General features: G+C 49.3%; 13 protein-coding genes, 1 long non-coding RNA gene and 3 other non-coding genes across 48 annotated transcripts in view; 9 read left to right on the top strand and 8 right to left on the bottom strand.

Annotated features, from left to right (window-relative positions):
* Positions 1–1,067: 1,067 nt before the first annotated feature.
* LOC114222164 (HLA class I histocompatibility antigen, alpha chain G-like) lies at positions 1,068–16,518 on the bottom strand. The gene is made up of 8 exons (XM_088023770.1): positions 16,454–16,518; positions 10,450–10,667; positions 9,945–10,172; positions 9,487–9,762; positions 2,770–3,045; positions 2,546–2,659; positions 1,915–1,951; positions 1,068–1,143 (listed from the first exon to the last, which is right to left on the bottom strand). Exons 1-8 carry the CDS (start codon positions 16,516–16,518, stop codon positions 1,068–1,070), a joined length of 1,290 nt encoding a protein of 429 aa, XP_087879896.1.
* Positions 16,519–36,077: 19,559 nt separating this feature from the next.
* MCCD1 (mitochondrial coiled-coil domain 1) lies at positions 36,078–37,239 on the top strand. The gene is made up of 2 exons (XM_028120691.2): positions 36,078–36,313; positions 36,836–37,239. The coding sequence occupies exons 1-2, from the start codon at positions 36,089–36,091 to the stop codon at positions 37,019–37,021; spliced, it is 411 nt and encodes a 136-aa protein (XP_027976492.1). The 5' UTR covers positions 36,078–36,088; the 3' UTR covers positions 37,022–37,239.
* A 70-nt stretch (positions 37,240–37,309) lies between these two features.
* DDX39B (DExD-box helicase 39B) lies at positions 37,310–49,819 on the bottom strand. The gene is made up of 11 exons (XM_028120679.2): positions 49,715–49,819; positions 48,151–48,498; positions 47,042–47,169; positions 46,656–46,748; positions 42,823–43,006; positions 41,621–41,739; positions 39,208–39,339; positions 38,398–38,507; positions 38,162–38,306; positions 37,869–38,016; positions 37,310–37,538 (listed from the first exon to the last, which is right to left on the bottom strand). The coding sequence occupies exons 2-11, from the start codon at positions 48,359–48,361 to the stop codon at positions 37,522–37,524; spliced, it is 1,287 nt and encodes a 428-aa protein (XP_027976480.1). The 5' UTR covers positions 48,362–48,498; positions 49,715–49,819; the 3' UTR covers positions 37,310–37,521.
* Positions 42,695–42,771, bottom strand: LOC114222288 (small nucleolar RNA SNORD83). The gene has a single exon (XR_003611900.1). It is a non-coding gene; the product is annotated as a small nucleolar RNA SNORD83 (small nucleolar RNA).
* LOC148164142 (uncharacterized) lies at positions 44,553–45,488 on the top strand. Its single transcript, XR_015768370.1, has 3 exons — positions 44,553–44,735; positions 44,848–44,897; positions 45,271–45,488. It is a non-coding gene; the product is annotated as an uncharacterized LOC148164142 (long non-coding RNA).
* On the bottom strand, positions 48,907–48,984 carry LOC114222287 (small nucleolar RNA SNORD83). Its single transcript, XR_003611899.1, has one exon. It is a non-coding gene; the product is annotated as a small nucleolar RNA SNORD83 (small nucleolar RNA).
* Positions 49,820–51,396: 1,577 nt separating the features above from the next.
* On the bottom strand, positions 51,397–64,343 carry ATP6V1G2 (ATPase H+ transporting V1 subunit G2). Of its 2 annotated transcripts, none has more exons than XM_088024077.1 (4): positions 64,309–64,343; positions 61,768–61,879; positions 53,047–53,147; positions 51,397–52,536 (listed from the first exon to the last, which is right to left on the bottom strand). In XM_088024077.1, exons 2-4 carry the CDS (start codon positions 61,862–61,864, stop codon positions 52,363–52,365), a joined length of 372 nt encoding a protein of 123 aa, XP_087880203.1. In that variant the 5' UTR covers positions 61,865–61,879; positions 64,309–64,343; the 3' UTR covers positions 51,397–52,362. The 2 variants fall into 2 exon arrangements, with proteins under 2 accessions (XP_087880203.1, XP_027976491.2); XM_028120690.2 differs by lacking the exons at positions 61,768–61,879; positions 64,309–64,343 and adding exons at positions 53,417–53,530; positions 54,480–54,517.
* Positions 53,806–64,109, top strand: NFKBIL1 (NFKB inhibitor like 1). Of its 6 annotated transcripts, none has more exons than XM_028120682.2 (4): positions 53,806–53,910; positions 55,215–55,491; positions 62,890–63,111; positions 63,288–64,109. In XM_028120682.2, exons 2-4 carry the CDS (start codon positions 55,227–55,229, stop codon positions 63,884–63,886), a joined length of 1,086 nt encoding a protein of 361 aa, XP_027976483.1. In that variant the 5' UTR covers positions 53,806–53,910; positions 55,215–55,226; the 3' UTR covers positions 63,887–64,109. The 6 variants fall into 6 exon arrangements, with proteins under 6 accessions (XP_027976483.1, XP_027976486.1, XP_027976485.1 ...); XM_028120685.2 differs by lacking the exon at positions 53,806–53,910 and adding an exon at positions 54,541–54,841 and having other exon boundaries at positions 63,253–63,823; XM_028120684.2 differs by lacking the exon at positions 53,806–53,910 and adding an exon at positions 54,550–54,756.
* Positions 64,344–76,866: 12,523 nt separating the features above from the next.
* On the top strand, positions 76,867–79,002 carry LTA (lymphotoxin alpha). 2 transcript variants are annotated; one of them, XM_028120688.2, is made up of 4 exons: positions 76,867–77,039; positions 77,442–77,546; positions 77,633–77,738; positions 77,981–79,002. In XM_028120688.2, the coding sequence occupies exons 2-4, from the start codon at positions 77,451–77,453 to the stop codon at positions 78,391–78,393; spliced, it is 615 nt and encodes a 204-aa protein (XP_027976489.1). In that variant the 5' UTR covers positions 76,867–77,039; positions 77,442–77,450; the 3' UTR covers positions 78,394–79,002. The 2 variants fall into 2 exon arrangements, with proteins under 2 accessions (XP_027976489.1, XP_027976490.1); XM_028120689.2 differs by lacking the exon at positions 76,867–77,039 and adding an exon at positions 77,046–77,158.
* Positions 79,003–80,704: 1,702 nt separating this feature from the next.
* On the top strand, positions 80,705–83,213 carry TNF (tumor necrosis factor). The gene is made up of 4 exons (XM_028120686.2): positions 80,705–80,930; positions 81,416–81,461; positions 81,649–81,696; positions 81,994–83,213. Exons 1-4 carry the CDS (start codon positions 80,745–80,747, stop codon positions 82,413–82,415), a joined length of 702 nt encoding a protein of 233 aa, XP_027976487.2. The 5' UTR covers positions 80,705–80,744; the 3' UTR covers positions 82,416–83,213.
* A 2,210-nt stretch (positions 83,214–85,423) lies between these two features.
* Positions 85,424–89,068, bottom strand: LTB (lymphotoxin beta). The gene is made up of 5 exons (XM_028120460.2): positions 88,967–89,068; positions 87,180–87,762; positions 86,712–86,763; positions 86,474–86,545; positions 85,424–86,044 (listed from the first exon to the last, which is right to left on the bottom strand). Exons 2-5 carry the CDS (start codon positions 87,342–87,344, stop codon positions 85,590–85,592), a joined length of 744 nt encoding a protein of 247 aa, XP_027976261.1. The 5' UTR covers positions 87,345–87,762; positions 88,967–89,068; the 3' UTR covers positions 85,424–85,589.
* Positions 86,935–92,220, top strand: LST1 (leukocyte specific transcript 1). Of its 4 annotated transcripts, none has more exons than XM_088024078.1 (4): positions 90,657–90,789; positions 91,159–91,260; positions 91,510–91,532; positions 91,988–92,220. In XM_088024078.1, the coding sequence occupies exons 1-4, from the start codon at positions 90,780–90,782 to the stop codon at positions 92,171–92,173; spliced, it is 321 nt and encodes a 106-aa protein (XP_087880204.1). In that variant the 5' UTR covers positions 90,657–90,779; the 3' UTR covers positions 92,174–92,220. The 4 variants fall into 4 exon arrangements, with proteins under 4 accessions (XP_027976264.1, XP_087880204.1, XP_027976263.1 ...); XM_028120461.2 differs by having other exon boundaries at positions 90,684–90,789; positions 92,008–92,220; XM_028120463.2 differs by lacking the exons at positions 90,657–90,789; positions 91,510–91,532 and adding an exon at positions 86,935–87,125 and having other exon boundaries at positions 92,008–92,220.
* Positions 92,221–92,682: 462 nt separating this feature from the next.
* On the bottom strand, positions 92,683–98,050 carry NCR3 (natural cytotoxicity triggering receptor 3). Of its 2 annotated transcripts, XM_088024080.1 has the most exons (3): positions 97,888–98,050; positions 94,959–95,046; positions 92,683–93,505 (listed from the first exon to the last, which is right to left on the bottom strand). In XM_088024080.1, exons 1-3 carry the CDS (start codon positions 97,957–97,959, stop codon positions 92,898–92,900), a joined length of 768 nt encoding a protein of 255 aa, XP_087880206.1. In that variant the 5' UTR covers positions 97,960–98,050; the 3' UTR covers positions 92,683–92,897. The 2 variants fall into 2 exon arrangements, 1 of the variants encoding a protein (XP_087880206.1); XR_003611873.2 differs by lacking the exon at positions 92,683–93,505 and having other exon boundaries at positions 94,955–95,119; positions 97,888–97,992.
* Positions 98,051–111,856: 13,806 nt separating this feature from the next.
* AIF1 (allograft inflammatory factor 1) lies at positions 111,857–115,456 on the top strand. 4 transcript variants are annotated; one of them, XM_028120708.2, is made up of 6 exons: positions 111,857–111,999; positions 112,176–112,237; positions 112,329–112,392; positions 112,751–112,792; positions 112,979–113,141; positions 115,139–115,456. In XM_028120708.2, the coding sequence occupies exons 1-6, from the start codon at positions 111,975–111,977 to the stop codon at positions 115,272–115,274; spliced, it is 492 nt and encodes a 163-aa protein (XP_027976509.1). In that variant the 5' UTR covers positions 111,857–111,974; the 3' UTR covers positions 115,275–115,456. The 4 variants fall into 4 exon arrangements, with proteins under 4 accessions (XP_027976509.1, XP_027976508.1, XP_027976510.1 ...); XM_028120707.2 differs by having other exon boundaries at positions 112,326–112,392; positions 115,139–115,450; XM_028120709.2 differs by lacking the exon at positions 115,139–115,456 and adding an exon at positions 113,446–113,651 and having other exon boundaries at positions 112,326–112,392.
* A 3,271-nt stretch (positions 115,457–118,727) lies between these two features.
* Positions 118,728–133,657, top strand: PRRC2A (proline rich coiled-coil 2A). Its single transcript, XM_028120553.2, has 31 exons — positions 118,728–118,904; positions 120,728–120,902; positions 121,403–121,580; positions 121,950–122,049; positions 122,147–122,219; positions 122,565–122,708; positions 122,869–123,020; positions 123,203–123,282; positions 123,436–123,578; positions 123,899–123,989; positions 124,085–124,301; positions 124,721–125,192; positions 125,617–125,807; positions 126,044–126,335; positions 126,741–126,951; positions 127,158–129,008; positions 129,296–129,570; positions 129,768–129,898; positions 130,128–130,257; positions 130,362–130,447; positions 130,622–130,855; positions 130,990–131,130; positions 131,253–131,321; positions 131,426–131,593; positions 131,787–131,869; positions 132,058–132,268; positions 132,360–132,458; positions 132,593–132,805; positions 132,916–133,010; positions 133,114–133,204; positions 133,323–133,657. The coding sequence occupies exons 2-31, from the start codon at positions 120,791–120,793 to the stop codon at positions 133,461–133,463; spliced, it is 6,474 nt and encodes a 2,157-aa protein (XP_027976354.1). The 5' UTR covers positions 118,728–118,904; positions 120,728–120,790; the 3' UTR covers positions 133,464–133,657.
* LOC114222291 (small nucleolar RNA SNORA38) lies at positions 121,086–121,216 on the top strand. The gene has a single exon (XR_003611903.1). It is a non-coding gene; the product is annotated as a small nucleolar RNA SNORA38 (small nucleolar RNA).
* Positions 133,658–134,617: 960 nt separating the features above from the next.
* The window catches only part of BAG6 (BAG cochaperone 6), an 11,437-nt gene continuing 11,427 nt past the window's right edge, over positions 134,618–134,627 (bottom strand). For all 18 annotated transcript variants that reach the window (XM_028120448.2, XM_028120439.2, XM_028120449.2 and 15 more), the window contains one exon: positions 134,618–134,627. This exon is cut by the window's right edge and continues 177 nt beyond it. The gene's annotated coding sequence lies outside the window, so the exon portion shown is untranslated.

Here is a 134,627-nt window from a genome sequence, read left to right as displayed (position 1 = left end):
GACAGCAAACGTCCTCCCTCCTCTTTACTGGGCGGGGAACAGACGTAAATGCGGTTTTAATGCCCCTCTCGCCCTGGCCTGCTCTCCCCACGACCTCAGCCGCTCCCCATCCGACTGAGCACCAGGCCCACTCGGGGGACCTCTCCCCAGACCCACAGGCTCCGAGGATTAGGCACAAGGTCAAGGAATCCCCTATTTAGCAAGCCCCACAAGCAAGGCTGAGGCACAGCCACGGGGGAACCCTAATCTTCGTTCCTGCTGCTCAAAGTGTGCTGGGAAGACCAGCAGAAACTTCAAGGTCTTCCCCAGACGCGAAGCGCACGTGTCCCCTCTGTGGCGCACGACCTGCGGGAGTGGGAGTCACGGAGCGACCAGTGTGGAGCACCTCCCCAGTCCAGAGGCACTACCTTTACTCTATGGCTGCCCCTCCTCCCTCCGCAGCGCCTGGGACTCCCTCACCGCGCCGCCCTCCCTCCCTCCCTCCCTGCTCTCACAGCACCTCCCCTGCACACCAAGTGCATTCCCATTGTCAACAAACAGCCATCCTCCTCACAGGTGCTCTTTCCCAACCGAACAGAAATCGAAGGAGACTCTGCTGCGTCCGCAACTCCTTGACTTGGGGCTGGAGCCCGCACAGGGTCAGTAGGGCAGAGCCCCGGCTGGGACATAACAGCAACTAATTGAAAATGCGAGGTCCCGCGTGCCCCCTGTCTGCTAATCAGAATCTGTTTGTCTGAGAAGACTGGGGAAAACATGGAAAGAACAGCCGAGCCCCAGAAGGAAGGCAAGTCCTGAATGAGTGTGAAAATAACCTCTGGATGCTACAGATTCCCCGCACGGGGGCTGCACTGGGCCTTGGGGAGACAGCACTGGGCCAACCACCTCCTGCCGCTGTCAGACAGGAGACACCCGAAGCTCAATGAGACCAGACTCCTACACGAACATGAAAATAGGCCTAATCCTCTACAGAAACAAAGGAACAACAAAGAAACACCCAAAGATGGGCCGAGGGCCCAACCCAGGCCTGAGCCGAGGCTGACCCAGCCACGCAACGTTGCTGCCCATGGTCAGTCCTGCAGGCAGGACAAGGTCTGGGTGATGTCCGAGTGTCTGTCATCCCAGGTCCCGGAAGGACAGGTCCTCCTGGAGGGACAAGGACAAAGGAGCAGAGAGACTCCGCACCTGAGCAGGGACCATGTCACACCCACGTTGAACTGAGCACCAACTGCGCACGAGGCTCCTCCACACGAGGCTCCTCGCAGCCTTTGCCTGTCCCCACCCAGAGCAGACCCAGCACCCCAAACGTGCAGATTCTGGAAGCTGCTCAGTGCTTCCATTTATTTCTTCTCTCAAACGTTAGGAAGCCTCTCCTTTCACTACCTGATCCACTGCTCGTGACAAGAAATGGAAAAAACCCAATTCGCCTTCAGAGTCCTATCTTCAACAAGGAAGTAAGAAGCTGTAGCTCAGTGTAACAGGAAGTAAAGACAGGGAAGGAGATGGCCCACTCGCCCTCGGCTGGAACACGAAAGCAGATGAGGAAAGAGAACACAGGTCGGTCGTGGCGGGCAGAGGGGCGCAGTCGTGTGCGGAGGGGGGCAGTCTCCCCACCTCCTCACATTACGTTAATAGGAACACGGACACATTCAGACGCCCTTTGCAGAAAGAGAAATCGGGGGTGTTGATGTCACAAGGTGGGAAAGTGAACGCATCTTGTGTCGCTTGTCCCCCACAAGGCAGCTGGCTCACACGGTGAAAGAAAAGAACCGTGAACAGATTCAGGTCAGTCACATACAGGTGGACTTTCTCAACAGCCCACCACATGCTCAGAGCATCCTCCTCAAAGAAGCCCCGCTACCCAGCCATGGCCCCTTCCCCCCTCCCCTCCTCCCGTCACGCCCTCCAGGGTCTCACCTATAGGAGCAGAGAGAGCCCTGGGGACTGTCACTGCCTGGGGCAGGACAGACAGATTGTGGTCAGACTCACAGGAGATGAAACCAAAGGAGGAGCTGTGGAGTGGGTGAGCTCCCGAGGGGTCCCGTCTACACCGTCTCAGGGTCTCAGGGATCACCCCCTCCATACTCACGTGCAGCCTCAGCTCAACTCCTTCCTCTTCCACCTGGGAAAGAAAACATCCCATGAGATGCCATGGAGGAGGCAGGGCCTGAGATCCTAGACGATACGGATAGCCTGGACCACAGGGAAGTTTCCTGAACTGTCACTGCAGGCCTAAGGCAGGATCAGGGACAGGAAGAGAAGAGATGGCAGGGCGAGACCAACCGTCCTGGTGGAGTCTGTCCTCAGCAAGGACCTCGCCCTCTGACCTGTGACTGCTGGGAATCGGGTCCATCACCACATTCACTGGGGTGATTAATCTGTCCTTCACTCTCACCTGTGCTTTACTACAGTGACTGTAGCCACGAGCCGCACGTGCGCGAGCACATGTGTGGGGACAGCTCTGCCCACAAACAAGCAAGACACACTTCCACCTGGGCTTGAAACACTGCAGAAGGACAAGAAAACGCGGAGCACCCCCTTTCCCCACCTGAGCTCTCTTTCCTCCACGTGACAGCTCCAACCACCCTAGCGCCGGTGAGCACAACGACAGCCAGACCAGCCACGATGCCCACAACAGGAATTGGGGGCCGAGGAGGGGACTCTGGGAAGAGAGGGTAAGGAGAGGGCCCTGTCCCCGCTCTCAGCCTTGACCCTACTAACATTCTCCACACTGGCTCCTCCAGGAGCCTCCAAGCCCGTTTCCCTCCTTACGCCGTCTCAAGGTGAGGGGCTTGGACAGCCCCTCCTGCTGCACATGGCACGTGTATCTCTGCTCCCGTCCAGGAGGCACCACCACGGCCGCCCACTTCTGGAAGGTCCCGTCTCCTGCAGGCCGGGTCTCCACAAGCTCTGTGTCCTGGGTCAGGTCCTCCCCATCCCGCTGCCAGGTCAGGGTGATCTCCGCAGGGTAAAAGTCCAGGGTCCAGCACCTCAGGGTGACCTCAGGTTCAGTGATGGGATGGTGGGAGACATGTGTCTTCAGGGGATCTGAAGAGAAGGGTCAGAACATTCAGGAACTTAGGGAGGAGTTAAGATGGCGGAGGAATAGGAGACTCAGATCATCTGGTCCCTGGAATCAGTTAGACGGTTATCAAATAATCCTGACACCCAATAAATCAATGGGAGATCTGACACAAGAAAGCCTGCAAGTCTACAAGCAGAAAAGCGACCACAGTTTGGGCGATAGGGGGTGCGGAGACGTGAATCCGGGGTGACTATCGGAGGCTATGGCAGAGCGGAGACAGCTTGCTTAAGGAGGCCACCGGACAGTGTTCTAAGCAGCAGAGCGCAAAATCAGAACTTCTAGAAGTCGGCTCCAGTGAGGGATGTCCCGGCTCAGAGGTGCTCAGGTGGCGGAGTGGGGGCGGAATCCAGGTGGGACAGTGTGGTCTCCGAATCCTGGGCTCGCAGGAAGAACAAGGGTGCCTAGAGCGGCGGAGCTCCCAGGCGTCGGAGCGGGGAGCCGGCTGCAGTCAGCGGGTCTAGGCGCCGGCTTTCTGCTGGGTGTTGGTCGGTGTTGCCGTAACCTGGGAACCGCTGCACAGTCGGCAAACCACTCTCCGAGCAGGGGCCCAGGAAGCGGGAGAAGCACAGGAGACCCCCTCCCCCCCCCGCCAGGAGGAACCGCAGGGGGTCACGGTGCGGGAGTCCGTCCAGTTTGGAGTTTTGAAACTCGGTCACATGCCTGACATAAAGTCGCTTGGTCACAGGCTGGGTGAACACAGAGTTCCGAGGGAAGGCAGGGAGACCACAGTGATTGACTGCTTCTCGGTGCGGGCTCACTGAAGGGGGGGCGGGGGGTGAATTTTCAGCTCGGGGCTAGAGAGCAGGGCGCAGCCATATTGATCCTGGGCATCAGAGCTGGAAGCCTTCGGGGAGCAAAGCAGCGCCACCCGGTGGCGTACAGAGCTGCTTACACTGCGCCCGGCCTCTGCCAGGGAGGAGCAATTCCACCAGGGCAAAGCCCCCTGACAATCCGCGCAACACGCCCCTCCCCCAGAAGACCGGCAGGGACAACTGATCATAGGGGCTGCAAAGCTTCAGCTCTTGGGGAAGCCAGTATATAGCATCATGGGTTTTTTTTATTCTCTGGTCCTTCAGTATTATTTTTTGTTATTTTCTTATTTTTTAATTCTTTTTTAATTTTATGTATACATTATATATTTTTAAAATTTTTGTATCCTTCCATTGAATTTTATTTTATTTTCATCTATATATGTTTGTCTTTCTTATTCTGGGATCTAGTTTCTTTTAATAAGCAGACCAAAACACACCAAGGATCTAGTTTTTTGTTTGTTTGTTTTGTTTGTTTTTTTTTTCCTGTTGTCATTCATTGTTATTGTTGTTTTTTCTCTCATTCTTCTGTTCTTTTCTGGACAAAATGATGAGATGGATAAATTCACCCCAAAAGAAGGAACAGGAGGCAGTACTCACTGACAGGTATTTAATCAATATGGATATAAGTAAGATGTTTGAACTAGAATTTAAAACGATTATAAAGATACTAGCTGGGCTTGAAAAAGCATAGAAGACACTGAGAATCCCTTACTGTAGAAATAAAAGAACTAAAATCTAGTCAGGCATTAAAAATGCTATTACTGAGATGAAGTCCCACATGGAAGCCCTAAAAATGAGAATGAACAAGACAGAAGAGTGAGTGAGTCATATAGAAGACAAAATGATAGAGAGTAAGGAAGCTGAAAATAAGAGAGAAAAGAAATAATTAGACCATGAAGGGAGACTTAGAGAACACAGCAATTCCATAAAGTGAAATAATATCCATATTATAAGAGTCCCAGAAGGTGAGGAGTGGAAGAAAGGAGCAGAAGGTTTATTTGAACAAATTATAGCTGAGAATTTCCCTAATCTGGGGAATTTCAAGTCCAGGAGGCACAGAGAGCCCCCCTCAAAATCAATAAAAATAGGTCAACACCTTGACATATAATAGGGAAGCTTGCAAATTTCAAAGATAAAATCCTGAAAGCACCTCAGGACAAGAGGTCCTTAACCTACAAAGTTAGACATATAAGGCTGGCAGCAGACCTGTACACAGAGACCTGGCAGGTCAGAAAGGACTTCATGATATATCCAAGGTGCTAAATGGAGAAAATATGCAGCCAAGAATACTTTCTCCAGCAAGGCTGTCACGCAGAACAGAAGGAGAGATAAAGAGTGTCCAGGAAAAACAAAAACTAGAGGAATTTGTGAACACCAAACCAACCCTGCCAGAAATATTAAAGGGGGTCCTTTGAGCAAAGAGAGAACCCAAAAGTAACAAAGACAATCTACAGGAACGGCGACTTTACAGGTAATACAATGGCACTTAATTCGTTATCTTTCACTAATTACTCTGAATGTAAATGGACTAAATGCTCCAATCAAAAGACATAGGGTATCAGAATGGATAAAATAACAAGACCTATGGATATACTGCTTACAAGAGACTCATTTTAGACCCAAAAGACACCTCCAGATTGAAAGGGAGGGGCTGGAGAACCATTTATCATGCCAATAGACATCAAAAGAATGCTGGAGTAGCCATCCTTATATCAAGCAAACCAGGTTTTAAACCAAAAATTAATGGAGAGATGAAGAAGGACACTATATCATAATAAAAGTGTCTATCCAACAAGAAGATCTAACAATTGTAAATATTTATGCCCCTAACTTGGGAGCAGCCAAATGTATAAACCAATTAATAATAAAATTAAAGAAACTCATTGATAATAATGCAATAATACTAGGGGACTTTAACACCCCACTCACAGCAATGGACAGCTCATCTAGGCAGAAAATCAACAAGGAAACAAGGGCTTTGGATGACACACTGCACCAGCTGGACATCACAGATATATTCTATATATATCCTATATATATTCACAGATATATATAACCAGACAAAGACCCCATTTTAAAGGAGAATTATAGACCAATATCCCTGATGAACATGGATGCAAAAATTCTCACCAAGATACTAGCTAACAGGATCCAACTGTACATTAAAAGGATTTATTCCTGGACTGCAGGGGTGGCTCAACATCCGCAAATCAATCAGTGTGAGACACATTAATAAAGGACAAGAACCATACGATCCTCTCAATAGATGCAGAAAAAGCATTTGACAAAATACGGTGTTCTTTCTTGATAAAAACTCTCTGCCATGTAGGGATCGAGGGAACATACCTCAATATCATAAAAGTCATATATGAAAAACCCACATTGAATATCATCCTCAACAGGGAAAAACCGAGAGGGTTTCCCTAAGGTCAGGAACACGGCAGGTATGTCCACTTTCACCACTGTTGTCCGACATAGTACTATAAGTCCTAGCCTCAGCAATCAGACAACAAAAAGAAATAAAAGGCATCCAAATCAGCAAAAAAGTCGAACTCTCACTCCTTGCAGATGACATGATACTCTATGTAGAAAACCCAAAAGACTTCACCAAAAAGTTGCTAGGTTATTTCGATACAGGAATTCAGAAAAGTGGCAGGATATAAAATCAATGCACAGAAGTCAGTTACATTTCTTACACTAACAATGAGGCAGAAGAAAGAGAAATCAAGGAATTGATCCCATTTACAATTGCACCAAAACCCCTGCAATACCTAGGAATAAACCTAACCAAAGAGGCAAAGGATCTGTACTCTGAAAACTATAGAATGTTTATGAAAGAAATTGAGGAAGACAAAAAGAAATGGAAAAACGTTCCAGGGGCACCTGGGTGGCTCAGTCATTAAGCGTCTGCCTTCGGCTCAGGTCATGATCCCGGGGTCCTGGGATCGAGCCTTGCATCAGGCTCCCTGCTCAGCCGGAAGCCTGCTTCTCCCTTGCCCAATCCCCCTGCTTGTGTTCCCTCTTTCACTGTCTCTCTCTCCATCAAATAAATAAAGAAATTAAAAAAAAAAAGGTCCATGCTCATGAATTGGAAAAACAAATGTTAAAATGTCTATGCTACCTAGAGCAATCTACATATTCAAAGCAATCCCTATCAAAATACCATCCATTTTTCACAGAAATGGAACAAATACTCCTAAAATTTGTATGGAACCAGAAAAGACACCAAATAGCCAAAAGAATGTTGAAAAAGAAAACCAAAACTGGTGGCATCACAATTCCAGACTTCAAGCTCTATTACAAAGCTGTAATCATCGAGACAGTATGGTACTAGCTTAAAAACAGACATATAGATCAATGGAACAGAATTGAGAACGCAGAAATGGACCCTCAACAATATATTCAACTAATATTCAACAAAGCAGTAAATAATATCCATCATGGAAAAAGGACAGTCTCTTCAACAAATGGTGTTGGGAAAACTGGACAGTCACATGCAGAAGAATGAAACTGAACTACTTTCTTATACCATACACAAAGATAAACTCAAAATGGATGAAAGACCTAAATGTGAGACAGGAATCCATCAAAATCCTTGAGGAGAACACAGGCAGCAACCTCTTCGACCTTGGCCGCAACAACTTCTTATTAGACATGTCTCCAAAGGCAAGGGAAACAAAAGGAAGAATGAACTACTGGGACTTCAAGATAAAAAGCTTTTGCACAGCAAAGGAAACAACTGATAAATTAAAAGGCAACCTACAGAATGGGAGAAGATATTTGCAAAGGTCTTACCAGAAAAAGGGCTAGTATCGAAAATCTATAAAGAACTTATCAACCTCAACACCCAAAAAACAAAAACTCCAGTCAAGAAATGGGCAGAAGACATGAATAGACATTTTTCCAAAGATATCCAGATGGCTAAAAGACACATGAAAAAATGCTCAACATCACTTGGCATCAGGGAAAAACAAATCAAAACCACAATGAGATACCACCTCACACCTGTCAGAATGGCCAAGATTAACTATTCAGGAAACAACAGATGTTGGCGAGGATGTGGAGAAAGGGGAACCCTCTTACACTGTTAGTGGGAATGCAAGCTGGTGCAGCCACTCTGGAAAACAGTACGGAGGTTCCTCAAAAAGGTAGAAATAGAGCTACCCTACAACCCAGCAATTGCACTATTAGGTATTTATCCAAAGGATACCAACGTAGTGATTTGAAGTGGCACATGCACCCCAATATTTATAGCAGCAATGTCCACAACAGCCAAACTATGGAAAGAGCCCAGATGTTCATTAACAGATGAATGGATAAAGAAGATGTGGTATATATATACAATGGAATATTACTCAGTCATCAAAAAGAATGAAATCTTGCCATTTGCAACAACATGGATAGAACTAGAGGGTGGGCGCCTGCGTGGCTCAGTTGGTTAAGCGACTGCCTTCGGCTCGGGTCATGATCCCAGGGTCCCGGGATCGAGTCCCATATCGGGCTCCCTGCTCAGCAGGGAGTCTGCTTCTCCCTCTGACCCTCTTCCCTCTCATGCTCTCTATCTCATTCTCTCTCTCTCTCAAATAAATAAATAAAAAATCTAAAAAAAAAAAATTTTAAAGAACTAGAGGGTATTATGCTAAGTGAAATCAGTCAGTCAGTGAAAGACAAATACCATATGATTTCACTCATATGTGGGATTTAAGAAACAAAACAGATAAACATAGGGGAAGGAAAGGAAAAATAAAATAAGATGAAATCAGAGAGGGAGGCAAACCATAAGAGACTCTTAAGTCTAGGAAACAAACAGCGTTGCTGGAGGGGAGGTAGGTGGAGGGAAGGGATAATTGGGTGATGGGCATTAAGGAGGGCAGGTGATGTAATGAGCACTGGGTGTTATATGCAATTGATGAACCACTAAATTTTATCTCTGAAACTAATAATACAAAATATGTTAAGTAAACTGAATTTAAATTAAAAAATTTTTTAAAAAGAAAGAAAATTCAGGAACTTAACATCTGTCTTGGTCCCCTGAAGCAGCTCTCATGTGGCCATCTTGAGAATGAACAGGACAACTGGGGTGGGGAAAGAGAGCAATAACCCAGACACCAGCCTGAACACATAATCTCTTCTTGTTTGGAAACTTCTAGAATTAGAGTGAGATGGCCCAGTGTAGAGGCACGTTTCTGTGAGGAAAAAAAGGAATTTCTGGTCCTAGCCTGGCTGGAGGCCAAGTGACTCAGAATAGGTAAAGTCAGACCCCAAACACATGGGGTATGGGGCAGAGAACAAAGCCTAAGAAAATCCCCCAAGGTTCCCAAAGGCACTGTGAGTCAAAGGGAAACGCTCATCAGTTATTTCAGAAATGGTCTCCTCCTCCATCCCTGGAGAGACTGTAACCCTCAATCTCCCTAGGAGAGAAAGGCAGACTCTTAGGGCCACTCTGGTACCAGGTCTGAAAACCCAGGCGCAGTTAGTCTCCAGACCCGACCCACGGGAGGGCCATATACTGGTATGGATCCCATTTCTTCCTATCCTCTTAGGAGGCCTCAGCCTGAGGGGAAATCGTGGAAGCCTTGCGGCCCCTGGTACCTCCGCGCTGCAGCGTCTCCTTCCCGTTCTCCAGGTACCTGCCGAGCCACTCCACGCAGGTGCCCTCCAGGTAGTTTCTCCGCTGCTCCGCCTCATCGGCCACCTCCCGCTTGCGCCGGGTGATCTGCGCCGCCGTGTCCGCCGCGGTCCAGGAGCGCAGGTCCTCGTTCAGGGCGAGGTAATCCGCGCCGTCGTAGGCGAACTGCATGTACCCGCGGAGGAGGTTCCCGTCGGGCCCCACTTCGCAGGCAGACGTCCACTGGACGGTGTGAGACCCTGGCCCTGGCCCTGGCCCCGGCCCCGCCCCCGCGGTCAGCCCCGCCCCGCGGCCCGGGTCCCCGCCTCCGAACCCCAGGGCTTAAAGCCAAAACTGAAAGGCGGGTAAAGGCTCTTCCCAGGTGGGGAGACGGGCGGGTCCCGCAGCCCCGTCCGTGGGGACCGGAGCCCGCGTCGCTCACCGGCCTTGCTCTGGTTGTAGTAGCCCCGCAGGGTGTGCAGGCTCACTCGGCAAGTCTGTGCTTGGTTCTTAGCCTTCCTGGTGTTTCGGTCCCAGTACTCCGGCCCCTCCCGCTCCATCCACTGCGCCCGCGGCTCCATCCTCAGACTCGCCGCGTCGCTGCCGAACCGCGCGAACTGCGTGTCGTCCACGTAGCCGACGATGATGAAGCAGGGCTCCCCGCGGCCGGGCCGGGACACGCCGGTGGAGAAATACCTCAGGGAGTGGGAGCCTGCGGGCGCGGAGGGGCTGAGACCCCGCGCTACCTTGCTCCCGGCAAGGGGCCGAGGCGCAGCGGGAGGCGGCCGGGAGGGCAGGGGGAGGGGTACCAAGGGCGGGAGAGCGGGGCGGAGGCGGGGAGGGGCGGGGCCGGGAGCGGGGGCAGCGGAGAGGCTCCTCCCCGGGGGTCCCGCTGGGCGGTCCCCTTGCTCCTGCTGCAGAAGACTTTTCCTCTCGCCCCAGCACTCATCCGCCCAGGTCTTGGTCACGGCCAGGGTCCCCGACAGCGGCAGGACAAGGGTTCGGGGCATCACGACTCGCATCCCTGGGGTCTGGAGGAACTAAGTCCCGGCGGGTCTGTGCCACGGACAGGCCGGGAACCGCGGTGACGCTGATTGGCTTCTCTAGAAACCGGACAATGGGAGTGCGAGCTGGGACTACGTCATGAGTATCCAGACGGGAGGACCTGGCAGGTTGTGAGAGCGAGAAGAGAAACACGCAGAGTAAGGGACTGGGCTTCCCTGCCCCAGACGCTCCAGGCTCTCAGGACTGGGACTTCCAGAGCCAGGCCTTCCAGAGCCCCGGGCTTTACCCTGATTCCTCTCCACCTGCACGGAGCGCTCTTTGTCTCACTGTCTCCCTGAGGCCTGGCCCAGGGTCTTTCTGGAAGAGACACCAGGGAAAGACACCAGGCTGGCATCAGCCCCCTTTTGTCCCTTTCCGTTCCTGGAATCCCTCGACTTGAGCTGAACTCCTATTCCTTACTTCTCCTTCCGACTCTTCTAAAAGAAAACTCACCCGCAAGAAACTGGGTGCCAGAGAGTGAGCTTGCTCTGGGAATGGAGATGAAGGAACGGGAATTTTCTCTTTAAGCCTGGAGTTTCGATCGAAAACCCCAGCTAGAGATTCTCATAGAGATCAATTTCCTTTTTGTTAATTCACTACAGTGGTAGCACAATCTTGATAATCCCTGAACGTCAGAATCTGATCCCTAATGTGGTTTTGCCCCTTCCTGTAGAAATGTCTAAACAACATTGCAATCAAGACTCACAAAGCTACTAAATTGTACTTTGTCAGACAGCATAACTGTGACTCTAAACTATTGTTTTGTTTTGTTTGGTGTTTGAAGTGAGACGAAACTCACTTCACATTTAATGACACAGGTAGGTTGAAAATAAATGGATGTTTTTATATAGTAGCACAGTTTACATGGAAACCAAAATTAAAAACACAATATTATTTATAGTTGTTAATAAAGAAAATGAAATACAGTGTATATACTTAACAAAACACATAAAGGATCTGAACGCTGAATATTACAAAATGCTAATAAAAGAAATAAAATTAAATAGAGCCATAATATGTTCATGTATAAGAAGATTCAACTTAGGAAAGATGTCACTTCCCTCCAAATTGATCTATAGATTTAATGCAATTCTTGCCAAAATCCCAGTAAGGTTTTTTGTAGACATAGACAAGCTTATTCTAAAATTTATATGGAAAGGCATAGTACCTAGAAGAGCTAACACACTCGAAAAAGAGAGATAAAGTGAGAAGAATCACTCTATTTGATATTAAGGCTTATGATTTAGCTACAGTAATTAAAACATTGTAATGTTGGCAGAGAAATTGACATATAAATCAATGGAACAGAATAGAGAACCCAGGAATAGGCCCACACATATGCTCAGCTGATTTTTGACAAAGGCATAAAGGCAATTCAATGCAAAAGGATAGTCTTTTTCAATAAATGGTGCTAGAGCAGTTGGACACCCACAAAAACACATAAGCAAACAAAGAAACTTGAGGCTAAATCTCTCACTTTATAAAATTAATTTAAAATGTATAATAGAACTTATATATATAACATTTAAAGTATAAAATTGTTAGAAAAGGGGCGCCTGGGTGGCTCAGTTAGTTAAGCGTCTGCCTTCGGCTCAGGTCATGATCTCCGAGTCCTGGAATGGAGCCCCACATCGGGCTCCCTCAGGGAGCCTGCTTTTCTCTCTCTCTCCCTCTGCCCTCCCACCACTTGTTCTCTGTCTCTCTCAAATTAATAAATAAAATCTTTTAAAAAAATTATTCAAAGGGCGCCTGCGTGGCTCAGTCATTAAGTGTCTGCCTTCGGCTCAGGTCATGATCCCAGGGTCCTGGGATCGAGCCCCGCATCGGGCTCCCTGCTCAGCCAGAGGCCTGCTTCTCCCTCTCCCACTCCCCCTGCTTGTGTTCCCTCTCTTGCTGTCTCTCTCTGTCAAATAAATAAATAAATAAATAAATAAATAAATAAATAAAATCTTTAAAAAATTTTTAGAAAAAAGAAAATATTTGGGCTATATCTTGACTGTGTTTATGGATATACAAACCTATATATATGATAAGATTCCATAGAATTAAACACATACCCAGATGAGTACAAGTAACACTGGGGAAACCTGAATAAGAGCAGTGGATTGTATCAATGTTAATATCTTAGTTCTAATACTGACTACAGTTTTGCAAGGTATTACCATTGAGTAAAAGTTACTCAGGATCTCTATTATTTCTTATAATTGCATGTGAGTCTTCAATTAGCTCAAAGTAAAAAACATTAATTTTAAAAAGCACTTGCAACAAAAACAAAAACAACACAACTCTCATGGCTCCAATTAAAGCTCAAACTTTTTAGTTTCATATTCCTAGCTCCCTACAAACAGCCCCCAAATTCCCTTTCAAAGCTTACCTTCCACCAGCTGTCTGCACACACTGGCTTAATATTTGGATATTCTTGGGAGTTCCGTATGTCTGCTTCTCCACTCAGCTCATCCTCCAACCCAGTCCCCTCATCCACACACCCCAGTTCTACTCTTCTTCAAGGTTCACCTCCAAATGGCACTTCCAGCTGGAAGGAATCCCTCCGAGTTCTCAGGCACCTTCTTACCTTATATTAAAGCTTCGTAGGTACTTGTTTTCTATTTTCCACAAAGCTCTGAGCTTTTGTCTCATAGAGTTGAGATAATTTAGCTCCAATTCCTCACAGGTGCTAGTAAGCACCAGCAGGTCGAGCTATCATATTTTCTTTTCTTTTTTAATTATTATTGTTTCATTTAAATTTAATTAATTAACATATAGTATATTATTAGTTGCAGAGGTAGAGTTCAATGATTCCTCAGTTGTATATAACATCCAGTGCTCATTACATCCTGTGCCCTCCTTAACGCCCATCACGCAGTTACCCCATCCCCCCACCCACCTCCCCTCCAGCAACCCTCAGTTTGTTTCCTATGAAAGTCTCTTATGGATTGTCTCCCTCTCTGATTCCATCTTATTTTATTTTTCCCTCCCTTCCCCTATGATCCTCTTCTTTGTTTCTAAAAACAATCTTCATTCCATAGCTCTAAGTTTGTCTGTGTGAGTTCCCCTCATATCCTCAATACATGGAAGAACAGTTTGATACTAAGTATTTCAACCAGGAGTATGTACAAACAACTTGAAGAACCTCAAAGTTGCAATGTTCCATGCAACCAAAATGCCCTTCACCAGTGCTCCTGCATCGCCTATTTGTATGCATTATTCACATCTAAGCAGTGTGTGTATTTTATCTAAACACATATTTTATCCAGACACATTTTATATTTTATCTAGACACATGTTAAACTGATTCACATAAGGAGGCAACTGGTTTTCAAGCAGCCCCACAGAATATAGTAAATACTGATGCAAGAATATCTTGGTAAGACCTGTAGATATAGATTTAATAAAAAATCTATATAACAACATATTTAAATCTGAGAACTACACTGCTTTAGAATTCGTTCCCTCTGCTTCTCTTCCTCATCCTGCATCTCCAGCCCTTTCTGTGTCTCCCTCATCCCTCGGGCGCACTCCTCTCCTTCGTCTCCACCACCTCTCACTCCTGAACTGGGGCCCTGGTACCACCCAATCACCTGCCACCCAGGGCCCTTCTCCTCACAGGCGCCAGCGATCCTGTTGATGTGCGTCAGGTCGGGTCATGTCTTCACTGAAAATGCTCCAACAGCTCCATCTCACTCTTGGGAAGCCTCTAGAATGTAAGGCACATGAGCACAGGGGCTTTGGGCTATTTTTGTCAGTTGTATTCCTAAGAAATAAACCTGTTCCTGGCCATAGTAGGGAGTCCTCAAGCACAGGAGCAGCCCCTTGTGTCTCGGAAGTAAGCCTGCCTTAGTGTCCCTCTGGGACCAGTCGTTGGCTGGGAATAGCCCATGAGACGCAAGGCCTCTGCACAAATGCTTTGGAGATTTTAGGGCACAGGAGTGGGTGTCCTTGTGGCTGACTTGGGGAATGTGACTTAAACCTTACACCTAAGGAATCTGGGCCACCAGAAGTCAAACCCTTCTGTCTTTGATTGCTCTGTGCATCCATTCACAGTTGCAGTGGAACAAGGGGGAACCAGGCGATACCCAAGTCTTTCAGGATTCCACACATATTCCTCCTGCCCCCAACCTGGGTGGCTCAGTCATTAAGTGTCTGCCTTCGGCTCGGGTCATGATCCCAGTGTCCTGAGATCGAGCCCCGCATCAGGCTCCCTGCTCAGTGGGGAGCCTGCTTCTCCCTCTCCTGCTCCCCCTGTTTGTGCTCTCTCTCTCTCTCTCTCTGTCAAATAAATAAATAAAATCTTAAAAAATATATATTCTTCCTGCCCCCATTATGGGACACCAGCCCCTCCCCATCATGCAGATGAGGGTCAACTACTCCTACCTCAAGAAGAGGGGCTCCTCTCATCTGCTGGTCTGGGAGTATGGAGTCCAAAGTACCCTGGAGACAACCATACTGTATAGGACAATGGGACCCTCATCATGTCCCCTTGTAAGAACGTCTCCCTTTTTGGAACCAGGACCTCCCCCTTTACAGACTCCAGAATTGTGGGGACAGAAAGTGCAAAACCCGTCAGTGGATGATCCCCCATGATGGAAATTTAAGAGCCACACTCCTTGGTCCTGGACCCACTTATTTTTCCCAACGGGAACACAGCACCAGATAGCGGTCTCTGCTCCTTTAGAGTTGTTATAATCATTTTGGCCTCTGGCTTTCACAGGTTAACTGTCACTCCTTGGCCTCTATCTCTTCAGGGCCATACCCTCCCCATGGACACTAATGAGTCAACTTTAGGACCCCCTCTCCCACTGTCATCCCAGCCTGCAGAAGACACAACACCCCCAAACTCCTTAGTGATGCAAGCCCTCGTACAATCACCTTCCGGATGGCTTCTGTGAAAGTATGTCTTCTGGGTCCTCTTGTGGAACATAATCCTCTGGTGGGTCTCCTGGCTTCACACGATTCCTCCATTCCTTCAGCCTCTTTACCCACACTCTACCATCCGCCAGGGCAACCAAATCATGTCTCCCTCACAGAGACCTGGCCATCGTTTTTTCTGGGCTATGAAGAGCTGCCCCAGCTGTAAGTGTGCCCCATGCCCTGAGGTCCTTGATAAACCCATGTCCTGAGAAAGTACCTCCAAGCCAATGAATTTTTGTTTATCCAGCCTGACATTCTCGCCCTGGTTCAACACCTCAAAATCCAGTCCAAGAAGTACTCCTTAGGCTCTCACAAGTATCAGCTGGCTAGTTCTTGCAAAGATACACATTGCCTCACAGAGGTAACACTTCTGCACCACCTTCCAGCATAGTGAAAAAGCTGGCCATTACTAGAGAAGGGTGAGCCCCTGTGTATGCCCGGAGGGTCCAGGATAACTTTGCTCCAATTTGCAGAATCTTGGGTTTTCCCTACCAGGGCCCTGACTTTCACATAGTAGGTTTGCCTTGGCTGGGTGTTTATCTCTAGAGTTCTGGTCCTCACAATCTGTCTTCAGCTCCCACCCAACTCTATCTGACCTTCCTCCACAGAGACAAAGTACTCTCTGGCAGCTGTCCCATGAACCAGTCGGCTCTCACATCTCCAGAGCGCACTTGCACTTTAATAAACTTTCCTGCTTGCATGGCTAAAAAAAGAAACAAAAAACAAACAAACAAACAAACAAAGCCTCTGTAAGCCACTGCAGAGGCTATCACACTAGCCATAAAGCTTTGTTAACAGCCCTCAGGTTCCCAGGATCTTTCTGTGAGGCATCAGTACACTCAGCAGTAAGCTGCCACTTCCCTGACTCTGCGGCCCCCCCCAATTATTTTCCACAGGCTTCTATCATTCCACCTGCCATAGCTTTCCCCCAGACCAGGACAGGTTCTCAGCTCACCTCCAGCAGCCCCTCCAGCAGTTCAGCTGCCCTTTGTGTCTCACCTTCCAGCCTGGACGGTGTCCTCCTGGTCTGTCAGGCAGTGCGTGAGCTCGTGCCAAATCCCCATCCTTCTGCCTGCATTCTTGGGCCCTTCTGATGCTGCTCGTGTTTCAGCGTCCTGGAAGGAACAGACACCAGTAGAGCATGACAATGCCAGGAACTTGTTAGGGAAAGCCCTGTCAGAAGACATGGGGAAGGAGCCAGAAAGGCTGGGAGAACAGCAAATCTCTCTTTTTTTTTTCCTTTTAAAAATGGAACTATGTCTTTTTTTTTTTTTTATGTTATGTTATGTTAGTCACCGCATAGGACATCATTAGTTTCTGATGTAGTGATCCATGATTCATTGTTTGCGTATAACACCCAGTGCTCAATGCAGTACGTGCCCTCCTTAATACCCATCACTGGGCTAACCCATCCCCCCAACCCCCTCCCCTCTAGAACCCTCATTTTGTTTCTCAGAGCCCATAGTCTCTCATGGTTCATCTCTCCCTCTGATTTCCCTCCCTTCATTTTTCCCTTCCTTCTCCTAATGTCCTCCATACTATTCCTTAGGTTCCACAAATAAGTGAAACCATATGATAATTGACTTTCTCTGCTTGACTTATTTCACTCAGCATAATCCCCTCCAGTTCCATCCATGTCAATGCAAACATTGGGTATTCATCCTTTCTGATGGCTGAGTAATATTCCATCATATATATGGACCACATCTTTTTTATCCATTCGTCGGATGAAGGGCATCTCGGCTCCTTCCACAGTTGGGCTATTGCAGACATTGCTGCTATGAACATCGGGGTGCACGTGCCCCTTCTTTTCACTACATCTGTGTCTTTGCGGTAAATACCCAGTAGTGCAATTGCTGGGTCATAGGGTAGCTCTATTTTCAACTTTTTGGGGAAGCTCTATACTGTTTTCCAAAGTGGCTGCACCAACTTGCATTCCCACCAACAGTGTAAGAGGCTTCCCCTTTCTCCACATCCTCGCCAACATTTGTTGTTTCCTGCCTTGTTCAAATCAAAACCACATTGAGAACATCAAATCTTGATGCAAGTCTGAATCTGAGGGAAGGAGACAGAGAGGGAAGGTTGGCTGGAAGCATCCTAGACCCCGTGCAGAGTCAGGCAAATTCATCAGGGTGTCAGGGAGCCCTGGAGTCTCAGTCAGCCTGCAGAAGAGGAAGTGTCCTGCCTCAGTTTCCTTGCTGCTCTTCAAGCACTACCTGGAGGAATTCCACAGGAAGTGTCATCTCAGAGCAAACATGGCATCAGATTTGAGAGCACACAGCCAGGGCCGAGGATTAGTTACATTCCATCAAGTTGACGGTCAAGATGTGTCTTCTCATGGCCACCATCATGATCTAGTTGAGAACAAAAATCGATGATGAAAAACAGAACAGGGGAAGAATTGCCGGACCAGAATCTATCAGTAGACAAGAAGGGATGAGGTCTAGGGCAGCAGCAGAGACACCGGCTCTGGCTGGCACCAGCATGGATGGGTCACCTGTGCTAAAGAACCGGGAGGCCCATCACTCGGGGACAGATGCTGGGACATGAGTAGATGGTGGGAGAAATCTGTACAATTGTCCTCTAATGTGTTCAGTGTGCTCGGTGACATAGGAAACAAGATCATTAGCAGAAAGAAGAATGGGGAAGGGGGGTTGGATGTCCTGAGGGCCCACCCACCTCCCAGCCCAGGAATGCCAGGTCCGTGGGAGAGGAGACACCCTGTGGGAGAGGACTGCACAGGGACCCGGGTCTTCAGGGGTACCTGGTTTCTGTCAGAGCTGTGAGGTGAAGGGACCATCCTGAGAGGACTCTGGACATTTACTGGTCATGGCGGAGCTTTCCACGGGGCGCAGTGGAAGGTTCAGGAGCTGGGGAGGGGGTGTGAGAGGAGGCAGGATAGGGGTGTGCAGAACCTCATGGAGTGAGAGTGCAGGATATCTGGGGGACCAGGGGTTACTGACACAGGCGAAGAAAGGACATAATGACATCAGTCCTGGTGGACTCCCCACAGATGGTGGTGGTGAGTGTGTGAGAGATGATGGGAAGGAGCAGGAGTTTGGGGCTCTCACTTGGGCTCTGTTCAATGGAACGTGGGCTCTGTTCAATGGAACGAGGAGGTTTGGGGTGGCTGGGTCTTAATTCTAGTGTGTGGACCTTTTCTCAACCCCTGGATTATGGGGGGCAATCCCTGGGGTCAAGAGGTGTTAAACAAAGTCCATGGGTTCACTCTTGACCCTTGTGGGGCAGGAGTGCACTCACACCAGACGTCCTCTCTGCCTGACACCTGCACTGGGAGAGAGACTTCTGGGGCACCAGGTGTGAGCCCAACATAGGGACCCCTTTTGTGCCTTCTCGGGGTGCAGAAGGTCTAGGGGAGCTAGGATCTTAGTCCTATAACCCCAGTGTGCATGTCCACGTTATGGAGTAGGATGTAGACAGTGAGGATCTGTTCCCAAAAAGAGATGATTTTGTTTTTTAAAAAACTGAGTTTCAAAAAACTGAGAAGTAGGGAATAGAAGAAAATGCTTCTACTTTTCAGTTTTCCTGCTGTTACCATCAAAGGCCTAGAGGCAACGGAAACCTCAGCGTGGGACAGAGCGACCCTGAGCTCCCCTGTCTTCCAAATAGAAGACTTTTGGTGAATAATTAAGAGAATTTCATATTACTTTAACATTTTATATTAGGGAATTACACTTATTCCCTTCAGTATAACAATATTGTGTGAAGAAAAGTTTCTAAGAGATGAAAACTGAATTATTTAGGGATGAGGGTCATGATGTCAGCAAGTAATTTTCAAAAATTTCTGGAAAAATTATAGAAACATAATTTATTACATATATAAGGAAAATATTAAATTGATTAAACCTGGGGTGCTAGGTACTATTCTTTCAAATTTTGGGTATCTTTGAAATTTTTCACAATAATTTGGAGAAACCTTTTAAAATAATGCATAATGACATGGGACATGTTCACAGCATAATGTTGAATGAAAATTAGGTTTCACGTGCTTTTCTGCCTGTGGAGGCCGCAGAGTAAGCATCGTTAAAGTCTCCCCTCCCACCGCTGTCATATCTAAGTCAGAGTCTCCCAAAGAGCCTGAACAGCTGCGGAAACTCTTCATCGGAGGTTTGAGCTTTGAAACAACCGATGAGAGTCTGAGGAGCCATTTTGAGCAATGGGGAACGCTTACGGACTGCGTGGTAATGAGAGATCCAAACACCAAGCGCTCCAGAGGCTTTGGGTTTGTCACGTATGCCACTGTGGAGGAGTGGATGCAGCCATGAACGCAAGGCCACACAAGGTGGTTGGAAGAGTTGTGGAACCAAAGAGGGCTGTCTCAAGAGAAGATTCTCAAAGACCTGGTGCCCACTTAACTGTGAAAAAGATTTTTGTTGGTGGCATTAAAGAAGACACTGAAGAACATCACCTAAGAGATTATTTTGAATAGTATAGGAAGATTGAAGTGATGGAGATCATGACTGACTGAGGCAGTGGCAAAAAGAGAGGTTTTGCTTTTGTAACATTTGATGACCATGACTCTGTAGACAAGATTGTCATTCAAAAATACCATACTGTGTGGGCGCCTGGGTGGCTCAGTTGGTTAAGCGACTGCCTTCGGCTCGGGTCATGATCCTGGAGTCCCGGGATCGAGTCCCGCATCGGGCTCCCTGCTCAGCGGGGAGTCTGCTTCTCCCTCTGACCCTCTTCCCTCTCGTGCTGTCTCTCACTCTCTCTTTCTCAAATAAATAAATAAAATCTTTAAAAAAAACAACAACAAAAAAATACCATACTGTGAATGGCCACAACTGTGAAGTAAGGAAAGTCCTATCTAAGCAAGAGATGGCTAGTGCTTCATCCAGCCAAAGAGGTCGAAGTTGTTCTGAAAACTTTGGTGGTCGTTGTGGAGGTGGTTTTGGTGGGAATGACAACTTTGGTCGTGGAGGGAACTTCAGTGGTCGAGGTGGCTTTGGTGGCAGTCGAGGTGGTGGTGGCTATGGTGGCAGTGGGGTTGGCTATAATGGATTTGGTAATGATGGAAGCAACTCTGGAGGTGGCAGAAGCTATAATGTTTTGGCAATTACAACAATCAATCCTCAAATTTTGGACCCATGAAAGGAGGAAATTTTGGAGGCAGAAGCTCTGGCCCCTGTGGTGGTGGAGGCCAATACTTTGCCAAACCACGAAACCAAGGTGGCTATGGTGGTTCCAGCAGCAGCAGGAGCTATGGCAGTGGCAGAACGTTTTAATTACTGCCAGGAAACAAAGCTCAGCAGGAGAGGAGAGCCAGAGAAGTGACAGGGAAGCTACAGGTTACAACAGATTTGTGAACTCAGCCAAGCACAGTGGTGGCAGGGCCTAGCTGCTACAAAGAAGACATGTTTTAGACAATACTCATGTGTATGGGCAAAAAACTCGAGGACTGTATTTCTGACTAATTGTATAACAGGTTATTTTAGTTTCTGTTCTGTGGAAAGTGTAAAGCATTCCAACAAAGGGTTTTAATGTAGATTTTTTTTTTTTTGCACCCATGCTGTTGATTGCTAAATGTAATAGTCTGATCATGACGCTGAATAAATGTGTCTTTAAAAAAAAAAAGAAAGAAAGAAAGAAAGAAAATTAGGTTTCGCGTGCATATGTGTAAGAATGTGCTGTCAGTATGTTTATGTGTGTGTGTGTGTGTGTGTTACCGAACCCAAGTTTAGCTGCTCCAGCCCGAAAGATCCTTACTCAAGAGATGAGTTCTGACTGGAAAGAAATTTGAGCTTTATTCAGGAGGCCGGCCACCTGGGGAGAAGGACTCTTGTCCAAAAGCCAACTCTGAGGTTTCTGCCTGGCCCAGGGGTTTTTAAAGGGGGTTAGGATGGTTAATCAGAAAAGGGAGTGCAGTGGCCTGCAGCATTTCTTGATCACGTGCAGACTCGACTGTGTTGGCTTCAAATGGTCTCAGTGCAGGGAGGTCAGTGAGGGGGACTGGTTCTCGTCTCATGATGTACCGGGGACTCTGTTCTTTCTGCGAGGGAGGTCAATAAAATCATCTGTGTGACCTAAAGGAAAGAAAAACATTTTGCTAAAAGAATTGCTGAGCTAATCAGAAAGCCAACACACTTGCTGGCCTCTGAGGTCTGGGAAAGTTCTGGTCCTTTGCTCCTCAAGGCCAGTGGTCTGCAAATCTCAAAGAAACTAAATTAGTTCTGTTACAGATCAAGGGCCTTAGGTCAGGTTTACCTCCCGCCTAAAGGCAGGGCAGGGCAGGGTGAGAGGGAGGTGGGAAGTTCCACAAGCGGCGGGTGGTGCATGGAGGGCCTCTCAAAGAGGACCATGGAAGAGAACGTCAGGGAAGGAAGCGCTGCCTGGGAGACACATTTTCTGGCCCGAAACAGCACTGAAGGCTCTGGGGTGTGGACACGCTGGGCGTGCTGGAGGAACCAGGCAGTGGAGGGCCTGGATCTGGGCCCATCCCATAGACACAGCTATGTAAACTGGACGTTAACTGGCAAAGGTCATGCAAATGAAAGGGATTTTTTTAACGTAAAATACTTTAAAGAAATCATTCAAGACATTCCAAAGGGTTTGCAATAGGAAATTTTCCTCCCTTCCAAGACCCCAGGCACCCAGGTCCCCTGCCAGAGATGCACATTATCAACTCCTCATGTATCCTTCCTGAGAAAAATGTATACAAATGTTATTGTTGACATCAAGAAGGAGTACTGGAAGGGTGACTGGGTGGCTCAGTCAGTTAAGCATCCAACTCTTGATGTCGGCTTAGGTCTTGATTTCAGGATCGTGAGTTCAAGCCCTGTGTTGGGCTCCACACTGGGCATGGAGCCTACTTGAAGAAGGAGAAGGAGAAAGAAGGAGAAAGAAGAAAGAAGAAGAAGAAAGAAGAAGAAATAGTAGTAGTACTGGAAAGAAATAGGGGAAAAAAATGTTTCTTTTCGGTTTTCCTGGGTGCTGTCATCAAGGAGCTGGATAGAGAGGTCACAGTGGAGAGGCAGACACCTCATAGGAGGTTTCCTGAGCCCTCCTCTCCTTCAATCCTTGCCCCATTCCTGACATTGACACCTGTAGAGTCCAGGGCTGCTCAGAAGCTTCTTCATACCCCTATTGATGCCCAGCCTTCAGGTCAGCCTCCCCTGAGTGACTTACAGTCCAGGCCCTCCCAGGCTGCTCAGTCAGAATTCAGGAGCAGCGCAGCGGCGCTCCCGTGTGGTCACAGGGATGAGGTTGGAAGACCCCGCTCCCCTTTCTCTAGCTCAGCCAGGAGTTCCCAGGGTCTCCCTCTGCTCCCAGCCCCAGAGCAAGGCTTTGAACACAAGAGGTTGCCCCTGTCCATGTCAGGTTGCGATGCAAAATGTTTCCCAAAATCCAAAATAATATAAGTGTTTCCATAGATATTTCCCTTGAGTGACCACTGATTCTGCTCTTAGGATACAGCAAGGTCTCCAGGCAATAACAGCTGGTTCCCAGGTCTGGGGTGGACCCCACAAAGAAACTGAGTGCCCTCTCTCCAAAGATAGGACCTAGGAATTCTAAAGCCCTGTCACTTATTTCTGCTGCTGCCTCTGGGGTTTGACTCAGTTCAGTAAGTCTCAAGACATTGGCATGAAGGACGAGGGGCAGAAGCCCGCGGTGCATTGAGTCTAGAAGGGGGAGGATGCTCCTGGAGAAGTGAGGCTGGGGTGTAAATAAGAACATCGGAGGGGTAGAGGGTCCAGTGAAGGAAGAAGGAGTCAGGGAGAAGAATGGCATGGGAAGGGCTATCCTAAGGAACACCTGTTTTTGTTTGGAGAGGGCTCTCTGGGTACTGGACTAGGTACTAGAGAGTGAAGGGCTGATGCCGTGCCAGCCCTGGAGGGACCAACCCTGGGGTTTCAGGGTCCCACTCCCTGTGTTAGTACTTCATGACCATGGCTGAGCCCAGACCAGAGCCAGCCAGTTGTCATGGCCTCAGCTGTCCCTTCCCCCTCTATGACAAGCTGAGGAGCCCCTGAGGACCATGTGCTGAACATGCAGTGTGGGCTGGACACCAGTGTGGGCCACAAGGACCTCAGCAATAGGACCCGGGGTACTGACCACCCATTTCCCAGTAGCGGTCTCTACACCTTCCATAACTCACTGCCGAGGAGTCTGGGGTCCTGCATCTTTCCTTGCCCCAAACACCCAGACCCTGAGACTGTACCCCTCAGGCCTTGCTCTCTGCTACTCCCAACCCCTGAACTTAGAAGCTCATGCTGCATTCCCAGTCCCAAATCTAATTTCTACTGACCACTGACCCAACACTACGGCGGTGCTATAGACTGAATGTGCACCCAACCCCCCAGATTCATATGTTGAAATCCAATCCCCAGTATGATGGCATTAGAAGTTGGGGCCTTCGGAGGTGATTAGATTGCAAGAGTAGAGCCCTCATGAATGGGATTAGAGTCCTTATAAAAAGGACTCCAAAGAGTATGTTGTTTAAGCCACCCAATCTGTGGTGTTTTGTGATGAACATCCAAACAGACTGAGACAACCTCCAAAACCAAACACTGCTAAGCTCTTTCAGTCTCAGATCCACTTTAAGGAATCTGGTCACAGCATGTATTCATTTATTCACAAATATTTAATGAATGTCTCTGTGCCAAGCATGATTCTAGGCCTGGTAATCATTTAATCAAATCAGACAAAACACCTGCTCTCCTGATGCTTACATTCTGAAGGAAAGACAAACAAACAATAAAAACACAATAATATTACTATGGTATTATATATTATGTGTTCCAGTTACCTATTGCTGGGTAACAAACAATCCCAAAATAAAACTACCATTTTATCCACTCTCACTGTATGCATTGACTGGGCTCAGCAGGTAGCTCTTCTGCTTCATGTGACACGGTCAGGGCTGTAGTCACCTGGAGGCCCAGCTCGTCCAGAACATTCAAGAGGGTTCTCTCATGGGGCGCCTGGGTGGCTCAGTCAGTTAAGCATCTGCCTTTGGCTCAGGTCATGATCCTGGAGTCCTGGGATCGAGCCTCGCACGGGCTCCCTGCTCAGCAGAGAGCCTGCTTCTCCTGCTGCCTCTCACCCCTCTCATGCTCTCTTGCTCTCTCTCAAATAAATAAATAAAATCTTTAAAAAAAAAGAAATCACAAGGTATCTTATGTCAGAACCTCAGAAGTCAAGCAGTGTCATCTTCTCATGTTCTGGTCATCAAAACTAGTCACTGATTAAAGAAGAGGGGAATTAGCCCCCACCTCTAGACAGACGGTGAGATCATATTGCAAAAGAACATGAGGGGTGGAAAATATTGTTGAGGCCATCTTTGAAAAAGAACACTTCACAATGTGTTAGGTAGGGATTGGAGATGTAGAGGAAAAAATAATGCAAAGTTGACAATCAATGCAAGATGATAGGAGAAGTGGCACTATTAAATAGGGTGGTAATACAGAAATCTGTCACATTTCTTACACTAGTAATGAAGCAACAGAAAGAGAAATAGAGAAAACAATCCCATTTACAATTGCACCAAATATAATAAAATACGTAGGAATAAACTTAACCAGGAGGTTAAAGACCTGTATTCTGAAATATATAAAGCACTGATAAAAGAAATTGAAGATGACACAAACAAATGGAAAGACACTCCCTGTTCATGGGTTGGAAGAACAAATATTGTTTAATAATCCATTCTAGGGGCACCTGGGTGGCTCAGTCATTAAGTGTCTGCCTTTGGCTCAGGTCATGATCCCAGGCTCCTGGGATCGAGCTCTGCATCGGGCTCCCTGCTCAGCGGGAAGCCTGCTTCTCCCTCTCCCACTCCCCCTGCTTGTGTTCCCTCTCTCGCTGTGTCTCTCTCTGTCAAATAAATAAATTAAATCTTTAAAAAAATAAAAATAAAAAAATAAAAGTCCATTCTACCCAAAGCAATCTATAGATTTAATGCAATCCTTATCAAAATACCAACAGTATTTTTCACAGAACTAGAACAAACAATCTTAAGATTTGTATGGAACCACAAAAGACCCCGAATAGCCAAAGCAATCTTTTTTTTTTAAGATTTATTTATTTATTTTGAGAGAGTGAGAATGAGAGAGAGAGAGCGAGCACGTGAGAGGGGGGAGGGCCAGAGGGAGAAGCAGGTTCCTCCCTGAGCAGGGAGCCTGATGTGGGACTTGATCTCGGGACTCCAGGATCATGACCTGAGCTGAAGGCAGTCGCTTAACCAACTGAGCCACCCAGGTGCCCCTAGCCAAAGCAATCTTAAGAAAGAAAAATAAAGCTGGAGGTATCACAATTCCAGATTTTAAGTTATATTACAAAGCTGTAATAATCAAAACAGTATAAAAAAAAACAGTATGGTACTGGCACAAAAGTGGACACATAGATCAATGGAACAAGATTGAGAGCCCAGAAAGAAACCCACAATTAATAGAGTCAATTAATCTTTGACGAAGAGGGTAAGAATATGCAGTGGGGAAAAGACAGTCTCTTCAACAAATGGCGTTGGGAAAACTGACCAGTTTTTTTTTTCTTTTGCTACATGCAAAAGAATGAAACTGGACTTCTTACATCATACACAAAAATAAGCTCAAAATGGATTAAAGACCTAAATGTGAGACCTGAAACCATAAAACTCCTAGAAGAGAGCACACGCAATAAGTTCTCTGACATGGGCCATAACAAGTCCTTCTTGCTCCAACCTCCTTCACTTCTGCCATTTCTTCCATCATAGCCTCAGCTCTGACCTCTGTCTCTCCTCTTCTGCCCTCCAGGGGAAGGAATGGCTCCTTTCCCACTGAGAACAGGCTCTGGGCAAGGAGCTGGGCTCTAGCTGAGGCTGAAAGAAGGAAAGGCTCAGGGGCCAGGAGTCAGGGAGGGAGAATGGGAATAGCCAGAGCAGAAGCTGGAGGGCTGGCAGAGGTGATGAAGGGAGGTGTTTCCATATCAGTTTTCTCTCATAGTCCGGGAAAATCATCTTTCTCCCAGGCCCAGGGGCATGGAAAGAGCAGCAGGAATGGAGAACTATCCCACATGAAGGAAAAATAGAAGTGATTCCCTCTCTGCTCTCTTTTTCCTCTTGCCTATTCTGGTCAACTTCGTAAATGAAACTTGTTCACGAAACTTGAAATTTTTTTCTTTTAGTAAAGTCTCCAAATATTAGGGAATTAAATTGTTAATGTCTAAGTCCTACAGCCTGAAAACACAGAAGCTTTGGCAAATGAAGACACGTATGGAGAACTGGCCATTGTACATTGGGAACTAAAGGCTGCACTGAACAAACTCTAATGTGGTGCTGAAATGGGATCCACTGACTTGCCTGTGTGAGCTTGAGCAGCTCTTGGAACCTCTGTATCCTCTTTAGAAAAGTAAAATGAGCACCCAGTACCCAGATTTTGGTCCCTACATGTCATTCTCCAATAAAAGGAACCAGGGTTCCTTAGGGAAAAAAGCCAATTCTATGACCAAGACAGAAAAAAACACAGGATAAGCCTGGAATATCTTGCAATGCCAGAAAGGAAGTATACCTCCCCAAAAGAGGGGCATGTCAAAGGGACACAGGAGCCAACGTGAAAGAGCTCCCTATGAACAGGGCTGCAACAATATGAGCAACAAAATGACCATAGTATTGGATTATAACCCAAAATATTTTTTAAAATATTGAGTTCATACAGAAATACATAAATGATTGATAAATTGGAAAATGGGGAGAGAAGGAACAAACAAATCTTCATTACAGAATAATTCCAAGTAATATGAAGATAATTCCCTTTCCAGAAGGTGGAGCTTGATTGCCCTCCCCTTGAATGTGGGCTGGACTTGGTGACTCACGCCCAAAGAATAGAATATGGAAAAGAAAAAATTACTACTAATTGCAAAGTTACTACTTTACAGTAGAGAAACGTGGCAGAAAAAAACCTTAATTGAGTGTTAAAGTTTATGTTGATATCATGCACCCCCTGATATGATGTGATGAGAAGGGCACTCTACCTCTATGGTATTCTTCCTTAAAATCTATTACCCCAGTCTAGTCATGAGAAAACATTAGACAAATCCACACTGAGTGACATTATACAAATTATCTGTCCACTAGTCTTCAAAACTCTCAAGGTCATGAAAATAGGTAAAAACTAAGAAACTCAACAGATTAGAGGAAACTAAGGAGACATAACTTAATGCATTAAGGTGCCTTAATGCATTAAGGGCTAAAACTCCCAGTATAATGTTCCATTGCAAAACAAAAAGCACTAGGCCCAGATAGGTTCATTGGTGCATTCTACCAAACATTTAGGTAAGAAGTTATAGCAATTCTCTACAATCTCTTCCAGAAGATAGGTACAGAAGAATACTCTAACTCATTTTTTAAAGATTTTATTTATTTATTTATTCATGAGAGACAGAGAGAGAGAGAGAGAGAGAGAGAGAGAAGCAGGCTCCCCACTGAGCAGGGAGCCCGATGCGGGACTTGATCCCAGGACCCTGGGATCATGACCTGAGCTGAAGGCAGACGCTTAACCATCTGAGCCACCCAGGTGCCCCTACTCTAACTCATTTTATGAGGCCAGTATTACCCTAACACCAAAACAAACAATAATATTACAAGAAAGAAAACTACAGATCATTATCTATCATGACATACATGTAAAAATCCTCAACAAAATATTAGCAAATCAAATCCACAATGTATAAAAAGAACAATATACCGCAACTAAGTGGGATTTACCCCAGGTACACAAGGCTAATCCAACATTTTAAAATCAATTAACATAAACCATCAATATCAACAGGCTAAAAAGGAAAAAACCACATGATCATATCGATAGATGCAGAGAAAGTATTTGACAAAATCCAACACCCGTTCATAATTTAAAAAAAAAACCCTCTTAGTGAACGAGGAATAGAGAACTTCAACTTGATAAAGAATGCCTACAAAAAACCCCACATCTAACATCATAGTGAGAAACTAGAAGCTTTCTTGCTAAGATCAGGATTAAGGCAAGGATGTCCCCTCTCACCACTTTTCAACATCCTACTAGAAGTCGGAGCTGATGCACTAAGAGAGAAAAAAAAAAAAAAAGAAAGAAATGGTATACAGATTGGGAAGGGAGAAATAAAACTGGGTTTGTTGACAGATGGCATGATCGTCTATGCAGAAAACCCAAAGAATCAACAACAAATTTCCTGAAACTAACAACGAACTATTATAGCAAGGTTGTAGGATACAAGGTTAATATATAAGTCAATCACTTTCTTCTATAGATCTTCCTTAGCTTACAATAGGGTTATGTTTCAGTAAGCCCATCACAATTTGAAGATACTGTTAAGTCAAAAACGCATTTTTTTTGCTTTCTTTTTTTTAAGTCTTTTTTTTAAATGTCCATCCCCCAGTTACCCCATCCCCTCATCTTTCTCCCCTCCAGCAACCCTCAATTTGTTTCCTATGATTAAGAGTCTCTTATGGTTTTTCTCCCTCTCTGATTTCATCGTTTTATTTATTCCTCTCTTCCTCTATGAGCCTCTGTTTTGTTTCTTAAATTCCACATGTCAGTGAAGTCATATGATAATTGTCTTTCTCTGATTGACTTATTTCACCTAGCACAATACCCCCTAGTTCCATCCACGTTGTTGCAAATGGCAAGATTTCTTTTTTTTTTTTGATGGCTGAGTAATATTCTATTGTACATATATACCACATCTTCTTTATCCATTCGTCTGTCGATGGACATCTCTGCCCTTTCCACGGTTTGACTATTGTGGACATTGCTGCTATGAACATTGGGGTGCATGTGCCCCTTCAGATCACTATGTTTGTATCTCCAGGGCTGATACCTAGTGCAATTGCTGGGTCATAGGGTAGCTCTATTTGCAACTTTTTGAGGAACCTCCATACTGTTTTCCAGAGTGGCTGCACCAGCTTGCATTCCCACCAACAGTGTAGGAGGGTTCCCCTTTCTCCACATCCTCACCAACATATGTTGTTTCCTGACTTACTAATTTTAGCCATTCTGACCAGTATGAGGTGGTATCTCGTTGTGGTTTTGTTTTTTTCTTAAGATTTTATTTGTTTATTTGTCAGAGAGAGAGAGTGCACAGGAAGGGGGAGCAGCAGGCAGAGCAGGCAGAGGGAGAAGCAGGCTCCCTACTGAGCAAGGAGCCCAATGTGGGGACTCCATCCCAGGATCATGACCTGAGCTGAAGGCAGACGCTTAACCGATTCAGCCACTTAGACGTCCTCTTATTGTGGTTTTCATCAAAAATGCATTTTTTTAAAAGATTTGATTTATTTGACAGAGAGAGAGAGACAGCCAGAGAGGGAACACAAGGTGGGGGCGGGGGGGGGGGCGGTGGCGGGAGACGGAGAATCAGGCTTCCTGCAGAGCAGGGAGCCCTATGTGGGGCTCCATCCCAGGACCCTGGGATCATGACCTGAGCCGAAGGCAGACATTTAATGACTGAGCCACCCAGGCATCCCAATCAAAAATTCATTTAACTCACCTAACCTAGCAAACACAATAGCTAAGTCTAGCCTACCTTCAGCATACCCAGAACACTTACATTAGCCTACACTTGGGCAAAATTATCTCACACAGGGACAATTTTATAATAAAGTGTTGAGGGACTCTTGGCTGTCAGAAGAGCATGTGACTCTTGATCTCGGGGTCATGAGTTTCAGCCTCATGTTGGGTGTAGAGATTACTTAAATAAAAACTTTTTAAAAAGTGCTAAACAGGGCGCCTGGGTGGCTCAGTCGTTAAGCGTCTGCCTTCGGCTCAGGTCACGATCTCAGGGTCCTGGGATCGAGTCCCACATCGGGCTCCTTGCTCCGCAGGAAGCCTGCTTCTCCCTCTCCCACTCCCCCTGCTTGTGTGTTCCTGCTCTCGCTGTCTCTCTCTCTGTCAAATAAATAAATAAAAAATCTTTAAAAAAAAAAGTGCTAAACAAAGTATGTAACTTCTTGAATACTATATTGAAAATGAAAAACAGGATAGTTGTATGGGTACAGAATGGTTATAAGTGTATTGGTTGTTTACCCTCACAATTACATGTCTGACTGAGAGCTGGGGCTCACTGTTGCTGCCCAGAATCACAAAACAGTATTGTACTACATCACTAGCCTGGGAAAAGATCAAAATTCAAAATTTGAATTATGCTTTCTACTGAATGTGCTAAAGTCCAAAAATTGGAAGTCAAACCATCATAAGTAGGGACCATCTGCATACTAGCAATGAACAAGAGGAAGTTGACAAAACTCTGATGAAAGAAATCAAAGAACCAAAACAAAGAGGCAAAGGATCTGTACTCAAAAAACTATAGAACACTCATGAAAGAAATTGAGGAAGACACAAAGAAATAGAAAAAAAAGGTTCCATGCTCATGGACTGGAAGAACAAATATTGTGAAAATGTCTGTTACTTAGAGCAATCCACACATTCAGTGCAATCCCTATCAAAATACCATCCATCTTTTTCACAGAAATGGAACAAATACTCCTAAAATTTGTATGGAACCAGAAAAGACCCCGGAATAGCTAAAGGAATGTTGAAAAAGAAAACCAAAGCTGTTGGCATCACAAGTCCAGACTTCAAGCTCTATAACAAAGCTGTAATCATCAAGACAGTATGGTACTGGCACAAAAACACATAGATCAATGGAACAGAATTGAGAACCCACAGATGGACCCTCAACTCTATGGTCAACTAATCTTCAACAAAGCAGGAAAGAATATCCAATGGAAAAAAGACAGTCTCTTCAACAAATGGAGTTGGGAAAATTGGACAGCCACATGCAGAAGAATGAAATTGGACCATTCTCTTACACGATACACAAAAATAGACAACTCAAAATGGATGAAAGACCTAAATATGAGACAGGAATCCATCAAAATCCTAGAGGAGAACACAGGCAAGCAACCTCTGTGATCTCAGCCACAGCAACTTCTTGCTAGACACATCTCCAAAGGCAAGGGAAACAAAGGCAAAAATGAACTATTGGGACTTCTTCAGGATAAAAAGCTTTTGCACAGCAAAGGAAACAGTCAACAAAATCAAAAGACAACCGACAGAATAGGAGAAGATATTTGCAAATGACGTATCAGATAAAGAGCTAGTATCCAAAGATCTATAAAGAACGTATCAAACTCAACACCCAAAGAACAAAAAAAATCCAATTAAGAAATGCGCAGAAGACACGAACAAACATTTCTCCAAAGAAAATATAGAAATGGCCAACAAACACATAAAAAAATGTTCAATATCACTTGGCATCAGGGAAATACAAATCAAAACCACAATGAGATACCATCTCACATCAGTCAGAATGGCTAAAATTAACAAGTCAGGAAAAAACAGATGTTGGTGAGGATGTAGAGAAAGGGGAACCCTCTTACACTGTTGATTGGAATGCAAGCTGGCATAGCCACTCTGGAAGACAGTATGGAGGTTCCTCAAAAAAAACTGAAAATAGAGCTACCCTATGACCCAGCAATTGCACTACTGGGTATTTACCCCAAAGATACAAATGTAGTGATCTGAAGGGGCACGTGAACCCCGATGTTTATAGTAGCAATGTCCACAACAGCCAAACCATGGAAAGAGCCCAGGTGTTCATCAACAGATGAATGGATAAAGAAAATGTGGCATATATATATACAATGGAATATTATGCAGCCATCAGAAAAATGAAATCTTGCCATTTGCAATGACGTGGATGGAACTAGAGGGTATTGTGCTAAGTGAAATAGTCAATCAGAGAAAGACAATTATCATATGATTTCACTCATATGTGGAATTTAAGAAACAAAACAGAGGAGCATAGAGGAAGAGAGGAAAAATAAAACAAGATGAAATCAGAGAGGGAGACAAAATATAAGAGACTCTTTTTTTTTTTTAAATGATTTTATTTATTTATTTGACAGAGAGACACAGCAAGAGAGTGAACACAAGCAGGGGGAGTGAGAGAGGGAGAAGCAGGCTTCCCGCGGAGCAGGGAGCCCGATGCGGGGCTTGATCCCAGGACCCTGGGATCATGACCTGAGCTGAAGGCAGACGCTTAACGACTGAGCCACCCAGGCGCCCCAATATAAGAGACTCTTAATCATAGGAATCAAACAGGGTTGCTGCAGGGGAGGGGGGTGGGGGATGGGGTCACTGGGTAATGGACATTAAGGAGGGCACTTAATGTTATGAGCACTGAGTATTATGTAAGACTGATGAATCACGGACCTCTACCTCTGAAACTAATAATATGTTATATGTTAATTAATTAAATCAAACAACTAAATAAATGAAAAGAGATTCCATACTCATGGATAGGAAGACTTGATATTGTCAAGACGTCAGTTCTTCCCAACTTGATCTTTAAATTCACCTCAATCCCGGGGTGCCTGGTTGGCTTAGTTGTTAAGCGTCTGCTCTCGGCTCAGGTCATGATCCCAGGGTCTGGGATCGAGCCCCGCATCAGGCTTCTCTGCTCCACGGGAAGCCTGCTCCTCTCCCACTCCCCCTGCTTGTGTTCCCTCTCTCGCTGTGTGTCTCTGTCAAATAAATAAATAAAATCTTAAAAAAAAAATTCAACTCAATCCCATTCAAAATCTCAGCAAGTTATTTTGTAGATATTGACAAAGTGATTCTAAAGTTTATATGAGGAGGCAAAAGAGCCAGTATAGCAAGTCTACCATAAGAACACAGAGTTAGAGGATTGATAGGGGCGCCTGGGTGGCTCAGTGGTTAAGCTACTGCCTTCGGCTCAGGTCATGATCCTGGAGTCCCGGGATCGAGTCCCACATCGGGCTCCCTGCTCAGCAGGGAGTCTGCTTCTCCCTCTAACCCTCTCCCCTCTCATGCTCTCTATCTCATTCTCTCTCTAAATAAATAAATAATCTTTAAAAAAAGACGACTTATTATAAAGCTATAGTAATCAAGACAGTGTAGGGAGCCTGGGTGGCTCAGTCAGTTAAGCATCTGCCTTTGGCTCAGGTCATGATCTCGGGGTCCTGGGATCGAGCCCCGCGTCAGGCTCCCTGCTCAGCGGGGAGCCTGCTTCTCCCTTTCCTACCAGCTTGTGCTCACTCATGCTCTGTGTCACTCTCTCTCTCCAATAAATAAATAAAATGTAAAAAACAAAACAAAACAAAACAAAAACAAAGACAGTGTATACCGTAGTGGTGAAAAAACAAGTAGATCAATAGAACAGAACAGAGAACCCAGAAATAGACCCCACATAAATACAGTCAACTGATTTTTGTCATGGAAGCAAAGGCCATATCATGGAGAAAAGGTAGTGTTTCAACAAATAGTGCTGGAACAAGTAGACATCGACATGGGAAAAAAAAAGTGAAATGGGAAAGCTCTCTTGAAAGGCTACCGTGAAGGTCACCTATGACAAGAATAAAAATTGCCCAGCAGGTTCAGTGGACTTCAGTATTCCTAAGTACCCATCTCCACAAGAGTGTCATATGAAGGGTACAGTAATTTATGTCAGTCACCTCAGTCCTGCCAGTCCATTGGGTAGGATGTAGTGTCAGCACATTGGCCTCAGGAAGCTCTGCAGCCCTTTGACCTTGTGGATGATGTCTCCCATAATCCTCTGCTTGTCTCTGGCTGAAAACTAGGCTTCTCCTGCAGAAGCCAGGCCCAACTCTCATTTGATTAAGTGTCTATTACACATAAAGCCTTTTCTTAAAAGAGGGAAAAAAGACTCTGTTAAGATACTGAGAGGAATGCCTGGATGGCTCAGTCAGTTAAGCATCTGTCTTCAGCTCAGGTCATGATCTCAGGGTCCTGGGATGAGCCCCGCATCTGGGAGTTGGCTTCTCCCTCTCCCTCTGCCCCTCCCCCCACCTCATGCTCTCTCACAAATGAATAAAAAAAATCTTAAAAAAAAAAGACACAAGATACCCAGGAGTAACAAAAACATATGTAACATGAAATTAAGCAAACTGGTTTACATGTGTTTATCTTCATTCCTTCATTTCCATGATTACGAGAACCAAAACACATTCAATAGATTTGAACTGACTCAAAGATCAGCCTTTCCTTTATATCAGTTCTCACAGATGAACAAAACCCCAATCCATAGACTCTATTTTAACTTAGGTTTAAGACTACCCATTATAAATTATTGGGAGGTTAGTCCATTTTGGAGTTCATAACCTAAAATAGAAACTCAGATGGTAGAAATGCCTAGTTTTCAGGAAGGATACTTTATTAGTGCATCATTTAGATTGTCTTACAGAAGTTTCATTTGCTGTATTTTCTTAATGGCTACAAATCCTGCTTTTAATTTATCAGCGTGGTGAGTTTAGCTTCAATATTACTTGCTTGTAATCTGTTTAACCTTATACTGGATAGTTTCCCACAACCGTAACATTAGCTTGGGCCTCTTACGTTCCAGTAATTAAGACTTTAAGCCATGCATATACTGCAAGTCAAATATGAATCGTGCAAAGCCTATCGCTGAGAAACATGAGGACGCTTCTCTTCCAAAACGTTAATGAAGTTTTGGTTCTTTCTCCACCGAAAAGTGAGAACATGTCAGCCAATGAGGAATGTGGGGTGTTTGGCCTCATCTAAAGGTGCTTCAGCAACCCCCCCCCCAAGTTTGAGAGCCACTGACCTCCAGGAAGATCACCCTCCCTGGTTCCTGGATCCCCATGCTATGGCAGCGGCCATCTTCCCTCCAAATTCAGCATGAGGTCAACAAGATAGTGAACTGGTTAGCAACTGTCTACTCTCCAGCCATCTTGTTTTCTGAGATACTTTTTCTGAGGGTCTTTTTTCCCAGATGATCAAACTGGGAACATTCCCCCCCCTCTGAGCCACCTCTGGCCACTGGCATGTAGCGGTGCTATCCAGCCACAGGACATTTCAGGACATATGGCAGGAAGGCCATCTGTACCCAAGACTCACATCACACATTTAAAGTGAGGGCTCACGAGTTCAACAAAGCTTGAAATCTGTTACCAGTGTCACGTTCTTTTCAGGAGCCAAGGGTACAATGACACAACAGTGCCCTGAACTAACAGAGAATGCAAACCCCTACAACATGCAATGCAGACAAGAAGGAATGTCATTCTGGGCCAGCGAGAAGGGAAAAAAACGGAAATAAACTGATAATCAACACTTGAGCCAGGTCAATGGCTACGAGCTTTCAAGTCAGGTGGACCTGGGCATGAATCCTCCAGGCTTTTCCACCAACCAGCTACGGACCTTGAGTCCTGAATGAACCCCTTCTGAGCCAGTTTCCTGCACACCAGCAATGTAACTTGTACCTTGCAGAATTGAGAAATGAGAAAAGACATAGTGCTAAGAAAAAGAGACACTAAGACGTAGGCTGGGCACCAGTGTTCTAAAGCAAGTTCTGCCTGGGCACCTGGGTGCCTCCGTCGGTTAAGCATCTGCCTTCAGCTCAGGTCATGATCCCAGGATCCTGGGAAGGAGCCCCATGTCCCGCTTCCTGCTCAGCAGGGAACCTGCTTCTCCCTCTTCCCCCTGCCTGTGCTCTCAAATAAAATCTTTAAAAATAAAAGTTCTGCCTCAACTGGCAGGAACTTTTTCTCATCAGGAAGACTCTGGGGCCAGGTTGGGAGGGAGGTAAAGGTAGGGGCAGGGCCCTGGGCAGGGCCAGTCACTGAAGCGAGGCCAAAGCCTGGAGGGAATGAGCCAGTTCCTGGTGGCCGTTGGGCAGTTCAGACAGCTCGCGGTTACACCAGCCATGGCACTCCCTCTGCCCTGGCTCTCATGTTGCTGCCGTCGCCTCCTCCTGCCTTCCTGGCCCCTGGCCCCCCAGAGCTCCTGGAAGTGCTGCTCCCAGAGCCCCAAGGCAAGCACAGAAGAGCCAACCAGCTCCACATGCAGTGGGAAGATAAGGTCATCCCCAAGGGTAAGTGGCACCAAGAGTGGGGGCAGACTGTAGGGGAGAAAGGGGGGGTAATCCCTTTAATCTCGTGTCACAGGCCTGCTGCAAGTCGATACCACCCCCACCCCCAGAGCTCTTGGCCTAGTTCCAACTCCTATATCCCCAGCACCTTCCCCACCCCCACCCCTCTCTAAACCTCAGGGCTCCCTCTCCCCACAGCCCTCCCTCCCTGCAGAGTCCATGAAGTCCTTGGACAGGAATTTCCCCCCACCTGTTAATTATTTCTTAGTGGGGGGAGGAACAGCCAGTCCCCTCCTCTCCATATCCTCCCTTGTACAAGGAGTCCAGTCATAACCCCTGAGCAGCAAACTACCCCCCCAGAAGCTTACGCCTAAGACCAGAAGCTACCTTGGCTTCACAGTACAGATGACCTTAATACAATGGGGTTTAAAGGTTTAAATTTGAGAAGCAGAACGCCTGACTTCCAGCAAGCCTCAGCCCCCTTCCCCAGGCTGATGCTCCCTCCCCTCTGCCCCGCCCCCTCAGGGTCCCAGGCCCCGCCCCACAGCTGAGCTGGCCCAAGCTGAGGAGTTGCTGGAGCAGCAGCTGGAGCTGTACCAGGCCCTACTGGAAGGGCAAGAAGGGGCTTGGGAAGCCCAGGCCCTGGTGCTCAAGATCCAGAAGCTGAAGGAACAGATGAGGAGACACCGAGAGAGCCTAGGAGACGCCTAAGCTTTCCACCAGTTCCCACTTTACCTTCCAACACTGGAAACACTACATACACTCACACTGGGCCTTTGGGTCAGAAACATCCCAGCCCCTCCCAGGCCACTAAGAAAAATGGAAGTGGCAAGGAGCCATGGCCTCTGCATTCTCAGTCACATTGCCCTCCCCTCTGACCCCTCCCCATTGACCTGGGCCCCACAGAAGGGCACACAGTCCTTATTGGAATACACACTGAATCATGGCCTAACCTCACCCTAAATCCAATAAAGGGATGGAGCACTTACAGACAACACAGACGCATACGTTTTTTAGTTTTGTTAAAAAAAATTCAGACAATTCAGGAAATATGGGTTTAGGAGTGGTGGTGATGCAAAAGGGGGGAAGCCATGGGGTGGGGGTGGGGGTTGTCAGGGGTAGGTGGCAGTAGTGTCTCCTTCACCCCATGCCTGCTGTCATCTCCTGAAGAGGGACAGACCGTCACATTCCAAAATGGGTGGGTGAGTCCTCTACCGCGTCTGTTCAACTGGAGAGAAAACATGGCACGATTAGGACAAGACAGGGAAAAAGGCAGGGCTGACAGAACTACCACCCACCCCCATACATGCAGAGGTCTGTAGTTTGTGGGCGCAGAGGATAGGTTGGGGGTGGGGAAAGATAAATAGTTTGTCAAGAGAAAGAGACCTAGAGATCAACTAAGCATCCCAACAGGGGCATCAAGATCAGGGGGACACGAACTTGCCAAGTGCCTCTTATGCACCAGAGACTTTATGTACATGAGATTCAAGACAAACACACTAGGGAACAAGGAGACTCTGAAGAGTTGAGAAGCCAGTTTCCTGAGAGCCATACTCACTGTAGGAGGAAATGTCTATCTCATCGGGCAGCTCACTAATATTCACTTCAAAGCGATCCTGCACATCATTGAGGATCTTGGCATCATTTTCATCCGACACAAACGTGATGGCCAAGCCCTTGGTGCCAAACCGACCTGCTCGGGCCACCTGGAAGGAGACAGAGGGCAGCACTGGGAAGACCCCAAAGTAGGAAGACACCCAAAGGAGGGATGAGAAACTCAGGTATGAAGACACAGAAAATCGGGGGGGGGGGGGACGGACAGTGGGATGCCCGTGTAGGTGTGGAGCTTACCCGATGCAGGTAGGTGTCGGAATCCTCAGGCATGTCATAGTTGAAGGCAATGTTTACCCGCTCAATATCCATGCCTCGGCCAAATAGGTTGGTAGCCACAAGAATTCGTCGTTGAAAATCTTTAAATTGCTGATACCGAGAAAGCCTTTGTGAAATCAGAAAAACGTTGAGTCCCTTCTCTCAATGGTCTCTTTTCCTTCCCAAGGACAAAAAACATCTTTCCATCTCTGACTCACCTCTCCTCCTGGGGCATCCCTCGGTGGATGGCAATGGCTGGGAAGTTCTGCTCCACCAGGAGCTGGGCCAAGGCAATGCAACGCTGCACAGACTTCACAAAGATCACCACCTGGGTGTGTGACAGGCGATGTGGGTACATGTGGGATACGTGAGAGACTATGTGTGAAAAGAGTGTTCAGTAACTACACTCTTCCAAAGAAATTCCTCCTAATCTCCATCACATATTCCTCTTCTGTTCTAAATACAACTCAGCCTTTCTTACTCAGCTGATTTTTCCTGAGCAGACCTACTGCAGAGAAAGCACAGAGAATAGTAACGAAAACTACCAGGTATGTTAGGAGACAAGAAAGAGGCTAATGGTAAAAATGAGCAAGTGGTAAAAAGTAAAACTGAAGTCTGGAAAGATCATGACTAGTATTTCCTGCTCATCAGAAACAAACATAAGCAACCTACCTTTATTTTAAGTTTTTGGTGCAAATAAACCACACAATAGGTTAGGTGATGGAACACTTCTCGGTAAATAGCTTGAGAAGAAACAAATTTAAGAACCTAACAAACCCAAGCTATTTTGGAACTTTTCCAAGCTTATGAAATCCCCTCTTTATTGAGCTTTTTCTTTACTAAACACCTGGCTGTGACAGCCATAGAACAGAAAAGCAGCTCTCACCCTGTTTAAATTCTCATTTGAAAGAATTTCACTTAAAAGGCTCACATCATATAGGTCATGTCCTCAATAAAAGGGTACTTAACCAGGTTTCTGCTACAGTTGGAGACGTGCTCATCCCCCTACTGGACCTTGAACAACTGACCTGATTGAACTCAAGGACATCGAGAAGGTCAAAGAGCTTCCGGTTCTTCTCGTTGTCCTTCAGTTTCACGTAGTACTGCTGCAACCCATGCAGCGTCAGCTTCGTCTCATCATCCACGAAGATCTCCATTGGCTGGGGGGGGGAGGGGGAGTAGGGGGTGGGGAACGGGAGGAGGGCAGAGTGGGGGGGTTAAACCTGGGGGGGGTGGAGGAACTTATCTCCAATACACCCCATGGGGGGATGGGGAGAAGAGAAGCCTGAAAACCCCACCACACCCCCAAAAATACCCCCATTTTAATGTGGTCTCTTCCACGTTAGCTCTAATTTCCTTCCTATCAGATGAGTTTTAAGACTGCCCAACCTCAAACTGTCATGGGAAGGGAACTTTGCAGGGAGGAAAAGGAGCAGTGAGACCACCCAATGGCAAGATGCCATTACCTCAAAGGGAGGTGGCAGAGGAAAGAAAACAATGGGTGATGATCCCCAAAGGAAGAATGTGATCCAAACGCCTGGGAATTGGTGGGACACGGTGACTCAAGGTCAGAGTAACTCCACCAGAGCTGGTTGTAAAAACATAGGGGGAAAACAGGGATTGTTCCATTTGAGTTTTCTCTCAACTAAGAGAATCAGGGGGCGCCTGGATGGCTCAGTGGGTTAAGCATATGCCTTCAGCTCAGGTCATGATCTCAGGGTCCTTGGATCAAGCCCCACATCAGGCTCCCTCCTCAGTGGGGAGTCTGCTTCTCCCTCCCCCTCTGCCCCACGGCCTGCTTGTGCACTCTCTCTCAAATAAATCTTTAAAAAATTTCTTAAAAAACCCACTAAGAGAATCAGAGCCACATCAGGAGGGTGGATATCTGTTAAGATCAGAATGCTACAATGGATGGTCTCAAAAATGCCATAAAAGAGAAGCGAAAGTTACTCAAGATGAGTAACAACTTGCCCTCAGACCACAAGGGAATTGTTTAGATGGCACCCACTGGACGCTGAACTAAGAGTCAAACCAACTATAGTGTTATAGGGACGGTACCAATACATGGTGTTAAGAAACAAAATTCAGAGCAGCAAATACACATTCAGCTTAAAAAAAATAAAACACGCACACACACGCATACACACAAAACCCTTGAAGGGGAGGAAGTAGCATAAAAAAATATAAATTGACACAAGACTCAACTCCTGAGTCCAAGTTTCCTAGCACTCTTCACTAACCTGGGGACGTAATTAATATGAACACCCAGGGTCCAAGATTTCAGGAAAGGATGTGTGGCACAGGAGAAAACCAGAAGCCCAATCCCAAAAAGCAGACTAGCAAAGGCAGGCTTTTCAAAAAGAAGTTCCATGGCCTCCTTCAAATCTAATCCTAGCCCCAAGTATAGCTAAAAATAGTTAACATCCCATGGGAAAGAGCAGTACAGGATGGGGAAAGAATACACTGCACTGTTTATACAACAGGCCCCCTCTAGCCCCAAACCCTAACACCCACCTGGTTATATCCAAGTGGAGCTCCTCACTTTACCTTTCCCATATCCCTCTCCTTTTGAGTATTAAAAAATTGTTTTAAAAAAGAAAGAAAAAATCTACCCCCCCTTTCAGGACACCCCTCCCCCCAACACATATGGGGGGAAACGGGGAGCACGGCACGCCTTGGATTCAGGAAAAAAACCGGGAACGGAAAAAGAGGCTGGTTTGGTCCTCAGCTTCCTGGTCAGGTTTCCCCGCGGCCTCCGCTGCCGCCATCCACCGCTGGGTGCCGTCCGCATTTCCCCCGCCGCTCCACGGTGCTTCTCCGCTGCCGGCTCACATCAACCGAGATTCCAGATGGGTGCGAGGAGGTATGGACGGGAAGGAGTAAGGGACTGGGGACTGAGGTGCCAAAGGCCCCCACCCCTGGAGGTGGGGAGGGAGCGGATTCATTTGTGCTGTTTGCTCTTCTTTTGGACATGCCCTGCCATCTGTCTGTCCCTCTCTTGCTCTCCTGCCACCGGAAGGTTATGAGTTTTGGGGAGCAGAAGGCTCCAACTGTCTGCTCGATGCCACCTTGAGGGTGTGTGGCTGTAAAGGGGTATGTAGGAGACGATGGGTGGGTGGTAGGGCAGAAAATTCTGCCCTCCCCCAAAAAGGAAGAAGAGGTTCAAAAATGCTGTGATGAGGGGGAAAAAAAAAAAAGGTCGAACACTACCCGCTCTCAAGTTAACCCGACCAAGTCTTCCGGAGTTTCCCTGGCGCCCGCGCAGACCCTAACACTAGCTGTCTCTGCCTCTGTGTGTCTCTTCAAGGAGTCATCACTCCCAGATGGGCACGTGCCCGCTTCTTGGCACTTGAAGGACAAGGGAGTCTGGAGGAAGAGGGTGCGGAAGGGGAGGAGGCAGTGGGCAGGGAGTGGAGGGAGAGAAGGTAGAAGGGTATTTACGTCTTGCATGAACTTGCGGCAGACGGGACGGATCTCTTTGCTCAAGGTAGCACTGAACATCATGACCTGCTTCTCATGGGGGGTCATGCGAAAAATTTCCTGGACATCCCGACGCATGTCTACCAAGAAAAAGGAAAAAAATCATAGGAGAAAAGCAGCATGTAACAGAAAAAAACCGGAGACTGCCTCCCCAACAAGGTGAAGACTGCTGGAAATGGGTAAGCAAGATTCATTTCCCGGAAAGATTGGTCTCAGGTACTCCATTCACTTGAACCACCATAAAAATCACATCCATTGCAGTAACACCATGGAAATAACACACAATGCAATTTGAAATAAAGACCTGAGATCAGGTTAACCCGATTCCACCATTGTGTTTTAACCAGACAAGAAGATAATGAAACCCCAAATCTCACAATTATGATATGGAGATGAAACCCACTGGAGAGGCTCACAACCCTAAAACCCTTGAGAAATGCTTTACAAGGCCCTTCTCCCTACTTTCTCCCCATGCCCCAGCTATCTACAAATACTGCACACCTAATTACATTCTAGCTGTTAGAGTCCATTCCACGCTTCCTCTGGATCACTTTCTATCCAGCCAGGCAAGTGAGATCTCTCCACCTCAAGCCCACCTTATAGCTCACCATCTGTAATAGCCAAAGGTCATCTGAAATGACTTATCCCTGGGGCTATGTCCATCCCCACTCTCTCATTTATTAAATGTGAGTTCTTAGTTTTCCTTTCTTGTGGCATACTGGATTACAGAAAATCCCATAAACTCTCCACATTAATCCTGAGGTCTAAAGATCTATTCAGCTATAAATTCGGATATATGCCGTGCAGGGGATGCCAAAGAGTAAACAGTCTTCCTCCTTCAGTTTATTATCTCCCCAACACCAGCATAAAAAGCTATAAAGGAAAGAATAGTGGTGTGACTGATGTCTAAGATCAGCAAAGCCACTCCTCTCAAAGAAAAAGAAACCTCCATCACAGAAAGGAAAGACCAAACACCGCTCCCCTTGATCACCAAGGTTGCTTAAAAAGCCTGACAAAAACCAAGAGGGGAGCCAGAGCCATCAGTCATGGGTGATAGATTAAGAGTCATCCTGGCACTGAAGTGCTCCTGTATCAAAAAAGCATCATTTGGCTCTGAAGGGCAACTCCCAGATCACCAGCCCCATCCCAGCGCTGCCACTCACCGAGCTGTTCAAGCATCTTATCACATTCATCCAAGATAAAGTGTTTAATGTGTTTGAGATTGAGGCTCTTATTTCGAGCCAGGGCGAGGATGCGGCCAGGGGTCCCCACAACAATATGCGGGCAGTTCTTCTTCAGCACCTCTTCATCCTTCTTGATAGACAGACCACCAAAAAACACCGCGACCTGTATTAACCCAGGAGAAAACAGTGTCTCACACACAAGGAAATAGTCCAATCTCCCCATAGTTCCTTTCCTTTCAATTTAATCTAAACCAATTCTTAGAACATTTCAAAGCTAGAAGGAACATCAAAGGTCACCCAATCTAAAATGCTTATTATGTTCTCCAAACACTGAAGCTAAGAAACAAAAGTGACTTGCCCAAAGTCATGTGACTAATCAGGGCAGTGAGGACTAGCATTTTCTTCTGACTTAATCTAATAATCTTCCTTCCCCTGGTGCTATGCCCAGACTTCATTCTAAGAATGAGGACAGCAAGGGGCCCCTGGCTGGCTCAGTCAGTAGAGCACATGACTCTTGATTTCAGGGTATTGAGTTTGAGCCCCACACTGGGTGTAAATTATAAATAAATAAACTTTAAAAAAAAAAAGGTAACAAGAAATAGTAATCACCAGACTACAGAGTGTCACACAACGCTCATGGAATATCAAGTTTTCCTAACTCAGATCTTTTTTTTCTTTCTTTCTTTCTTCTCTTTCTTTCTTCCTGCTTTCTCTCTCTTTTTTCAAGTAGGCTCCATGCCCAGTGTGGAGCCCAGTGCAGGGTGTGAACTCATGACACACAAATCAAGACCTGAACCAAGATCAAGAGTCGGACGCTCAACTGACTGAGCCACCCAGGTGCCTCTGAACTCAGATTTTTAAACGCCTTTTTGAACAAACCCTATGAAATCACTGATTCAAGGTAAACATGTTACTCCATATTCAAAATATTAGGGAAAGATTTGTTGTGGATGTGAGCCTTAATATAATATCAAAATGATACCAGAAACTGCTTTCTAGCTTCAGAGAGAAAGATCAATCACAGGATCAGACCATCAGAATAAACCTAAAATCACTAATTATGGGACAACCAAATTTGCAACAGAACAGGAGATACACAGCATATCAACTCAAGAATTCTTCCCAAAAATGTTTTTCAATTAGTTGAGCTTTCAAATGTTATTTCAGTTAAAGGAAATATGGAAAGAAAAGAACAACTTAAACAACACCGTAAGGGAATAAAACCAGACAAATCCAGACGTAGGATATTCTGTAGAACTAGCCCAACCTCAAACAAGTCACTATAGCACAATTTTAAACAAAACAAAATGCCACGACAATTTATATTTGATCTTAACACCAAGAATATTCCTTTTTTTTTTTAAGATTTTATTTATTTATTTGAGAGAGGAAGAATGAGAGACAGAGCACGAGACGAAAGAGGGTCAGAGGGAGCAGCAGACTCCCTGCTTGAGCAGGGAGCCCGATGTGGGACTCGATCCCGGGACTCCAGGATCATGACCTGAGCCGAAGGCAGTCGCTTAACCAACTGAGCCACCCAGGTGCCCGAATATTCCGTTTTGAGGCACAGCTGAAAGAGCATGCAACTCTTGATCTCCGGGTTGTGAGCTTGAGCCCCACCCTGGGTGTGGAGATTACAAAAAAAAAAATAAACTTAAAAAAAAATTCTCTTTTGGGGCGCCTGGGTGGCTCAGTCATTCAGCATCTGCCTTCAGCTCAGGTTGTGATCCCAGGGTCCTGGGATGGAGCCCCGCATCGGGCTCCCTGCTCCGCGGGAAGCCTGCTTCTCCCTTTCCCACTCCCCCTGCTTGTGTTCTCTCTTTTGCTGTCTCTCTCGCTAATAAATAAAATCTTTAAAAAAAAAAAAATCCTCTTTTAAGCAGCATAAACTGGTAAGTTGGACCTAGAGAGGAGGAAATGCAATCCTCGCTCACTAATGAGCCAGCAAGAAATGTTTCAACAGTCTTAACAACGGAAACTGTCTTCTGGTTTTCAACTTTTCAGTATCAACCAGCAGCAAGACCACCTGGTGGAAGGACAATGATATTGACAATGTAAGAAGACAGATACGCATAATACACACACAACATTTAAATTATTTTTAAAGAATTAAAATTTTCACATAATAAAAGAATAATGTAAACCATCTGATCTTCCATGAAAAGAAATAAAAAAACCTGAAATTTGATAAAATAAGACAACAGTGCCTAATACTTGGTGTCACAGAACCATTAGGGAAAAAAGAAAAAAGGTTAACTAATGATTGACTTCTATGAGGTGCGATTAGAGATAGGAAAACAAAAATCTTTTCATTATGAGGCCTTTTAAATTACTCCAGCATGTTTACCCCACTCAGATACTGCTATTACCACTTTGGTTTTTAAGACTACTTTTTCTTTTCTAATTAACATGTATTATTTGTTTCAGGGGTACAGGTCTGTGATTCATCAGTGAAGACTACTTTTAGGGGGCGCCTGGATGGCTCAGTTGGTTAGGCGTCTGCCTTCGGCCCAGGTCACGATCCCGGAGTCCTGGGATCGAGCCCCACATAGGGCTCCTTGCTCGGTGGGGAGCCTGCTTCTCCCTCTCGCACTCCCCCTGCTTGTACTTTCTCGCTTGCTCTAATAAATAAATAAAATCACTAAAAAAAAAAAAAAAAAAAAGACTACTTTTAGTTTAAGACTACTTTAGTTTAGGGGCACCTGGGTGGCTCAGTCATTAAGTGTCTGCCTTCAGCTCGGGTCCTGGGCTCCCTGCTCAGCGGGAAGCCTGCTTCTCCCTCTCCCACTCCCCCTGCTTGTGTTTCCTCTCTTGCTGTGTCTGTCAAATAAATAAATAAAATCTTAAAAAAAAAAAAAAATAAGGGACTACTTTAGTTTAGCTCAGTTAAGCATCTGACCTCCACTCAGGCTGGGACTGAGCCCCACATGGGGGCTCCCTCTGCCCACCCCCCACCCCCCAGCTCATGCGTGCTCACTCTCTCAAATAAATACAATCTCTTAAAAAAAAAAAGTGACTATTTTTAGATCAGGGCTAGAACTCAACACATAAAGTAATGAGTAACAGGAGAAAATAGCAACAATCCAAACAAAAGTACTGTTCTTCACCACATCCTAGCCAGGAGTGTAGGAAGTTATACACATCAGTGCTTCTCAAACTCCAATTACCTGGAGATCTTGTTAGAATGCATATTCATACTCAGTAGGTCTGGGGTGGTACCCACATAATCTGCATTTCCATCAAGCTTCCAAATGATGCTGTAACTATGGGTTTGGGAACCATACTATGAAAATCAAGGTTATATATGGAAAACAGCCCAAGCCTATTCTGTTGTCCCCCCAAACTTTCGATTTTCTGCCATTTTAAAGAATCCTCAAAAATCACATACCACGCTAGAGGTATTTTGGAGCTCCCAGCCTTCTCTTGCTACACACCCTAAAATTCTCAAACTGTCAACCACAGCACAGTGAAATCATTCAAAGTCAATATAAATAAGTAGTTAACAAAAGTGTGGTATTGTGATAGGCTTCCTCCATAGACCATTTATGCAGTCTCCTGCTGCACACCTACATTAACACGAGATAAACTAATGCTTCTCCAAAATCAAAATATAAGCAAACATCTCATAAATTACAATGCGTATTCAAGTGATCCCTATAACGCAAATCTCTTGCACACCAAAGTTTGCAGAAACTTACTAGCTATTACATGTAATTTAACAACTGTGGACATGAAGACTGCTGGTCTCCAAGTCTTTAATGCCTTCAACACCCCACACCCTCACCCTCCCAGGTCTCTTTACCCTGGCTTACCTTGACATTGGGCATGTATTTAGAGAAGCGCTCATACTCCTTGCTGATCTGAAAAGCCAACTCCCGAGTGTGACACATCACCAGCACAGACACCTTGGGGGAGTGGGGGAAGTAGATGGAAACAAACAGTTTATCCCTTCACTATGCCCTTTAGGGAAGCAAACTATCACAAAAGCACATCTGGCAGATCATAAATGACTTCAATTCTGAAATCTAAACCATTAACCCCATGATTACTATGTAATATCCCCCATAGCCATCAAAGGTGAGAGGCCATCTTAGTAACAAACACTCATGGCTCTGAATGCATCACATGGCTAAGACAAAACACCCTTCTCGAATATTTCTAACCAAAATGTCTTCCACAGCACTCTCCCCCAGTGTACCTGTCCAGTAACTGGCTCCAGCTGTTGCAGCGTGGCCAGCACAAACACTGCTGTCTTCCCCATGCCTGACTTGGCCTGGCATAGGACGTCCATTCCCAGAATGGCCTGAGGGATGCACTCATGCTGGACTAGAAAGGGGGAAAAAAGATAAATTAGACTTCAGTCTCCAGATAAACTCCACCTTTTTTCCACCATGCCAAACCCATTTCTCACCGTTCAATTCTTAAATGATCATCAACTCCCAGACTTTCTACCTCTCTTCTCCCCCAAACTCATCCCCAAAACAGACCTTCCTAGTTCCTTCTCACTTTAGCCTCCGACTCCAGTGCCCCCTCCTCCATCCTGCTAAAAACCCTCTTGCACCTACCAACAGCTCATCTTTAATGTTTCTGACTGTCCCTATTTTCCTTTATCTGTAACAATCCATGACATGTGAGTGCCTGCCTCAGGCCATTTCTCCAACTTAGCTTGCCACACTTTAGGCCACATAACCCTGCAACTCTGAAGGGCTTGGTAGCTGACCCAGAAGCCACCCACTTTAGATCAGCCATAAAGGTTTCCAGAGACCAGAGCTGGCCAACAGAGAGGGACTAAAGGTCCAACTAGCTCCTCTCTGGAAATTCAAAATTAGAAACCTAAATGACAAAATTAAAAACAAGTAGACAAAAAGAAAAACCAATCACAAGAACAAATGGCAGATCTCTAAGTCACTTTTTTTTAAAAGATTTTATTTATTTGACACAGAGAGAGACCACAAGTAGGCAGAGCAGCAGGCAGAGGGATAGGGAGAACCAAGTTCCCTGCTGAGCAGGGAGCCCGATGTGGGGCTCAATCCCAGGACCCTGGGATCATGACCTGAGCCAAAGGCAGTCACTTAACCAACTGAGCCACCCAGGCGCCCTTCTAAGTCACTTTTCAAGTCACTAGCTTCTCATGTTATCATGTATGAAAAACCCATCTATATAAATCTTTCCTACTGCTAAAATAGTTTTTGACCCTTTATCTCCTGATCTAGCCCAAATATGTATGACCTGAGAGACTGTTTAACACACCTGTTTCTGGTATCCTTAGAGAGCTTTATGAATACTCTATGCCGGGCAGAAATTTACCTTCTGATGGATGCTCAAAGCCACAGTCAACAATGGCCCGGAGCAACTCTGGCTTCAGCAGGAAGTCACGAAAGCCAGAGCTGTGGATGGAGACATAGGAGCCCTTGACATCCTTCTTGGCAGGGGCCTCAGCCCCATCTCCCCCAGCTGCTGTCTCCACCTCATCTTCTTCATAGTCCAAGAGCTCATTGTCCACATCGTTCTCTGCCATAACTGGGCCGGCAGGGGGAGAAGGGGAGGGGTCTCCGGATGGTTTCACGCAGAATAAGTGAAAACAAGGAAGGAGAGTGGGGGCTTGAACAACAGTTTAAAAAAAAAACACACACACCCTAGTTTGTGATAGAAGAGCTAGGAAAAAAACAGATGGAAGACTTATTAGTCACGAGCAGAGCCTTCACCACCTCTTTTCCATCCCCATACACCTCCCACTTTCCCTAAACTGTGACACCTTTACCTGGAAAAAAAAAAAAAAAATAGGAACACAAAACATAAAAGCAAGAACAAACATAACACAGTGGCTCCAGGTGAAGTGGTTACGACAAATTCCCAACAAGATTAGGATCAGAGTAGCATACACCAGGAAGTAGGAAGGAGAGAACGAGCATATGAATTCCTGACGTCTAAGTAACAATAAAGAAGAAAACAAAAAATGAAAAGCAAAATATGACAAGGGAGTGGAGAATGGAGATGACAAGATGAATCCTGAAAAATCCTCAAAGGAACTCTGTACTTTCCCTATAATCTCCCTAAAAAAGCAGCCATCAGTCAAGGGTGATAGATTAAGGTCATCATTGCGCAAAGCGCTCACTTCTCAAAATAAAAACATCATGTGGCTGCCATCCACCTCCCACTCCTCAGTAACCTCCTTCTGGTGCTTAAGAATTCCCTGTGTAATTGATGGGGGGGGGAGTGTAAGAGGAATGGCTCGGTCAGAAGTATTCATCCCTTCCCCATACAATGAGAAAGTAAGTAACTGATACACTCGCTACAGCTTTAACAGAAACTTTAGTAAAGGGTCTCACGTCACCCTTGTGTTACTCCTCACGTGAGACTCCCTTCCGATAATCACAATGACACCATGCATAAAGATTTGAGAAATATCCCAAATAAAGGTTGGTAAGTCCAGATCAGAAAAGTCCAGCTGGGCCCAGAAGCCGGCCCCTCCTTCTATTCCCACCTTGGGCCATGAAAAGGACCCAGAGAGGAGAGGGAAGGTGAAAAGAGCCCCGCCCTTCGCAAATGCCCAGGACCAAAGGACACCTAGCGCCGCCTCTCACCATCGCTAGGGCCTCCGATAAACGAGAAGCGCAGCGAAGGAGCAGGGAGCAAAAGGAACACAATGGCGCTGAGGCCACCATCTTGGATCGGGCCCCCTAGCATCCCTACCTCTACCCCCCCGAAACTCTTAAGAGCTCTGAAAAGGAACGCAAGCAATAGAAATAATGACCCAACTAGGCCCCAGGGACCCGACCACAGCCTGTGGAAGCGGTATCAGGAGTCCATGAGACAGGATGACCGCAAAGAAATGCAGATGGAGACGGATGATACCAAGGCCAAAGCTTACCTGAGCAAGGCGAGCGCATATGGCGGCGGCAACAGCGACGAAGAAGGGAATCTGCCTTCACTTCCGGTTCTCGGCTTCCCTCTTAGGCAGGACTCCCGCCCTCTCGCCTGCCAGCGCGCAGGCGCAAGAGACCGGAAGAAGATCCTTCCAGATTCAATAGTTCCGTGCGCGCTGGGGTTGCCTTTAAAAAATGCCTGTGTGAAAAAAAAATTTTTTAAGCCACTTCTAACTCCTCCGCTACTCCAAGTAACAAAAGACATAAAGGAAACTAGCATCATCTCCCACTGTTACCTTTTTTCTATTGTCCTCGTCTACTCCACGTCCCTCACCTCTTCCCTTAGTTTCTTGCCGGGCAGGTCTTCTCTCTGGGCACCCCTCCGTCGGCGCCCCGCTCTGTGGAACAGGCGGAGATGGAGGGGGCTGAGAGTTCCCACGGGGTCCTTGGCCGGGTAGTCAAGGTGACCCGGGGGCGTCAGGAGCTAGTCTGACCCCAGCTGAGGGGAAGGAAGGATCCTGAGCCGTGCTCACGGGTCCTCCCCCTGCCCCTTCCCCAGTGGTGGAGACGGTGGGCGGCATTTGCCTAAAATAATGTGGGCCTATGTAGTTGATGCCTCAAGGACCCCGAGGCTGATGGGCAGGAAATTTGAGGCAGGAATGTGTTCAGAATCCACTGAGTGGGGGACGGGTTGGTCTAGATTCTGCCTCAAGTGTTAAAGGTCTATGGTGGGGCTTGAGGGTTACACAATATCCCATAAGTATTGTTAATTCGAGCAGAATGTCCTTAGCCCCGCTTCCAGCAGCCCCATTGTTCAGCTTGAATTCTTTCTGAATGAAACCTTTGACACCCCAGTCTTTGATAGGCCTCAGAAGTCAGACATGTTGTCAACAAAAATGATAGCAAACGTTTGGCTCTTTATCTGTTACCACAGTTAACCGTTTGACACTAAGGAATAGATACCATTCGCATTCTATAACAAGCAAACAAATAAAGCAACATGTCCAAAGTAACAAAGCTAGTAAGGTGACAGAGCCAGGATACAAATACGTTTTGTTCTCTATTGGATCCGCCTCCCTGCTTAAAGAGTCTGGTTAATAATTACGCTGTGGATTACCTCATTGGTTCAAGTCTTTGGCTTGGTGAAGCAGGCATTGTTTTCTGTGGCCAAGAGAAATAACAGTGATCCAAGGATGGTGTCATAGAAGGGCAGTTTTTCCAACTCTAAGTATCCCAAGTTTTGGGGCACCGGGGTGGCTCATTCTGTTAAGCGTCTGCCTTTGGCTCATGTCATGATCTCCAGGTCCCGGGATCAAGCCCCGCATCAGGCTCCTGGCTCAGCGAGGAGCCTGCTTCTCCCTCTCCCTTTGCCCCTCCCCCACCATGTTCTCTCTGCTCTCTCTCGCAAATAAATAAATACTCTTGAACAAGAAAGCAAGATAAGGAACAAAAAGTTCTTGTTCCTACACTGCAGCTTTTCTCTATAGTTTCCATCTATAGTTCTCGGGTTCCCAACGAGTAACCCCACATTTGTTTCTCACTTTAGAGAAATAATAACACACTAGTTCCTTTTGTTTTTCCAACAAGTTTCAAAGAACAGCCCTTTGGGGTGTTTGGGGAATACGTAAATAAACAAGAGAGTGACTGAAAATGAGAAATGATGAAGGAAGCTGCTTCCACACACCAGTTGATTTGCCCACAGTTTTTTTTTTTTATTGAAACTTTTTCATTGTTACAAGGGAAAGGTGTTCAAGATGTAGAAAGGAAGGCCATGCATACAAGGGAACATAGCATCACTTTAGATCTCAGGAAGCAGTGAGCATCTCATGGGTCTTCAGGGAAATCGGAAAAGGGGGAATCCAATAAACAGAAAGACCAACTTAGACACAAAAAGAAAGACTAAGAAATTCAACATCTTCCTGGAATCACAGTAGAGAGGCTAAACGAGGTCTTCATTACTTTTCAGGGATCATAAAGCTCTAGGGAAAGAGAGGAGGGAAGAACTAATTCTTCAGAGAATTACTAGGTTCACAGAATGACTGAGTAGAATTAGAGAACCGTTGACAAATGTGAGGAAACAGCTGTGTTTAGGTTTTGGCAGGTGGGCAGGGAGTGGTAATAATACCATAGAGCTACCATTCATTGAATCACAGCTACTAGATGCCAGAAACCACGCTAGGCTCTTTACAGAGTGATTCCTAATCATTGCAGCAACCCTCTAAGGTAGGTATCATCATCATCATCATCATCATTTTAGTCCTGTAGAGGAGGACACTGGACTAGGGGTTAAGTACCTTGTCCTGTCCCAGCAAGTGGCAGGGTTGGGAAAGGGACTTCAGCCTGCCAGGCTCTGAAGCCAAAGTGTTTTTTCACATCCCTACTTCTCCATGCTACAAATTTCAAAGAGGGGTCGCGTGAGGGGTGACTTGGGAGTTTACAAGGTCCCAGTGAAGGTTAAAGAACAATAAGGAGATTCAGATCTGAGCAGGAGAACTTCTAAGTTTCACAGAATTATTGGATCTTGCCCCTAGAATTTCCAGGGAATGGAGAGCAAGTGGGAAAGAAGCAGCGAAGATGGTGGGAGGTAATTTTGATTGGGGGATTTCTTTGAGGAAGGGAACTGGAAGGGAACAGTTAGGCCCTACGGTGGATCCTAGACAGCAATCCGGTAGTTGGGGTGGACCTGGGGCCTGACGTCGCAGACCATGCCAAGAAGTTGGGCCAGGACGCGTTCTCGGTTTCTCTGCTGGGAGCTCTGCATGCCCTGCACCTGGCGTCTTGTAGCCTGTTCCACCTCAGCCGACAAGTTCCCCTGGGAGCCCATGGCCTGGGGGGATTGGGAAAGGGATGGAAGAGAGAAAGGCAAAAGCAGAAACAGAGAAAGAAGGGTCCGGGCAGGTGGAGAGAAAGATCCTGGAGCAAGGCCAGGAAGAAAAGCCCTTGCCAAAACCACCCCCATCCCATGGAAATATCCAGACACCAAAGAAAGCAACACAATTCCCTTTCCTTTGAGACTTGACATGCAACTTCATCCTAAAACAGACTGTAAAATCCCCACTACCTCACTACACCTGATCATAAAACTCTGCCTTCCACCCCAAATGACATCATACTCCACGTAGACGGTGGCAATTCCCCCCACAAGCTGTACAAGTCTTTCAAAACTCTCAGATTCTCTTCCTTATCACACATCTTTATCAATAACGCGGTCCCTCCTAAGGGCCCCCTTCAGCCCTTTACCACCTTATTTTCTTATAGAGTCACACTGTCCACACCTTATCAGATACACCCACCACCTTGCACCCTGGGGTCCCATCTCAACTCTCCCACTACTCACCGCCTGCTGCTTGCTCTGGAATTCTTGCTCTCGCTCTCTACGGTACTGCTCCACCTCCATCTGTGCCTCCTCCTTTGCCTGCTTCAGACGCCGGGCCTTCCCTGGAAGCAGAAGAAAGGACAGGGTTGGGGGTAGACCCCCTCACAAAATGTGATAGTAGTGGTCATTCCTTTCCAGAAAGTTTTTCTGCCTTCTCTCAGCCAACCAGGTGCTAGATTCTAACACCCACCCATTTCTTCCCTCCTAATCAGCCATCCCGGCCCCAGCTTTCTCCCCACCAGCCTTGGATTTTCCCAGGGACTCGAATGTTTGCTGTCCCCCCACCCCAATTTTCTTTCCAGACTCCTAAGGGAGAGAAGAGGAGACTCACTCTTTCTGGCATCTGCCACCTTCTCAGCCGCCCGTTTCTCGGCTTGCAGGAGCTGCTGAATACCCTGGGACTGACTGGCCATTTCTGTCGTTATGGCTGATGCTCTTTCAGATGCTACCAAGGTACCAGATGGCTCCCACCCCACCCCACCCCCAACACACACACACACATACACCGCCTACTTCTCCTCTTCCACCAGCTCCTTGCTGCAATCCTCCACCAACCCTGGGTCTTAGTGCTCCCCTTTTCCGCTCAGCCTCCTGCACCAGGTGTCTCCCCCAAACTGATCCTCCCATTGATGGCTTGTCTCTTCTCCCACGTCTACACTGGCAGTACCCAGAAGGACCACATGGGAGCAGCAGAGACCATACCCAAAGCTGCCTGCTACCGTCACAGCAGGTGCAGGGTTTTCCCGGTCGGAACGTCCAGGAGTGGGGGTAGGGGCAAAGAGGAGTGAGAAGGAGGCATAGAGGGGTTGAAAATGGGCTGAAAAGGTAAGGAAGTCAACATGTGTCGTGTTTTGGGAAAAGAGGATGCTGGGTTTCCCCAAATTCTTCCTACTTCTCTTCCCTTTTTTTTTTCTCCCTCCCGTTTCCATCTCCCTCTTCTTCATCTTTCCCAAGTCTAAATTTCTGCATCCATTTCATTTGCCTTCTCCTATAGTTGTTTCTTTATGTCTTTCACACATGTCTTTTTTGATCTGGCCCTGTTTTTTTTTTTTTTTTTAAGATTTTATTTATTTGAGAGAGAGAGACACAGCGAGAGAGGAATACAAGCAGAGGGAGTAAGAGAGGGAGAAGTAGGCTTCCCGCGGGGCGGGGAGCCTGATTCGGGGCTCGATCCCAAGACCCTGGGATCACGACCTGAGCCACCCAGGCGCCCCGATCTGGCCCTGTACTTGACCTCGTTGTGGTTCTAGTTTTGGTTTTCCATTTTCACCATGATTTTTAATCCTCTTTATCTCCCCTGTTTTCTCTCTCTTCTCATCTTCTATCTCTGAACCATCTCCTCTCTCTTCCCGTTTGGGGGAGGAGAGGATAAATCTCTAAATCGCCGTTTTTACCCTCCCGTGCTCGGCTCCTTCTCCTCGTTTACCGTCCAGTCTTCCGCTTTCAGGCGGACCCTTTATCCTAAGTTCCCAAGTTCCCCACCGAGGCCAGACTGAGGAAACACACACACCCCGTCCCCTCGGAGAGAGACGACATCCGGTAACGCGCTCATTTCCGCCCTTTACCTGCGTCTCGGCTTGCGCCATTTCCGCCAGCCTAGAGTGTCTCCGCCCTTCCCGCCTCCCTTCCTCGAGCGTCTTAAACACAGGCCTCGGTCCTACGGCTCCGGGGGTACTTAGGGGGGCGGGGGGCAGGTCTGATGAGTAACCCCTCCCCCCAGGTCCCAGAGGGAGAAGCCTCCACATCTGTCTGCCGGGTACCTCATATTCCGTTTCTAGATCATTACTTGAAATTATCTGTGACTTAAATTCAGATTTCTGTTGATAAAAATTTTCCCCATCATCTTTGTTTTTTTCAAAGTTTCTTATTAACAATTATCTGGGCTAATGAGCCTCAAAGCAATTATTTATCCTTTTGTCAAATTTTACATTAAGAAATCTGTGACCCAAGCCCCCTTCAAAAATTTTTTCCAAACCTACCCAAGGGATGAGAGTTAGGAGAGGCCTCATCTCTTGCTGAAGATGTAAGAAGGGGGACCGAAGGGAGGAACAAGAGGGAATGTCAGGGACGGTGGGGGAGGGACCAGGCAAGGCTGGGGCCCTGACGGCTGCCTTTTTTTACTTCCTCAGCCCAAGACTTCCATGGCTTCCACTTCCCGCCGCCAACGCCGAGAGCGTCGCTTCCGTCGTTATTTGTCTGCAGGACGGCTGGTCCGGGCCCAGGCCCTCCTCCAGCGACACCCAGGCCTTGATGTAGACGCTGGGCAACCCCCACCACTGCACCGGGCCTGTGCCCGCCACGATGCCCCCGCCCTGTGCCTGCTGCTTCGGCTTGGGGCTGACCCTGCCCACCAGGACCGCCACGGGGACACGGCGCTGCACGCTGCTGCCCGCCAGGGCCCTGATGGTGAGTTTCCCTGGTGGGGAACAAGGTCATGAGCCACTAACTGACCGGGAATGCGATGAACGCCAACAATTGAAAGATAAGCTAGTTATGCCTGGGAAGGTAATTAGTTGACCATGTTGGTATGTGGCAATCATTTGTGACTTTACTGAGTTACCATTGTCTGAAGAACCCAACATTCTCAAAACAGCAACTTCAAATTTCACATCTTTCTAGATTAGTAGCTACTTTGTCTCTTGACTGGATGCCTGCTGTGCAAAAAGTAAGATAGAGGGTAGGTTCTGCAATTCCATTGCCTGAGTTGGAATCCCAGCACCACACTTAACAGCTGTGTATTCTAGGGCAACTTACTAAACTTCCTGAGGCTTAGTTTGCCCTCGTGCAAAATTAAATAACAACAACCTTTTGCTGTGTCCCGATACTTCTCACAAATCAGCATTTAATCCTCACAACAATAAGTACTGATATTACCCCTATTTCTCAAGATGAGGAAACAGCACAGAGAAGTTAAGTAACTTGCCAAAGTCACCCAGCTACAAAGTGGTAGAGCAGGGATTAGAACCCAGGCAGTCTAGCTAGATCGATCACCTGCACTCCTTTTTTTTTTTTTAAGATTTTATTTATTTATTCGACAGAGAGAGAGACAGCGAGAGAGGGAACACAAGCAGGGGCAGTGGGAGAGGGAGAAGCAGGCTTCCTGTGGAGCAGGGAGCCCGATACGGGACTCGATCCCAGGACCCCGGGATCATGACCTGAGCCGAAGGCAGATGCTTAACAACTGTGCCACCCAGGCGCCCCTAGACGCTGTACTCCTAACGACTGTGTTATCCTATGTGGTACATTATAGAATTATACAATGATGCACCCATGTTCAAAGCACCCATGGTGTCACGTATATTTTGAGAATCAACTGACACAATACGTAATTAGAGCACCTGGCATGTGATTAGCACACAGTAGATGTTGGCCAGTAGTGTTTCTATTATGAACAGATCCATACTTCCTTACCTTCAGCTCTGCAACTCAAAAACACTAAGAGTCAAACATTTTTCACCAGACTTGATTGGTGAGAAAACCTAACCTGAGCTAAAGCGGGACTATCTCTGAGTTGTTTTTATTCTACTGATGTCAATGTTCGTACATTTCTCTGCAGAAACATTCATGTGTTTGGTCACTGGAGCTGCCCAGGCCCTCCCCGGCTACTTAATATACAGTGGATGTACTTTCAGATCAGCCCTACCAAATCCCAAAAACATCTGAGTTCTGAAAAACCTTTGACACTGAAGGTTTCAGATGGGGACCTATGGACAGTGGAAGCAGCTCTGTAGAGATAATAGCCCTTAGGAAAATAAAACCCTCTAGTGATTCTCCCCTGCTAGAGATTTTCCTTCTAGAGTAAGAACATTAGAGGAAAATCCCTGGGTTGGGTTGAACAACCTTAACTCAGTTTGACTGCTGCTATCACCATCTTCCAGCTCCCCAACAGAAACCCCTCTCACCCCAAAAACTTCCCCCGTATAGGAGAAAAAAAAAAAACCCTTTTCTTTAATTCCTCTTAATATAGTGAGATAGGCTGGCATATTCAGATTAAAAAAAAAAAAAACTTAAAAAGAGGAGGTTTGCAAAATGTAGGCTTCCAATTTGACAGCTGACATTACACATGGCAAGAGAACAGAGAACCCTGTGTCAGATCTCAGACCTCCTCCAAGTTCAAATTCTACCACCTACAGGCTGTGTACCAGGGACATGCAACTTAACTTCCGTGAGCCTAATTTGCCTCTCTCTCTTTTTTTTTTTTTAAAGATTTTATTTATTTATTTGACAGACACAGCGAGAGAGGGAACACAAGCAGGGGGAGTGGGAGAGGGAGAAGCAGGCTTCCTGCCGAGCTGGGAGCCCGATGCGGGGCTTGATCCTAGGACCCTGGGATCATGACCTGAGCCGAAGGCATGCTTAACAACTGAGCCACCCAGGAGCCCCTGCCTCTCTTTTTTTAATTATTATTTTTTGTTTTTTAACTCGCCTCTCTAAAATGGAAGTTGTGACAAGTAAATGAGGCAAGCACTTGGTATAGGTTTGGCACCTACCAGATGAAAAGTATTGCTCTTTTTATTCTTACATTACCCAATTACGGCTTTTTGAGTAATAAAAATCTCTCGCATAGGACCTTCCTTTATTATATTGACATCTAAGAAGCATATGAGATCGATACTGTTATCCTATTACAGATGAGGAAATTAGGGTCCAGAAGGTTCAGGAACTGCCTGAAATCACCTAGCCAACAGGTTGTTGTCTTCCTAAGGGGGACCTGCCCTCGGGTCCCTCCCAAGTCCTGTTATACATCTTCTCAGGCCTTACTTCCTCCTGTTCCCCTGACAGCCCTGCCACCAGGTGGCCATCTGGCTCTTCGGTAGAATGGCCCATCTCATTCAGCTTTGAGCTGCTTTAGAGACCATTAGGTCTTTTTTTTTTTTTTAGATTTTATTTATTTATTTGAGAGAGAGAATGAGAGATAGAGAGCACGAGAGGGAAGAGGGTCAGAGGGAAAAGCAGACTCCCCGCTGAGCAGGGAGCCCGATGTGGGACTCGATCCCCGGACTCCAGGATCATGACCTGAGCCGAAGGCAGTCGCTTAACCAAATGAGCCACCCAGGCGCCCCGAGACCATTAGGTCTTAAAATGCAAATATGTTCTTTGAACACATGAAATGACCCAGGATCCCCTAAGGAAGGGGAGGTGTTCCCCCATTCCCAAGTTAGGTGCGAGGGGTGAGGCAGTTCATGCTGGATTGACTGGGCTTTGTGGTCACTACCAATGAGATGCCAATGAATGGCTTTTGGTAACTTCCTTTTGGGACCTATCCCCTCATGGGGAAGTGGTCTTAGCTGTCAAAGGTGTGTCATGAACATCCCTTAGTCAGACGATAACTATTCTCTACACACAACAAGAATTAGTGAACACTAAGAAACAACAGATCATTTTCTCACAGTCTTTACAAAAAGAAAAAAGTCCAAAGCCAGCCCGGTATTTTGTTTTGTTTTGTTTTGTTTTCTTATGTAACATTCACTGCACTTCTGCTCAGTGCCAGCACAGTATCAGACATCTACCATCCACTGCTCACTTAGACTGCACAGCAGGAGGAAGCCGTGGCCCTGTTGGGCACGTAGCTGTGCTGTCTGATTTACGTTCCATTTGCCTTTCCAGCCTTTCCTACCATAGCACAACCACAGACCTGCAGTTCCAGCTACGTAGCTCTGTCTTCAGTGACCCCAAACATGTTTTTCACAAGACTGCCTCTACCTATTGCCTTCCCATCCACCTGATTTTCACTTAGCTAAGTTATCCTCCCTTCCCAGCCCAACATAAGCCCACCTCCTTGAAGCCCTCTCTGACCCCCCTCCCACTTTACCTTTTCTTCCTCCATGCCTCAGTCAATCGTCACTCAATATAAGCTTCCCAATATTGGTGTTTTTAAAAAATGTATCGTGCCAGTTAATATGAACATCCCTTTAAGGTAGAAATCACGTCTCATTATGGAGAAGGGAAGACCAGTGCTTCTGTCACTAAGACAAAATACGTGTTTACTTCAAGTTTTTTTTTAATACAGATTTTTCCTAATACTATAAAAGCACAACGTACTAATTAAAGAACACTGGGAAGTTGATCTGTACTGCTAAATTGATGATGAAGGTGGCATTTCAAATCACTGGAGGGCAGTGAGCTATTTTAATAAACAACATTGAAGCATTTGGTTCATCTGGGGAAGAGTCCTATCTCACACCTGACTCAAAAATAAATTACAGGGGCGCCTGGGTGGCTCAGTCGTTAAGCGTCTGCCTTCGGCTCAGATCATGATCCCAGGGTCCTGGGATCGAGCCCCACATCAGGCTCCCCGCTCCGCAGGAAGCCTGCTTCTCCCTTTCCCACTCCCCCTGCTTGTGGTCCCTCTCTCGCTGTGTCTCTCTCTGTCAAATAAATAAATCTTAAAAAAAAAAAAAAGTAAATTACAGCTGCTTAAAACCTAAATATGACAGGAAGGGTGCGTACCAAATTCATGGGAGGAGTTTTCTCTGAGGAGGGGAATAAAATTTGGAAGGCAACATCAGAGAAAGCTTTAGCTTTATCTATGATAGTTTATTTCTTTAAGACAAAATAATGTTGCAGAAATTACGGAATAGTAACATACCTTGTGGGAGGAATAGGGGTGCTTATTGTACTATACTTTTTACATTTTTTTAAAGATTTTATTTATTTATCTGAGAGAGAGAGAGAGCACAAGCAGGGGAAGTGGCAGACAGAGGGAGAAGCAGGCTTCCCACTGAGCAGGGAGCCCAATGCGGGGCTCGATTCCAGGACCCCAAGATCATGACCCAGGCCAAAGGCAGACGCTTAACCGACTGAGCTACCGGGCACCCATACCTTTTTTTAGATAAATAAAAAAAATAGTAGAAAAAAACACAAGAGGATATTTTTATAATCTTAGAGTGGAGAAAGCCTTTCTAAGGATGAAGTAAAGCCAAAAGCTATAAAAGAAAATATTGATATGGATTTAACTACATAAAAACTTTTCAAAGATGGGAGAAAATACTTACAAATACTTGACACAAGAGGTTGATATCTATAACATATAAAGAGTTATCATGTCTACACATATAATTTCTAGGAGAAAAGTAGACAGAGAATATGAACAGGTCATTCACAAAAGAAATAAAGAGCCAGGGGCACCTGGCTGGCTCAGTCAGCAGAGCCTGTGACTCTTGATCTCAGGGTCGTGAGTAGAGATTACTTAAAAAAAGAAGAAGAAAAAAGAAAAAGCCAAAAAACATATAAAACAAAGAAAATTTCATTAATAAAATGATTTTTTTCATCATTAGATGAGCAAAATTAAAAGGGTTGGTTGGTGATAATCTTGGTAAAGGACGACACAGGCGCTCTTATATTCTCCGTAGGAGTATATGTTGGCACAAATTTGAGAGCGGTTTGGTAAAATCGCACATGTTGTTTGACTCAGAAATTCCACTTCTGAGAGTCTACCCCACAGAAACACTGTAAGGAGTCTACAAAGACATATGTAGGAGGCCGAACATTTTTGGAAACAAAGTCTGCTGACTGGGCGTGGGGAGATGTTTGTTTCATACACATGGTGGAACACTACACAGTCATAAAAAAGAATGAGGGGGACTGTGTACGCTCCTGTGGGAAAGTACAAATGAGCCGTTAGGTGAAAACAAGTTGCCAAACAAAACATAGAGCGTGACTCCATATCTCGGAAGAAAGCCATCCTGTGTGTGCATTTATACACCCAGACAGGACTGGAAGATACCACAGCAAACTTAACAGTGATTAAATGTATTCTTCGCTCTTTAAAAAGGAAAAAAATGTTTCACATTAGTTATATCCCTTTCACATTAAAATATTAACCAGGGGCGCCTGGGTGGCTCAGTCATTAAGCATCTGTCTTCGGCTCAGCTCGTGATCCCAGGGTCCTGGGATCGAGCCCCGCATTGGGCTCCCTGCTCCGCACTCCCCCTGCTTGTGTTCCCTCTCACTGTCTCTCTCTCTCTTTCTCTCAAATAAATAAATAATATCTTAAAAAAATAAAATATTAACCACATAAGATTGGAGGACAGCCACCCATAGTCCTACCACTCAGAGACTAGGATTTTTACATATTTCCTTCTAGTCTGTTTTTTTCAACTAGGATTTGGCCTCTTCTTTTACACGGTTGTGATTGGATCCTATGTATAGTTTCGTAGCCAGCTTTTTCACACACAAACATCATTTTTAGTGGCTATTGAATCTTCTGTACCATATTTTACTTACCATGTTTAAAGCCCATGAGTTTAAAAACCTCCTATGCAAGCCTGAACACCCACCCACCCTCGTACCTGCTGTGAACCATGGTGGGGAATAAGCAGTTGAAAGACAGGACTGGGTATTTGCTGGGTGGGACAGGTGGGGAGGGTTGTGACAGGTCACGTCAGTGGCAAAGAGAAGTGTCCTCTCTTCCTCTCATCCTGACGTGGTTTGAGCTGGGCAGCAGTCAAGTCTACCAAGAGATGATGGGTGAGGGCGATGGGCCTTGGCCAGCCAAGGCGGGCCCATTGTGTCTTCCTACCTTCCTGGTAGTGACAGGAGAACCCTTCCCTGTCCCATCCTTTTGCCAGGTGGCCAGTACTTGGCAGCACCACAAAGTAAAGATTTAACGACTGGCGGCCCATTTCCCCCTGCCCTAGGAAGAGAAAGTAGGTGCACAGGAAGGGAGGGTGCCTCACTCACCTTCCTCTGTCCTGGGAGTGGAAGAGGTGCTTGTTGGCCGCAGTGGGTGGGCTTGGTCAGGAGTAGAGTGCTGGGTTGGCAGTAAAGTGGTCCGCATGGCCTGCAGCTGACGCTAGAGCGGATGCAGTAAGGTCAGGGCTCAGGAGGAGGGAGAGTTCGGGAACATCAGTCCCTCTTCTGTTTACTCCCAGCCTTCTGTTAGCCAGTACCTGGGTGGGACCCTCTATCTCAGCCCCTTTCTCCTGCCCTAGGTCAGTAGTCAGTTTGGAAGGAGCTTGCTTCGCTGCTGGGAACATTTCCATGGCTTAAAACTCATTGCTGGTCTGGACCCTGTACCTCCCCACCCCCTCGCAGTATGCCCTGTATGAGGTTGGCTGAGAGAAAGTCCCCTCCCTGAAAATATTTTACTCAGTTTATTGAAAAGCGATGTGAAAAGCTTCCTGTTATTTATTTGCACATTTATAACGGTGCAGAGTAAAACGTTCAGATATTTTACCAGTCTGAAGTATAGCTTTGGGTCGGAAACACAGTTAAGAGTTATAAAGCGACACTATTTTCAAACCAAAAATGAAATTCATGGTTAGAGGTTTGTGACATTGCCCAGGGTGGCTGGAGGCAGGCTGGGAAATGTCATTTAACATAGTAGAACTCCTAGGATACTAAAATAGTTTGTGGGGACACAGATCAGAATATTTTATTTTTATTTATTTTTTAATATTTATTTATTTGACACAGAAAGAGACACAGCGAGAGAGGGAACACAAGCAGGGGGAGTGGGAGAGGGAGACGCAGGCTCTCTGCAGAGCAAGGAGCCCGACGCGGGGCTCGGTCCCAGGACCCCGGGATCATGACCTGGGCCGAGGGCAGACGCCTAATGACTGAGCCACCCAGGCGCCCCCAGATCAGAATATTTTAAACTACCACGCCTCTCACGCATGTGGTAAACTATCAGTAAATATTTGTCAGTGACCGTGATTTCCTAATACCCAGGAGGCTTCCGTGTGGGCAACCCTTTCCGTTGCTCTAAGACCAAGGGAGTGAGTGACCAGCAGGACTCAGGATGGCGGCTGTGCCAAGGAGTGGGGGGTCCCAGCTAATTCCTGCTTCCTGCCCTCCCGACAGCCTACACGGACTTCTTCCTGCCGCTGCTGAGTCGCTGCCCTTCTGCTATGGGAATAAAGAATAAGGACGGGGAGACCCCGGGGCAGATTCTGGGCTGGGGCCCCCCCTGGGATTCTGCTGAAGAGGAGGAGGAGGACGAGGCCTCTAAGGAGCGGGAATGGAGGCAGAAGCTGCAGGGAGAGCTGGAGGATGAGTGGCAGGAGGTCATCGGGAGGTTTGAAGGTGAGGAATCCATTCCCATGCATAGCTGCCCTTCTTCCCCTTGACCGCTTTTCCGGTGCCCGCCGCACGAGTGCTCCCGCCGGCCTCCTGTACCCCCATCCTCTATACCGCCCTCCCCTCTTGCCTGTCCCCTCCTCCCAGCATTTCCCCGGCCACCCCCATCCTGCCCTCCCAAGCAGATGACGCTTCCCATGAGGCCCAGGAGCCCGAGTCCTTCTCAGCCTGGTCAGACCGCCTGGCCCGGGAGGGCGCCCAGAGGCGGCGGCGGCAGCAGCAGTGCGGGGCAGAGGGAGCCTGCCGACCGGCCCGGGCTGCGGGTCCCAGTCACAGCTGGCCGCGGCAGGAGGAGGAGGAGCAGCGGCGCTTCCAAGAGCGGGCCCGGGCCAAGGAGGAGGAGCTGCGAGAGGGCCGGGCCAGGCGGGCGCAGGAGGCCCGTGGGGACCGAGGGCCAGAGCCAGCCAGGGCTGGGCCCAGGGCGGAGCCCCCAAGAGGAGCAGGGAGGGGCAGCCTCTGGCGCTTTGGTGATGTGCCCTGGCCCTGCCCTGGGGGGGGGGACCCGGAGGCCATGGCTGCAGCCCTGGTGGCCAGGGGCCCCCCGTTGGAGGAACAGGGGGCCCTGAGGAGGTACTTGAGGGTCCAGCAGGTCCGCTGGCACCCTGACCGCTTCCTGCAGCGATTCCGAAGCCAGATTGAGACCTGGGAGCTGGGCCGCGTGATGGGGGCCGTGACGGCCCTTTCTCAAGCCCTGAATCGCCACGCGGAGGCCCTCAAGTGACCCCAGGGAAAGAGTGAGAAACTGCAGGGAATGCAGCCTTAGAGGCAGGGCAGTAGTAAGGGGACGGTCAGGGATGGGGATGACGAGGAAGAGGCTGATGCTGCACGGCGAAGGGTATGGGGTGGGAGCGAGACTTGTAACGAGTGGGAGTGGGGAGGATATGGGCCACCACCACTGCTCCTTGACTCCTCCAGTTCCTAATAAGACCTGGTTCCACATCTCACTCCCGGTGTCTCCTCTGCCTTTTTCCATTGCTGTGGTTTTCATCATACATGACCTCTCCTTTCTCACCCCGCCCGCCAAAATCTGCAGCTCCTACACACCTGCAACACGCACACACCGAGTTGGGCTCTCAGCTGGAGCCAAGAAGGCCCTGCTTGCCCACCCGCAAAGGCAGCCCTAAGAAGACCCAGTTTGCCCACCAGTCTCCACTCCCTGCGCCGGGCTCCTCCACTGTGCTGTCAGTGACTGGAGAAATAGACGTGAACAGAGACGAAAAAGGGAACAAAACCAGTTTCCCTCCTCTCCCCAGTTCCCCAGCTAGAACCACATCCTCCTCCCCACTTAACACTCCCTCCCCCAACACAGGGCTTTCCCTTTGCTGAGTCACTGAATGATCTGAGTTGGGGGCAGCTGGAGCTGGGGGCCATGAGGAGGTTGTGGGAGGATGGGATAGAAGCAGAATGGACAGAGGAAGAGCCCTGTGGGGGAGTGGAATTTCGGTTGCTAAAATTAGGAGCCGGGGAAGGAGGTGGAAAGAGCCAAATTATGTAACCTGGGTTATCTGTTCTTGGGCAACCAGGGATCCACACCCAAGGCTATCTCCCCGCTAGCTCCTCAGTCCTATGTCTTCTCCTCCAGGGCCGCAGTCCTGGCCAGCTTCTGCCCCCATCCCACACCTGGGCTTCCTCTCTGGGCAGTCTAGCCTTCCAGAGAGGCATCTTTTCCTGAAGTTGAGGAAGAGGTCCTGAGGGGCGGAGGGAGAGGGTCTGGTGCCATCCCTTTCACTCTTCCATACTCGAGCTCCACTCGAGCTCCCCAGAACCGGGAGAGGAAGTTGTAGACAGTACCAAACCCCACTGCCGTCCCCCAGGACACAACAGGGAACTCCGCAAAAAGCAAAGAGTTACAGGCATGTGCTGGCGTGTGCGGTCTGCACGCGTCTACATCAGAGAATATTAAGAATCAGAAACGAATTTTTTAGGGTTGGAGCCCTGGTCTACTCAAGAGAATCCTGAGGGCGGTAGAGGAGAGGGAGGGAAGCCCGCGGGAGCAGGGGAACACGGGGCGGGCATGAGACCCTGGGAGAAGACAGCCAAGAGCCCCGAGGCCTCCCAGGGAGCAGGCAGCTGTCAGGGTCTGGAGGAGGAAGGGCTGGTGAGAAAGATCTGTGAGAGGAAGCTGCTGTGATTCAGAGAAGAGTCTGCGAGCTGTGAGCAGCCCAGGCGTCCGGTTCCTCTCACAGGCCGGAGGTTTCGGAAGTGGCATGCAAAGAGCCCAGCTGTGGAGTTAGGGGGAGCTGGGGTTAGGATCCCTAAGCTGGGGGTTGAGAGGTAAGCAATAGAAACCTTTGGCGCCCAGATTTGCTCCTCCATCCAGCAGTTTTCTCTGGTTTTGAAGCACATCATTTCCCCTCTGCAAGAGTTACATAAAACCAAAGCAAAATAAGCCCTGATCCCTGGCCCCCAAACCTCCCTCTTTTCAACATCCCTGCCTGGTGTGTCTGGCCCCCAGCCCTGTTGGGGGTTCCCCTGAGTGAGGGCTGTTCACTTTCTCTGACCACAGGGTTTCCGCTTCTGTGTGTCTTGTTTCCTAGGCTGATAAAAATACTGAGCCCTAGAGGCCCTGGCTTCCTCTGACCCCCCGGGGCCAGGCAGCAGGCATCCTGTCCACCATGGTGGGGGCAGGGAGGGGGGCCCAGGGATCCCCAAGGGATGACTCAGTGCCTACCATGAAACCCTGGGGAGGTGTGAATGTGTGTATCTGCTCTCGAGAGCTGGAATGAGGAATCAATTCTCAGTGAAGGATGATGCATTGGGGTTAAGTTAGGAAAACAGGATTAGGGAACAAGACTAGTGAGATCAAAGAGGGTCAGTTGAGGGATTGAGCTTGGGGCCGGTTTGAGTTAAATTGGGAAAAGGATCTGGGAGGGACTCTATTCAGTGTAGTTCAACTGAGCAACAAGTAACCCAAAGATAAATCCAAACTGCTGCAAGTTTGCAGTCCAACAGGGAAGGCAAGGCCCACAGCTAATTGTCATTCAGGGCATGATGCTGAGTAAATATTAGAGAGTAAGACACCGTGGGTACAGAAGGGGGAGGGGGCACTTGACTGGTGCTGATGAGTGGGCAGAATTTCTATGGGTGGAGGTGGCGGGAAAGGCTCCATAGACAAATGAAATGGCTTCAGCAGAGACCAGGAGTCAGAAAACAGTATATTGAGGAAAAGACGAGTGTCCTGAGGTAGATGAAGCACAGGTGTGAGTGAGCAGGTGTTGAAGAGAGGCCCGCGGGAGGCCAAGGTAAAGGGTCCAGGACCTCCTCCTGTGTGCCGCAGCACTGGTGGCAGCCGTGCAGAAGCGGGGGGGGGGGGGGGGAGGGCGGACAGGAGCGTGCTGCAGGGGTTACAGACAAGGAGTAAAGAAGAAAACAACGATCATCCCTGCCATGTCAAGCCCTTTCCTAACAGGAGTAATCCTGCCAACAACTGTTCAGAAGGTGGGTGGTGGATCTCCTTTATAAAGAGGAAACGGGGGTGGGAGGGAGGGGGCTTCTAAACATACTGAACTTGCCTAAGGCCACACAGGTAAAAAGTAGCAGATTAGCACTAAGCGCATCTTACTCCAAAACGTGTGCTTTCACTTAGGTCCGAGTAACTCCAAATAGCATTAAAGGAGGGAACAGATCTTAAAAACTTTGAGAGGATAAGTCATTAGCACAACTGATGGGACGGTGGGAGGAATCTTAGAAGAAGAGGAATCTTGGATGACCCTGAATTTTGTTCCTAGGGGATTAGAAAGATGATGCCCTAAGCCTAGAAGGAGACACCTAGCTGAGAGAAAAGATAAGGAATTCAATTTCAGACACTGAGGCAATGCATTTTGATTAAGCACCTGATAGGAGCAGGGCACTGCTAGACAAAAGGTTTAAAAGAAATATAAAGTCACTGCCCTCATAGAACTTGCAGTCTAATGAGATAAACAATATATAAGTAACAACTACAGGTAATAATGGGAGGTGCACCTGCCTAGAGTAATAAAGTGTTCAAAGAAGGCCTGCTGAGTTTGAGGTGCTAGCATAACAGGTGGAGATTTCTGGCAAGCAGGTCCACAGCTCAAGAGAAAAGTGTGAGCTGGAGGGGTAGATTCGGGCATCATTCCCTTCCTAATGGAGATTGGGCCTCGAAGTGCACTGGATCCCCTAGAGAGAGTAACCAGAAGAGCCCCTGAAGATGGTCGAAGCAAGAGGAATCAATAAAGGAGGGAGGTGGGGAAGTGGTCAGAGAAGTAGGGCAAGGGAGGGGTGTGCCAAGCAGAGACAGGACAGCCACATCTAATGCTTCAAAGAGGCCTAGTAGGGGAAGGTTGAAAGATTCTTTGGGTTCAGGAACTAGACAATTACAAATTTTGAGAAAACAGTTTCCACTTACCAGAGGGGCAGAAATCACTTTACATAGGTTGAGGAATGAGTGGGAGGTGAGGAAAGGGAGGTGGTAGGTACAAAGTCATATAATAATGACTATGGAAGATAACTTAAGAGTCATCTCTAGTGCAACCCACGAATTTTACAGATGAGGAAAATGTTACCAGTTCCCAAAAAAGTGGGTAGTTTAGGGGGCTAGTCTCTTGAGACATCACACAGAAAAGAAAGGTGAGAGATGAAATGGCAGAGAGAAAAACAGTCCAGGGAAGGATTTTTTTATTTTCAAGAAATGAACGGGGCGCCTGGGCGGCTCAGTCGTTAAGCATCGGCCTTCGGCTCAGGTCATGACCTCAGGGTCCTGGGATCCAGCCCCGCATCCCTGCTCCACGGGGAGCCTGCTTCTCCCTCTCCCACTCTGCGTGCCTGTGTTCCCTCTCTCGCTGTGTCTCTCTGTCAAATAAATAAAATCTTTTAAAAAAAATTGAACATGTTTAAAATGAAAGCATGGCGCACGAGGAGAGAAAGATACTGAAAATTTGAGGTGGGAAAGAATATGGTAAAGACACAGGAAGTGGAATACAGAGCACAAAGGATCTGCCTTGGACAGGAAAAAAGAGTCCTTCTCGGAGTCAAAAGAAAAGAAAGATGGGGCACCCGTGTGGCTCAGTTGGTTAAGCATCTGCCTTTGGATCAGGTCATGATCCCAGGGTCCTGGGATCGAGCCCCGAATCGGGCTCCCTGCTCAGCCCCAAGTCGGCCTCCCCCTTTGCCCCTCCCCCAGCTCATGCTCTCTGGCTCACTCAAATAAATGAAAAAAATCTTTTAAAATAAATTTAAATTAAAAAAAAAAAGAGGGTTCCTGGGTGGCTCAGTCGTTAAGCGTCTGTCTTCGGCTCAGGTCATGATCTCAGGGTCCTGGGATCGAGTCGCACATCGGACTCCCTGCTCCATGGAGAGCCTGCTGCTCCCTCTGCTTGTGCTCACGCTCGCTCTCTCTTACTCTCTCAAATAAAATCTTTAAAATAAATAAAATACAAGTTGTATTCAAATTTCTTTTTTAAAAAAAGATGAAATGGGGGCACCTGGGTGGCTCAGTCGTTAAGCGTCTGCCTTCCGCTCAGGTCATGATCCCAGGGTCCTGGGATCGAGCCCCGCATCGGGCTCCCCGCTCAGCAAAGCCTGCTTCTCCCTCTCCCACTCCCCCTGCCTGTGTTCCCTCTCGCTGTGTCTTTCTGTCAAATAAATAAAATCTTAAAAAAAAAAAAAAGATGAAATGTAAATAAAGTGAAGAAGAAGGAAGTGAAGAGATCAGCTCAGATGGCCTTAAGTTCAATGAAATACAGGACAGCTTCACCAACTGAGAGTAAAGGGGTAAAGTTGAGGTGTAAGAGGCACAGAGATTTAGAACATCCCCTGCAGGACTATAACAGGGAATCAAGAAAGAAAGATTGAGAACTACTGAGGGCTCTCTCAGGTTAGATGGCCAGGAGGAACAGAAGGCCTCTTCTAGTGACATGACTCTCCTGCCATGTGTGGCAACCTAGGAGAAAGCCCCAAGAATGAGACCATTGAGTTTACCCAAATCCAAGTTTTTCAAGGTTGTCTTGGTAGAACACCAAGTGATTCTGAAGTGCTAGTGAAGGGCTGCCTGGGTGGCTCAGTCAGTTAAGCACCTATCGATTTTAGTTCTGGTCATGATTTCAGGGTCCTGAAGTCAAGCCCCACATTGGGCTCTGTCGTGAGCGTGGAGCTTGCTTAAGACTCTCTCTCTCCCTCTGCCCTCCCCACCCTGCTCACTTGCTCGCTCGCTCTCAAAAAAAAAAAAAGTGCTAGTGAATGTAGTTGAAATTTCTTTTTAAAGATTTTATTTATTTGAGAGAGAGAGAATGAGAGATAGCACGAGAGGGAAGAGGGTCAGAGGGAGAAGCAGACTCCCTGCTGAGCAGGGAGCCCGATGTGGGACTCGATCCCAGGACTCCAGGATCATGACTTGAGCTGAAGGCAGTCGCTTAACCAACTGAGCCACCCAGGCGCCCTGTAGTTGAAATTTTTGACCATGCAACGCAAGTTAAACCAGATGGACAAGGAAAACAAGGAAAGAAGAGGGGTTGGAAGTCTTGGTGAGAATGGAGAACTAATTTGATGGGAGGAAAGAGTGGGGGGGGTGAAAAGTGAGTGGTGGTTGTGAGAGGGAAAATTCAGAGTTCAAGATCTCAAAGATGCAGCCCTTCCAAGTGATGCTGAGGTCTGAGATATGACCTTGCTCAGGGGTGCTTAAACGGGAGCAGGGAAAGAGACTGGAAAGCTATTGTAACTGAGAAAGTTGAAGCACTGAGAGGACAGTGTGAGACCATTCTGTGTGGTTTTGAAGTCTCTAAAGACGTTGGCGGGGATGAGATATGAAGAAAAACCGAGCTAGATATAAAGTTGTTAAGAGTGTGATAAAGATGTTGGTGGAAAAGACTGCTGTGCAGATAGGAAGCGCATGGCAAATGCAAAAGGCTTGGGCTTCAAGAAAAGCAAAGGAGGTTACCAATGGTGCTGGACAGTGGTCTCTCCTCTGCCCCCTGCCCCTTGTGATTGCAGAGAAGGAAGAGCAGCCTTCACCAAAGAGAAAAGGAGCAACATTAGGGTAAATCCAGGTTTCATAGTGCCAGAGGAAGACTCTTCCAAAAATGAGACAGAGAATTTGAATATATGAGGAGCTCCACAGCATACTGTGAAATGGATTGGTAGAAGTGTCGTGTGGGGTAAGGAGTCTAATCCATGGAGGTTAGATCCCAGTGAGAGTTCAGGAGAAGAAGAAAAAGACTGGAGGGTTTTGCTTCTGGAAACAGGAGGTTGCTCTTTCTGGAATTTAGAATGGAAGGTACATAGCATTTATTATGATGGAAAGAAACCCATAAATACCCGGAAGGAGGTGTTAGGGGGATGCACAAGACAAAGCATGTCTTCTAGTTCCACGGCTTTAAATGCCCATCTTCATGCTGATGACTCCCAATGTTGTCTCTCTCGCTCTGACCTTGCCTCTGAAAGCCAGACTCCTATCCAATTGCCAAGTGTCATCTCCACTTGGATGTCTGCCCAATGGATTTAGACTTAACATATTCAAAATTGAACTTTTGGTTCTCCCACCTCATCGGAATCCACGTCCCTCCCAGTTTCCCTATCATCCAGCCCCCCAAAATCCATCCAATCTATCATCGAGTCCTGTCAATTCTACCCCTGAAATATATCCCACATTTGTCTACTTCTCTCCAATTTCATGGCTGCCACCATCTTCTCTCCTATTGCTGCCATTGCCTCCTAATTGATGTCCCTGCTTTCATTCTTTCCTCCTACAATCCAGTCTGGACAAAATCTTTTTTTTTTTTAAGATTTTATTATTTATTTGAAAGAGAGAGTGAGCGAGAGAAAGAGAGCACAAGCAGGGGGAGTGGGAGAGGGAGAAGCAGGCTCCCTGCTGAGCAGAGAGCCTGATGCGGGGCTCGATCCCAGGACCCCGGGATCATGACCTGAGCCGAAGGCAGACACTTAACTGACTGAGCCACCCAGGCGCCCTAGACACAGGATCTTTTAAAAACATAAATCCGGGGCGCCTGGGTGGCTCAGAGGGTTAAGCGTCTGCTTTCGGGTCAGGTCATGCTTCCAGGGTCCTGGGATCGAGTCCTGCATCGGGCTCCCTGCTCAGCGAGGAGCCTGCTTCTCCCTCTTCCTCTGCCTGCCACTCTGTCTACTTGTGCTCTCTCTCTCTCTGTCAAATAAATAAATAAAATCTTAAAAAAATAATAAAAACAAAAATATAAATCCAATCACCTCTGCCTCACTCCTCTCTGTCCTCCTCCTCCTGCCCCCGTCCCTCCACACACACACACACGCACACACACACACACACACACACACACACACACACACACACTCTGACACCCTCCAGTCTCCCCATGGTTGAATAAAAGCCAGATGCTTTCTTTCTCTTTGAACGGTCCTGCGTGATCTGGCTCCTGCTTCCTCTCTCTGACCTCATCTCCCCCCCCCCCCGCGCCCACTCTCTCTCTGTTCCAGCCACGCCAGCTTCCTTTCTGTTCCTCAACACCCCCAGCTCATTTCTACCTTCCAGGCTTTGCAGTCGCTGTTCCTTTTGCCTGGAATGCTTCTCCCCTACACCTTCACCTGGTCACTTTTACTTGTCATTTGGGGCTCAGCTTAAATGCCACTTAGAGAGGACCTCCTGACCACTGTGTCTAAGGTAGTTCTCTGCCACTCCTCACGTGCCCTGTATTGTTTCCTCATAGCACTACTTACTGACTTCTTCTGTGTATTTCCTTTCTGCCTTGCCTTACGAGGATGTCTGATTTGTTTGCCTGTATATCCCTATTGCCTAGAACAGTGCCCAGCACATAGTAGGCACCCAATAAAAACTTAAATGGGGGCAAAAAAAAAAAAACCTTCTTAAACGAAGACATGGATGAATAAGGGGATAAAACAGGAGAAAGCTCATCTTTAGATTTGTGGCTTAGATTGGACTTACCTTTAGAGTCAGGTTTAACTATAGAGTCGGGGGTGGGGATGAGTTGATTTCAAAATTAGCTGTAGGAAACAAGATTGGTTTAGTTTAGAGGATAAGTTTATTTTCAGGTTTATTTATTGGAATGTGCTTAGAGTTGAGGTTAGGGTTGGGTAGTTTGAGTTACGATTTGGGTTGAGGTTAAATTTGAGTTAGGGTCAAAGTCAGTATTAAATCGCAATATAGGTTTTGAGGCTAAGTTCAAGTTTGAAGGTAATGTCATTTCAATCTCATTTAGAGGCCTCAGAGATTTCACTAGTTTCTCCACAAAGCCCACTGTAGAGACTGTATTTCCCTGAGTTTGGGGCACAAGACTCTAGTCATCACCCCTCCCACCCAGGGAAAGCCCCAAACCAACTGCTGGCCTCTCCAAGAAAGAAACTGAATTTCACACAACCTCCGAAACTGAGATTGAAACCAAGATTGGCCCATCTCAAGGAGCGTCCTTCAGCACATCACAAACGCCTGTGACACTGAGCCTCAGCCCAGTTCTTGCCCTTCCTTCCTCTCTGTCTCTCATGTCTCCCTGTCACTCTTTCTCACCTTCCCCTTTTTGTTCCTCAATGGCCTGTCTTCCTCTGACCTAAGTTTCTCCCTTTCTTGGTTTCTCATCGTTAATTGCAACACTGTTTTATATTTTAATATAACTGAGTTCGCTTAGTCCATCAGCTCCTACCATTAGAGAGGCAGAAAGAGACAACAGGAAGGAAAAGGAACCCCAGAGAAAGAGAGACACAGAGAAAAGAAAAGGAGCAGGGACCAAGAGGGAAACCAACAGTGACATAAGAGACCGTAGGTTAAAAGAATAAGAAGGGGCACCTGGGTGGCTCAGTTGGTTAAGTGACTGCCTTCGGCTCAGGTCATGATCCTGGAGTCCCGGGATCGAGTCCCGCATCGGGCTCCCTGCTCAGCAGGGAGTCTGCTTCTCCCTCTGACCTTCTTCCTTCTCTCTCTCTCTCTCAAATAAATAAATAAAATCTTTAAAAAAAATAAATAAAAGAATAAGAAGAAGCCAAGCTATAGGCCAAGATATTTTTTTAAAGATTTATTCATTTAGGGGCACCTGGGTGGCTTCAGTCAGTTAAGCATCTGCCTTCAGCTCAGGTCATGATCCCAGGGTCCTGGGATGGAGCCCTGCATCAGGCTCCCTGCTTGGCGAGGAGTCTGCTTCTCCCTCTACCCCTCCCCTGCTCATGATCTCTCTCTCTCTCCAATAAATAAATGAAATAAAAAAAGATTTATTCATTTATTAGAGAGAGAGAGCACATGCAAGAGCTTGTGGGAGGGACAGAGAGAGAATCTCAAGCAGACTCCCCACTGAGCGTAGAGCCCAACACGGGGCTTGGGGCTCAATAACACAACCCTGAGATCATGACCTGCGCCGAAAGAGTTGGATGCTTAATTGACTGAGCCACCCAGGTGCCCCTAGACCAAGATATTTAAAGGAGGCATCGGTGGCTACTCTTCCTCCATCACGTCTGCTCAGCCCCACCCCTGTAGATTTTGCCTAGAAACTCTCTCGTCCTTTCCATCCTCCTGCTGCTGCCTCCATGTAAATATAAGCTCTTGTCATCTCCTTACTGGTTATTGCACAACTTTCCTAACTGGTCTCCGCCTTCTGCTTTTCCCTCCAGCCCCTCAAGTCCCATACCCCAAACCATTCTTCATGCAGCTTCCAGACTCATTTTTCTGATGTACCAATCTGCATGAGTCCCTCTCTCGCTTAAAAATTTTGGTGACTCCCCATCATAATTAGAATGAAATCCAAACTTCTTTTCTTGGTTTTAAACCCTTCAGAATGGGGGCGCTCAGGTCATGATCCCGGGGTCCTGGGATTGAGCCCCGCATCAGGCTCCCTGCTCAGTGAAGAGCCTGCTTCTCCCTCTGCCTGACACTCCCCCTGCTTGTGCTCTCTCTCTCTCTCTCTCTGTCAAATAAATAAATAAAATCTTTAAAAAATAAATAAATCCTTCAGAATGTGTTCTCAGCTTACCTCCCAAGCCTCATCTCTGCTCCTTCTATTTGTACCCAAACTGTAAATAAAGTGAAGAAAAAGAAGGAAGTGAAGAGATCAGCTCAGATGGCCTTAAGTTCAATGAAATACAGGACAGCTTCACCAACTGAGAGTAAAGGGGTAAAGTTGAGGTGTAAGAGGCACAGAGATTTAGAACATCCCCTGCAAGAATATAACAGGGAATCAAGAAAGAAAGATTGAGAACTACTGAGGGCTCTCTCAGGTTAGATGGCCAGGAGGAACAGAAGGCCTCTTCTAGTGACATGACTCTCCTGCCATGTGTGGCAACCTAGGAGAAAGCCCCAAGAATGAGACCATTGAGTTTACCCAAATCCAAGTTTTTCAAGGTTGTCTTTTTTTTTTTAAATATTTTATTTATTTATTTGACAGAGAGAGACTCAGCGAGAGAGGGAACACAAGCAGGGGGAGTGGGAGAGGGAGCAGCAGGCTTCCCGCCGAGCAGGGAGCCTGATGCGGGGCTCTATTGCAGGACCCTGGGATCATGACCTGAGCCGAAGGCAGACACTTAATGACTGAGCCACCCAGGCGCCCCACACACAACCAAGTGATTCTAAAGTGCTAGTGAAGGGCTGCCTGGGTGGCTCAGTCGGTTAAGCACCTGACTATCGATTTTGGTTCTGGTCATGATTTCAGGGTCCTGAGGTCAAGCCCCACATTGGGCTCTGCCGTGGGCATGGAGCTTGTTTAAGACTCTCTCTCTCTCTCCCTCGCCGTCCCGCCCTGCTCAGGCTCTCTCTCAACACTTAATGCCTGACACCCCTCTCCCAGGCCAAGTTCAATGACTTTTCTATGGACGGCCATAAGCCCACCGTCACACTTATTCTAATTATCTGCTAACTTTCCTGTCTTCCACGCTGGTTTTTGAGTTCCCGGAGGGCATGGGAACTGTCTTTCACGTCTGTATCCTCAATGCCTTGTACAAGGTGCTCAATAAACGTTTGTGAAATAGAAAGCTAAAGAGGTGGAAGGAGAATGAAAAGAAACAGTAGTCTTATCGGCCTAGGAAGACATGAAAGGCAAAGGGCCTCAGGAAGGGGGAGGAAAGCAGGAGAAATGGCTCATACACACTCTGAATGTTACTTATGTGCCACAGGATCCCAAGACCACTCAGAAACGTTTTTCCAGAGAACAGCCCAATGCCACGGTGGTGGGGGGTGGGGGGGTGGGGAGGGAAGGGCTTTAGCCATTCAAAACCCTCAAAATGAAAGCATACCAACATCAATAAAAATAATCATGAGATTTGAGATGGCCAATTTTCTCAATCTTCCGAAACATGGATAAAATCATCTTTAGAAACCTTTTTTTTTTTAACTTACAAATTAAGTAAAAACTGGCTCATTTTTAAGAATGTTCATACCAACATCTTTCATAGTAGCCAAAAACTAGAAACAAACCAAACGTCTATCAACAGAAGAATGGGTAAATAAGAGAGTATATTCACACAATAAACTTACATCATAATAAAAAAAAAATACTGATAAATGCAACCACATGGATGAATCTCAGAAACATCATGTCGAGTGAACGAAGCCAAACCCAAACAGTACATTCTGTGTGACTTCATTTATATGACATTCAAAAACAGGAAAAACTAATCTATGGTGATAGAGGTCAGAAAGTGGTTGGTTATCTTTGGAGGGTATCAACTGGGAGAGGGGCATGAGAGAACTCTCTGGGGACCTTAAAATATGTCGAACTGAGGGGTGGCTACATGGCTATAAACAGATGGAAAAGCTCACCAGGCTGTAAACTTAAGAGACGTGCACCTTACCGTACCTAAGTTGAAAGGGGGAAATCTTAAACAGTATCCGGGCTCTGCAATTGCAGCTTCCAGATAAGCCCTTTGGTTGTCCCCACCCTACCCTAGCTCACCACCCTCAAGCTCCTCCTGTGTGGCCTTCCCTGTAGAGAGCTTTGGAAATTGCTACGTTCCTCAATCCCAGAGTATGTGTTTGTTTGGGGTTATATAAATCTGACCTGGGGTGCCTAGGTGGCTCAGTCAGTTAAGCGTCTGCCTTCGGCTCAGGTCATGACCCCGGGGTCCTGGGATCGAGTCCCACATCGGGCTCCCTGCTCAGCGGGGAGTCTGCTTGGAATTCTCCCTCTCCCTCTCCTGCCCCTCCCCCCAAATAAACAAATAAATAAATAAAATCTTTAAAAAAATAATAAATCTGATCCGCGGAGGCCACCCGAGGACATCCTTCAGGAGTGAGATGAGACCTCAGCCTACATGAATGCATGGCAACATCTCTCAGTAGGGGAACCATGACATTTATCTTCCCATCCAGGACACTTGTGGGAACAAAAGGGAGATCCATGAACATTTTCACCAGGACGACAAGCATAAACCAGAATGTCCAGGGCAAAGGGGTATATAATGCAACTTCTTGATAGAAAACCTGCCAGACGACCAGGAAAGTACACATACTGGGACGAGGGTGACTTGAACCATTTGGGACAAAGATGGGGGTAGAAGAGGAGGAAATGGGCACAGAGAGTAGCCTGTAATCAACCAAGGGTGCAGAGGTGTTATATATAATCGCTCTTCAGGGAACCGGGCCTCCAGCCCACGCCCCAGCTGCTCCCCCCCGCCCTCCTCCCCGAATTGACTGTCCCTTCTCTGGAACTCCTAAGCCTGACCCCGCTCCCTGGCCCTCCCAGCCCACGGTTCCCCTGACCCCGCTCCCTTTCCCAGAACTCAGTCGTCTGAGCCCCCAGTCTGTGGTTCACTCCTGGGCCTCAGCCTTTCCTGCCTTCGACTGAAACGGCGGCATCTTCTCAGCCCTGGGGGCTTCCCCGGGGCCCAGCCCGGGGCCTAGAACCCGCCCGCCGCCTGCCACGCCGCCACGCTGCCACCGCCGCTTCCTCTATAAAGGGACCCAGGCGTCCAGGCCCAGGGGCCCCGCATAGCAGGTGAGACTCTCCCGGCCCGTCTCCTCCTCGGGCTGCCCGGCGCTGGACTCCCCTGGGCACCCCGCCCCTCCGCCCGCGCCGCGGCCCCTCCCGTGCCGCCTGCCTGGGGCCGGGCCCCGGTGGGTTCCGAGCGGTTTGTTCCCCTCTCTCGGAGTCTTCATCAGCCAGTCTTTGTTCTCTCTGTCTCTGTCACACGTTCTCTGTTTCTGCCACGATCCCTCTCTGTTCCCTTCCCGTGTCTGTTTCTCTTTCTGTGGCCCCCCTGCTCACATTGGGGTTTTCCGGCCGGCACCTTGTCCCCTTCTCTCCTCTGTGGCCCTGGCTCTGCCGTGGCTGTCTCCGCCGGCAGGAGGCCCGTCACCGCCCCGGGCCCCGCCCCGCTCACTGTCTCTCTCCCCGCAGGTTCTCCCCATGACACCACCTGGACGGCTCTACCTCCTGAGGGTGTGCAGCGCCCCCCTCCTCCTCCTTCTGGGGCTGCTGCTGGCCCTGCCGCCTGAGGCCCAGGTGAGGCAGCAGGAGAATGGGGGCTGCAGGGGTGGCCCCGCCAAACTTTGGGCCCTAGAGCCACGCTCCACCCTCTTGTCCCCTAGGGGCTTCCTGGTGTGGGCAGCTCACCCTCAGCCCCCCGGACTGCCTACCAGCACCCTCAGAAGCACTTCGCACCAGGCACCCTCAAACCTGCTGCTCATCTTATTGGTAAACATCACCTGGCCGCCCGGACATGTCGCCCCCAGCTCTCCTCCTATGCCCCCTTCAAGGGACCAAGCATCTATTGCACCTCCCTCCCAGCTCCCCCATCCCCCAGAACAGAGGTACCCCACTCCCGTCTGTCCTCCCAGCCATCCCCCAGGAACTCGGCCCAGCACCTACATCCTCAGGGATTAAGAGTGCTGACCCCCAGGTTCTCAACCTCTCGCATCCCTTCTGGCTCTTCCTAGGAGACCCCAGCACCCAGAACTCACTGCGCTGGAGAGCAAACACGGATCGTGCCTTCCTCCGCCATGGCTTCTCTTTGAGCAACAATTCCCTCCTGGTCCCCACCAGTGGCCTCTACTTTGTCTACTCCCAGGTGGTCTTCTCTGGGGAAGGCTGCTTCCCCAAGGCCACCCCCACCCCTCTCTACCTGGCCCACGAGGTCCAGCTCTTCTCCTCCCAGTACCCTTTCCACGTGCCTCTCCTCAGCGCTCAGAAGTCCGTGTGCCCAGGGCCACAGGGACCTTGGGTGCGCTCCGTGTACCAGGGAGCTGTGTTCCTGCTCACCCAGGGAGATCAGCTCTCCACTCACACAGATGGCGTCTCCCACCTACTCCTCAGCCCCAGTAGTGTCTTCTTTGGAGCCTTTGCTCTGTAGAAAAATCCAGAAAAAAAAAATAATTGATTTCAAGATCTCCTCCCCATTTTGCCTCCATTCCGACCACTTCAAGGGTCACCGCGCCTCTCTTTTGATCCTTCCAATAGCCTCAAGTCTCCCCTGCTCGTGTTACCTGGCGCTTCCAAAGAAGGAATTCTAGGCACCCCAGGGGACCATACCTCCTTTCAGCAAACCCCAATGCTAGGCTGAGGATTTCAAGTCTGCCTAGAAATTCCTGCCCAAAGCTCTTCCTCTGTCCTGCCAGTCGAAAGAGGACCTAGCCCTGGACATGGAGGGGTCAGACGCCGGGGGAAGCTTGGGAGGACGGCAGAGAGGCAGGGGAGGGGGAATTATTTATGCAGGGGAAAACTTAAATTATTTATTTATGGAGGATGGAGGGAAGGGAATAACAGAGGGCCACCGGAAGAGAGAGAAATATGCCTAAGAGATGAAGAGCAAGAGAACATTTGGCATAAGGATAACACAGTGAAAGAGAAGACAAGTGGGGCTGAGACACTGGGGAGCTCTAGAAGGAAGCAAAAAACTCTTCAGGTCCAACCACTGCTTGACTAAACACCCCATGAGGAGACATCTGCACCTTCGATGAAGCCCAATAAACCTCTTTTCTCTGAAATACTGTCTATGTCTGTCTGTCTGGGAGGGGAGAATTTCCCAGGTCTCCCAGAAATGGAAGGAGGACAGGGCCTCAGAAGAGACAGGAACTGTGGGCCACAAGGAGACGAAGGGGCCTTAGGAGCTCTGGGGAGATGTGGTGGAATCACAGGGGTGAGGCAGCCCGACCATGGCAGGGAAACCAAAGGATAAGCTGGGAAGAAAAAGGTAAAATGGGGGCCCAAGGTCTGGAGGAGTGGAAGTCAGGGCACCACTGGCAGATATGGCCACGTAGAGAGGCTCTGGGGAATGGGGGTTACAGGGGTCCTCTGGGGAGAAGTGACCACACCAAAGGGTGTTCAGGACTATGGGGGTGGACATGGGGATCCTCTGGAAGAATGGAGTGGGAGACCCCCAAGGCTGGGGGGATGGGGAATACAGGAGACGTTTCAGGAGACATGGTCACACAGAGGGGCTCTGAGGGCTAGGGCTATCTCCAGAAATCCGGAGGGCACTAGAGGTCTTTGGGATACATGGCTACACCCAGGGGCTCTGACAGATGGGGCCTTCATGCAAAACTCAGGGCCTCAGATTCCCTTGGAAGCCAAGACTGAAACCAGCACTGCTGAGTCCCTGGTCAGAATGAAAGGAGAAGGCCTGCCCTCATGGGGTTCGTGAATTCCCAGGGTTGCTTTCGCTCCCACTGGGGCTGTCCCAAGCGTGTCCCTGCCATTTACCGCCCCCTCCCCAGCCCTTTCAGAGACCCCATCCACATCCCCCGCCTCAAGCTCCCCTCTCTCAAGCTCCTTTTTTTTTTTTTTAAAGATTTTATTTATTTATTTGACAGAGAGAGACACAGCGAGAGAGGGAACACAAGCAGGGGGTAGTGGGAGAGGGGGAAGCCGGCTTCCCGCAGAGCAGGGAGCCGGATGCGGGGCTCGATCCCAGGACCACGGGATCATGACCTAAGCTGAAAGCAGATGCTTAACAGCTGAGCCACCCAGGCGCCCCTCGCAAGCTCCTTTTTCCCCCAGGGACCCAAACACATGTCTCAGGACCCAGCAGAGCTTTCCCTCCACGTTTTCTCCCCATCAAGGTGTCAGCTTTCTGAAGCCCCTCCCACGTCTAGCTCTACACCTACCTAAGTCCAGTCTGGAAATCAGAGGAACAGACCACAGACCTGAGCCTCAAAAAAAAAAAAAAAAAAAAAAAAAAGGAGGGAATGGGAATTGGGAGCAGAGGGAAACTGGGGTCCAGCCTCCAGGGTCCTACATACACCGCAGTGACTGGCCCAGCAAGCCCCCCTCAGAATCCGAGTGGGGCGGGTAGGAAGTATCCTTGATGCCTGGGTGTCCCCAACTTTCCAAACCCCCGCCCCCGCGATGGAGAAGAAACCGAGACAGAAGGTGTAGGGCCCACTACCGCTTCCTCCAGATGAGCTCATGGGTTTCTCCACCAAGGAAGTTTTCCGCTGGTTGAATGAGAGCCTTTCCCCGCCCTCTTCTCGCCCCACGGGTATATAAATGCAGCTGTTTGCACACCCAGCCAGCAGAAGCTCCCTCAGCGAGGACACCAGGGCACCGGCCAGGAGAGAGAGAAGCAACTCCAGACCCCCTGCAAATAACCTCTCAGACGACACACCCCCAGACAAGCAGCCAGGCGATTCTCTCCCTCTAATACCCACTGCCCCAGGGCTCTACCATCTCCCAACTGGACCGAGCCCCGCTGGGAAGAACGCCATGAGCACTGAAAGCATGATCCGGGACGTGGAGCTGGCCGAGGAGGCACTCCCCGAGAAGGCAGGGGGCCCCCAGGGCTCCAGAAGGTGCTTGTGCCTCAGCCTCTTCTCCTTCCTCCTGGTTGCAGGGGCCACCACGCTCTTCTGCCTGCTGCACTTCGGAGTGATCGGCCCCCAGAGGGAAGAGGTGAGCGCCCCAGCAGGCTCGGCTCATTCTCAGGGGGTCGGGGAAAGAGGTGTGCTGATGGGGACCGGTGAGAGAGAAAACGTGGAGAAAGCTGGGGAGGCAGAAAGGGCCATGGAGAGAGATGGGGAAAGAGAGAGAGGGAGGGAGCTCACTGAATGCTTCTCGAATGAACGAACGAGCCCGCAGACATGTGGAGAAATGTGGGGAGAGATGTGGGGAGAGGGATGGGAACAGAACAAGTGATATGAATAAAGATGGTGAGACAGAAAGATGTGGACGATATGAGAGAGATAAGGAGAGATGTGAGGGAAGAGATAAGGAAAGATGAAGATAGGGTGTCTACTCGTGGAGGACACTCAGTGAAAGTGTTGTGCAAGGACTGAATGGTGAGAGAAAACTAGAGTACGAGCTACAGAAGCAGCCTGGCTGTTTCTCATTTAGGGGTGACTTGCTCTGATGCTAAATCTCCTTCTTCTCTCCAACAGCTCCCAGATGGCCTCCAACTAATCAACCCTCTGGCCCAGACAGTCAGTAAGTGTCTCCAAAAGCCTCTCTCCTAATTCTGCGCTTGGGTGGCGGTGGGGGTTGGTCCCAGGATAGCAGCAGTCGGGGAAATTCAGGGTTTTGGTTGGAGGGGAGGAGGCATGGAGGTCAAAGTAGCGGATCTTTCCCAGGAAGCTTAAGGGTCTCACCGTTTTCTTTCTTCTTTCCTCCTCAGAATCATCTTCTCGAACTCCAAGTGACAAGCCTGTAGCTCATGTTGTAGGTAAGAGCTCTGAGGATTCAGCCGGCGGGCAGTGAAGCAGATAGGATGTGGAGGGATAGGATTTGGGGGCTGAACTCAGGCTGAGGGTAGACAGACCTTGGAGATGGTATGAGAAGGACTCGCCGGCCTTGAGGGGGATACTCAGAAGCTTGTGGCCAGATGGGAGGTGGGAAGACCGACAGAGGGGACAGGAACCGGATGTGGAGGGGTGTGCAGAACTTGAGGGCCAGGATGTGGAGAGTGGAACTGACAGGGTCACACTGACTCACCCCTCCCTCCTTCTCTCCTTCCCTCCAGCAAACCCCGAGGCTGAGGGGCAACTCCAGTGGCTGAACCGGCGTGCCAATGCCCTCCTGGCCAATGGTGTGGAGCTGACAGACAACCAGCTAATAGTGCCATCAGACGGGCTGTACCTCATCTACTCCCAGGTCCTCTTCAAGGGCCAAGGATGCCCTTCCACCCATGTGCTCCTCACCCACACCATCAGCCGCTTCGCCGTCTCCTACCAGACCAAGGTCAACCTCCTCTCTGCCATCAAGAGCCCTTGCCAAAGGGAGACCCCAGAGGGGACTGAGGCCAAGCCCTGGTACGAGCCCATCTACCTGGGAGGGGTCTTCCAACTGGAGAAGGGTGATCGACTCAGCGCTGAGATCAACCTGCCTGACTATCTCGACTTTGCCGAGTCCGGGCAGGTCTACTTTGGAATCATTGCCCTGTGAGGGCGCGGGACGTCCATCCTTGCCCACCTCAACCCCTTTATTATCTACTTCCTCTGACCCCCCCCCACCCCCTTCTGGCTTAGAAAGAGAATTAGGGGCTCAGGGCTGGGCCCCAAGCTTAGAACTTTAAACAACAACACTTACAAACCTAAGATCCAGGGATGTGTGACCAGGACACTGGAGCATTGGCCCCTACCAAGAATGCAAACTGGGGCTTCCAGCACTCACTGGAGACCTCAGGTTTGGATCCCTCAATGCAACCTGGAACACTTGGAATGTGGGGATCAGGGAACCTTTAGTTCTGGCTGGAACGTCCCTTGAGAAGATCTCACCTAGAACCTGACATGAGTGGACCTCAGGCGTCCCTTTCTTTAAATGTTTCCAGACTCTTCCTGAGAAGGAAAGCCCAGCCCCTCCCACATGGGGCCAGGTCTCTCTATTTATGTTTGCACTTGTGATTATTTATTATTTATTTATTATTTATTTATTTACTGATGAATGTATTTATTTGGGAGGTTGGGGTGTCCTGGGAGACCGAATGTAGGGGCTGCCTTGGCTCAGACATGTTTTCTGTGAAAACGGAGCTGAACTCTAAGGCTGTTCCCACCTGGCCTCCTGGCCTCTGTGCCTCCTTTTGCTTATGTTTTTCAAAAATATTTATCTGATCCAATTATCTAAATAATGCTGATTTGGTGACTGACTGTCGCTACATCGCTGAACCTCTGCTCCCCAGGGGAGTTATGTCTGTAACCGCCCTACTGGTCAGTGGCGAGAAATAAAACGTGCTTAAAAAAGAAACACCGTCTCTTTCTTGGAATTAATTCTGCATCTTCCTCTCCTTGGGGATGGGAGGCCACTCCCTAAAGTCCTCTCTCTACAAGCCTGAACCTAGGGCACCTGGGTGGCTCAGTGTGTTGGGCGTCCGACTCTTGATTTTGGCTCAGGTCATGATCTCAGGCTGGTGGGATGGAGCCCCCGAGTCTCAGCTGGGAGTCTGCTTCTCTCCCTCTCTCTCTGCCCCTCCCTCGGCTCACTCGCATGTGCACGCGCTCTCTCTCTCTCTTTCTCTCAAATAGATGAATAAATCTTAAAAATAAAAAAATCCCTGAACCCATAAAATAAATACAAATAAAAGTTAAAAAAAAAAAAAAAAAAAGATCCCTGAACACAGTTCCCACTCGGGGGACTACTGGGGCTCTGGAGACCCTGCATATAACAAAGCCCTGGCAAATAGGCCCCTCCCCCAGGAAACTGGAGCCTGAACCTAATTACCTCTCCCTCAGGGCACGGGAATTTCCGACTCTGGGAATTCCAATGGGGAAGTCCTGCACCTCAAGTGCCCAGGTGAGATTTCCTGCTGTTCCTGCAGTTGCAGCCTGAGAGAGAGAGTCTGGGAAGGGTCACATTCTCAGGCACCTGAATCACAGCCAAAGGACTTCCAGACCTTCAGGCATCAGGGCTCCAAATTGCCTGATCCCAGGCTCCCCCAGCAGCCCTAACTGTACAACCTGAATCAGTTACTGAGCCTCATCTCCCCATGAAGACAGGACCACCTCCCGCCTATGGGGCCACAAGAGAAGAGAAGACCTAAGCTACATCAGAGCGCCCAGCATAGCACTTGGCAGAGTAAGCACTCAGTGAATTCTGACTTTCTCCTTTGTCCAGCCACCAGCCGTTCTATCTGCTTCTGTCTCTCAGTGAGTGGAATTGAAGAGACGAAAGAAAATTTAAAAACAGGAATTGGATGCGAGTGAAGGACTCACAAGCCAGCTCTCACATATGTTCTTGGTGAATGATGAGGGGAGGGTCATGAGCTAGATGGGCTGGAAAGAGAAAAGCACCCTCTCTCCTCAGGAAAGTTCTTCTGGACACAGAGTCACACACAAATATGGAGTCAGAAATGAAGACGCAGGGACGCCTGAGTGGCTCAGTCGGTTAAGGGTCTGCCTTCGGCTCAGGTCATGGTCCCGGGGTCCTGGGATCGAGGCCCGCATCGGGCTCCCTGCTCCGCGGGAAGCCTGCTTCTCCCTCTCCCTCTGCCCCTGCTCGTGTTCCCTCTCTCGCTGTCTCTCTCTGTCAAATAAATAAATAAATAAATAAATAAAATCTTAAAAAAAAAAAAAAAGAAAAGAAATGAAGACCCAGAGAGTTGGAGTCCCCACCAGGTTCAGAAGTTGGGGTTTCCTTCCTGCCAGGCTGCTGGGCAGGGGAAAATTGTGTGGTATGCCGCAGGGGTGGGGTGACCCACTGGGGTGACCTAGATAGGGCCTTGGGTCCCTCTCTGCCTCCCTCAGCCTGGAGCTGAAAGTCGGTCATGGGGTGCTTGGGGTGTGGGGGCTGCTGTTACTCACCCTGGGGCCCCCACACTTGCCAACGTGCGGAAAGCGGACCAGAGGGGTGAACAAGAGGTGAAGACCTTCCATCTCACCCTGGATAGGGCCAAGGGCCCCAGAGTTTCTCCCTCTCCTCCCCAGCTTCGCCCTGGTGTCCCAGGCCCTATCTTTTGGCCTCCTCCCTCACACCCAATGAGCTCTGTGTTCTTCCTTGGAGGACAGTGGACTGTGGGTAGTGGCTAACGGGGCTTTCAGGCAGCCAGGCAGGCAGCAGGGAAGAAGTACTAGGCCCTCAGGGCCTTATTCCTTCTCCCCAGCCTGGTTCCTCAGAACGGGGCTGGCCTTCCCCTGTCAGGATTCCTGTCACTGACGGGAGGGACCCAAGAGAAAAGAATGCAGGTAGAGTCTGGCGAGGCCTCGGAGGATCTGCGAAGAAGGAGGCTTAGAGATGCTTTCGGTTTGAGGGGATCCCCTTCTTCCACCTTCCCACTGGGCTAATGCCGGGGCAAGTTCATTCAGAGACAGGAGGTGGGTGGGAAACCAGCGGATCTCCTTCTCAGAGGGCAGAGGCCATGGGAAGTGGTGTGAATTGTTTCGAGCAACCAGAATTAGAGACTATGTAACGACCCCTTGCGTACCCACCCTGAATCAAGACATGTGAGCACCTGGACACCCTTGTTCGGCAGCACTAAAGCTTTACGTTCTTTATTTTCTTCAGGCTCGCGATCAGTTTCCAGACAGTCTCCTGCATTTTCCCCACTGCCACGGGGTCCCTGGAGTCTGGGTCCCCAATATCTGGGCTGAGTCACACGTCCCTACCAGGCAGTCGTTTATCCCCGCCTCACCCCACCATCACCGCCCCGAAGAAGGTCTTCCCTCTCCTGTAGTCCACCATATCGGGGTGACTGATGTTGACGTACACCCTCTCGCCCCTCCGGAGCTGCACCAGGCCGCCGAAGCCCACACTCGTGTACCAGAGGGGCCCGTACTCGCGCGTCCGGGCCGGGTCCAAGACCGGGGTGACGGTCTCTGCGCCCTCGAGCAGCAGCTCCGGCGTCCCCGGCCCATAGGCGCCCCCCGCCCGGTACAGCCGGCTGCGCAGCGTGACCGAGCGGTCCGGCAGGCCCCCGCCGGCAGGGGGCGCCCGGCCCCGGTAGCCGACGTGACAGTAGAGGTAGTAGAGGCCGTCCTGCGGGAGCGCCAGCCCCTCGGCGCCCGAGAACTGCGTCCCGCTCCTCAGAAACGCCTCTTCTTTCTTCGCCTCCCAGCCTAGCCCCTGCCCCTTCGTCCAAGCGCCTGCGGAGAAACGGGGGCCTGTCGGCGCTCGGGAAGACGATCCTGGAGGAAGGATCCAGGCCCGGGACTACCGAGAGGGTGAGCCGGAGGGAGAGTGGGGGCTCTTAACCCCCTGCCGGAGCCGAGCCGAGCCGGGGGCGGGGCGAGGGCGCGCGGCGCCCCCTCTGCAGTGATTTGGGGGAGGGGACCAAGGGCACCCGAGTGCGGGGTACGGAGCGCGGTGGTGGGGCGGTGGGGAAGATCCAGGCGGGGTTTGGACAGCTCCAGGAGGGAAGCAAGAAGATGGATTGCGGGAGGAGCGGAAGGTGGGCACTTTAGGGACCAGAGGTGGTGAAGCAGGTCGGAAACCGAGCCCTGCAGTGACAGAGCAAAGGGACTCTAACTGTGGGCAGCAGCGCCGGTCCCTTGGACTACCTATGAGATCCTTACCTATGAGGTGGGCGGCTGGGAGCCTGGAGCTGAAATCTGTTTCTGCCTCCTCCTCTGGCAGCTCCTGTGACCCTGGAAGGGGGGGAAGAGTCTACGATTGGGGGCCAGGGCGGCCTTCCATGCATGGTCCCCCTGAGAGGACAGGGCGCCAGGGCGGGATTCCCGGGGATGCAGATGGATGGGAGCTGGGCATCCCTGAAGGGCTGGAGCAGGGGAGGGGGAGATGGTCTGCTCTTACCCAATCGCTGCTGGGCCTGGGCCCGTGCCCCCGGGTCAGTCGTCCCTGTAACCTGGGTGGGTGGGGTCACAGTGCCCAGAGTTCAGTGTTCGCTGATGCCAACCCCACCCCTCCCAACGCAGACCCAAGCTCCAGGCCTGGGGTCTTTCCTACCAGTCCCACCCCCGACACACATCTCCCTGGGAGGGAGAGCAAGCGAGGCATAGGTACTCAGACCCCGGGGCCTGAGTATGTCTTGGGAAGAGGAGAGGAGACAGCCAGACAACCAGGAAGGAACCTGGAGCTTTCAGGACACAACAGCATCGCGGGAACAGTGGAAAGAGGACCAGCAAAGAGGCAGACAAGGCATCCCCGCCAGGGACAGCCAAGCCAACTGAGCAGGATGAGACAAGAGAGCCCCAGGCGTAGCTAGAGGTAAGTGAGCATCAGCAGCACGCAACTCCTGCAGGGCTGGTCGCAGCTACTCACCAGTCCTCGTCCCTGCTCCTGGGGCACCAAGGCCAGCACAGCCAGGACTGTGATAGGCACAGCCAGCAGCAGGGTCACCAGGGAAGTGGCTCCTGCCACAGCCAGCAGGAGGCAGCCCTTTCCCTGGGGCCTCCTACCCCGGCCCTCTAGCCCCAGGGCCCCCATTGAGACTGAGCCAAGACCAGGGCAGGGGGGCTTTCATACCTCAGGGGTGGGGCCACCCCCTCCCCATAGACCCACACACCTGGCTGGGACTTTCCGCACACCCCTGCTCCCCTCACCCAGCTTCCTGTTTACCCAGAGCTGGGGTGGGGCAGCTGGATGCCCGGGTTCTCTGAACTGGGGAAGAAGTTGGGGTGAAGTGACAGGCTTGTAGCGTAGAGCTGGAGGGGGCCTTAGAGATCTGGTTCAGCAGGGAGGGAAACTGAGGCCCAGGGAGGGCCAGTAGCTTACAGAGAGTCAGGCAGCAGAGCGGCGCGAGGAGAACACCGCACACCAGATTTCCAGGGCGGTCTGCGTTCTTCTACACCCCAGTGGTGGGTGCTGGGAAGGAGGGCTGTGTCCACATCCCTGAGGTCAAGGGCTGGAATAGGACGAGAACTGAGGTCTTGAGAGATGGATATCCAGGTCCCTGAGAAGAACTTATGCCAGCACCAGACCAAATCTCCTCCTTCCATTCCCTCATTCACCCCTAACCCCCAGAGCTTGGTGAGAAGCAGAGTTAAGCCAGTCCACAGAAATAGCAGCTGAAAGGGGCCTCAGCCTCTCCACTGACTATTGACTCACTGAGGAGGGATGGAAATGAGCATTACCTCCCTTGCTCCACAGAGGGTAGGTGGGAGAGCAATAGGGCACGGCCCCACCCTCAAAGAGCTTGCTGTCTAGAGTGAGCCCCATCCATTTAGCAGGTGCAGACTACATGTTTAGGAATAAATGAAGAAAGGACAAGTGAATGAATGAGGAAGCAAAACAGAGCAGCAACAAATGGTATGGTAGACAGTGCAGTGGGAGGAAAGACCAGGTCCAAGGGAGTTGGAGGTGGTCTCAGATCACGTCTCCTTCTTGATGACATCTCTGTGATTAGGGACTAATAATAATAATAATACAGCTATTATACAAATAGCACTTAGCAAGTGCTTGCCACTGATCTACACACTTTATATATAATAATTCTTTTAATCCTGACAAAAACCCTAAGAAGAAACTGAGGCACAGAGAGCTTAAGGAACTTATCGAAGGCCACACAGGAGTGGCAGAGTCAGGATTTGAACCCAGGCAGTCTGGCCCCAGAGCCTTGACCACAAGACAGTTTAAAAAAAAAAAAACAAAAAAAAACCCCGAGTACTGACTTCAGATTTGTACATTTTAATGTATGTAAATCTTGCCTCCCTCAAAAAAGAAATGGGGAAACAAAAGCTGGACTCGAGTCACTGATAAGCATGGTAAGAGGTTTAGGGGTAAAATGTGTACTGATGTTTGCAACTTTGAAAGTTATCCAAAAAATGAGATAGAGTGTTAGGTATGTGATAAAGCAAATATAGAAAACTGTCCATTTTAGAATGTAGGTGGTAGGGATATGTTCACTCTAAAATTATTTCAATTTTGTTCTGTGTGAACATTTTAATAATAAAATGTGTGGGGAAAAAAACAAAACTGTGAATATTGTCCTGCTGTCCAACACGGGGAACATTGTAGATGGGGGGAGAGAGAAGAAATGCCAGAAAGTTTCTGAATTTGAAGAAGGAAATGCAAATGCATATGGACCCAGGCACAGATACCCTCCTTACCTCCTGCCCCCACATGATCTCCCCAGTCTTCACTCTCCATAAGGACTGGGTGTGCAATCTTCCAGCACCCATCTCCCTCTCTATCTCAGTGCCACTAAGAGGCCTTCATCCAGGTCTCTGTCCAGAAGGTCTCGGATCACTGCCCTTGTGTGCCTAACATCAGAATGCTGCCTCCTACAGGCAGTCCACCGAGATTGCCCCCATTCTTTCCCAACACCAACTTGTCACCAGCTTTCTGTCCTAGACTATCAACAGTACTCATATACTCCTGTACATCTGTCTAGCCTAGCTGCCTCTGATTCTGTTCGTTAATCAGTCAAGTGCCCTGCCAGATACAGCCCCAGAACACCAGGCAAGTTACCCCAAATTTACCAGAGCTCCCACTCTGATGTGGGAGCCTGGGTGTGTGTCTACACGTACACATTGGGATCATGAGCTCTCAGCGGATGCAGTGTGAGGGATAATTGGGGAAAAACTAATCAGGGAAGGTACCTAGAGGAAGTATACACTCACTGACCACTTGCAGGATCAATAGGATGGCTGGAGATGTGGGGGATCATAGGCTTAGTTACAGTCCTCGGAGTCTGAAAGAAAAGATGTTGTAACCCTAACCTTCAAAGCCTAACTTCCTCTCCTGACGAAGCCAGGGAAGCATCCAGACTAGGGGAGACGTTAAGGCCAGAGGAGGGACAAGAATGTTTGAAGTGGCAACACCTCTCCACCCAGGCAGCTGCGGCCAGTCTGGAGTCTGTCTACCCACAGGCCACAGGCTCTGGATAAGCTGGGAGAGAGCAGGAGCCCTGGTAGGGAAAACGGGGCAGGGAGAGGCAGTCATACCCTGCAGTGAAGTGAAGCCAAGATGACGGAAGAGAGTATGACTTTGGGGTTCCCTGAGCCCTGGAGGCATCTGCTGTCCAGCCTCTGTCTCTGCTCCCAAAGAATTAAATACAATCCACTTCTGCCTCCACTTCCCCTCATGGCGACCACAGGTCCTCCTCTCCACCTGTTTCTGCTCCCCAACCCACCCACACACACACCCCAGCACTCCTCTTGAGCCCAGGAGGGTCCCAGTTTCCAGGCCCTGGTCAGTGCAGCTGGCTCTGGCGGCATGAAGTCGGCAACCCCCCTCTTTGCCCTCAAACAGGAACCAGTGGTTGCAGGGCAGGAAGTGCCTGAGGGGAAGTTATGGGGCCCAGACGCTCCTCCATGCCCCACTTCAGCCCCAGCAGTATCTGTCCGTGGGAAGTGGCTCCCCACACCAGCCACATAGGGCCCTGCTCCCCAGAGCAGCTCTGGGCTGAGGGAGCGGCCCCAGCTGCCGGGTAGCTCCGTGTTTCACTGGTCCACACACACACCACCGGAAACCCTGGTTTCTCCTCCGTCAGCCCCTCACCAGAACCTAGAACTACCCAGTGCTGGAGAGGCCCCCATGAACCACCTAGCCAGCCTAAGGCAGAGGAAAAGGGGTGTGCTCTGGAGCTCTGGGGTTCCAGGCCAGCTCTGCCACTTCTAGGCTGAACCTTCTTGTAAGAGCCTCGACTCAAGTCTCAGATTCCTCACCAGGGAAACGGGCACCATAATACCCTACGTGGTGAGGGTTAGCAATGACAAAGGGAAAGTGCCCAGGTCAGGATTGGCACATCAGTGGGGCTCCTCAGCCCTAGAACAGTTGTAACAGAGGGCCCCGCACTTTACAGATGAGGAACTTGAGGCACGTGACTTGGCCCAGGCCATTTAGCCTAGCAGAGCAGGGCTAGGTTTCCCGACCTCCAGGTCAGTCGTCAGTGCTTGACCTAATGGCAGCTTGTAAGGCATGGACAAAGGTAAGGTAACCCACTGCACAAGGAGGGTCGAGGGTATACAGGGAACAGAGGTTAGAAAGCACTGTATGTGCATTCTTGAGTAGCTGGCTAGGGGACAACTGGTGCGGGTGGGCAAGGGACCTTATGGGGAGGCCCAGAGACAGCAGGGATGGCAGTGGGAAGCCTCTGAGGGGTGAGTGAGGTAACCGGTGAGAGATGGGCCCCTCTGCTAGGAGGCGAGGTAACCCGATCTGGGGTGAAGAATCTGAGTATGTTTTTCTGCCTCTAAAACTGTCGGAGAGCAGGGCTGAGATACCCACGGCCAACCAGGAGGATGGGGAGAGCCGAAGGGAGAAATGGGTCCCTGATACCTACCCCTTTTCCCTGCAGGTCTGTGCCCTTACCTATATGGCGGGAGCTTGGGGCTGGGGGGGCTCCTGCTCCTGGCTCTGGTCATTGTGTCCGCCTGTCTGTGTCGGCTCCATCGGAAAGGTGAGCTCCGTCGCCCACAGCGGTGCCCCGGGTCGCCCCCACCCACGCCCTTTCCTACTGCTTTCCCAGAAGTGCCCGTCAGTTCCCACCCGCCCTGGGAGAGGAAGGTGGGAGAGAGGAGACGAGTGTGTCCAAAGAGGGAGGCTGGGGTTCTGGCCATGGGAACCACAGAGATGTCAGCAACTGAGGAAACACCCTCTGGGGGGTGGGGTGGGGTGGGGGGCTGCTGAGCTTCTTCTTTTCTTCCAGTGAAGAGGCTGGAGAGAAGCTGGGTGAGTCTCGGGGCCGGGAAGCGGGTGATGGGGGCAAGAGGAGGCTGAGGGCGGAGGCGGGTGGAGGCAAGAAAAGCTAGGGAAAGCAGGGGAGGGGGCGGGGGGGCATGAGAGAGCCGGAGAGGCGGAGAAAAAAGAGGCAGAAAGAGAGAAGAATGAGAAGAGCAGAGAGAAATGGTGTAGAGAAAGGAAAAGGGAATAAGACAGAAAGGAGAGAGAGGAAGAAACGAGAGAGAAATAGAGAGAGAACGAGAGAGATGCAGGGCAAGAGAAAGAGAGGGAGCATAAGAACAACAGAGACCCAGGGAGAAGAGGCAATGAGAGAAGAGAGCAGGGGCTCAGGAGGGCAGAGACAGAGGGCAGGGGCGCTGAGGAGGCAGTGAGGTACGGGGGGGGGGGGCAGCACCCTGCGGGAAGGACCGGGGGAGGGGTCTCCTCTGGTGACCTCCCAGCAGCACCTTCTCCCTGGCCCCAGGCCCAGCTCTCAGAGCAAGAGCTCCACTATGCATCTCTGCTGCCTGTGCCCTGGAGGGAGAGGCCTGACCTCAGCCACAGGGAAGATGCCAAGGAGGAACCCAGCACCGAATATGCCTGCATTGCCAAGAACTAAGCCACCGGAGCTCCCCCAGATGCCTCCCTGAATCCAGGCAGACCCTGTGGTCCACCCAGTAAAAACCATGTCCCGCCACCTTCTGTGTCTCAGGCTTCTCAGTCCAACTTAACTCCGTCCCATTCAACAGGGCCACCATAAACTTAAGCGACTTATCTTCCCACCCGTTCTGGGGTCGAGTAGTGATTTCTCAGGGGAAGAAGGGTGTTGAGGGACCCAAGTTCCCCTGAAGGCCAGAAAGAGTACACGCGTGGGCCTGGCTGGAATGGGGAGTTGACATGTAGGACTCATCAGATCTGATACTCCCCATTTCTCAGGAGAATCCGCCTCAGCCTCCTGTACCCCAGAAAGGTGGAGGTGCTAAGCCCTGGGATGATGATGGGAGGGGGCTCCAGGCACGGTTACCGGGAAGCTCACTCCTTGGACCTTTCCAGGCCAGGCTTGGGAGAAGAGAGAGTTAAGAGTCGGGGGACCCCAGAGAGGGGCATATTGGGGTCCCTGGTAATGGAAAAGGAAACACATGAGACTCATAAGAAGGCATTAGCGGGTGGGGCAGAGGAGGATTTATTGGGGTCTCTTGAAGACATTTGGATGCCTGGGGTCTGGAATCACTCATCAGCGGCATCTAAGAAGTGGCAGCGTGTTCCCAGGTGACGGTGGCCTGCAGGAGAGACCACAGGAGTTGCTCGGCGGCCGCCGCAGCCCTCCTCCCACTGCTCTGTCTCCCCCTCCTCCAGCTCTCTTCCACCACTGCCCTAGCCCCCTTCCTTACATTTGCCTTGGTAATAGATGCTGCTGCCCATGGCCACACAGATAAAGCTGAAAGCATAGAATCCAGCCCGAAGGAGGAGGACTGTGCTGGCCCCTAGCCAAGGAGGTCCTGCATGGGGGCGGTAGAAGGAAGGGGCGAAGGGGGGACCTAAGGAAGAAGCAGGCACAGGCCCAGGGAGGGACAGAGAGCAGGGGGCCTCAGGGAAAGACTCCCACCTTCCAGGAAGAGTGGGGTCTCCCATCTCACCTTTCTCTACCACCAGCAGAGTCCCATTCCCTGTCCCAGCACCTAGGCCCAGCACCTCCACCCTGCACACGTAGACTCCAGCATCACAGTCTTGGGTGTCCCAGATGTGCAGCTCGGCCTGATGGTCATAGAGGAAACGGGAAGAGGGAAGAGGGGCCAGGCGGCCCCTGAACTCCGGGGTCCCATTCCTCACTTCCTTCTCTGGGGCCACCTTGTCCCGGTACCACGTGACAGAGCCAATGGCCAATTTCCCTCGGCTGGCATTGAAGGAGCAGGGCAAGAAGGCAGCGGTGCCCTCCTGGGTACGAATCTCCGGGGGCTGGAACACCCAGAGAGCACAGGATCCTGGCAGACAAAGAGAAGACCCAGAGAAACACCTCTCCGGTTACAATATAGAGAAAGGACAAGAGAGCTTGCAGTAGAGTATCCCAGAGGTGTCCCCACCCACAGAGGACCCAGAGGATCAAGCACTTTGCTACCTCATGAAACCCTTTACTCTCCACCAGCCTCATTTCTTAACATTGTTTATCGAATAGTTTTTCAGGGCGCCTGGGTGGCTCAGTCGTTAGGCGTCTGCCTTCGGCTCACGTCATGATCCCAGGGTCCTGGGATGGAGCATCACATCGGGCTCCCTGCTCCTAGGGAAGCCTGCTTCTCCCTCTGCCACTCCCCCTGCTTGTGTTCCCTCTCCTGCTGTCTCTCTCTGTCAAATAAAGAAATAAAATCTTTAAAAAAATAAAAAATAAATAAATAGTTTTTCAAATCCTTTCCTATACCAACTCTCATCCTTACCCCATCCCATCACTGTCCAGCTGCATTCACTAGTAGTGTCTTGCTGAAACTTAACCTGTCCCATTGAAATCGGAGCTCATTAATGAATGTGGCTGCCTAGCTAACTAATAATTAACTATATTATTCCAGGTATTATTTTCATACCAGTGGCATACCGTATACAGTACACCACCCTTGCTGCTTTGTTTTTTGTTAAAAGAGCATTAACTAATAAAGTCTTCAGGTGAAGACATAGCAATAATTGATTGAAATCCCTCTTTAACTCAACCAAATGGATGAATTAAAGCAATTCGTAAAATCTCCGATTAGATTCTCTAGTTCATGAAATTTACCTGCCATTCTTCTATTTCAGTGGTTCTCAAGCTTGAGAGCACATCGGAATCACCGGAATGTCTGTTAAAACAGATTCCTGGGCCCGACCCCTGAGATTTTTACTCATCGGGTTTAGAGTTGGGCCCGAGAATTTGCCCCAGGTTCCTAGCTGATGCTAAAGCTGTGAGTCTGGAGTCCACACTGCATTTAGTTCATGGATACGGCTGATAGTTAACGTCCCTCAGTTAATTAAAATCAGTTTCACTGAGAAACTTCCCTCAGAGTTAATTAGGTCTCCCAAACTCCTAATTACATCTAGACCCTAGATAATAAGCCGTGTTTAATAGGCTTATTAAGTTCATCAAATTAAAATTGACCCCTTCAAAAAAAAATTTCACCTCTTCCTCCCTTCCAGCTCTTCATACTGGTTCTTCAACTCTTATCTTACTAGGATGGTGGCTGAGAAGAAAGGACCGCTGGGACGGAAGCTGGGGTGTGACCCTCCCAGTGGGCAACAAGGAGAAATGGAGGGAATTGTGAACTGGGGGTGTCCACATTGCTTCGGATCCTGGAGGACCCCACCCACTCCCACTCTTCTTTCTGGGCCACTCCCCTCAGGCCTCAATGTCAGCCTCCCCCATCCTCTCTCCTCCCGCATCACACCCCTCAGGGTTCTGGGAGAAAGCCCTCTCACCTGGATGGACCATGATAAAGATGAGCAACAGCATCCGGGTCATGTCAGAGGGTGTTCCAGTTGGCAAAGGGGATCTGAGAAGTAAGGTCTGGGTGGAGGAAGAACAATCTAGTGCTTGTGGCCAGGCCTTTGGTCACCACCAGCTGGAGGTGGGGAGCGTCCTATGACACACAGGAGTCACACATCACTTATCAAGGACCTGGGACCTGGGACCTCGGGCATCACATGCATGCCTCCTTGAGGAGAGAGGATTCTGCTAATGGCAGTATCTGGGTCGCTAGGAGGCGGGGACAACACATGGTCCAGTGGCCTAAGTGTCTGAGGGGGAAGGGAGGGCTGAGATGGCAGCTCACACTAGGGTGGGTGGGTGAGACCAGGATGTGGTTCCCCTACCTCCTGAGGTTCAAGAAGACCAACGCTTTACCCAGAATACGCCTCCAGGAGCCCTCCTGGGCCCAGAGCTAACCTACTCCCCCCCCCCCCACCGTCTTGGCTCAGCAGTGCCCAGAACCACCCCATCTGTTCCCTTCCCTCTAGGCTGGCCCACCCCTAGGACTGCTCTAGAAATTCTATAATAGAGGGGATTAGGAGAAGCAAGCTGATTGGTGGTGGCGGGTGGGCGGTTGCTAGGGACTTTGGAAGCTTCATTTGCATAGCAATCAACAACCTGTTTTACTTAGATCGCGTAGACTTGGGTGGTTTGGCTGATGAGTGAAAGCAACGGATGGAGAGGTCTGGACTCATTCATATTCAGATCTCCATTAAAGGAATATACCTCTCGCTGAGGCCCGCTTTACTCATTGTGTTCTGCAAGTACTTGTCACCCACTGGAAAACCCACTCTGTTATTTTGTTCACTGTTTAGCTAGCATTTCTTGAGAAACTACCAAGTGCCCTTACATGAAAAATATTCTTACAGACACAAAGGAAAGACTTTGAGTTCATAACTGCAAGGCTATACAGGGATTGGTAGAAGAATATACCACACATTCTTGGATATGCATTACACACCTACATGAGACCGCACAGCCCATAGAAGAGGAGAATCCCCTGAACAATGCCGGGGAAGGCATGGGCCCAGCCCTCAGCGCACAGTTCTCTCTGGCTCCTTTGATGTTAATGCATCTTTTTCCCTGAGGGTCCCTGTCTCCAGCTCCGTTTCACAATACATTGTGAAATTCCCATTCTTCCCTGCAGCGATCTAGAGTTTTGTTTTGGAGTAGCAGCAACTTCATGGTTAAGAATGCTGGCTTGAGGACGCCTGGGTGGCTCAGAGAGTTAAGCAGCTGCCTTCCGCTCAGGTCATGATCCCAGAGTCCTGGGATCGAGTCCCTCATCGGGCTCCCTGCTCAGTGGGGAGCCTGCTTCTCCCTCTGCCTCTCTCTGTCTCTCATGAATAAATAAATAAAATCGTAAAAAAAGAATGCTGGCTTGGAGTCAGCCTGGGTTCAAAGGCCAGCCCCTTCACAAACTAGTTATACGATCCTGAACATATTTAACCTCTCCAAACCACCTACACAAGCACCCACACCACAACCACATAATCTGGTGAGGACTGACTCAGCCATGCTCCAGTAGTAGCCGGGCTCCCTCTGGGCCTCTAACCTGAGGGTGTGGGACGCAGGTGCCCTTGGCAAGGCAAGGGCTGCCCCCTGCTGGCCATGGAGCATGGGGAGGCCTGAGACGCCCCTGGGTGGTTTTTCCCAAATGGGCCTTAATTCCAGCTTCGGCCCAGTCCCCTTACCTTGCCTCGTCCGATCAACAGCCCATGTCCACCCCAGAGAGTCAATGTGGAGGAAATTGTCTCTTCTACTCAACGATGAGAAGCCCAGAGTTTGAGGAGGGAGTAGAGATCACCACCGGTGGAGTGGGGGTGTGAGGGTGGGATGGGCAACCGGCCGAAGGGAAAACTGCACACTTTCAAGGTACACCCACAGGGCACTGCTCCCTGTCCCAGGACAATGTGGCTTGGAAGTCAAGTTAGCCTGAGTTGGCGTCCTGGTTCCATTGCTCACATATCCTTGAGATGAGAACAATATCTGTCAATTTCCAGACTTCACTGTATGGGACGCTCAGTGTAGGTTTGCCCCAGGTCCTCCCCAGTCTGGGGCTAGGATGACCATTGTTACAGCTGCGCCTGAACTCAAGGATAGCTTGCTCTCTCCGTCTCTTGTCTCTACCCAAGATTTCCAATATCCAAAACTGTTGTGGATTCCAAAGATTGTACTTGGATTTCTTTTAAGTCCATCTAGAATAAATCCTGGCATACGTGTAGATTCAGGGACCCTTTCAATAGCTCTGAGACTCTCTAGGGAACTTTAACCAGCAGGATGGGAACTGCTGCACTAATCAGCCCAGGGATGGACTTTTTCAAAAGAAACTTTTAAGAGGAAAGGCAACGAATGAAGAAGTTGTGGAGTGGATGTGCACCCATCTTGGGTCTAGTTTCTTTACTTATTTATTTTGAAACCAACTCTTTTTTTTTTTAAGATTTTATCTTTAGTTAATCTTTACACCCACCATGGGGCTTGAACTCACAACCCCGAGATCAAGAGTCACATGCTCCACCACTGAGGCAGCCGATGCCCCTCTGGTCTAACTTCTTTTTTTTTTTTTTTTTTTTTAGATTTTATTTATTTATTTGAAGGAGAGAGACAGAGATAGTGAGAGAGAGCACAAGTGGGGAGGAGAGGGAGAAGCAGCTTCCTGCAGAGCAAGGAGCCTGATGCGGGACTCGATCCCAGGACCCCGGGATCATGACCTGAGCCGAAGGCAGATGCTTAACCGACTGAGCCACCCAGGCGCCCTCTGGTCTAACTTCTTTAACACCCCGCCATGGGCTTCCTTGAAGGTGGTCAGAGCTCAGAGCAGGAAAAGAGGTGAAGGCACAGAAGGAACCCTGGAATCCCAGCACCGTGATCCCATCTTACCGGGGATTTCCTCCTGTGCTGGGAGTGGTGAGACACAGGTGACTCCTCCTCTGGCCAAGTCCTTATAAACATTTTCAACAAATTAGCAGCCCCCACGTTCCACTTTCAGTCTCTAACCACAGCTTCTCCTCTGAGGCTCATGCATCGGACTCTGCCACCTTCCGCCCCCTTGCCGTCAAGGTCTATTCTCCGTCACATTCACCAAGAGCAGGCACCTAACTCTCCAGCTTCCTCTCTATTTCAACCTCTGCCATCCCTCTGGGAACTTCATGTCCACGTAAATGATATTTTTAAACACTGAGATATAATTATATACAGCAAAATGCAGGTCTTTTTAAAACAATTTTTTAAGTGCACAGATCTTTTTTTTTTTTTTTAAGATTTTATTTATTTGACAGAGAGAGACACAGCGAGAGAGGGAACACAAGCAGGGGGAGTGGGAGAGGGAGAAGCAGGCTCCCTGCTCTGCAGGGGCTCAATGCGGGGCTCGATCCCAGGACCCTGGGATCATGACCTGAGCCGAAGGCAGACGCTTAACGACTGAGCCACCCGGGCACCCCACTTAAGTGCACAGATCTTAAGTGTACAGTTCAGTGTACTCTGGCAAACCAATACACACCTGCAAGTGAGATACAGATCATTTCCATCACTCTAGAAAATTCTCCCCTGCCTCTTTTTGGTCAGTCCCTTTCCCTTCTCAGAAGCAACCACTGATTTATACCCCTATAAATGTATACCCCTATATTATATCTCTATTCTTGAACTTCATATAAGTGTGATCACATAGTATACACTCTTGTATCCAGCTTCTTTCATTCTGTATAATGTCTGTGAGATTTATCTATTGTGTGTATCAGTAGCTTGTTCCTTTTTATTTTTTTTTTCTGAGTGGTACTCCATAATATGGATGTACCACAGTTTATTTATCCACTCACCTGATGATGTACAAGTGGGTGGTATGAACATTCTTGCACACATCTTGTAAATGATTTTTCTTTTCTTTCTTTTTTTTTTAGAGAGTGTGTGCGAGGTGCGGGGAGGGGCAGGGGGACAGAATCTTAAGCAGACTCCATGCTGAGCACTGAGCCCAACTTGGGGCTCGATACCACAACCCTGAGAGCATGGCCTGAACCGAAATCAAGAGCCTCCCAGGTGCCCAACAAATGATTTTTCAATATACTGATTTCACAGTTGCTTTCCCTGGTCTACTCCAACCATCACCTTGATTCTACACGTCACCATGGAAGTTGGTCCCCTTTGGAATCTTACCTCCCCTTTCCCAGGGAAATAAAAGCAATTAGGCCTGAGTCCCTCCAGACTCCTGTACCCTATACATGTGCTCTCACATGATTCAGCTGTTGGTGGACTTTGGGGTGCTTTCTCTCTCACTTTCTTTCTTTCTTTTTTAAGATTTTATTTATCTATTCCGTAGAGACAGAGAGAGAGAGGCAGAGGGAGAAGCAGGCTCCCAGGGAGCAGGGAGCCCGATACGGGACTCGATCCCAGGACCCTGGGATCATGACCTGAGCCGAAGGCAGACGCTTAACCATCTGAGCCACCCAGGTGCCCTCTCTCTCACTTTCATTCAGCAAACTGCGAGCACCTACCGTGGGGCTTACCCAGTCTTAACTACTGCATTTTCTCCGTCGAGACTCCAGTCTGTATCTCCATCTCAGTCTACACCTTCACCTGAGGCCTCTTTCTTGAGGTCCAAGTCCAGAATATCTAGCTGTCCTCGGGACATCTCCTCTAGAGTGTTCCACAGGCAATTCAAAATCATCAGTGTCCACCCAAACTGTGTCAGCCTCCCAGAGTCCCCATCTCAGTGCATGGAAGCACAATCCACCCCATCACTTAAGGCAAAAGCCTGGGATTTATATTTTTCTGCCTTCCCTCAATTCCCCCATCCAAACCATCTCTAAGTCCTGTCCATTCTGCCTCTAAGATATCGCAAGTATCTTCCCACGTCTTAATTGTCACTGCTAGTTAAGGGCCTCGTCATCTCAGGATAAAATGAGTACAATAGCTTCTCTGATGGACAGTGTGATTTCTTCTCAACATCCATTGCACACCTTCCTCTCCAAGTGTTGGGGCTCATCCATCCATTCAACAGCAGTTGTACTGAGTTCCTTCCATGTGCCGGACACTCTGCCTTCCTTTTCCCTTGTATCATTCCTCACCTCTCCCCTTCTCTCTCATATCTCCCACATCTCTGTCCACAACTCTTTCCTCTCACCATCTTTATTCATATCATTTGTTTCTTCCCTGTCTCTACGCACACCCCACATCTCTCCATACATCTTTACTCACTCCCCCCACACCCATCTGCTTGTTCACTAATTCATTCATTCAACAAATATTTGGTGAGCACCTTCCATGTGCCAGGCACCTCTCTCTCCATCCTTCTTTCTCTTCCCCCATTTCTCTCCACATTTCTTTCTGCCTCCCCATCTTACCCTACATTTTCCCAGCACATCTCTTCCCCCCAACCCGTCTTTCATTCTCTTTCTCCTCCATTTCTCTCTGCGTGGGAGAATGAGTCAAGGCTGCAAGGAACTCGCCTTTTTCCTCTGGGAGCGATCGCTCCTTTCCTGAGAAGCCTTACCAGGCTCCACCAAGGCTGGCTGGGACCACTCCCAGATGCCCTCAGATTCTCTGTGCCAGGTTCTTTATTTAAAAAAAAATTAATCTAAAATATTAAAGGAAAACTTTAAATCACATCCATCAGAAACTGGTAAATCAAACAGGGAAATAATTATGAAAGACAAAGAAGAGTGAAACCGGATAGTTAACAAGCTTGATCTAAGGTAAATATGTAGACTCTTCAAAAAGCTAGAAAATACGCATTCTTTTCAGGTACGACATAGACATTTAGAAAAAAGAATCAAAATCATATAGAATACAATTGCTAACCAAAAGCCATGACAATTTAAGAGCAGTAACAAAGAATATTTATTATATGCTTGGAAAAAAATTTTAAGTGTTTTCTAATGTATTTTGAAACTTTAGAAACCTACCTCTAAATAATTCAAATGTTAAAGAAAATATAATAATATAATTTAAAATATTTTGAACTGAACAACAGTGAAAATCCTGCCTATCTAAACTGTTGAGGGCTCCCTGCTCCGAGGGAGCCTGCTTCTCCCTCTCCCTCTGCTCCTCCCCCCCTTTGTGCTTTCTCTCTCTCTCTCAAATAAATAAATAAATCTAAAAAAACAAAACACAACAAAGGAGGGGGGCACCTGGGTGGCTCAGATGGCTAACCAGGTCCTGGGATCAAGCCCCATGTCTGGCTCCCAGCTCAGCGGGGAGTCTGCTTCTCCCTCTCCTTCCTCTCCTCCTGCTTGTGCTTTCTCTGCCTCTCTCTGTCTCTCTCAAATGAATAAATAAAATATTTTTAAAAAATAAAAGAAAAAAGAAGGTTTGAAAGTCATTGAGTTGGACAGGTTATTTCAAGAATTTAGAAAGAGGGGTGCCTGGGTGGCTCAGTCGGTTGAGTGTCTGCCTTGGTTCAGGTTACGATCCCAGAGTCCTGAGATAGAGTCCTGCGTCAGGCTCCTTGCTCAGCAGGGAGCCCGCTTCTCCCTCTGCCTGCCGCTCCCCCTGCTTGTGCTTTCATGCATGCACTCTCTCTCTCTCTCTCTCTCTCTCTCTCTCTCTGATAAATAAATAAATAAATAAAATCTTAGAAAAAGAGCACAGAGTAATTATAAAAAATTAAAGAGGAAAATAATAAAGATACTTTTAGAAATTACTGAAATAAAAAAGAAACAATACAGCAGGAAACATTTTTAAATATTTACAAAATATGTAATGTTTTACATATTTACCGAGATTACTAATATTAAAAATCTCTGACCAGATTGATTATGCAAAAAAGGAAAAGAGGAGAAATGGCATACACACACAAATAAATAATGAAAGGGAATATAATGTCAGATACATTGCAAATTTTGATAAGATGAATAATTTTCTTTTTTTTTAAGATTGTATTTATTTATTTGACAGAGAGAGACACAGCGAGAGCAGGAACACAAGCAGGGGGAGTGGCAGAGGGAGAAGCAGGCTTCCCGCTGAGCAGGGAGCCCGACGCGGGGCTCGATCCCGGGACTCCAGGATCATGACCGGAGCCGAAGGCAGTCGCTTAACCAACTGAGCCACCCAGGCGCCCTAAATAAATAAAATCTTTAAAAAAAATTATGAATGTATATTATGTCTTTATTGTCCCAAGAAATTCAGTGTTCATTTTTGAAATAGTTTTGTATTTTTCTTCTGTATCTTTCCTCCTGTTCCCATCCATACCCTCTTGTTATCCACCATCTGTTCACTGAATACTTGCATTTCTGATATGTGTCCTTCCTTCACTGCTAAATGGCTCTACCAAGTTTTGCTGTTTTTCTTTTCTTTCTTTCTTTCTTTTTTTTTTGCTGTTTTTCAATTCATTTTGGAATTTTGGGCTACAATTTCTACCAGCTTTTGGCAATGTATTTCTGGTGTGTTGTCATCTGTCAGTAAATTGTGTTGCTCTTTTTTTTTAATTTAAATTCAATTTAGTTAACATATAGTGTATTATTAGCTTCAGGGGTAGAATTTACTGATTCATCAGTTGCGTGTAAGACCCAGTCACATTCCATCACGTGCCCTCCTTAATGCCCATCACCCAGTTACCCCATCCCCCCACCCACCTCCCCTCCAGCAACCCTCAGTTTGTTTCCTATATTTAAGAGTCTCTTATGGTTGGCTTCCCTCTCTGTTTTTATCTTTTTTAATTTTTCCTTCCCTTCCCATATGTTCATCTGTTTTGTTTCTTAAATTCCACATATTAGTGAAATCATATGGTATTTGTCTTTATCTGACTGACTTCTTTCGCTTAGCATAATTCCCTCTAGTTCCATCCACGTCGTTGCAAACGGCAAGATTCTATGTTGCTCTTTTTTACCTTTTTTCTCACAATCCAACAATCTCTGTTCATTTCTTTTCTTTTTCTTTTTTTAAGTAAACTATGCTCAACATGGGGCTCAAACTCAGGACACCAAGATCAAGAGTTGCATGCTCTACCAACTGAGCCAGCCAGGCATCTTTTTTTTTTTTTTAATGTTCATTTTTTTTTAAGATTTTATTTATTTATTTGAGAAAGAGAGTGAGCAAGAGAGAGAACATGAGCAGGGGGTGAGGCAGACAGAGGGAGAGGGAGAAGCAGACTCTCCACTGAGCAGGAAGCTCTGCTGTGGGGTGTGGGGATGTGGGGCTCCATCCCAGGACCCCGGATCATGACCTGAGCCAAAGGCAGATGCTTAACCGACTGAGTCATCCACGTGTCCCTTGCTGGTACTTTCTGAGATGCACCCCCTGTGGGTCCCTTTGGACACTTCAAAACATTCTCTCTCCACCTTTAGCAGTACTTGAGTGCATTTGGTCCACCCTGCGTTCAGCTTCTCCTCCTCAGGGTGAGGCCTTTCCTCCCAGGAAGGAGTATTTGTTTTTTTCAGAGCTGTCACTTGGGCCCTTCCTCTCTTCCTGATTTCCCCTGGGGCACCACTGGCGACTGCCTGTCGGATATGGAATCTGGGCACACAAACACAGAACTGGGAGTCTGTAGGTATGCTGTGTCTCCTAGCCGCAGTGAAAAGGTAGCACGCATGCCTGTGTGTGTGACCAGTCTCATTATTGCTGGATATGGTTTCCAGGAGACAAAAGGTAAAATTTAGGAGTAAATTGCTGCTACGCTCCCCTCAAAGCCCTGCAAGGAGACTTTTTTTTTTTTTAAGATTTTATTTATTGGGATGCCTGGGTGGCTCAGTTGGTTGGGCGGCTGCCTTCGGCTTAGGTCATGACCCCAGAGTCCTGGGATCAAGTCCCGCATCGGGCTCCTTGCTCAGCAGGGGTCCGCTTCTCCCTCTGCCTGCCACTCCCCTTGCTTGTACACACTCGTGCTCTCTCTCTCTTTGACAAATAAATAAAATAGAATCTTAAAAAAATTTTTTTTTAAATAAAAAAATAATAAATAAAAAGGATTTGATTTATTTCTAAAGATTTTATTTGTCAGAAGAGAGAGGGAGCATGTACCAGTGCACAAGCAGGGGGAGCTTAAGCAGGCTCCCCACTGAGCAGAGAGCCCAATGTGGGACTCGATTCCAGGACCCTGGGATCATGACCTGGGCCGAAGGCAGATGCTTAACTGACTGAGCCACCCAGGCTCCCAAGGAAACTTTTTAGAAAAGCGAAGTCTTTCAATAAAGCCGATGCTTCCTGGCTTTGCTTCAGGGAGAGCATCTTGTTAACCAAGCTCCCGAGTCTGGTGCGTACACACGAAGCCCTTTTGCCCATTTACAGTGAGAAATAAAGCTGCAGAAATCCACTTCTTCCCAGCCCCCCGCATTCGCTTACATACACACGTGTGCACACTCTATCAGTCCGAGTCCCAACAGGAAACAGCACCCTCAAATTAGGCTAATTTGAGGGCGCCTGGGTGGCTTACTCAGTTGGGTGTCTGCCTTCGGCTCAGGTCATGATCCCGGAGTCCCAGGATTGAGCCCGCATGGGGCTCCCTGCTCAACAGGGGGTCTGCTTCTCCCTCTGCCCCCTCCCCCCGTTCATGCACTCTCTCTCTCTCTCTCTCAAATAAATAAATAAAATCTTTTAAAAAAAATTTTAAAAATTAGGTTAATTTGAGGAGCTAATTTATTTACAAAGGTGAGTGGAATATAGGGGAATCCCAAGGGATATTGCCACCTCAGGTCCAAAGGGATGAGGGGAGAAAGAGATTACAGCAGCAATTCTTACTTATTTTGTATCACAGATGTCTTGGGCATTCTAGTAGAGCATAAAATAAAAATATATATAACAAAGTAAACCAACTATATTGAGTTCCAGTTACCAAAATAGTAATAAAAAGCTGCATAGAGGGGCATCCGGCTGGCTCAGTTGGAAGAGCATGTGACTCTTGATTTCAGGGTTGTGAGTGTGAGCCCCATGGTGGGTTGAGATTACTAAAAATAAATAAATAAATAAATAACTTCAAAAAAAAGTTGCGATAGAATAAATCATGTACTTTACTACCACATTATATAAAAAACAAGACATTTAAAATACAGGCAAGGGAGCCTGGGTGGCTCAGTTCGTTAAGCGACTGCCTTCAGCTCAGGTCATGATCCTGGAGTCCCGGGATCGAGTCCCGCATCGGGCTTCTTGCTTAGCGGGGAGTCTGCTTCTTCCTCTGACCCTCCCCCCTCTCATGCGCTCTCCCACTCTCTCTCTCTCAAATAAAGTTGTTAAGCGTCTGCCTTTGGCTCAGGTCCTGATCCCAGGGTCCTGGGATCGAGCCCCACATCGGGCTCGCTGCTCGCGGGAAACCTGCTTCTCCCTCTCCCACTCCCCCTGCTTGTGTTCCCCTCTCGCTGTGTATCTCTCTGTCAAATAAATAAAATCTTTAAAAATAAATAATTTAATAGAAAAATAAAATAAAATACAGGCAAGGGGTGCTTGGGTGACTCAGTTGGTTAAGTGTCTGCCTTCAGCTCATGTCAATATTCCAGGGTCCTGGGATCGAGCCCCGCATCGGGCTCCTGGCTCAGCGGGGAGCCTGCTTCTCCCTCTCCCTCTGCAGCTCCCCTGCTTGTGCATGCTCTCTCTCCCTCTCTCTCATAAATTAAATAAAAAATATTTTAAAAAAATTAAAATACAGGGTGCCTGGGTGGCTCAGTTGGTTAAGCGACTGCCTTCGGCTCAGGTCATGATCCTGGAGTTCCAGGATCGAGTCCCGCATTGGGCTCCCTGCTCAGCAGGGAGTCTGCTTCTCCCTCTGATCCTCCCCCCTCTCATGTGCTCTCTCTCTCTCATTCTCTCTCTCAAATAAAGTAAATAGAATCTTTAAAAAAAAATTAAAATACAGGCAAGTTGAGCCCCACATTGGGGCTAGAGTTTACTTAAAAAAAATTGTAGAAGTGGATAAAGCTTTCTGTACTTAAATGAACAGTATTATTTACAATAATGGAAAGATAACTTCATTAGTGATGTAGTTAGGGCGCCTTGCTGGCTCAGTCGGTAGAGCATGTGACTCTTGATCTCGGGGCCATGAATTTGCACCCCACCACGTTGGGGGTAGAGTTCACTTAAAATACAGGCACTCCGGGGCACCTGGGTGGCTCAGTTGTTAAGTGTCTGCCTTCGGCTCAGGTCATGATCCCAGGGTCCTGGGATTGAGCCCCACATTGGGCTCCCTGCTCTGCGGGAAGCCTGCTTCTCCCTCTCCCACTGCCCCTGCTTGTGTTCCCTCTCTCGCTGTGTCTCTCTCCATCAAATAAATAAATGAAATCTTAAAAATAAAATAGGAGCACCTGGATGGCTCAGTCTGTTGAGCGTCTGCCTTTGGCTCGGGTCGTGATCCTGGGATCCTGGGATCAAGCCCCGCATCGGGCTCCTTGCTCGGTGGGGAGCCGGCTTCTCCCTCTCCCTCTGCCTGCCACTCCCGCAGCTTGTGCTCTCTCTCTCTCTGACAAATAAAATCTTAAAAAATAAAATACAGGCACGTTGAAGTTAGATTTTAATAAACAAAGACACATCAGTGCAAACTATATTATTGCTTGGCTTGAACAAGAACTTTAAACTGTGGGGCCCCCCAGCTCGCTCATTTGGAAGAGCGTGCAACTTTTGGTCTCAGGGCCGGGAGTTCGAGCCCCACGTTGGGTGTAGAGATCACTTAAATAAATAAACTTTAAGAAATAATAATAAAGTAAAAAGAACTTTAAACTGTGATGTGGTTTTTGACAAGCAGCACATGTAATGTTGAATATGAGAAAAGGATGTCCATTTTTCCCTTTCCAAGTTCACGGACCCACTGATATCTATCTCCTGGGCATACAGAAACCAGGAGGAGGATAGAGCTTTGCAGTGCAGGTTGCCTGGAGAGAAGCATTGCCTGTAAGTGGAGGTTTCCGCCAGCCTGAGGTGACCCCGTGGGAAGGGGGCCAGGGGAACCAACACCCGCGGCTTAATGTCCTCCCTCCTGCTGTTCTCCTGCCAGGCTCTCCAACAGCCAAGACTGGCTGGAAGCCAGAGGTGCCCTTGATGTGCTCTGTACAGGTTCACCTCCTGCGGCAGAGAGCAGAGTGGGAGAGGGAAAATGGAGGGGCAAACAGGACACACACACCAACAAGTTTTCTGGCCCATGTATGCTTTTCCTGTAAGCACACTCCATAGGGCCTGATTCTAAGCAGCAGTTCCCCCCGGGAAAGCATGGAATCATAGCAAGGGCCCTTAGCAACAGGTGCCGGTTCCATAGGGATTCTAATCTCATGGGGTTCTCCAGGTAGGTCATTTTCCTGACTGCTTCGCTGGACAGTAACATGTCTGGCCCCTGTGACTCCTTTTCTTCTTCTTCCAAGGCTGATCAGCCGCACCCCCCACTAACCCGTACTTAAGCTACGCTGATACCTTCAGCCTGGGTTTAGCAGGCCTCACAGGCTCGGGCACCTCTCCATTGCTTTAGGGCAATGACTCCCACACTTGACCCTGTATCAGAAGCACCTGAGGCACTTGTTAAAAACCTATTGTCAGGCCCCACCCCCAGAGTTTCTGATTCAGTAGGTTTGGGCTGAGGCCCAACCAGGCACATTTCTTTTTTTTTTTTTTAATTAAAAAAAAAATTTTTATTATTATGTTATGTTAATCACCATACATTACATCATTAGTTTTTGATGTAGTGTTCCAGGATTCATTGTTTGCGTATAACACCCAGTGCTCCATTCAGTACGTGCCCTCTTTAATACCCATCACCGGGCTAACCCATCCCCCCACCCCCCTCCCTTCTAGAACCCTCAGTTTTTTTCTCAGAGTCCATAGTCTCTCATGGTTCGTCTCCCCCTCCAATTCCGCCCCCCTTCATTTTTCCCTTCCTGCTATCTTTTTTTTTTAACATATAATGTATTATTTTTTTCAGAGGTACAGGTCTGTGATTCAACAGTCTTACACAATTCACAGCTCTCACCAAAGCACATACCCACCCCAATGTCCATCACCCAGCCACCCCATCCCTCCCACCCCCCACCACTCCAGCAACCCTCAGTTTGTTTCCTGAGATTAAGAATTACTCATATCAGTGAGGTCATATGATACATATCTTTCTCTGATTGACTTATTTCGCTCAGCATAACACCCTCCAGTTCTATCCACGTCATTGCAAATGGCAAGATTTCATTCCTTTTGATGGCTGCGTAATATGCCATTGTATATACATACCACATCTTCTTTATCCATTCATCTGTCCATGGACATCTTGGCTCTTTCCACGGTTTGGCTATTGTGGACATTGCTGCTATAAACATCGGGGTGCACATACCCCTTCGGATCCCTCCATTTGTATCTTTGGGGTAAATACCAAGTAGTCCAACCAGGCACATTTCTAACCACCTCCACGTAATGCTGTGGGAAGGGCCACTCAGAGGGAACCACTGTTTTAAGGAGCTCCTGCATTATCTCTGCTCAGATCTAGATTTTGCAGCCAGTCAGAGAGCTATCTACTTCCCCTATGTCCGTGTTCTCATGGATTCCTTGAAGCTGCCCCCTAATGCAACCCTGCATTTCCCACCCTTGCCCAGAAGCCCCCCCTTCACCCCTACTACTGGGAGTCAGCCTTCTCTGTGACCGTGGGGGCCGGGCCCCTGAGTCTGGGTGGGCGATGTCTTCCTGTATGTCGGGTCTTCACAGGCTTTCCTGCCATCTGTGTTTACACCGGGTTTTGTTCTCCACCCTTTGCCCTTGTAGATACTCTTACTCTTCACTTTTGTCCCATGTCAGAGCAGCTCTCACTTTATCCCAGGGCTTTCTCTGAGCATCTAAGCTCTGTCCCACTATGGTAGTCTGCCAAACCATTCTTGATGGAAAGAACAGTCTGGGGGGGAGTCTCATCCCGAATACAGGCCAGAGACTTCCCAATGGCCTATAAGGCCCTACCCAATCTGGCCTCATCTCCTGCCTGTTTCCCCTCATCCACCTGGCTCCAGCTACACTGGCCATCCTGCTGCTTCACAAATATTCCAGATATCCAGACATGTTCTCACCTCAGGACCTTTGCACTTGCCTGAAATGCTCCTCTCTCATATAGCCACATGGCTTATTTCCATACCTTCTTGAAGTCTTTTTTTTTTGTTTTAAGATTTTATTTTTAAGTAATCTCTACACCCAGCATGGGGCTCGAACTTACAACCCCGAGATCAAGACTCACATGCTGCACTGACTGGGCTAGCCAGATATGCCCCTATCTGAAGTCTTTGCTCAAATATTTTCTCAGAGAAGCCTCTCTGATCACCCTCTTTAAAACTGCAGTCCAGGGTGCCTGGCTCAGTCAGTTAAGCATCTGACTTCAGCTCAGATCATGGTCTCGGGGTCCTGGGATCAAGTCCCCCCACAGGCTCCCAGCTTAGCAGGGAATCTGCTTGTCCCTCTCCTACTCCCTCTGCCCTGCCCCAGCTCATGCTCTCTCTCTCTGTCTCTCAAATAAATAAATATTTAAAAAATAATAAAAATAAAAACAAAAATAAAACTGCAGTCTACCACAGCACTTCCTATCCCCCTTCCCTACTTTGTTTTTCTGCATAGGTACTTGTCACCTTTAATATGTTTATTATTTTTAGAATTTTTTATTTTTAAGTAATCTCTATATCCAACATGGGGCTTGAACCCCAAGATCAAGCATCACATGTTCCACTGACTGAGCCAGCCAGGCACCCCAATATGTTTATTTTTTTATTTTTATTTTTTAAAGATTATTTATTTATTTATTTGACAGAGAGAGAGACATGGAGAGCAGGAACACAAGCAGGGGGAGTGGGAGAGTGAGAAGCAGGCTCCCCGCAGAGCAGGGAGCCCGATGCGGGACTCGATCCCAGAACCCTGGGATCATGACCTGAGCCGAAGGCAGATGCTTAACGACTGAGCCACCCAGGCGCCCAATATGTTTATTTTTATTGTCTGTCTTCCGCAGTTAGACTGTCCATGAGGACAAGAATTGACACTTGGTTGGATCACTGAGGTGGCATATAGTATGCATTTGATAATTATTTGTTGAATGAATGTATGAATAAAGAAATGAGCAAAACAAATGATGTAATATATGGTGATTAACATAACAATAAAAAATTAAAAAAAAAAGAAATGAATCCCCCCCACTAGGCACTGAGACCTGAGTGTGGGTTGCAGCTTTCTCTGAAAGGAGAGAGGCAGCTACAGTAAAGGGAAGTCCAGAATTCAGAGTTCACCCCAGCATCTCCCCCGACCTGCACGGGTCAGGGAGAGGGCAGTGAGAAGTGAATACTCCCAGCTGCAGAAGGGGAAGTAAGGTGAAGGGGAGAGGAGAAGGAAAGGTGTCTCCATCGATGCTGGGACAGGGTGGGTGGAGCTCTGGGTGGGGAGTTCGTTTTTATTTATTTATTTATTTATTTAAGATTTATTTATTATTTATTTATTTATTTATTTATTTATTTGAGAGAGTGAAGGGGGAGGGACAGAGGGAGAGGGAGAGAATCTCAAGCACACTCCCCACTGAGCAGGGAGCCCCCTGCGGGGCTAGATTTCACAACGCTGAGAAACCAAGAGTCAAGACAATCAACTGACTGAACCACCCAGAGTTTGGGAGGTTTGAACAAAAATGGTGGGGAGTTTGAACAAAAATGTCTCAGTGAGGTTCTGGAACCTACTAGCCTCACCGCCCCCCCCCCCCCCGGGAAGCAACTACCCATACAACGAAAAAAAGGGAAAAGGCTATGTGTGGGGGAGACATTTATTAGAGGCTACTTACCCACCCTATTGAACCCACGGTGACTGGCCCCGATTACGCACACAAACACACACCCCTAATGTGGGCTTCACCCCCTGGCTCTTGTGTCCACAAATACCGTCTCTCTCAGCACCACTTTCAGTTCCTCCAAAGAATCTACTTAAATTCACAAATTCCTGGGGCGCCTCAACGGCTCAGATGGTTAAGCGTCTGCCTTTGGCTCGGGTCATGGTCCCAGAGCCCCACGTCGGGCTCCTGGCTCAGCGGGGAGCCTGCTTCTCCCTCTCCCTCTGCCTCTCCCCCTGCTCATGCTCTTTCTCTCTCTCTGTATCTCTGTGTCTCAAATGAATAAATAAAAATCTTTTAAAAAAATCTTTAAAAAAAATTCCTGAGCTCTGTAGATTTCACTAAATATTTCAAGGGAGATAAGATGAATGGGTTACATTGCACATCCTAAAGCGAACAAATACAATTCATGTGTTAGGCATTGCCATATTTCCAAGTGCCTCTGTGGAGCTGCCAGACTGGGAGTGAAGCTTCTCTCCCTTTTCGACCCTATGCCATCTTGCTGTCCTTTTAGAGCTGCCGGTGGACTTGAGATTTTTCTCCCATTCACAGTGTAGAAAAATCCAGTCAGCCCTTCCTCGGCTATGTATCCAAACCTGCGTGCCCAGACTCATGACATCCGACAAAATGCAAGTCTTAAGATTTATTTACCTGACCCTCTGCACCTGTTCAAAGACCATTTATTTGTTCCTGAGAGTAAATAGCCCTCCCCCATACCTCCAGTGGCTTCTTCCTGCACAGACTGGGCTCTCTTTCTTTTTTTAAAGATTTTATTTATTTATTTATTTATTTATTTATTTATTTGACAGAGAGAGACACAGCGAGAGAGGGAACACGAGTAGGGGGTACTGGGAGAGGGAGAAGCAGGCTTCCTGCTGAGCAGAGAGACCGATGTGGGGCTCCATCCCAGGACTCCGGGATCACTACCTGAGCCAAAGGCAGACGCTTAATGACTGAGCCACGCAGGCACCCCTAGACTGGGCTCTCCTTAAGAGGAATTTGGGAAAATGTTATTTTCTCATCTCAATCCTAGAGCCACCGGCCCCTTCCTCCTGGGGTGCTCATGTCAGCAGAAGCTGAGGGGAAGTGAGGCCTGAGACTGGAGGAGGAGGGAATGAGGGGAAAGAGGAAGTTTAGGAGGGAGGCCTCCGAGGAGGCTGATGGGAGAGGAGAGCCGGCAGACCGAGAGAGCACCAGCTCCATCTCTAACCAACTATCTACCAGTCTCTCCATCAACATCTGCTGAGCTATGAGCCAAACCAGGGATTTACAGGGTAAGGAAGGTAGAAGAGGCAGAGCCTAAAATGGGAGCAAGGAGACGGACAGACCTGGGCAGGGCTAGGAGGTGGTGAGCAGGTCTAGCAGGGCAGAACTGTGATGACCCTGGGCTGGTGTGGGGGAAAGAAGAGTAATGGGGGGTGAAGAAACATTAACCTCTGTGCCCCCTCAGGAGGAAAAGCCTTCGGGCTGCTGAAGGCCCAGCAGGAAGAGAGACTCGATGAAATCAACAAGGTAAAAGGAAGATCTGAGGGGCAGGGCCTGCGGGGAAGGGGCCCCTGGACCAGGGGGAACTATCCTGGCTCTTGCTTTCTCCCCACAGCAGTTCCTGGATGATCCCAAATATAGCAGTGATGAGGATCTGCCCTCCAAACTGGAAACCTTCAAGAGTGAGGGGAAAACTGTAGGGGCAGATGGGGAGTGAGGAGGGCAGGATTTCCTCAAGAACAGAGAAAGGACCTCAAAGACGCAGAGTCTACATGTGTGGTGGAAAAAAGGGAGGCTGCCTCTATTGTTCCCCCTGGTTGTAGTCTCTTTCCTTGGGCTGCCCCTCTCAGCACCCTCTCTGGTTCCCTACACTTTAACAGGGTGCCTCAACCCAACCCACACTTCCTCTGCTTGCCCCACCTCCCCTTTCCACATCTTCCCCACCTAGCACTTGGTCAGCGGCCCTTTTCTCAAGCCCCTGCCCTGCCCCAGCCTGGGACCCTCCAGCCAGCGCTTACCCTGCTTTCTCCTCTCACTCAGAGAAATACATGGAGTTTGACCTGAATGGAAACGGAGATATCGGTGAGAAAAGGGTGATGGGGGGGGTGTGCAGACCCAGGAAGAGGGAGGTCTCTCCTACCATGCTCCATTCCCAGTGGTTTGGGAGAGGGCCCAGCTACAAGAGTAGGAGGGACTAGAATGGGAATGGGAAGGTGAAGACAGAGAGAGAGAGGCTCCCCTTTTCTCACCCCCCTCCTCTGCCTCTAGATATCATGTCCTTGAAGCGGATGCTGGAGAAACTGGGGGTCCCCAAGACCCACCTGGAGCTCAAGAAATTAATCAGGGAGGTGTCCGGCGGCTCTGGGGAGACTTTCAGCTACTCTGACTTCCTCAAGATGATGCTGGGCAAGAGATCTGCCATCTTAAAAATGTGAGGGTCCAGTGCCAATCTTTCCTATGCTTACCTGTTTTCTCCTCAACCCTACCCCCATCCCCAGGCTCACCTGCACATTATTCAGCATCTATTTCTTCCCTTCTTTGAGGGACCCTTCCAAGTTCCTATCCCTATCCATTGTTCTGGTCCCTACAGCCCCCAGCATGGCCATCCCTGCTCTTCTTCCTCCTCCTCCCACCATAATAACGCCTGTCCTCTTCCAGACTTTCACAGCAGCCTAAGATTTATTCTCTCAAGAAGACTGTCCCCTGATCCCTCTGTCTCTTCCCATCTCAACCAGGATCCTGATGTATGAGGAGAAAGCGAGAGAACAGGAGAAGCCAGCAGGTCCCCCAACCAAGAAAAATATCTCTGAGTTGCCCTAATTTGTGGTAGGGGAATGTTGTGAGATTGATGGGGATTCTAATGATCCCAACATGGAAAAAGGACACAGAATTATGAGCCAGAGGTACACTAAATTAAATAAACTATCCTTCTCCAGATCAAGTCAGCTTGGTCTCTGTTTGGGGGGAATTTTTTTCCTGGGTTTGGGAAGAAGTGAACATCTTTGAGGGAAGGGCAGCAAGGATTTGCCCATATGAGCAATCCATCCACAATTTTGTAATGTGTCAACTACAGCAGATGGTTTTGGACTTCAAGGCAGATTCCAGATATATGATAGCCTTGATCTCAAGGAATTTAGATGGGACAAAAAGACATGTACAGACAGAAAAAACACCACCCAGGCCCATGGGGAAGAGCAAGGATAATCTTTTTTTATTTTTTAAGATTTTACTTTTTTTAAGTAATCTCTACACCCAGTGTGAAGCTCCAACTCACAACCCCGAGAGATCAAGAGTCACATGCTCTATTGACTGAGCCAGCAAGGGGCCCCAAGCAAGGATTATCTTAAACCAATATTCTCCATCACTAGTCTTTGTTACCTAACAAATCACTAAGACTCTCTGAGTCTTTCATCAGAAAGTAGGGATAATATGATCTACCTCACAGCGCCTGGCATATCATAAGCCCTCAATAATGTTTAAAAATTGAATGGATGGATGGATAGATGGATGGATAAAAGAACTGATGTTACTGAATAGAGTAAAGGATTCAGAAAACTGTAAGTCCTGATAAGTTAAGCATTAAATGAGTCATTGAGGTCCTTTTAGGGGACAAGCTGCAGAAACTGACTCTAATGAAGAGAAAGGGAGCTTCTATTTGGAGGATATTGAGGACAGATACTGGGGATACAGAATACTTGGATGGCAGAAAGGATTAAAAAGTCAATCCCGGGGGAGCCTGGGTGGCTCAGTTGTTGGGCGTCTGCCTTCGACTCAGGTCATGGTCCCAGGGTCCTGGGATCGAGCCCCACATCGTGCTCCCTGCTCAGTGGGAAGCCTGCTTCTCCCTCTCCCACTCCCCCTGCTTGTGTTCCCTCTCTCACTGTCAAATAAATAAAATCTTAAAAAAAAAAAAGCCAATCCCAGGGAGAGAACAAATCACAGAGTTCCCAAGTCTTCAGTGAGGCTGTTCCTGGACCTTTCCTCCAACAGGTCCAGATGAGTGTTAACTCTAGCAATCCCCAGACTCCGGCCACTATTTCAGATTTCCTGACTTTCTGGGGAGAGATAATCCAATTAGTGCCCCCCCACCAGCTTATTTCATGTACTGAGAACAGGAGTGTTGGCTCTTCCCAGTGGTGAAGCTAGGTTGGCCTCTTAAAGAGTGCTACAGTAAACGTATGGGGCTTCAGATGAGGAAGAGATCACTGCAAGTTGGATAAAATATCTGAACATAACAAAATCAATAGCTAAACTTATTGAGCACCCACTGTATACTATCCTAAATGCTTTCTGTGTACTAATTCTCTTAATCTTTGCAACAACTCTGGTGACATCGAGGAGGATACAAAGGAGCGGGAGCTTAAATAATTCGTTCATTCAGGATAAATAAATTGGGTTCTATTCATACATTGGACTATTATTTTACAGCAACAAGAACGAACAAACCACAACTACATGCAACAATGTGGATGAACTTCTTCAACATAATGTTGAGCAAAAGAAGACAGACACAGGAAAACTCTTACTGTATAATTCCATCTGTATAAAGTACAAAAAAGGGTAAAACTAATATATGTTGTTATAAGTCAGGATAGTAGTAAGTCTTGGGGGAGGGCAATGATTGGAAGAGGCCCTCTAGCAGCTTCCGTGGCGCTAAAGTTTTATTTTTGGCTACATGTTCTGCTCAGTTTGTGAAAATTCATCAAAAATAAATAAATATAGTATGCTTTGATAAAAAGACTTAAAAAATCATTGGGCGGGGTGGCGCCTGGGTGACTCAGTCAGTTAAGCGTCTGCCTTCGGCTTAGGTCATGATCCCAGGATCTTGGGATCAAGCCCCGCATGGGGCTCCCTGTTCAGCGGGGAGCCTGCTTCTCCCTCTGTCTGCCCCTCCCCCTGCTCCTGTGCTCCCTCTCTCTCTCTCTCTTTGTCAAATAAATAAATAAAATCTTTAAAAAAATATAAAAATAATTTATTGGCCATCAACCTTGTACCATTCCCTATTCTAGGTGGTTGGGATATAAGAGTCAACCAAACAATGATCCTTGCCATTGTGAAGTTTACATTCTGTTGTGGAAAATGGTGTGGGAGGAGGACAGACAACAAACAATAAATATAATTTAAAATTTATATGATGTTAGAAGAAAAAGTAGAGCAAGTTAAAGGGGATCAGGGGTAACAGGATGGTCAGGGAAGATTAAAAATTTTTTTTATTTTAAAAGATTTTCTTTATTTATTTAAGAGGGAGAGAATGAGAGAGACAGCATTAGAGGAGAGAGGGTCAGAGGGAGAAGCAGACTCCCTGCTGAGCAGGGAGCCCGATGCAGGACTCGATCCCGGGACTCCAGGATCATGACCTGAGCCGAAGGCAGTTGCTTAACCAACTGAGCCACCCAGGCGCCCCGGGAAGATTAAAATTTTGAATGTGTCATCAGGGTATGCCTCATTGAGAAGAGGACCAGCATTGAACAAAGACCTCATGGAGGTAAAGGAATGAGCAATGTGGGTTTCTGTGGGAAGAGTCAGCTTGGCAAGGAAAAGAGAAGCAAAAGGGCTCCAAGGTGAGACATGCCTGGTAGAAGTAGGGCAAGTGATAAAATCACGAGGTCAAGTCATTTAGGGTCTTGTAGGCCACTCTAAGGACTTTGAGAGAAACTGAGATGCATTGTAGGACTTTGAGCAAGGGATTCCTTTTGAGGCCTCCTTTGAGAAAAGGCCCACTCTGGCTGCAGTAGGGGCAGGGGTAGACTAAAGATAAGTTAGGAGGCTGTAGCTGTAACCCAGGTGAGAGATCAAGGTGGAAGCAGTGTAAGTGAATTGGCTGGATTCTGGATTCTGGATATTTTCTCAAGACAGGAGTTCCTCTCTGCTTGAAAGTGGGGAGTGAAATAAAGAAGGGAGTCCATGAGGATTCCAGGGTTTTTAGGTTAACTATAATTTTTAAATTGCCACCAACTGAGATGATGAAGGCTGTGAAGAGAGCAAATTTTGAGGGTCTGGAGATCAAATGTTTGGTGTTGGACATACTGAATTTGAAATGATCGGTTAGATAACCAAGAGGAGATGTCAAGTACATAGCTGTGTATCCGTCTGGAGTTTGGGAGAGAGGTCTGCATTTGGGAGTCATCAGCACATGAATGCTATTTCAAGTCATGAGACTTATGTCCTTGATACACGCACGCTGGGTAAAAGATTGGGGTAAAGGCTTGACTGGAGTTGGTTTAAGAATGAATGACAGGAGGGTGCCTGGGTGGCTCAGTTGGTTAAGCGACTGCCTTCGGCTCAGGTCATGATTCTGGAATCCCGGGATCGAGTCTTGCGTGGTCAGGCTCCCTGCTCAGCGGGGGGTCTGCTTCTCCTTCTGACCCTCTTCCCTCTCGTGCTCTCTCTCTCTCTCATTCTCTCTCTCAAATAAATGGGTAAAATCTTAAAAAAAAAGAATGAATGACAGGAGGGAAATTGGTGACAGTGAATATGGATAACTCTTCCAAGAAATTTTGCTGTGGCAGGTGACCAGGGAGAGGGGGACAAGAGAATCATTTTGAATGCTTAAGAACTGAAGTCATCTCAACTATCTTAATGTGCCTCAGGATAAAACTGTTATCGGATTCTTGCTAATTTTTCTTTTTCTTTTTTTTTAGGATTTTATTTATTTATTTATGAGAGAGAGAGAGAGAGAGAGAGAGAGGCAGAGGGAGAAGCAGGCTCCCAAGGAGCAGGGAGCCCGATACGGGACTCGATCCCAAGACTCTGGGATCATGACCCTGAGCTGAAGGCAGACGCTTAACCATCTGAGCCACCCAGGCGCCCGGATTCTTGCTAATTTTTCTGATCTCATTTTCCATAATGGACAAGCAGTCTCTTTAGTCACAACAAGTGAGAGGCACGGATCCCTAAAACCATGTCTCTGCTCATGAGTTCACTGGGCCTGAGCTGTGCACCCTCTCCTCAAACTTGGCTAAATCCTAACTAGTTCTTCACATCTAAAAAGATCCACGTTTTTCTAGAAGCATTTCTGAACTTCCTCAGGCAGGATCTGATTTTATCCCTCTACTTTCACAATATATTGTGGATATCTCTCACGCCTTCGAAACAGTTGTCGAATGATTTGCTGAACGGGTAGCCGGTCTGACAGGAGCACAGTAATAGGAGACAAAGGAGGGAACTAGTACCACATTTCGCAGAATGAAACCCATTGTGAAGAGAATACAAACCGCCAATAGTATCAGATATACAAATATATTCATGAAAATTATAGGTTATAAAATTAAATGTCTTAGTCATTGGTTGCCGATATGTTGATCGAAGAGGTCATTCCTACCCTATCTTTGTTCAAACGATTTGCATGTATTATGCAAATAAATAGAACTAGCAAAAGAATGCCTACACTGCACGGGGCCGACGATACACTCCCCTGGACCCCAGGATTGGCCTGTCTATCCACTTCATTTGCATGACGTGATTTAATAACTAGAAGGCCCCGCCTCTTTGGTGCTTTCACCTCTGGCGAATGGACGCGTGAGTCGGGACTCTTCCCTGGTTACGTAAGCCCCGCCCCCCGGCAGCTAACCCCTTCCGCCCCGTGCTCTCGCTCCATCCTCGCTGAAAGCACTGCCAGTCTTGCATCGTTTCCTTCCACTCTCCGCGTCCCTACGTCTCTCCGCTCTCATCTTTCCACGAACGCACGACGCACGCTCCGCCCCTTCCCCCCGCCCCCCATTAGTCGTACAAATTCTGCGCCCTAACCGCCCGGCCGACAGGCACTGCATTCCCGCCCCCTCTACGCGTCTTAACGGCCGACGCCGGGGGCGCGTCTCTTCAGCCAACCGGCGTCCTAGCGCCTGAAAGTCCCTCCTCTTTATGCAAAGAACCTATGCCTGCTCCGCACGCCCTGCTTTTTTTTTTTAAATAAGGACAGCCCTCGAAGTAAAGAGGGATAGGGTAGACGGTGCCCCGCCCTTTATGCAAATCAGGGGGCGTGTCATGCGCTGAGGGAGGCGGGAGGTGGGGGGGCTGCTCCCGGGGGCGGCGGTTGCCCGGATGGGCCGTTAGTCGGAGCCCAGCCGCGGAGTGAGCGAGGGAGACGGGAGGAGCCGAACCCGGCGCCATCCGCCGCCATCCGCCCCCGCCCCACCGCCATCCCACCTCGGGGAGCCCCTAGGCCCCGGTCCCGGACCCCCGCGCACCCGGCCAGGTGAGTCTGGGGAGCCGAGTGCTAACGCCCTTTTCCGGCGCGGGAGCGGTGGTGGCGGCGCCGGCGGCGGCGGCGGCGGCGGGCCGGGGGGAGGAGAAGCTGCCATTAGCCGCCGCCATTTTGTCCTCCTGCTGCCGGGGCCTGACTGCCCCTCCCCCTCTGATACCCTAGCTTGGTACCCGCACCTCCAGCCCCTCACACAGAGTCTGTGGCCTGCCCCTAACCATCCACATTCCTGGCTTTATGGGGCGACCCCCTCTCCTGGGCCCCTAACTCCCCAACCTCAGCTGCGCTCTTGGCCTCTTCACCCCAATCTGTGGGTCCCCTTCCCCGCCGCCAGTCTGGGGTGGGCCGCGCCCGCCGATCCTCGGAGAGTCTCCTTTCCTCCATATTGGGCCACCCTCCCATCACCTAGTGCTCGGGTTTGCCATTCTTGACGCCCCTCTTCGCGTCGAGTCACTCCCACCCTGGAACCCTGCTTTTACCCTACATTTTTGCTTTCTACGTTCCTCAGTCTTTCTCTGCTTTTTCATTTTTCCTATTTCTCCTCTGTCTCAACCCCCCCCTTTTTTTCTTGGGTCTCTTGACATTGCCCTCTTCCTTTGCTCTGTATCTTTTCTTTACCATTTCTGGTTGAATGTATTATTTCCCAGCTGCTTTCGTGTTGATCCTCTTTTATTAGTGTTACTCCACATTTGTCTATTCCCTTTTTCTTCATTTATTTATTTTTCAAAGATTGGAGTCTTTAAACACCTACAGGGCAACCCCACTTTTTCATCTTACCTGTCTTTAAAGTTTTCCGTGCTTTTCATCCTGATTTTACCCAGTTTTTATCGTGGGCCTGCCTGGATTTCCCACCACCTCCCATCTCTTTCCTGTACGCCATTCCTTCCTACAAATGAATGCCTGGTCACTCAGGAACCAACTGACGATGCAGAGTTTGGCCTGCTTGGGGAGGAAGGGATATTGGGGAAAGAAATGACTGCTGATGACTGTTCTTACTGAGAATAGGAAAATGAAGTTGGTTCTGGCTTTGGCCCCGTGGTTACAGAGTGTACTTGAGGTGGCTCCATAATGTTTTGTTTTTCTCATATCCGCATAGGGTAAGCCAGAGCCCACCAGTGTTTTCATCTGAAGACCAGATTTTTTTTTTCCAGGAGCTGGGATGGGGGCAAGTGTAGGAAAAAATGGGGTGAATATTCCAAATGCTTGGGGTCTGTAGCCTGGGAGTATGTAAAGCCGCAATTCCATGAGGAATTAACCTGGCACCAGACCCTAGTCTGGCTGAGGAAGCTCATAAAATCGTTAAACTCCCGGCATACCTTCGTGTAAACCTCCCCAGATGGGAGCGAGACTGCTGGGAAAGGAACCTGGGGCACGGTTAGGGAGCTGGTGTCTAATAAGTCAGGGATTTAAAGCTCTGTTTCATGCAGGATGGAGCTGTCTGCCTCTCTCTGGTTTTCTCTGGGGCTGGGACTTGCCATGTTTTATCGTACATCTCTGGAATGCTTTTTGTGGAGGGGGAAGAGATTATTACTTGGGATAGTGAAGAAGCGGCTACCCTTTGTAGACTGGCACAAAAGGAAGTATGTTTCTACTACTAGGAGCATACCAGATTTGTTATTTGGATTTCCTTGGCAAGAGGTGTCTGGGGGAAAGAAGGACCATGGCACTTGGGCTCTGTGGGAGTTGCTTAAAGGGACAGAGAGTTTGAATAGGCTGGAGGAAAAGACATCAGAGGGCCAAGTATCTGGGCCCCTAACGAAAATGCAAAGGAGCATCTAGGGAGCAGAGACTGAAACACTTTGGTGTCTGGCCCACAGGCTCCGGCACGTTTTGGGGGAGGTGCCTGCAGGACCCAACGTACTCAATGAGCTTCCAGCGCAATGTCCGATCGCTCGGGGCCGACTGCCAAGGGGAAGGATGGAAAGAAGTATTCCTCGCTCAACCTGTTTGATACGTATAAGGGCAAGTCCTTAGAGATCCAGAAACCCGCTGGTGAGGGTCCTGCCAAGATGTTCCTAATTTCTAGAGGCTGGGCATGAATGGGGCATACATTTTAAAGCTCTTTGAAGGGAAATGGTTATAGTACGAGAATCAAAAGACCAGAGGAACACTAGAGACTCCTAGCTTTATCTTGGGTCCCATAGGGAACGTTGGGCTTTGGATGAACACCAGTGACCCTCCTACAAAGGCGTGTCTGTAGTTCCCTGTCTTTGGACACGTAAGAATTGGAGGCAAAGAAATGTGGATTTGGAGAAGTCTGGGGCCAGCTTGCTCCCTGCAGGCTCAAGATGAACCATCCAACAAAGAAGCATCAAGTGTAATGCATCTTAGTGTTTGCAGTGGAATTTCAGAGATTGCTGAGGGCAGAGGAAGGAGTGGTTTCTGAAAGAAGTTTGGTAATAAGACATTGAGGAGGTACAAATGGGGCCTAGGGTAGGAAGCTGTCCGATCACCCACGTGGGGCGTTCTTCACCCTCCCATCTTTTCTCCAGTTGCCCCTCGCCATGGCCTGCAGAGTCTCGGGAAAGTTGCCATTGCCCGGCGTATGCCACCCCCAGCCAACCTTCCAAGCCTGAAAGCCGAGAACAAAGGCAATGACCCCAACGTCTCATTAGTGCCGAAAGACGGAACAGGATGGGCAAGCAAACAGGAGCAGTCCGACCCCAAGAGGTAGACAGAGGTCTGGGGGACCTTGAGTGATGACCATTTTAACTTCGAACTTCAGGATGGTTTGGGGCTTGGTCTAGCCCAGCCACATAAGATCCAGAGACCGAGGGAAGCCTCGGTCTGTCTTGGTTATTCCAGGACTCCTGTCAGAGGACTAAGGAATGACACTTTTAGCTTTCTGTAGAAGGTAGAAGGAAGGGATCAACAAACAGGTGACAGCGTACACGGGGTGACTAAGTTATGGTATTTTGTCACAAGTACTTGTGAATGGTAACAAATGGGCTTGGGTTCACTTCCTGTCTTCCACCAATTGGACAAGTAGGGGAGGCATCTCAGGTCCTAGATAACCTTCCTGTTCTACCATTCCCTTAGTTCCGATGCCTCAACCGCTCAGCCGCCGGAATCGCAGCCACTGCCGGCTTCACAGACGCCTGCCTCCAACCAACAGAAACGACCCCCAGCAGCCCCCGAGGTATGGGAAGAACTGGATGGTATTGAAGGGCTGGGAGCAAGAATGGTTTGTAGTTCTACCACCCGCAGCACCATTTATTATTTCTCTGCTTTCCCAGAACACTCCTTCGGTTCCAAGCGGGGTAAAGTCCTGGGCACAAGCCAGCGTCACCCATGGAGCACATGGAGATGGTGAGTGCAGGGCTGCTTGGAGAGCTTGCTCTGCGCGCTGTGATAGGCAGGAGCCCTACACTATATCTTTAGCAAAGTGTTCTTGGTTCTCAATGGCTAAATTTTGGGCCCCACATTCAGTTTCATGGGCTACATGAGCAAGTTCGTTTCTGTCTTACGTGAGGCTGACGGGGTGTCCCAGGACTGACCTTGTTTATTGGGAAATGAGTACACAGTGTATAGGGGATGAGTTTGAAAGCAGGAATTTGATGGTCTGGTATTATCACAGCCTTTGATTTTTGTGGTACATTCTCAGTAAATACGGCTTTTTGGTATTTTTTGGTCTGCTACTCTGCACCCCAACAGGTGGAAGGGCATCAAGCCTACTGTCACGATTCTCTCGAGAGGAATTTCCGACCCTGCAGGCGGCTGGCGACCAGGACAAGGCTGCCAAGGAAAGGGAGTCTGCCGAACAGTCGTCTGGGCCCGGACCAAGCCTCCGCCCCCAAAGTAAGTGGTTGCCCCTTGTGCGTTGAGTGGGTGAGTGAGTGGTTGGTTATGTTTTGGCCAGAACAGTACCTTACTCCATCTTAGAGCTAAGTGCTGGCTTATTCACCTTCTTCCCCATCATTTTTAGTTATGTTCCCTCTTTGTCTTTTCCAAAATATAGATTCTACAACTTGGAGGGACGGAGGTGGGCGTGGCCCTGATGAGCTGGAGGGCTCAGACTCCAAACTTCATCACAGCCATGATCCCCGGGGGGCGCTACAGCCTTCGGGCCCACCCCAGTTCCCTCCCTACCGCGGAATGATGCCGCCCTTCGTGAGTTTGCGTATCTTGTTCTGGAGTGGTTGCACTTGAAGCTAGAGAGTTAGCAACTAGGACTTAGCCTTTGGAGGGGACGGAAAGAAAGCAGGGGCCTGTGATAGAGGGAAGGACGAAAGGTTTAGGGAGCTGGTTGCATATTTGTCCCTCTAAGCATCTGCTGTTGGGCCATTTTGCAGATGTATCCCCCATATCTCCCGTTCCCTCCGCCCTATGGACCCCAGGGGCCTTACCGGTACCCTACTCCTGATGGGCCCAGGTGAGTAATCCAGGTCTGGGATTGGATTCTGGTTGGGGACAGGGGAAGCCTCTTAGAAAGGGAGATGGTCTCCTGGCCCAGAGGCTTGAGTCTTGTATGTGGTTTGACAGCATGCCATCTTTGACCCTCTCCCATTTGTCTTTTCACATGCAGCCGTTTCCCCCGTGTGGCGGGCCCTCGGGGTTCAGGGCCGCCAATGCGCCTTGTAGAGCCTGTAGGTCGGCCTTCAATTCTTAAAGAGGATAACCTCAAAGAGTTTGACCAGTTGGACCAGGAGAATGATGATGGTTGGGCAGGTTAGTGCATATGAAGGATGAAGCATTTTGGTCTCAGAAGTCAAAATTTGATGAATAAATAGGGGATTGTGTGGGAGACATTGTGTGGGAGAAAGGGAGACACTGAAGGGTAGGGCATACACATGGCGGAAAGCCAAGTTCTGGTAAAGAACTGAGAGGTGTGGGAATGCCAAGACTCACTGTGTGGCTTCGCGCAGAGGCGGGTTGGTGTTGGGAGTGCATCGCACCACATAATACCAGATTCCTTCGTGTGTTCCAGAAGTGATCTGAGGTTGGAGAGCCGAATGCTTGGCTTTATCGCTTTTCATTTTTCCCCACAGGGGCCCACGAAGAGGTCGACTACACTGAAAAGCTCAAGTTCAGTGATGAGGAAGACGGGCGAGACTCCGATGAGGAGGGAGCTGAGGGCCAGTGAGTTAGGGGGCTCAGTTTCTCTCGCAGTAATACCCTCTCTTAAAGGAGTTGGTTTTCAGCTGATTTTAATTCCACTGTTGGTCTGCTCACAGCAAGGAATCCCAATCAGCTGCTGGTGAGGAACGGCCCCCTGAAGCAGATGGCAAAAAGGGCAACTCCCCCGGCAGCGAACCGCCCCTTCCCAAGACGGCCTGGGCAGAGACCTCTCGGCCTCCAGAGACAGAGTCGGGGCCTCCTGCCCCAAAGCCTCCCCCACCCCCACCTCACCGGGGCCCCGCTGGGAACTGGGGCCCCCCTGGGGACTACCCAGTGAGTGTCTACAATGAGGGGTTGAGAAGGGTCAGTTGTGGGAGATGAGTGTCGGCTGAGAAGTTGAAGCACTAATAATAGAGGAAGCTGGGGGGAGGGTCAGGAATGGGCTACAGAAAGTGTAAAGCAGTGGAGCATCTCTGAAAAGCATCCAGAGCATCTCTGGAACATCTTTGGTTACGGGAGTGTGGGTTAAAAGAAACCGGGATGCTAGTGAGGAAGAACGAGGAGGCCTGGGTGTTCGGGTCTCTGAAAGGAGAGAGGAAACGAGTAAGATTGGGATGAGTTTTTCCCTACCCAGAGAGGCTACCAACCCAAGGCCGGTGCCTGCCCCCACAGCTGGAGTTGGTCAGTCTGTGAAACAGACGAGAAATCTGACGACTAACATCTCTGGCCCTGCGGGGTCTGCCCATTGACAGGATCGGGGGGTCCCTCCCTGCAAGCCCCCAGCACCCGAAGACGAGGATGAGGCCTGGCGGCAGCGGCGAAAACAATCTTCATCTGAGATCTCCCTGGCTGTGGAGCGGGCGCGGCGCCGGCGAGAAGAGGAAGAGCGTCGCATGCAGGAGGAGCGCCGGGCAGCCTGCGCCGAGAAGCTCAAGCGACTTGATGAGAAGTTTGGGGCGCCTGACAAGCGGCTCAAAGCAGAGCCTGCTGGCCCACCTGCTGCCCCTCCTGCCCCAGCTGCGCCACCTGTAGTCCCCAAAGAACTCTCTGCGCCTCCAGCTCCTCCAGCAGCACCAGCCCCGACACCAGAAAAAGAAGCGGAAGAGCAAAGCCAGCCCCCTCCTGGCCAGCCCGCACCCGCTGCAGGTGCGGCTCCGGCTCCCACGCCGGCCAGCGGTGGCAGCACTGGCGGCACCGGTGGCAGCAGCTTCGAAGCCAGCGCAGGTACGGAGATGGCGACAGGGCACGCCTGGGCATCCTAGTTCTCTCTCGGGGCCGAGGGCACGGCTGGTAAGCATGAGAGGAAACGCAGAAGGCAGTGGTTTTAGTGTATCGGGTAGTCAGTGGTGGAGGACAAAAGGGGTCCCTTTACTCATGCGGGTACTTAAGGTGGGGGAGGTTTTCCTCTCGGAGCTCCGGGATAAGCAGTAATCTGAAAGTGCTTTCCGAAAACTCAGCAAGGAGCGAGACTGAAGACAGGGTCTGTTGCTTTGGTGGTTTCACGGGCAGTTCGCACCACCATCATTGGCTCTTGAAGTAAGCGCTTAGCTTCAGAGGGTGCTGGAGGTGAGCGGAGCATGTGGGGCTGTTCGTGGCAGGTCTCTCAGGGGACTGGGTCAGTCTGATGATTATCTTTTTGTCAACGCAGTGGAACCCCAACTGCCCTCAAAAGAGGCTTCTGAACAACCAGAAGAGGTTCCCTCCCCTGCTACGACCCCGGCGCCAAAGGTGGAACCCAAGGGTGATGGGGTCGGTCCCACCCGGCAGCCCCCCAGCCAGGGCTTGGGCTACCCTAAATATCAGAAGTCGTTGCCACCACGGTTCCAGCGGCAGCAGCAGGTGAGAAGCTGCTTTCCCCTGGTAAGAGCAGTTCCCTCCCTGGCTTCCCCATGCACCCCGTTCAGAAGGTGCCTTCCGGGTCCCTTTACCGCTTCTGTCTCTGGTGTGTCACACAGGTGTCCATCCAGTCCTAGTGTCTGTCGCGTGTGCGTGTTACCTTTGCTTCTGGCCTTGTTGCCCGCGGGGGCAGGGCCGGGGCCCTGATGCCTCCCAGCCCCTCTGCTGTCCTCCCCCAGGAGCAGCTTTTGAAGCAGCAGCAGCAGTGGCAGCAGCACCAACAGGGTTCCGCCCCACCTGCTCCGGTACCACCGTCCCCACCGCAGCCTGTGACCATGGGGGCGGTGCCGGCTCCACAGGCTCCGCCCCCGCCCCCCAAGGCCCTGTACCCAGGTGCGCTGGGCCGGCCCCCACCCATGCCCCCGATGAACTTTGATCCCCGGTGGATGATGATACCTCCTTATGTGGACCCCCGGCTTCTCCAGGGCCGGCCCCCTCTGGACTTCTATCCTCCTGGTGTGCACCCCTCTGGTAAGGGCCCTTGAGGGGCGGGTAGGGGACACTGCAGTCCTGGGAAAGGGCTACACGCATCTCGCTGCGTGGATGAAGGGTCATGGGTGAAGGAGGCGGAGGGTATGTGCTTAGTGTCGCTGAGAGCACTCTTCGTTTCAGGAATGGCCTTAGGAAAGAAAGAGTGGTCTTTCATTGACCAGGATTTACTTGTGGGGGGGGTTCATCGATTCGTAGGGGAGCTGAGTGGATATGGATAAGATTACTCTTTGAGGAGAGCGTGTCAGGCTCAGGCTTGCCAGGAATAAGAGACAGAGGAGTTGACATCGACATGACTGACAGAAGTAGAATGGGGAGATGCTTTTTGAGCTGGAGGGCCTGTCGTATAGAAGAGGGTTGGCTTTCTCATCCCTCTTGTTTTCTCAGGCTTAGTTCCCCGGGAGCGCTCAGACAGTGGTGGTTCAAGCTCAGAACCGTTTGAGCGCCATGCACCTCCCCTCTTACGGGATCGGGGCACCCCACCAGTGGATCCAAAGTTGGCCTGGGTAGGAGATGTCTTCACCACCACACCCACCGATCCCCGCCCGCTTACCTCCCCACTGCGCCAGGCTGCCGATGAGGATGACAAGGGGATGCGGTGAGTCTGTGTAGTGGATCTGAGTGCGTTTGCCAGTGAAAGGACTTGGGTTAGGAGAGAAGGTTTTTTGGATTACTGATGAGGTGACAGGAGTAAATGTAAGAGAAGTGTCGGGAAGGTAACGGAGTGTGGGGTCTTTTTCTCCACCTAGTTCCTGTCTTCATCATTCTAAGATACTTAATTTCTAGTTTTTTCTGTCTTTTTAGGAGCGAGACCCCTCCAGGACCCCCCCCGCCACCCTATTTGGCCAGTTATCCAGGCTTTCCTGAGAATGGAGCCACTGGGCCCCCGATCCCTCGCTTTCCTCTGGATGAACCAGCTCCCCCAGGGCCCCGTCCACTCCCCTGGCCCCCAGGCAGTGATGAAGCCACCAAGATACAAGCTCTGCCACCCAAGAAGGAAACGCCTAAGGAGGAGACCCCACAGCTGACGGGGCCAGAAGCCGGCCGAAAGCCTAGCCGTGCAGTTGGAGGCCAAGGCCCCCCTCCACCTCGCAGAGAGAGCCGCACTGAGACCCGCTGGGGCCCTCGCCCAGGCAGCAGTCGTCGTGGGATCCCTCCAGAGGAACCAGGGGCCCCTCCTCGCCGGGCTGGGCCTATAAAGAAGCCCCTACCACCTGCGAAAGCTGAAGAGCTGCCCCCCAAGCCACTGGAGCAGGGCGATGAAAGCCCCAGGGCTCCAAAGCCAGAGCTCCTCAAGACGGTGAAGGGGAAGATGGGGGTCCCCAGGGAGACCCCACCCAGTGGGAATCTTTCCCCTGCCCCAAGGCTCCGGAGGGATTACTCCTATGAAAGAGTGGGTCCCGCCTCTTGCCGGGGCCGGGGCCGGGGCGAGTATTTTGCCAGAGGGAGGGGTTTTCGGGGAACCTATGGGGGCCGGGGGCGGGGAGCCCGGAGCCGAGAGTTCCGCAGTTACCGAGAGTTCCGGGGAGATGATGGGCGTGCAGGCGGGGCAGGGGGACCGAACCAGCCCCCGGCACCTCGAGGCCGCACTGCCAGCGAGACACGAAGCGAGGGTTCGGAGTACGAAGAAATCCCTAAGCGGCGCCGGCAGCGGGGCTCAGAAACGGGCAGTGAGACCCATGAGAGTGATTTGGCCCCCTCAGACAAGGAGGCTCCCCCGCCCAAGGAAGGAGTGCTCACCCAAGTACCTCTTGCTCCTCCACCATCAGGAGCCCCTCCTTCGCCAGCCCCAGCTCGCTTTTCCACCGCCCGAGGTGGGCGCGTTTTCACTCCCAGAGGAGTGCCATCCCGCCGGGGCCGGGGGGGCGGGCGGCCTCCTCCACCCGTTTGTCCAGGCTGGAGCCCTCCCACCAAGTCCCTGGTTCCCAAGAAGCCTCCATCAGCTCCCTTGCCACCCAGTAAGGAGCCTTTGAAAGAGAAGTTGATCCCAGGGCCTCTGTCCCCCGTGGCCCGGGGAGGCAGCAGTGGGGGCGGCAGCGTGGCCATGGGGGTGGAAGATGGGGAGCGGCCCCGACGGAGGCGGCACGGGAGGGCTCAGCAGCAGGACAAACCGCCTCGGTTCCGGAGGCTGAAACAGGAACGGGAGAATGCTGCCAGGGGGGCCGAGGGCAAGCCCTCTTCCCTAGCCGTTCCAGCTGCCACCTCTGGAGCAGAGGAGACCGCGTCCATGCCCCCACCCCCTCGCCGGGCAGCTGCCAAATCTCCTGATCTGTCAAACCAGAACTCCGACCAAGCCAATGAGGAATGGGAGACTGCATCAGAGAGCAGCGACTTCGCCAGTGAGCGCCGGGGGGACAAGGAGGCTCCCCCACCAGCGCTGCTGGCCCCCAAAGCTGTGGGAACTTCTGGGGGCGGCGGTGGTGGAGCTGGCCCAGGCATCTCAACCATGTCCCGCGGAGAGCTGAGCCAGAGGGCCAAGGATTTGAGCAAGCGGAGCTTCTCGAGTCAGCGGCCAGGCATGGAACGGCAGAACCGGCGTCCGGGCCCTGGCAGCAAGGCTGGCGGCGGCAGCGGCGGGGGTGGCGGGGGACCTGCAGGGAGGACCGGCCCGGGCCGAGGGGACAAGAGGAGCTGGCCCTCTCCGAAGACCCGGAGGTGGGTAGGGCGGGCTGTCGCGTGGGGGAGGGGGAGGTCTGAGGGCACGGGGGCTGCTAGACCCCGAACAGCCCCGCCTGGGGAAGGGAACTGGGAAGTGGTTACCGGCGGAGCTGGGAGCAGGCATGCGTTCTCTGTTCGCTTTCCGCCTCAAAGACCCAGAATTCCTTAGACCTACTTGGAAACACCTGGATTTTCACAGGGACGGGGGAGAGGGTGGCGGATTGGACCAGTAGGGAAAGGTAATAATTCCAGGAGTATTGGAGCTGGTGCTCTGTTTTCTTCAGCCGACCTCCTGAGGAGCGGCCACCGGGGCTTCCTCTGCCCCCCCCACCGCCCAGCAGTTCTGCTGTCTTCCGCCTGGACCAGGTTATCCACAGCAACCCCGCTGGCATCCAGCAGGCCCTGGCCCAGCTCAGCAGCCGCCAGGGGGGTGCAGCTGCACCAGGGGGGCACTCGAGGCCCAAGGCTGGGCCTCCCCAAGCCCCTCAAGGCCCCTCCCCTCGGCCCCCAACCCGCTACGACTCTCAGAGGGCCGCCACCACCAACAGCGTCAGTTCGGGTAAGCTGGAGGGGCTAAGGGTGGGAATGTCTCCATCCCCAGAGAAGGTCAGGTGGCAGAGAGGAGTCCTGGCTTTGGGGGCCCTGATGGGTGTCTGACTGAGCAGGGGGGGACGGGCTGGGAGGTGGGCTAACAGGAAAAGCTAGGGTCAGTGATAGAGCAAAGCAGATGGCTGATGGATTTTCCCTTTTCCCTAGACCCTCACTTCGAGGAGCCAGGGTTGATGGTGCGGGGGGTGAGCGGGACTCCCCGGGACTCTGCTGGGGTTAATACCTTCCCCCCAAAACGGCGGGAGCGGCCTCCCAGAAAACCAGAGCTGCTGCAGGAGGTGAGGGATGGAGCTTGAGGCGGTGCTTCACTGCTCTTACTCCTGAAGGTTCTCGCTTACATTTTCTCCATTTCCCTGTTCTCATCACTGTGTCCTGTCCCCAAATTCTCAATATTAGTCACTGCCTGTCTTCCTTCTGTCACCTTGTTTGCCGCACTCTGGCCCAGTCTCTTCCAGTCCCCAGTTCGCACCTCATTTGTGTTTTGCCTCTGGTCTTTCTCACCTGTAGGAGTCTTTGCCACCTTCTCATAGCTCTGGATTCTTGGGCCCGAAGCCTGAGGGCCCAGGCCCCCAGGGAGAGTGCAGAGACGCAGGGACTGAGGCCCTGACCCCTCACATCTGGAACCGTTTACATACTGGTGAGTAAGCCTGGGGGGATGGGGGAGAGCTACGTCAGAGGGCGGAGGGGGCAGGGTGGTCTCGGGACAGTCTCTCAACCTCTGCTTTCTGGTGCTCTTCCCAGCCACTAGCCGGAAGAGTTACCGGTCTGGCTCCGTGGAGCCCTGGATGGAACCCCTGAGCCCTTTTGAGGATGTGGCTGGAACAGAGGTAAGTGATGGGAGGGAGTGTCTGGGCTGGGATTCTTCCCCACCTGTTCTGGGTTGTCTGGGGCTACTCACTTCCGTTTCTTTCCTTTCTTCAGTTTGTGTATTTGTGAGCATCAGCTAGGTGTTGGGGTGCTTTCTACCTTGATTTCACTAATTGTTTCTCCACTCCTCTCAGATGAGTCAGTCTGACAGTGGGGTGGACCTGAGTGGGGACTCTCAGGTGTCGTCAGGTCCCTGCAGCCAGCGAAGTTCCCCTGATGGAGGACTCAAGGGGGCAGCAGAGGGGCCTCCCAAGCGGCCTGGAGGCCCCTCACCCCTGAATGCTGTTCCTGGTGAGGGTCCACCTGGCTCTGAACCCTCTGAAGCTCCTAGGAGACGGCCACCTGCTCCCCATGATGGGGACAGAAAGGTAAAAGACGCAAAAAAAGAGAAGAGGAATGTTTCTGGGGTTCTGACTTTGGCCCTACATTTGTGTCCTCCTTCCCTTTGCCTGTGTGTTCTGGGCATTCCTTCATTTGGGCTTCGTTTTACTTCCCCAACCAGGAGCTGCCCCGGGAGCAGCCTCTGCCCCCCGGCCCGATTGGCACAGAACGATTGCCGCGGACAGACCGAGGCCCAGAGCCTGGCTCCCTCCGGCCATCTCATCGACCAGGCCCCCCTGTCCAGTTTGGCACCAGTGACAAGGTGTGCATGGGCAGGATCTGAGTATCTCGCGGTGGGCAGAGAGGAAGGGAAGGACCGGAGGTGGGATGTGGGGGATGCACATCTTGAGTCACAGGTCGATCTCCGCTGCGTCACTACCACAGGACTCGGACCTGCGCTTAGTGGTTGGAGACGGTTTAAAAGCGGAGAAGGAGCTAGCAGCAGTCACTGAGGTGAGTGCGTTCGGTGGAAAGGCCTTCAGTTTCTAGGGAAAACGACTGGGGGTGACCTGGACGTCCAGGAAGTCAGCACTGCTCCTGACCAGGTTTCTTCACAGGCCATCCCCATATCCCGAGACTGGGAGCTGCTCCCCAGTGCTTCTGCCTCAGCTGAGCCACAATCCAAGAACCTGGGTTCTGGGCACTGTGGCCCAGAGCCCAGCTCCTCAGGCCAGCGCTTGTACCCTGAGGTCTTCTACGGCAGCCCCGGGCCTCCCAGTTCGCAGGTAGGTCCTGCTTCCTGTCCCGTGACCCCCTTTTGCCTGCTATCCCTCACCGTCCAGCCTTTCCAAATTGTGTAGTTGTGAACCATCATTATTTGTGATTTCATTTTTCTCCTGGCTTTTACTGTAGTAGGTGGGGTGGGCGATCTTTCCTTGACCAGAAAAACTGGAATTCTTCAGCCTTGCCCTCCCACAGGTCTCGGGGGGAGCCATAGACTCCCAGTTACATCCCAACAATGGAGGTTTTCGCCCTGGGACACCCTCTCTTCACCCTTACAGGTAAGACTAGATGCCCGTTGATCTCAGAAGGAAAGGGGGAACAGGGTTTCCGTGGGAGGGAAGGGGGAAGACACGTTTCAAAGCTACCAAAGCTGGTGGGCTTAGCTCAGAACAAAGGAGTAAATGATCCTGGTTTCCTGACTCCTCTCCCTGCATCTAATTTTTTTTTTTTTTTGGGTCTTCTCCAGATCACAGCCCCTGTACCTCCCCCCGGGCCCAGCGCCCCCCTCGGCACTGCTTTCCGGGGTAGCTGTCAAGGGCCAGTTTTTGGATTTCTCCGCACTGCAAGCAACAGAGCTGGGGAAGTTGCCAGCTGGAGGAATCCTGTACCCTCCACCTTCCTTCCTTTACTCTCCAGCTTTCTGCCCCAGCCCTTTGCCCGACCCACCCTTGCTTCAGGTGAGAGGTGGGCAGGTGCTATGTTTCAGGAGTTGGAAGGGAGGGGAATGCTTTTGGGGGAGTTGACATTGGTCCCCGTGGTCCCCAACAGATGCGCCAGGATCTGCCATCCCCCTCAGATTTTTATTCTACCCTTCTGCAACCTGGTGGCCAAAGTGGCTTCCTCCCCTCAGGGGCCCCTACCCAGCAGGTACCTTTTGTCATGCCTCTTGTCCTTCATTTTATTTCTCTATCCAGCCTCTGTGGCTTTTTTATTTGTCTTAACTGTATTGCTGGTGTTCTGACCTTCTTCCCTGCCCCCCCCCCCCCCATTTCTTCCTGTAGATGCTTCTACCCATGGTGGACTCACAGCTGCCTGTGGTGAACTTTGGCTCCCTGCCACCAGCGCCACCTCCTGCCCCACCGCCCCTTTCTTTGTTACCTGTGGGCCCTGCTCTGCAGCCCCCCAGCCTGGCTGTGCGGCCCCCACCTGCTCCTGCTACTCGGGTGCTGCCTTCACCTGCCAGACCTTTCCCCCCTAGCTTGGGGCGAGCAGAGGTAAGGTACAGGAACTGAAGGGCTGGGGATCTCCAAGAGCTTGGGGTAGGGATTCAGGATCTCAGGAGTTGGGGTGAGAGGCAGGAGGCTCATGAATTTATTTCCTTCAGCTGCACCCAGTGGAACTGAAGCCGTTCCAGGATTATCGGAAACTGAGCAGCAACCTTGGGGGACCCGGGTCGTCACGTACTCCCCCAACTGGAAGGCAAGAAGAGGGAGCGGGGATGCAGATTTCCCAGCCTTAATGGCATTCTCAGGGGACCAGGGAGCAGGTGTCAGGTTTGCCTTCAACAGCCTTCCTCCCGTAGGTCTTTCTCGGGCCTGAATTCCCGTCTCAAGGCCCCGCCTTCTACCTACAGCGGAGTCTTCCGCACCCAGCGCATCGACCTCTACCAGCAGGTGAAGGGAGAGAGCCTTGTGGCCCCAAGTCTGAATCCGAGAGTTACCACCTGAGTTCCTGTCTGTCCATCCCTGGCCTTCCAGTGTGACTTATCCTTGCCCGTGTACTGTCCCCCAGGCCTCCCCACCGGATGCCCTGCGCTGGATGCCGAAGCCCTGGGAGCGGACGGGGCCACCTTCTCGAGAGGGGCCTTCCCGACGGGCAGAGGAGCCTGGGTCCCGAGGGGACAAGGAGCCTGGGTTGCCCCCACCCCGCTGAGGGAGTTCCCCTTGCCCCCCACCCCCCGGGGCTTGTATATAGATTATAAATATATAAGGGGGAAAGGGGTGGGTGGGGAGGGGTTGTGGGGCTGGGGCCTTGCTTCCCCTCCACCCCCCTCCCCTGGTCCCCTATCCCTGGGGCCGTTTGTTAAAAAAGAATAATAAAAGAATTAAAAAATTTTTCTGAAATGATTCTGGGGACGGGTTGGTTGTGTGCAATCTCTTGTAGCAGTACAGTACCCGGGGATCTGTAGTGGTTTTAGGGAATTTGCTTACCCCGGTGATCTGTTCTAACAAGCTGCCTCAAAGTTTGACCGTTCAATTGTATATTGACGTCTTAGGGACTGGGAGCTGGAGCTGGCCTCCGGTGAGTGAGGTCTGTTGGCTACCAGTCTGGAGCCGACACCAGGCTGGTCCAATGTGTCTGAGGCTTTTGGTGGTACCTCCAGAAGGTAGCACCCCACTGGATTGTCAAGCAGTGTCTCTGGCCTGTCCAGCAAGATAGCAGAGTCATCAGGCCTCTTAAATCCGAGTTAGTGTCCCGAGAGGTCTTGGTGGAAGCTCTGAAGTATATGGCCTGGCCTTAGCAGGTCTTCAGCCAAGTTCTGTTGGTCCAGCGCTAAGCTAGCACCCGGGGAGGGGACTGCAACTGCATCTCTCCGAGGGAGTAGCAAGGAATTCGCAGCCTCCTCTCCTTTTGGGTCCTGGCTACAAACTTGAGGGCCTTGAAAGCGGTTTTGTGGACTCCACATTCAAGCACATGAACAGGAGGAGGCCCGTGGAACCCGGTAGATGAGTGCCACTGCTGTCAAGCTTGGCTAGTCCTGCTAAGACTGTATTCGGGTCAGCAGCTGCTTGGAAGTTAAATGGTTTTTTATCGGATAGTTTTGAGAGCTCTGTGCTGGCCTAGAAATAGGTTTGGGCCATCTCTGCACTCCGTTCTTTCACATATGCGTAAAATGCATGTGCGTGATCGCTGTTGCCAGGCTTCGTTTCAGCGCTGCGCCACGTGAACAGAACATGGCAACGCGCGGCTGCTCGCCGGGAAGGATTAACACACAGCCGGGCTCCTAGGAACTACTCGTTTCAAACAAGCTCAGAGAAGACTGAAGTACTTCGACGACTTAAGAAAGACAACTTACAGACAAAAGAGCCAGGAAAA

The sequence above is a fragment of the Eumetopias jubatus genome, unplaced genomic scaffold (assembly GCF_037043125.1).
Source record: "Eumetopias jubatus isolate StellerSeaLion01/CBP00866 unplaced genomic scaffold, mEumJub1_p1.0 scaffold_6, whole genome shotgun sequence".
Taxonomy (NCBI): domain Eukaryota; kingdom Metazoa; phylum Chordata; class Mammalia; order Carnivora; family Otariidae; genus Eumetopias; species Eumetopias jubatus.
Note: the sequence above shows the minus strand (reverse complement) of the source record. Positions and strands in the feature narration are given on the sequence as shown.

Excerpts from the sequence above, each read along its gene's own strand:
- NFKBIL1 (XM_028120680.2), top strand. The coding sequence starts at position 54,785 with ATGAGTAACCCCTCCCCCCAGGTCCCAGAGGGAGAAGCCTCCACATCT. Across the intron at positions 54,842-55,214 it reads CCTCCACATCTGTCTGCCGG|CCCAAGACTTCCATGGCTTC; the intron begins GTACCTCATATT and ends TTACTTCCTCAG. Across the intron at positions 63,112-63,287 it reads GGTCATCGGGAGGTTTGAAG|CAGATGACGCTTCCCATGAG; the intron begins GTGAGGAATCCA and ends TGCCCTCCCAAG.
- MCCD1 (XM_028120691.2), top strand. The coding sequence starts at position 36,089 with ATGAGCCAGTTCCTGGTGGCCGTTGGGCAGTTCAGACAGCTCGCGGTT. Across the intron at positions 36,314-36,835 it reads AGATAAGGTCATCCCCAAGG|GGTCCCAGGCCCCGCCCCAC; the intron begins GTAAGTGGCACC and ends CCGCCCCCTCAG.
- TNF (XM_028120686.2), top strand. The coding sequence starts at position 80,745 with ATGAGCACTGAAAGCATGATCCGGGACGTGGAGCTGGCCGAGGAGGCA. Across the intron at positions 81,462-81,648 it reads CCCTCTGGCCCAGACAGTCA|AATCATCTTCTCGAACTCCA; the intron begins GTAAGTGTCTCC and ends TTTCCTCCTCAG. Across the intron at positions 81,697-81,993 it reads GCCTGTAGCTCATGTTGTAG|CAAACCCCGAGGCTGAGGGG; the intron begins GTAAGAGCTCTG and ends CCTTCCCTCCAG.
- PRRC2A (XM_028120553.2), top strand. The coding sequence starts at position 120,791 with ATGTCCGATCGCTCGGGGCCGACTGCCAAGGGGAAGGATGGAAAGAAG. Across the intron at positions 120,903-121,402 it reads AGAGATCCAGAAACCCGCTG|TTGCCCCTCGCCATGGCCTG; the intron begins GTGAGGGTCCTG and ends TCTTTTCTCCAG. Across the intron at positions 132,269-132,359 it reads CCGACCCACCCTTGCTTCAG|ATGCGCCAGGATCTGCCATC; the intron begins GTGAGAGGTGGG and ends GGTCCCCAACAG.
- LTB (XM_028120460.2), bottom strand. The coding sequence starts at position 87,344 with ATGGGGGCCCTGGGGCTAGAGGGCCGGGGTAGGAGGCCCCAGGGAAAG. Across the intron at positions 86,764-87,179 it reads AGGAGCAGGGACGAGGACTG|GTTACAGGGACGACTGACCC; the intron begins GTGAGTAGCTGC and ends CCACCCACCCAG. Across the intron at positions 86,546-86,711 it reads CCAGGCCCAGCAGCGATTGG|GGTCACAGGAGCTGCCAGAG; the intron begins GTAAGAGCAGAC and ends CCCCCCTTCCAG.
- LST1 (XM_088024078.1), top strand. Across the intron at positions 91,261-91,509 it reads GTGTCGGCTCCATCGGAAAG|TGAAGAGGCTGGAGAGAAGC; the intron begins GTGAGCTCCGTC and ends CTTTTCTTCCAG. Across the intron at positions 91,533-91,987 it reads AGAGGCTGGAGAGAAGCTGG|CACCTTCTCCCTGGCCCCAG; the intron begins GTGAGTCTCGGG and ends ACCTCCCAGCAG.
- LTA (XM_028120688.2), top strand. The coding sequence starts at position 77,451 with ATGACACCACCTGGACGGCTCTACCTCCTGAGGGTGTGCAGCGCCCCC. Across the intron at positions 77,547-77,632 it reads CCCTGCCGCCTGAGGCCCAG|GGGCTTCCTGGTGTGGGCAG; the intron begins GTGAGGCAGCAG and ends CTTGTCCCCTAG. Across the intron at positions 77,739-77,980 it reads ACCTGCTGCTCATCTTATTG|GAGACCCCAGCACCCAGAAC; the intron begins GTAAACATCACC and ends GGCTCTTCCTAG.
- NCR3 (XM_088024080.1), bottom strand. The coding sequence starts at position 97,959 with ATGTTTATAAGGACTTGGCCAGAGGAGGAGTCACCTGTGTCTCACCAC. Across the intron at positions 95,047-97,887 it reads AGCACAGGAGGAAATCCCCG|ACCTTACTTCTCAGATCCCC; the intron begins GTAAGATGGGAT and ends TCCTCCACCCAG. Across the intron at positions 93,506-94,958 it reads CTTTATCATGGTCCATCCAG|GATCCTGTGCTCTCTGGGTG; the intron begins GTGAGAGGGCTT and ends TTTGTCTGCCAG.
- LOC114222164 (XM_088023770.1), bottom strand. The coding sequence starts at position 16,518 with ATGGGGATTTGGCACGAGCTCACGCACTGCCTGACAGACCAGGAGGAC. Across the intron at positions 2,660-2,769 it reads GCCCCTCACCTTGAGACGGC|AGTCCCCTCCTCGGCCCCCA; the intron begins GTAAGGAGGGAA and ends CTCTCTTCCCAG. Across the intron at positions 1,144-1,914 it reads GGCTCTCTCTGCTCCTATAG|GAGGACCTGTCCTTCCGGGA; the intron begins GTGAGACCCTGG and ends TTGTCCCTCCAG.
- DDX39B (XM_028120679.2), bottom strand. The coding sequence starts at position 48,361 with ATGGCAGAGAACGATGTGGACAATGAGCTCTTGGACTATGAAGAAGAT. Across the intron at positions 41,740-42,822 it reads TAAGATGCTTGAACAGCTCG|ACATGCGTCGGGATGTCCAG; the intron begins GTGAGTGGCAGC and ends TTTTCTTGGTAG. Across the intron at positions 38,307-38,397 it reads GGGATGCCCCAGGAGGAGAG|GCTTTCTCGGTATCAGCAAT; the intron begins GTGAGTCAGAGA and ends GATTTCACAAAG.
- AIF1 (XM_028120707.2), top strand. The coding sequence starts at position 111,975 with ATGAGCCAAACCAGGGATTTACAGG. Across the intron at positions 112,238-112,325 it reads GACTCGATGAAATCAACAAG|CAGTTCCTGGATGATCCCAA; the intron begins GTAAAAGGAAGA and ends TTCTCCCCACAG. Across the intron at positions 112,793-112,978 it reads GAATGGAAACGGAGATATCG|ATATCATGTCCTTGAAGCGG; the intron begins GTGAGAAAAGGG and ends CTCTGCCTCTAG.
- ATP6V1G2 (XM_088024077.1), bottom strand. The coding sequence starts at position 61,864 with ATGCGGACCACTTTACTGCCAACCCAGCACTCTACTCCTGACCAAGCC. Across the intron at positions 53,148-61,767 it reads CACTCCCAGGACAGAGGAAG|GGAAGGCCCGGCGTCTGAAG; the intron begins GTGAGTGAGGCA and ends TTCTGCTTCCAG. Across the intron at positions 52,537-53,046 it reads TCCAGAGCAAGCAGCAGGCG|GCCATGGGCTCCCAGGGGAA; the intron begins GTGAGTAGTGGG and ends CAATCCCCCCAG.